This window comes from Sus scrofa, chromosome X, assembly GCF_000003025.6.
Source record: "Sus scrofa isolate TJ Tabasco breed Duroc chromosome X, Sscrofa11.1, whole genome shotgun sequence".
Taxonomy (NCBI): Eukaryota; Metazoa; Chordata; class Mammalia; order Artiodactyla; family Suidae; genus Sus; species Sus scrofa.
Window position 1 is genome coordinate 111301387 of NC_010461.5, and position 144179 is coordinate 111445565.

Consider the following 144179-nt stretch of genomic DNA (forward strand, 5'->3'; position numbering starts at 1 on the left):
CCCTTTTAAAAAGGCGTTAGTTAAGGCTATAATGGCAATTGTAACATAAAAATGTGTCAGGTCAACATGTTGCCATATATAAATTTATCAAGTCAGCCTGTTCCACAAAAACGAAACAAGACACAAATTGGAACAAAAATCACAGACAGCCGAAACACCAGAGTTGGGGGTTGCAGTGGGAGACGTAGCTTGGGAGGATAGGGATACTCATTCCACTGGACTAAATGATGGAAATACAGTACGTCACTTCTAAAACGATAGTGGCAAGGAGAGGAATGAAGAAAGTCATCATGTTGAGTCACACAGATGAAATTGAGTTGCAGAATCATACACACTAATGGTACCAGTAGACTGTACCTCAAACATAAAATTGTAAAACAAAGCCAACTGATAAGAGTGGCTGACTCAGGAGAGAGAAGGGGGTTGGGCTGAAGGCAGTGGCCAATATATTATTAAATATTTGTCTGTGATATTTAATTATCTTATTTCCCAAAAGATAGACTTAAAGTAAATATAAAGTGTTAACAGCTGTTAATTCTGAGGGGTGGGTACATGAGGGCTGTTATATTAGTCTTTGTACTTTTTTTCTTTCTTTTTAGGGCCATACCTATGGCATATGGACATTCCCAGGCTAGGGGTTGAATCAGAGCTGCAGCTGCCGGCCGACACCACAGCCACAGCAACGCCAGATCCTTAACCCACTGAGTGAGGCTGGGGATTGAACCCGCATCCTCATGGATACTAGTCGGGTTCATTACCTCTGAGCCACAAGGGAACTCCCTTTGTACTTTTCTTATTTAAAATGTCTGAAAAAATTATTTTAAATACACAGGGAAATGTCCTGAATTAGATGTTCATCCTATTTTTATTGCTTTCGTGTGTCATCTTGAGCAAGTCACATAGCATTTTTCTAACATGATTTTTAGACTGTTAAAAGTATCAGTCATACTTGGGTAAAAACGGGCATGTCAAGTGGAAAAGTGGGGGAAGAATCTAATATTTGCTGAATACCAACTCTGACGCCAGGCTCTGCTTTACAGGTGCTATATAGCTGAATTCCATCCTCTTATTAATCCTGTGACTTAGATACTACCAGTCCCAAATGGCAGATGTAGAAACAGGTAAGGAAATTAAGTCAAACTAGATTATGAATATCGTTGGCCATACATGAAGAATTGCCCTTCTGTCATTTCACAAAAGAAAAACGAATCTGCTTCCCCCACACCGCCCCCTCGCCCTCCTCTGTGGTCGCTAATCTGACTTCGTTAGGGTCTCGGGGACCAGGCAAAGGATGTCGCTGTGGAAAATGAATGACCCTAATGGCTGCTTAACGACACTTTTGCAACACAGGTGGTTTCTTTTTTTTTTTTTTTTTGTCTTTTTTTAGCTATTTCTTGGGCCGCTCCCACGGCATATGGAGGTTCCCAGGCTAGGGGTCGAATCAGAGTTGTAGCCACTGGCCTACGCCAGAGCCACAGCAACGCGGGATCCAAGCTGCGTCTGCAACCCACACCCCAGCTCACGGCAACGCCGGATCGTTAACCCACTGAGCAAGGCCAGGGACCGAACCCGCAACCTCATGGTTCCTAGTCGGATTCGTTAACCACTGCGCCACGACGGGAACTCCAACACAGGTGGTTTCTAATTCATTGCTTTCAGGAAAATCGCTGAAGGTGCTAATGGAGTTGTCAGTTAATAAAGCATTAAATTAATTTTTAAAAATGCTTTTGTTTGTTTTGTTTTGGGCTGCGCCTGGAGCATGTGGAAGTTCCTGGGCCACAGCAGCCACCAGAGCCACTGCAGTAACAATGTGGGATCCTTAACCTGCTGAGCCACACGGGAACTCCTAAAATTCATTTTTAATGATAGATCGTGATGAGATTTGGGGTACACAGCTCAGAAGAAATACAAAGAATTGTACGACAATGCTGTGAGAAAAATTTTCATTTCCCTACAACGATTTGTGAGCACAGCTTCTTGGTGTTCACACTTTTCAAAACTAAAAAAAATCAAAATCAATTTGAACCATATTTCATTCTAGCAATAAGTAATAGTTATCTACCAATGCATGAACTAACTGAGATACACCTCATCTGCCTCTAAGATACATTTCCAAAACATTTCTATGTTGTATATTTAAATTATTTTTAAAATTTTATTACATAAGTCAGACATAGAAAGACAGATACCATATGATCTCTCTTATGCATGGAATCAAAGAAAAAACACAAAAAGCAAGCCCATAGATAGAGAGAACTGATTGGTGGTTCAGAGGCAGGAGAATCAAAAGATAAAAATTGAAAACTTAATTTTAATTTCTGTTTATATTTTTGCTGCAGAGAATTATATAGAGAGAGTGATCAAACTGACATAAAATACGTTACACGAGGACAAAATTCTGTGGGAGAAGTGGAATGAAGAGTTTAAGGAGAAAAAAAGGAATGATGTAAAATTTCCAACTGTCGGAGTTCCCATCGTGGCGCAGTGGAAACGAATTCGACTAGGAACCATGAGGTTGCAGGTTCGATTCCTGGCCTCGCTCGGTGGGTTAAGTAATCCCACTGTGGCGTAGACCGGCAGCTGTAGCTCCAATTAGACCCCTAGCCTGGGAACCTCCATATACCGCGGGTGTAGCCCTAAAAAGACAAAAAAAAATGTTTTTCCAACTGTTACAGATATTAATCATGTATTTTTTTTTTTTTTTTTAAGCACACACCCGAGGCATCTGGAGGTTCCCAGGCTAGGGGTCCAATCGGAGCTGTAGCCACTGGCCTATATCACAGCCACAGCCATGCCATATACGAGCTGTGTCTGCAACCTATACCCCAGCTCACGGCAACACCAGATCCTTAACCACTGAGTAAGGCCAGGGATAGAACCCGCATCCTCATGGATCCTAGTCAGGTTCGTTAACCGCTGAGCCACAACAGGAACTCCATTAAGCATGTATTTTTAAAATAGCTGATGGTGGGTATGAAATGGCAATTATATTCGGATTATTCAGTGGAACAGACTCAAAAAGTAATGTAAGCATTTTATTTTAGAATGTCAATATTTACTATATACCCCAAATAACTTCCTTTGAAACTATTTAAACATGGGATGAAAAATGTTTAGATATCAACTTACCATATGTGAGAGGGTAAGCAGGTTTTCAAAATTATTTTAGGGAGCACGTGAGCAAAAATGTTTTGCTTTAAAATGTTTTCCTTTGTTTTTAATTTTTTTTCCCTTTTTACTATAGTTACCAGAAAACAAATGGAAGACACCTGAGTTTATAACATGCCCTGGGCCATACAAGAAACAGGTGGTGAAGCTCACGAGCTACACAGGAGTGATAAAGGCACTTACTTCAAGGAGCAGGAAATTTTATAGGGAAGATAAGCTTGACAAAATCTCTAATACATTAAATGCAATAAGAGCAAGAGACATTTATGAAAAATGCTTTGAGAAAAAGGAGAGGTTTTTTTTAGCTGGGGTATCAGCCTGAACAGCTTCTGGCATCAGATAGATGGGTCTTCGTTAAATGGGTACAATTTGAACCAGGGGAGACATGGGCGAGAGAAGATACGAAGGATTAATTCATCCATCCATTCATGCAAGGGCCATTAAGTAGAAACAGTCCAACCAAATATAACAAATGAGCCCTGAAAATATCCTGACTGGCATAAACAAACTGTAGAAAACATTTGGGAAACATCTGGGGAATTCTGAATCTTGACTGGGTATTTGTTGATATTAAGGGATTTTAATTAATTGCTTTGAGGTGTGACAATGATATTGCACTTAAAAAAAGAAAGGAAAAAAAGAAGGAGGAGTTCCGTCATGGCTCAGTGGTTAACAAACCCAACCAGCATCCATGACGACTCGGGTTCCATCCCTGGCCTCGCTCAGTGAGTTAAGGATCCGGCGTTGCCGTGATCTGGTGCTGCTGTGGCTGTGGTGTAGGCCGGCAGCTGTAGCTCCTATTAGACCTCTAGCCTGGGAACCTCCATATGCCACGGGTGAGGCCCTCAAAAGCAAAAAAAGAGAAGAAAGTCTTTATCTTTTAGCGTATATGCTAAAGTATTTCTGGATGAAATGATACGTGTTGCATTTGCTTTAAAATAGTCCAGTGTGTGTGCGTTGGAGGATATGGATGGGGAAATGCAAATGAAAGAAAATTGGTATTGATAACTGTTGAGTTTGGGTGTTGGGTACATGTAAATTCATTACACTATTTTCTCTATTTTATATATGTTTATACTTTATAATGAAATATTTTTGAATATTAATGCCTCCTATGTTCCAGCTAACTACAGGTATAAACAGGAAAGACACATTGCCTACCCTCAAGAACCCTACGGGAATTCCGTTGTGGCTCAACGGGTTAAGAACCCAGCTAGTATCTATGAAGATGAGGGTTCGATCCCTGGTCTCGCTCAGTGGGTTAGGGATCTAGCATTGCTGCAAGCTGTGGTGTAGGTTGCAGACACAGCTCTGATCTGGCATAACTGTGGCTGTGGCGTAGGCCGGCAGGTGCAGCTCCAATTCGATCCCCTAACCTGGGAACCTCCATATGCCATGGGCGTGGCCCTAAAAAGACAGAAGAAGGGGAGAGGGGAGGAAGAGGAAGAGGAAGGAGAAGCCTATGATCTGGTGGGGGAAACAGGTCCCTGAAATTAACAGACTCAGAAACAGAGGCTGCTGTACCCACAGTACAAGCCAACTGTCATGGGAGCAACTAATTCTGATCGACTCGGGAGAGGAGCTAAGGTTTGACTGTTTCACAAGTAGAATTTACAGGACTTGGTGACCTGTTATAGGCGGCAGAAGGAGTCAAAGGAAATGGAAGTTTACCTTGGGCATCTGGGTGGGTGGCACGTCATAACAAAGACAGGGAATACAGGAAGAGAACTAGGTCAGGGTGGGGACAGGCATCAGGGGATACCTATGAAAGGGCCAGGAATTTGTGACTTAGAATCATTGGTCATAAAGCACTTTTTGAAGAGAGGGCAAAACACTTGATTATTTCATATGCCAATCAATGCTTCCAATTTCCTTCCAAGGGTGCTTTGAATTCTGTTGAAATCGAAGACCCTTCGCACGCCTATCTCATTACTCAAACAGAAAAGTAAAAGATCAGATCTGAGATCATACCATTGGCTTTTGGTCCGTTCAATTTATTTTTGCTTCTGGATGCTGGGAACATCATTACCAGAATGCACCACACCAGTTCACAACTGGGGCAGCCTCTTTTTATCCGTTTTGCTTATTCTGCAACACAGTCCCCCATATATTTTATGTGGAACAATGTGGTGCCAGGACCCACAAAGGTTGAGTTCAAATCCAAGGAGATGAAGTGTTAAGAGGCAGGCAGGGCCGGCCTCGGGTGCAGACCAAGTGTGGGCAATGTGGGCCATCCGTGCCTTGTACCTAGTGGGAGCTGGGCATAGATACCTGAGGAAGGGAGGAGGGGAGGGAAGAAAAGGGGGGCAGAAAGGAGGAGGAAGGATGGGGGAGGAAGAAAAGGAGCTTGGGGGAGGTGAACCACGGCCAACACTGATGAACGCCAAAGGATGGCCAGAGGGTTGCCCTGGAGAGGGCCCTTGGTTCAGAGCCCTCCATCTTGGAGGCCTCTTGGTTGTTTGGAGGCTGGGTGCTGGGCTGGTACTCTAACCCTGGGGTTGCCTGGAAGGAGCTAATTGTTCAGAACCTCCTTGGGATGTGGGTGAGTCAGATCAACTTCTTTCGCTGGCAGGTATGAAGCCAGAGTTTCCCTTGCCATCTCGAAAGCCCAAACTTCAGGGCTTCTGGGGGCTCAGAACGGGAAAGGGGAAGGGCCACACCCCAGGTGTCAGGGGGAGAGACAGCAATCTTGAAAGGGCCTGTGCTCTCTCCTAAGGGAGGCCGGTGCCCAGTTTGTGCACCATGGGGGGCGGGTGGGAGTAGGAGTCCTCAGACTGGATTCGCCTGATCTATTCAGATGGCTGCCCTCCCCATCCCATCCCCTGATCAGCATACAGCTTCCCGGTCTTTACAGAGGAGAAGTCCTTTCAGCAGGTGGAGGGCCCATCCTCCTGCCGGAACCCAGCTCCCATTTCCTCCGGGCTGGGCGGGTATTGGCTCCCTGGTAAGCCTGCTCTCTCATCAGCAATCCCTCCCTACTGATTACTCCTAAACACACTCTCATCTCTAAATTAAAAAGAGAGAAAGGAATCTTCTCTTGTCCCTACTTGTCCCTCCCGTTCCAGTCCTCTTCTGTTCCCCTTTACAGTGAAACGTCTCCAAATGATTGTCTCCACTCTGCTGTCTCCCCTTCAACGTCCTCTGCAAACCTGTCCCATCAAATCCTTCCACGCCCCTCTTCAGGCAGCACCCGAATCGAAACCACCTTCCGCTTTGATAGGAACTGTTGGGAAAGCATCCTAACTAGGTTTCCTCTTTTGATCCTCAGTCTCCTCTGAAACTTTCTTCGCATGGTTGTCAAGGTGATCTCTTCCAAATACAAACCAGGGAGTTCCCATCAGGGCGCAGTGGAAACGAATCAGACTAGGAACCATGAGGTTGTGGGTTCGATCCCTGGCCTCGCTCAGTGGGTTGCGGATCCGGCGTGGCCATGAGCTGTGGTGTAGGCGGCCGATGCGGCTGGGATCTGGCATTTCTGTGGCTGTGGTGTAGGCCGGTAGCAACAGCTCTGATTCAACCCCTAGCCTGGGAACCTCCATATGCTTCCGGTGCGGCCCCAAAAAGCAAGCAAGCAATCAAACAAACAAACCAGACCTGGAATACTACTCAGCAATAAAAGAGAGCAAACTATGGATATACACAACTTGGATGGCTCTCAAGGGAATTAAGCTGAATGAAAAAAACCAGTCCCCAAAGGTTACAAGCTGTATGATTCATTTACATAACATTCTTGAAATGACAACATTATAGAAATGGAGAACTAATGCACGGCTGCAGTGGCAAGGGACAGAGGGACTAAGGAGGTGGCTGAGGCTATAGAAGAGCAATAGGACGGAATTATTTTGTATCTTGACTGAGATCAGCGAGCCTCTGCATGACATAATCGTGATAAGCCTGTCTAGAATTAAATACATTCACAAGTACACGTAAAACCAGGGAAATCAGAATAAGATTGGTAGATGTCATTATTCTGGTTATGATCTTGTACTATAGTTTTGCAATGGGAGAGCCTGGATAAGAGGCACTTGGGATTTCTCTGTATTATTTCTTATAAATACATGTGAATTTACAATTCTTGCCAAAGAAAAACAAATATAAAAGAAATATAAATCAGGTCACATCATGCCCCAGGAGTAAAGCCCTTCATTCGTTGGTCTTCCATTGACTTTGAAGGAAACGGTCTGCCCATTGACTAGGATGCAGCCCTCCATCTGGTCCCTGTCCAGGTTTAAGCTCCTCTCCCCAGCTCTCCTGGTGCCAAGTGCAACAACCACCACCTCTTAGTTCCAAGGCGGAGAGATTTGCCCCCTCCTGGCTTCAGTAAATTTGCTCCCTCTTTCCGCAAGGCTCTTCCTATGGTTGCTTTCTCATAACTTTCAGGGCTCAGTTTAAATGCCACCGCCTCCTTTCCTAACCTCTCAATTTGCACCCTCGCCTTTTCCTGCACAGGCCTAATCCCAAATTTTATTACTTCCTCACTTTTTTTAAACTTATTTTGTCTTTTAGGGCCTCACCTGTGGCATATGGAGGTTCCCAGGCTAGGGGTCCAGTCGGAGCTGTTGCTGCCGGCCTACGCCAGAGCCACAGAAACACCAGATCCAAGTCGCGCCTGCGACCTACACCACATGGCCACGCCAGATCTTTAACCTGCTGATCAGGGCCAGGATCGAACCCGCATCCTTATGGATGCTAGTCGGGTTCGCTAACTGCTGAGCCACGACGGGAACTCCGCTTTCTCACTTCTGGATGGTCAGTCTCCCCCACTGGATTGCAAGCTCTCAGGGCAGGGTGGATGGTGTGCTGCCTGACTGCGCTGTATCCCCAGCGCTCGGCACGGCACAGTGCTTGGCACGCGGTGAGGGCTCTGTAAACCGAATGCAGAGTGAATGAGCAGCCACGTGCCGTTGTGCCATCAGTGCTTTTCCAAGCGATGTAAACCCCTACAGATTGTGGCTTTGGGCTCATGGATGGGGTTTCTTTCCCTCCCTCCCTCTGGCTGATTACTACGGGGGAAGGGTTTCAGATGGGTCCTTCGGCACCGCTCAGAACCACGGGGTTCCTGCAGTCGGGGACCTAATCCGGGTGCGCTGAGGACCCGGGGCCGCTTTGCAGGGGGCGCGCAGGTTAGCGGGGACCCCTGGTGAGGCAACCTTCACTCGACTCTTTGTTGCTCCCACCTCTCCCGCCAGGGCTGCGGCTGCCTGCAGTGACTCGTGACTCCTCGCCGGCCTCGAAGGCTGCGGTGCGAGTGAGGTGTGGGGGTGGGCGGCCAGGCGCCCCCAACCCGCCCTCCCCTCGGCCTCCCCGGCTCGGGGAAGCGCTCGCCACCGCCCCCTCGCAGCCACCTTCCCCGCGCGCCCGCGCCTTGCAGGCAGCGGGCCGCTCCCGAAGCGGGGGCACGTGGCCGCACGGGGTGCGTGGCGCTCCCGCCCCGCCCCCGGCCGGGCCGCCTCCGGCGCGCGCAGCCCGCACCGCAGCCCCCGCGGGCCGAGCCCCGGCTGGCGCGCGCCCCGCCCCGCCCCGGGCCAGCCGCGCCCGCCCCCGCCCCGCGCGCGCGCGCCCTCCCTCCCCGCCTCCCCCGCGCGCGCCCCTCCCCTCGCGCCCCTCCCTCGCCCTACATCCACCGCCCGGCCGAGGGGGCTCAGTCCGCAGCCGCCGCCGCCGCCGCCGCCGCCGCGCCTCGGCCTCTGTGCAGGCAGCGGCCGCCGCCGAGACAGCCGCGCGGGCGAGCATCCCCAGGCAGTAAGCCCGCTTTCTCTCCGCGTGTGCGTGCGTGTGTGCCTCCCGCCCGCCGGGCCCGCGTCTCGGGGGAGCGGCTGCCCTCCTGCCCCGCCGCCGCCGCCGCCGCCCGGGGCGGGTACCTGCGGCCTCGAGCCTCGGCCGCCGGGCCGGGGGTGGGGGCTGCGGGCCGACCGACCGCGGGGTCTCCTCCCCTGCCCGCCCTCCGGTGCGTGCCTCAGCCTCCCCCGGGCCCTCGCCGCTGGGGGGGCGGGAGGAGAGGGCGCTCCCTGTTCTCCTCTGCGGGGTGGTGGGCAGTGGGGAGCGCGGGCAGGGGGCCCTGGCTTTTCTCGCCGAGGATGGCGCGCAGCGGGGGGTGGGGCGAGGTGGGGGCACCTCGCGGTTTTCTCCACGACGAGCGCCGGCCGGGGCCGCCGGGAGCGGGTGAAGATGGAGTGGGGGGCTCCCCTCGGTTCTCTCCTCGAGGACGGCGGGGATGCGGAGGGAGCGAGGGGCCGCTTGCCTTGGCTCGCACAACGGGGCCGGTGGAGGTGAGGGGCTCGCCGTGGTTTTCTCGACGGGGACGCTGGGGGTGGTAGAGGAGTGGGGGTGGGGTGCGCAGGGAAGGGGGAGGAGGGGCCGGAGGACCCGCCGCGGCTCTGCGCTTAGGGGATGGCGGGGGGTTGGCGAAGGGGGGGTGGGGAGGGGGGGATTTCAGCTCCAGCGCGAAACCTAGGGAAGCAGGAGGAAGGTTCTGTCACGTGGGTCGAGCCTTAGAAGGTGGATTTTCAAAACTGCAGGGTGTGACCTTTCCGTTTCCCAAAGCGTGAAATCCCTACGAGGTGCCGTCTGTTCTGGGCTTGGAGAGCGAGGTTTGTGCTTTCGAAGTTTCTCTTTTTCTTCCATTCCTCGCGGCCTCATCTCAGGCGTCCCGGACAAGGTAGAGGTTTGGGAAGCAGCAAGGGAAGCGTGTGTGTGGTTCCTGTTCAGCTATATTATTTTCTGCGCTTGAGACTGTGTGTGAGTTTCTCAGGTTTTTGATTGCCTTTTACAATGAAAACCCTGTACCAGAGAGACCCCCTTGGGAACAGCGGAGCACAAGGTTTATTAAGGGGACTCCAGGTTTGGTTTTTGAATTTCCTGAAGTGCAAGAGATATGTCGTTGTAGCATTTTGCTTGGCTTTCAGGAGAGGTGGAGATAGAATAAATGTATGTCTTTGCTGGAAGTCTCCTATATTCATTTAAATGATTCCATTGGGATCATCTGAGGCCCCCCCCCCTTTGATTTGAATTTGGAATAGATCCAGTTTTTCCTAATTAGAGCCGTCATTTGGTAATTGCCTGTAATTCTTCCCTGGGTTGTCAAATCTGTGGCAAGTTTCTAGAGCAGCAGGAATCTTTTTCTTTTTTTGTTATCTTGATTAAGACAGTTTTAATGTAAATTTTATGTTGTTCCTTGGAAATGTGAACATTTGCAGAATGGCCTAAGTTTAAATTACCAGCCCCTTGGAATTTTACAAAGCCTTTCCCCTCCAGCTCCTCTCCAGGAACAGAACCTTCCTCCCCATTCCTTGCACTGAAGAAGCAAGGGCTTCTGGGATGGTAGCTTCGCCTTTGGAAACTCGTGCTCATATTTGCTTAAGAAGAATACATATTGAAAAGGCTTAGGCCTTTAATGTGGTGAGGCTATACTTGCTTTTCCCATTTTGGTTTCATAAGGTTCCAATCTAAGGACCAATCTTTACCTTTGGTCCTTAAAAAATGCTTCTTTAACATTTTTTAAGAGCAAATATAATTTTTATGCAACAGGAAATTGGTCAGATAAGCCATGATTTGTGGAAACCACATACCAATAAGTATGTAGTCTAAGACTACCATATAGATTCTGTAACCGTACATGGTTTTTGAAATTCTGAGCTACCATTCCCATATTGAATTTGGGAGAAAGAAAACCATTTTTTTCAACCAAGTCTAGGTTTTTGAGTGAAACTTCTAAAAAATGGTGTGAGATTTAATTTGGTAAAATTCCTCTTGTATGATACCAGTAAATTGCAGCTAATTTAATATGTATCAAGCTAATGGACCACTTAAAAATAATTTGTTTACTGGAAACGATAAACTGGAAATGTTTTAAGTGGAAATAGAGATTCTGGTCTCAAAGATGGATGAGAATGTATTTCAATAAACACTACTGTTTGCACCCTTTCTAATGTTAATGTGATACCCATTCTGTGCTTGAGCAATGATCTCAAACTAGTACATTAAAAATACAATGTAAGTCTTTTTTTCTCATTGGCATAGAATGCTGGGAGTGGTGAAATCTTTTACAGGGAGCAGCATGTGATGGTGGTGGGCCTTAAGTTTCTCTAGACAAAAGGAGTAAATGGACTTTTACCCAACTTTTTGAGAACCTGTTGTTTACCTTGTGGGACTGGAGGGGGGGGGAATGAAGAAATTTCAAAAATTAGTACAAATATGATCAGATAATCTTCCCAAATATTCTTAAAAGATTTTGCTCCCATCCATTTGAAAAGTTATATATACATCAAGCCTTCGTGTAAGAAATTAACCCTCGCCGCTAAAGTTTTGACATTAAAAAAGAAGTCTCTGTTGGCTGAAGGATGGAGCTGATGTCCCGAGGCTGCTCCATCCCTGTTTTCCTGCTTCCCACCTCTGGGTTCCCTTCTCCCCCTCTGGTGCCAGCAACTTGGGCTTTAATGACCTTGTGGGAGTGGAATGTTCGTGCAGATGTTTGTGATTGCTTGAACTTTAGGCCTTATCTATTTGGCTGCTTTCCCCAACTTTTTCCTACGAAATTATTTTGGTTAATTGAACTTTCCAGTTGTTTGGATTTGGAATAAAAGGGAACAGACTGTAATTATTTTCTCTTAAAAGATCTTTCCTTTCAGCTCCTGTTGGATGAGAGCAAAGAAGGTTCTTTTTTTGGTCAGCAGAGTACTTAATTAAGCAGAATATATGACCATTTATTTACTCACCCAGCATTTGCTGAGTTACCGCCTCTGTTGGAGGCTCTGTGCTAGGTGCCAGGATACACGGTGCATGAGAAATGGCTCCTGCTTTCTGGTGCAGTTATTAAAATGAAAAATTGACAGTGAATTTGTTGCGAATAATCAAGAGTTGTCCAGAGCCTTTTGGACTTCAGCATAGCCCTTTATGTACAGTAAACATGCTTCACCGGTGCAAACAGGGGAGTGTTTCTTTCCAGGGTATTAGCATAAATTCCGTCTCACCTTCCCAACGAAGACATACTTTGTCATTTGGGGTAATAACATGGTTTATAAGTCGTCCTAAGCTCAACGGCCTTTTAAGTTTTTATGTAAATAGGACAGAGCAGAGTTCTTGATATTAAAGTTCAGCATCTTGCATGACTGTGTAGAGTAGTGAAAAGACAGCCAGACCAGCATTCCTTCCTGTGACTTAAAGCAACTTCTGACAGCTATTTAATAGGCCGGAAAAATTGTTTTCTGTGGTCAGCTTTGAGTTTCGGATACTAATGAGAGATGGAGCCCAGAGGGGTGGGTGAGACTAAATGGTGGGGTGAGTAAGCCTTCGTCCTCAGCATCGGGGATATTTGAGAATTCCCACCTGCGGATATCGCTAGACCAGTTGTTTTTAACTGGGGCAGTTTTGCCCCCTAGGGGATGTTGAACAATGTCTGGAGACATATTTGGTGATCACAGCTTGAGATGTGGCACGCCCCTGGTGTCTAGTGGGTAGAGGTCAGGCACTGGGCTTAAAGGTTCACCAGGCACCGGGCAGCCCCTGACAGCAGAGACAGATCTGACCCGAATTGTCCGTAGTGCTGAGGTTGGTGTAATTTCCTCTACAAAACGCAGTAGAAGGTAGTTTCAGGAGCGAAGAGAAAAGTATCTTGATGTGACTGAGCAGTTGGCTGAGCTCACTTTCCTAGTTACTCCTAACTTAAAAGTGACTCTTTCCTGAACATTGACCCAAATAACTAAAAGACTGGTAAAGGACCATTTACAGGACTTACTTTGTGCCAGGCACGTGTATATGGTGTGTGGTCTTTTCATTTTGTAAATGAGGAATGAGGCCTCACAGCTGGTCCCGCTTGGAAGGAGACATCAAAATTAAGGTGGTCCCGCTCCTCAGAAGTTTACGGTTTTGAGTACAACGTCAGGCTCCATCCAGAATTGACTTAAAGTTACTGCATGTCCTATGTACTGTTGAGCTTGCTGGAGGGTAATTAAAACCACGAACGTTCAGTTCGGTCATACTTGGATGCAGTGGCCGGGAGTAGGGGGAGAAAGGAAACTGACATCACCTCAAGGCCCACTGGAGTTCAAGAAAGGACCAAATTTCCCCGTTGTGTAATTCGATCTGATCCTCGCTGCAGCTCTGCGAAGTGGTTATGAGGCACGTTTCACAGAGGAGGTTCTATCTAAGACTGTACAACTGATAAGTGGCATAGTTGGGATTTGAACTTAAGTCCCATGACTAAGCCACTGTCCCTTGCTACTTGCTCTAAAGCTCGAGGTTGCTGAAGGGGGGTGAGTTGAGGAGCCTGCTGCCGAGAGAGGAGTTACTGGTCCTGGATAAAAAGGCATTTCAGGAGTTCCCGTCGTGGCTCAGCGGTTAACAAATCTGACTAGCATCCACGAGGAATTAGGACGCAGGTTTGATCCGCGGCCTCGCTCAGTGGGTTAAGGATCCGGCGTTGCTGTGAGCTGTGGTGTAGGTCACAGATGCTGCTCATATCCCCACGTTGCTCTGGCTGTGGTGTAGGCCGGCAGCTGTAGCTCCAACTAGACTCCTAGCCTGGGAACCTCCATATGCTGCAGGTGTAGCCCTAAAAAAAAAAAAAAAAGACTAAAAAATAAAAAAATAAAAATAAAAAGGCATTTCACAGGTAACATCTTGTAGACGTGGATTATATTTGGGTAGAGAATGGAGCAGTGAACAACTCTGCCTTTCTCAGCTGATGAGAATCCACCTCATCACGGAGTTTGTTCTAGAGATCCACCCACACTGAATCTGCAGTTGTCATTTTGGAGAACTTGATTGTCTGTCCTTTTTGAAATTTTCAAACACTGTTGAAATGACGTAGCTGGAAGTTACCTAATTGTGTTTATGTCCTTTCTGCAGCTTACCTTCCATCTTTTTTGGACTGTCGTAGAGAACTTAGCATTTCTAAGTTCTATGACAGCATTTAGTTCTGTAGTCTTTTTACACAATTTAAACATTTGTTTTTGCTTTGGAAGTTGTTTTTACAATAAACGTCATCAAATTCATACTTGTGTTTTCCATATGGAGGGTGTGTTTGTTTTGACAGCTAAATATTTATTTTAACTTTTGATGTGTTGTGTTTTAGAGCATAAAAAGAGGAAAAATAAAAACCAGCCCAATAGCAACCATATTTTGTCTGGCAAGCATTTTTGTGTGTGTGTGTGTGTAGAAGAAGTACCTCATGTTTCATTTCATTTACTTTAAATTGCACAGGAATTTTAACCATGATCCTCAAGGGCCAGGAAGCTGAAAAAAAAAAAAAAAAAGAAATGTTATTTAGATAAAATGTATGTTTTGATTTCCACATAGGACTGTGAGCCATAGCTTCTGATTTTAATAATAATGTCCTGATTCTGACGGCGGCAATCGGCCGCTCCGTGTAGACATGCATTGTGATACTGCCTGATTTCGTACCCTCCTCCCCTTACGGTGATTTTAGAGTAGACGTGAGAAAGCTGATAAAATTTGCAAGAATGCACTAATCCTTTTGAAAATTTATTTTTTTACTCATAAGAGTGGTACTTTTTAATTGTAGGGAATGTTCTGAAAATAGAGACAAGCCTAAAAAAAATCAGTTATAATCCACCACCCAGAAGTTAGTGACAGTGTTTTGTGTTTCTTTTTTAAATGCGGTGATTTTGTTAATGGTGGACGCAAGTCCATTGTAAAATCTTTAACTTATAAGTGTAGTCTAAGGTTTTTTTTTTTAAATTTGCCAGGAATTCCCTTGTGGCACAATGGGTTAAGTATCTGGTGTTGGCACTGCAGCAGCCTGGGTTCAAACCCTGGCTGGTAATTTCCACATGCTGCTGGCATGGGCAAAACCAAACAAAACACCGAAAGATCTTCAGAATTACTGTTGCATCTCTAGGTAGAGGTCATGGCCATAAGGTGTGAAATGGGAGGGCCACCCAAGAGTTAGAGAAAGATCCTGTGGCCTCCTCGTGTAAGCTCCTTAATAGTAGAATTTCAGTGCAGAAGCGGATGTCAGGACCTACCCCACTTTGTTTTACGGATGAGGAAACTGAGGCTCAAAGAGGCTGTGCACCTGATCCAAGGTCATATGTATGTGTTAATATCAGAGTTCTAGTTTGAGGTGTTAGGTCCTTCATACATAGGTTAGTTTTTATTTCCTAGTTAAAAACGCTCTCCTGACAATAACTTTTTGTGGGTCTTTCTCTCAAAAGAATAAGTTAATTATGGTGAAAGTATATTAACTATGTAAAGGATACCAGAAAGGCCAGGTTTTTCCTAATTTCAGAAAATGATCAAAATTGTTGTGTACAGGAATCTGTTATGTTATCTGCCTTGTTGAGATTGAACATTAGTGGTATGGAACCTTTTGTGAGCATCTAGTCTTCAGCATTATATTTTCTTTTTTTTTAATTTTTTTTGTCTTTTTTTTTTTTTTTTTTGTCTTTGTTGTTGTTGTTGTTGCTATTTCTTGGGCCGCTCCAGCGGCATATGGAGGTTCCCAGGCTAGGGGTTGAATCGGAGCTGTAGCCACCGGCCTATGCCAGAGCCACAGCAACGCGGGATCCGAGCCTCGTCTGCAACCTACACCACAGCTCACGGCAACGCCGGATCCTTAACCCACTGAGCAAGGGCAGGGACCGAACCCGCAACCTCATGGTTCCTAGTCGGATTCGTTAACCACTGCGCCACGACGGGAACTCCTTTTCATTTATTTTTAATTTTTGTGTGTGCGTGTGTTTTTAGGGCCACACCCGAGGCATATGGAAGGAACTTCCCAGGCTAGGGGTCGAATTGGAGCTGCAGCTGCCAGCCACAGCCACAGCAATGCCAGATCAGCTGCATCTGTGACCTACACTGCAGCTCATGCAGCGCTGGCTCCTTAACCCACTGAGCAAGGCCAGGGATCGAACCCGCATCCTCATGGATACTAGTTGGATTCGATACCGCTGAGCCATGACGAGGACTCTGTCTAGTCTTTAATTTCCTCTGGCCTGTGGGGCAAGTACAGGTGCCAAGGCCTATATCAAAGATGCCTAGTCACAGAAATGCAAAACAACTTTTTAAGTCTTTATACACACCAGCTTGGAAGACTCCGATTGGAGCTACTGCTGCATGAAAGTACTTTTTTTTCTTTTGTTTTTCCTTGCTTTTTAGGGCTACAGCTGTGGCATATGGAAGTTCCCAGGCTAGGGGTCGAATTGGCCTTACAGCTGCTGGCCTACACCGCAGCCACATGAAAACCAGATAAAAGCTGAGTCTGTGACCTACACCACAACTCACGGCAATGCCAGATCCTTAACCCTCATGGATTCCAGTCGGGTTTGTCACCTGCTGAGCAACAACAGGATCTCCCATTTTTCCTTTATAAAAGCTGATGTCTGTCAAGGTTGTGGGAAAGGCATTTTAAAGATTGCATTTACTTCCCAACATAAGTAGGCAGTTCCGTTGTAGCAAATGCTGCCCCTGCACGTGCCCGCATAACAGTTGTTTTTAATCTGGCACTATTAACAACTAAGTTCTTCAGCTTTCCTTTCTTTCTTGGCCCTCTGGGTTCTTTTCTTTCCTTTTTTTTTTTTTTTTTTTTTTTGGTCTTTTTGTCTTTTTGCTATTTCTTTAGGCCGCTCCCGAGGCACATGGAGGTTCCCAGGCTAGGGGTCTAATTGGAGCTGTAGCCACCGGCCTACGCCAGAGCCACAGCAACGTGGAATCCGAGCCGCGCCTGCAACCTACACCACAGCTCACGGCAACGCTGGATCCTGAACCCACTGAGCAAGGGCAGGGACCGAACCTGCAACCTCGTGGTTCCTAGTCGGATTCATTAACCACTGCGCCACAACGGGAGCTCCCCCTCTGGGTTCTTTCTGTAGCTGTGCGTGTCACTCTCTCTTCGTCTCTCCTTTGCCTGGGTGTCTGTTTCACTTTCCCGGTGACTTTTTTTCTATCCAGTGGACTCTGCCCACTTTTCCTTTTTCTGGCCTCAAAGTCATCGTCGGTCCTAGTGTCATCATCCTGGTCATCTGCCCTGCGTTCCCCCCCCCGCCGCCGCCCGGCACCCTTTTGGCCACTGCCAGTTACCCCAGCCTAGGCCAGATCTCATTTTTCAGCCTGGAATGGGCAGGAAAACTGCTCTCCAGAGGAAGTGTGAGGTGAGATCTGGTGTCACTTGATACAGAAATGTCACCGTTAGAATAAAATTAAACAAAATACGTCCAGAGACTACATAGTTGCATAGACAGGTAAACCTGTGAACGCAAAATCATTTCTTCTCTGTGGCCAGGGCCCCAGCCAGTGCTAAAGCTACGTGAAATAATGAAAATGGATACTCACTGCCAAGGGCTTACTAGCTGAACAAATGAGAAAATTGTACCCTTGCCTAGGGGTGTGTTCTTAAGTAGCTTTTGCTCCTGTTCCTCGTTATTGCCTGCTAATGAATGTGCGCATTGCCAGTGAGCCACCAGCTCTTCCCAGCTTCCTGTAGTACTCTGTATTTCTCTTCTGAAACTGGCTTTTCCTTTGTATTTAAACCAATGATATTTGCTTGCTCTTTGTTTCGGAACTACTATAGGTGTAAAATGTACAGAAAAAAGAAGATACATATGTACTGTTTTTTTTAATGTTTTAATTTTTTGTCTTTTTAGGGCCGCACCCGCAGCCTGTGGAGGTTCCCAGGCTAGGGGGCTGAATCAGAGCTGTAGCCGCTGGCCTGTGCCAGAGCCACAGCAGTGCCAGATGCGAGCCATAACTGTGACCTATACCACAGCTCACGGCAACGCCACATCCTTAACCCACTGAGCGAGGCCAGGGATCGATCCTGCATCCTCATGGTTGCCAATCAGATTCGTTTCCCCTCAGCCACAGTGGAAACTCCTGTGCTGGTTTTTTTTTGGTTTGTTTGTTTTGTTTTTAATGCAGTGAAACCTAGAAAAAAAGAAAAGCAGTGAAAATAAGTCTTGGTTGCCGGCACTCTACTTTGTGTAAGATTTCTATTTTATTTACTCACCTGAAAACTCTGGATCTTACATATGTTCAAGATGTAAAATGTTCCATAGACGTTCTAATCACAAGAAATTGCAATATCCACAAAGTTTCAGATGTACTTTTCAATACTAAGGACCTGTTAGCTGGGAATGTAGAGCTTTTATCATCAGGGTGGTTTTGACAAGGATGATACAAATGTAAGTTTCTATACTTGATTAACAAGTTTTGTTATTCACTTTCAGCTTTAGAGTGTGGATGAGGCTGCTTGGCTCCTGTCAGATTGAAAATGTGTGATTTAGTAGGAAGACATTAAGGATTGGTTTTTCATTGAATCTCTGCCAGGTTTAGTATTAGACTTTATTTTTGTTTGGGAAGCTGATTGCCAGCATCTGCCCGTAGACGAAATCAGTCATCTTCGGAGTTCCCGTCGTGGCGCAGTGGAAAACAAACCCGACTAGGAACCATGAGGTTGTGGATTCCATCCCTGGCCTCACTCAGTGGGTTGAGGATCCAGCGTTGCCGTGAGCTGTGGTGTAGGTCGCAGATGCAGCTCGGATCTGGTGTTGCTGTGGCTGTGGTGTAGACCTGCAGCTGCATCTCCGATTCGACCCCTAGCCTGGGAACCCCCATATGCCATGGGTGCGGCCCTAAAAAGCAAAAAAAAAAAGAGAATCATTTGCACTTTCGTGTGACCAGGTGAACTGAAGTAACGGGTGACGCCCAGGTTTCTGAGACTAAAGAGGTCACACAGACCCACTCATATGAGTCATAAATTCCAAACATTTTTATATCATGAGCCATAGTAGCAGATTTAGACATCTGAGTTAACAACATTTTGTTAAGAAATACCCTGTAAGTAATGGTGATTTCAAATACTGAAAATGATTTAAGAAATTCCTCAGCGCTATGGCTTTTAGAAACTAAGGAGATACTTAGTTCCTTGTCAAAGATTCTACATCTCAAAATGCAGGAACAATTCAGATTTTCACATCCCAGGCTCTTCTCGTCTCAGCCACAGGATGCAGAATTTCCAGTGGAGTAGGCACACTAAGGAAAGAAACCAAGCAGCCAAGCTAATAGGAGGTGAAAGTTTTTATTTGCATCTACGGATAAAGCAGTCAGCCTTTGTTAGAGCCACTTTTTAAATATTGACTTTTCCCCTCAATTCATTAAGGAATAAGTAAGAGAACTGTGTGTATTTAAATGTACAACATAGTACAATACATACATCTATTGTAAATCAGGAGATTGCGATTAACATGGACTAGATACAAAATAGATAACACTTAGCACAGGGAACTAGAATATGTTGTAATAACATAGAGTGGGAAAGAATCTGAAAAATAACTTTATATATATAGATATATATACACACACACACGGATGTATAACTGAATCACTTTGTTGTACACTAGAAACTAACACAACCTTGTGAATTAGCTTTAATTAAAAATGGTTTTAAAATACCAAAAAAGAAAAGGTATGCAGCGTGGTGATTTGCTATACTTTCACCCCGTGGAAAGATTATCAAGATAATTTAATATCCGCTTTATTGCGTGTTATTTATGTACAGCGAACTCATCCTGCAGTGTGGCGGGTTGTGCAGAGGCCTGTGCCCGGGAAGCCCCTGCCCCGTCACTCCCCCGCCAGTTCCCCGCGCCCTTGGCAGCACATTCCTCCCCGCCAAGGGCCCGGCAACCACTGATGTGCTTTTGTGTGAGAGCTGAAGGGTTGTGGATCTTTCTCTATCCAAAGACCAGAGAGAAATCCCACACGTTATTTTCCTCTCTGTATTTAAGATAAAAGAATATTCCAGGTTTGACTTCCTGGAACCTATTTCTCATTGTCTGAAGGTGAGTAGTTAAGAATTTTGCCTGCAAGTAAACTACAGCCTCCTTCTTTTTATTTATTTATTTGTCTCTCTGCTATTTCTTTGGGCCGCTCCCTCGGCATATGGAGGTTCCCAGGCTAGGGGTTGAATCGGAACTGTAGCCACCGGCCTACGCCAGAGCCACAGCAACGCGGGATCCGAGCCGCGTCCGCAACCCACACCACAGCTCACGGCAACGCCGGGTCGTTAACCCACTGAGCAAGGGCAGGGACCGAACCCGCAACCTCATGGTTCCTAGTTGGATTCGTTAACCACTGCGCCACGACGGGAACTCCTTTTTTTTTAAATTTATTTTTTATTTTATTTATTTTTTTGTCTTTGTGCTCTTTCTTTGAGCCTCCTTCTTAAATGGGCTCATTACATACTTGGATTGAAGGGAAATTGCAGCCAAGAGAAACAATTCTGATAAAACGGAAAAGCGGTAAATGTTCATCTGAGGTGGATCCAGTGAGATGTCACATCCCCCAAGAACAGAACAAGTAAAGGAATTTGAATTTGGCTTTGCACTTATTCATAAATTAAAAACGAAAGAATGAGAAGACATGTTCTACACCTGTAGGTCTCTCCCGACAGCTAGTGTGTGTGTGTCATCATCTTTCAGGAACAGCCTGTCCCGTGAGCCTTCCCGAAGAGTCGAAGCGGGTCTCAGGGAATCTCCAGCGGATGGACGGTCCGTCTTTACGCACCGTGGTGCAGAGCCAGCTGGAATTAGTACATGTTCCCTCCCCGCTGATATATCCAGGCCAACAGATAGCTAGGCAATTTAAGGGCCACCGTATTGAGATGCAGTTTGTCCCTTCCTCACTCACGCCCTCAGAGCAAGTCCTGTCACGGCGCCTTTGGGACTGGCGGGCTCTCCTTTCCATTGCGGTCCCTCTGTCCTGCCGCAGAGTCTCCATCTGCTGCTCCGATCGCTGCTGTTTCCGCCCTCCCCTGGTTTCCTTTCCCCGTTTTCTTTCTTCTCATCTTTTCTGTCTCCTGATGCTCCTTCTCTCACACTGCTCTGCTTTCTCATGGCAAAGCTGTTTTTGTAAACATCCCCAGAGCGAGTCATCAGTAGACTAATTCCAGCATGTCAGATGTCATCTTGGAGACTGTTTTTCTTGGTATTGTGATCCAATCATTACTTGAGACTCCTTTTAAGTTTGGGCCCATGCCGGAGGTTTGGGAGCTGTGGGCAGTTGGTTTTCAGATAATCAGAGTTGAATGTGTTTGCAGAACTGTGTTATAGACAGTCTTTGGAACCATGAATCATTACAGTGGAATGAATGATGTATGTTCCAGTGTGCCCATGAAACTGCCTTTTACAAACCTAAAGCAATTAAAATGGTCTTGAGATTTATTATTCCTCATAACGTACTGTAAAGTGTTGGTTGTTTTAGCAAAAACCTTGAACACGTGTCAAAATATATAGAATGCACAACCCAGAGAGTGACCCCTAATGTAACATGTGGACCTTAGTTAATAATAATGGCTCATCAACTGTAAAAAACAAAATAGAGTAATGCAGGATATTCATAATAGAAGAAACTGGGAGGGGTGATGTGGAGGGATGCGGAAATTACTTTCTGATCCATTGTCCTGTAAATCTTAAACTGCTTTAAAAAAATCTATTAATTAAAAAAAACCCTTCATACATTTGGGATTCAGAAATACAACGAATACATCAGGCCCTTTTTATTATTAAACTGTAGATAAAAGCTCAGTGTTTAAGTACTAGTTAAGTACTAGTTCAGTAAGGGAGGTGCTTCTCGGTGAGTGACATAGCTTATACCACTGGGCTCCCTGAATAGTGCAAGTGTGCACTCCCGGGAGAGCCGCCCAGAGCTGCTCGCCGCAATCTGGTTGCACAGGACTTACTGGGGCAGGTCAGTGTGAGCGCTGGCTTGCGACTTTCTTCGTCGGCCACCTTTGGGCATCGTGTCATCTTTATGGTGCAGCAGAACCCCAGACTTGACAAATTACCTGCCCTACAACCTAATGAGCCCTTTTTTGACCCTTGCATCTATGGTATTGCTAGCAACAGTGACGGTTGGTGAGCTCCTGCCAACTCTTGGAGCCAATATCCAGGTCAGAGTTTGATTGCTTTGGGCCACAGGCTGTGGCGTGGCTTGTAGTAGCATAGACCTAAGGCCAGGACCTCCGGGTAATTGCCCGGTGTGGCCAGTGCTGCAGTGCCCCCATGTGAAAAGGTGAGTTCTTTGAAGGTCTTCCTGTAAATGGTTTCTGTATCCTGGGATTGGGGGATTATTACGAGCAACGGCGGGCCCGCGTTGCTTTCTTGAGTTGGCTCCGTGGACAGTCGTGAGAGGGGGCGGGGTGGGGAACTGGCCTGAGAGCGACATTGAAGCTGAGGGGAGCAAGGGAACGTTGGGATGATATTGAAGTCACTGGAAGAGACAAAATGGACAAAGTCTTGAGAATCAGCACATAAATGAGCGTGATCACTCAAGGGATGATGCCGTGGGGAGGTGGTAGTTCATGGAGTGTGTCTGTCAGGTCTGGGATGAGACCCAGGGTCAGGAAGTCTGTACAGTTAGCTGCAGAAATACTAATGAAGGGGGCACTTGTATTTCACTTACTAAATTGCGTAGTGGGAAAATTTTTTCTGTACGTGAATCTGTTTATATGCTCATAGTTATTCCTGTTATTAGACGAGCTTTCCCATGTTTTTGAAGGCATATTCTTTTTTTTTTTTGGCCACATCTGCAGTGTGTGGAAGTTCCCAGGCCAGGGATCGAACCTGTGCTACAGCAGTGACAATGACAGATCCTTAACAAGGGAACTCAACTCCTAAAAGCATTTTCTTGACTTCCCAGCCTGACTAGTTGGCTGTACACGTGGTCGTCCCTCTGCTGGAGGCAGCAGGTTCACTTAGCGGGCGGAGGGGAAGGAGGGGCATTGATCACCGCCCCCCTCCCGGAGTCACGGTCCGAGACGGGGGTTGGGGGTTCCTCTGGGCCGCTGGTGACCCCAGTGGTGGCACACGGCCACATTCTTTTTGGTCACCTTCACCATTGACACCAAGTTCTGTGAGCTGGCTTGATTGTAAAGCAATTCCTGTCCATTGTAGACACAGCAGAAGTCACGGTCACCAAATCATCGTGCATTTACCCCACAGGTAGACAGGCTGGGTCAGCTGGCAGGGCTGGCATGGTGTTGCTCCTGCCAGCTGGGCTGCTGGAGGTGTGACAAGGTCTCCTTGCTGCTCACCCGGCTGCTGCTCACAGCCCTTGGGCTCCTCTCTGCCTCCCTTCCCCTTTCGCTCTCTTTACCCTTCATTCAGTAACTTGAGAATTTTCTGTTAAGGAACAAAAAAGGGGGACCTGGGCTCAAAAAATGGGGGGCCGCTTGGCCTAAGTAATCACGGCCCAGAGCAGCGGGCCTCAGACCGGCCGCACTGCGGGCACGAGCGCGGGCTGCGCGGGCTCGTTCGGTGGAAGGCGGGACTCCGGGTGCTTGTGACAGGTTCTGACCCACGACTTGGCAGTTGATTCGGGTCCCCTTCCGCTTTTAAAACCCCCATGCTTTTCCTTTACGGGGTGTCCTCCTGCCTGTGGCGGACCCTGGCTGCGCGCAGGCCGCTGGGCGGCGTTTCCCGCGTGGCCGATGGATCGGAGCGGGGCTGCCCGGTCGCCGGCGCAAGGAAGGAGTTCGCAGAGGGCCCAGCCCGGCCTGGGCGGGCTGAATCCCCAGATTCAGCAGGTGAGGTCGGCAGGTGTTTATCGAGGGCTTACTCTGCGCAGGGCACTTTGCTGGGCGCTGCGGGGCATGTTAACAGCCAAAGTGGTCTCTTCAACCAAGGGCCGTCCGTTCTGGTGGAGGAGCCCTTAGAGGCGCATCGAGGATGTGGGGGACGGAGTCCTGAACCGAGGGCGGAGAGGAGAGTCCAGAGCACTGAATCCTCGCCCGGGGGCTACCCAGAACTAGCTGATCCCTCGGGCAAATCAGTTCCCCTCTCAGGGCCTCAGTTTACAAAAGCGGAATGGGACTGGGGAATCTCTGAGACAGTCTGTAGACTGGCTCACAAACAGAGGCCGCAACAAGTTAAACGGCGGTACAAGGCAGTAATAGGACTTCGCGAATGAAGTATAAATAGAACACTGAATATTCTATGTATATGGCACGTACATTTATACTGTGTAATTATACTAATTATGACTATAACCTAATACTTCTCACAGTGGGGTCCTTGGACCAGCAGCATCAGCATTACAGGGGAGCTTGTCAGAAATGCAGATTCAAACAGATACTGACTCACAGACTTTGAAAAACGTATGTTTTCCAAAGGAGACGGGGTGGGGGGTGGGGGTTGGGATGGAAATGTTGTAAAATTGGGTTGTGATGATCATTGTACAACTATCAACGTCATAAAATCCATCAATTTATTAAAAAAAACCCTAAAAACAGAAAGAAATGCAGATACTTGGGCCCCCCCCAGACCTACTGAAAGAGAAGCACAGGGGATGGGTCCCAACACTTCGTGTTGTAATAATCCACTCCCAGGAGATTGTGCTGCCCGCTAAACTTTGCCTACAGGCGCTAGGATTTGGGGATGGTGGTTCTCAAACTTGGCTGCACATTAGATTCATCTGGGGGGCCACCCAGATGTCACTGGTTGCTCTGGCTCCCCAGGGGCAGCCAGTTGGAGAATCACTGGTTTAAGGGAAGGTGGTGTGCAGCACAGGCCCTGTTACTCTTCAGGGGCGACAAACCTCGAAGGCAGGGAGGCAGCCAGAGCCAGAGTTCACTGGGGGCGGGGAGGTTTAAGTATGACTGGAAGGCCTTCAATTTCATGCTAGAAATTTGGCCTTTAGATCACAAGGGAGGAAAGTTTGGGGGGCGAGGGAGTGATCTGTTGAAGGTGGTACGTTGGAAAGATGATTCTGGCAGCCCTGTGAAAACAGCAGTGTATCCAGAGTCAAGTGCGGTGAAGGAGTCTGGATGTGAAGTAATCATGGGCCAGATTAGGACTGTAGAAATGTGGTCATGAGGAGGAAGAGGGATGGAAGCTCTTTTGTGGGACACTTGGCCAGGATTGGGTGGGGGCTGTGAGGGCGAAGGCAGGGTTAGAATGTCTTTGGCCCGGTTTTCTTCTGGGACCAGTGCTCTCCAGGTGCAGCTCTCAGAGTTGTCGCGTTTTATGGATCTCTACTCGCTCATTGTTCCTCATTGCTTCAATTTAGGGGTTCTGATGGGGGGGGCGGGGGTATAGTCCCCAGTGGGTTACAGAAGAGCACAAATTACAGTCACCCAGAGAGCTACCCATGGTGGGAGGCGGGGGAATCTCTTCACAAAAAAAAATGCTTGGACTTGTGGGAACGTTGTAAACTTGGCAATGACTAATTCAAGCCTATCAGTCACTTAAGTGAATTTTTATCGTTTGTTTTATTTGGGAGCTGTTGTAATGGTCATTGAAAGAACATCAGTCTCCATATTTTTAAAAACAAAACAAAAATAGCCATTGAACATTAGGGCAAAGGACAAGAATTTCAAGGATTTACCTTTTGACTTTAGCAAATATTTGCTGCTTTATTTTTCTTGCGGGATTTTGCCACTTGATTTGGTTGATTTGTTTTTGTGTTGTTTCTATTCATTCCTCATGCTTGATCGTTTTAGTTTCCTTTAGTCTTGTTATTGATGACTTTTTTATTCCTAAGTACTTTCAACATTTTATTATTTTTGTTTTTCTCTTTTTCTTTAGTCTTATAGAAGTCATTACCAGCAGTTCTTTAAAGACATACACAGAGAATGCCACTAGTTTGTTTTTTTAATCTTCACCTATTTCTCCTACCCCCACCCTGCCTCTGGCAACCACCAGTCTGTTCTCTGTATCTATAAGCTTGTGTGTTTTTTTAAAACTTAGGTTCAGTTTATGAGAGGTCCGTATAGTATTTGTCTTTCTCTGTCTGACTAATTTCACTTAACATGAGAATTTAGAGGAGGGAGTTCCCGTCATGGCTCACTGGTTAATGAATCCGACTAGGAACCATGAGGTTGTGGGTTCGATCCCTGGCCTTGCTCAGTGGGTTAAGGATCCGGCGTTGCCGTGAGCTGTGGTGTAGGTCGCAGACGCGGCTTGGATCCCCTGTGGCTGTGGCTCTGGTGTAGGCCGGTGGCTGCAGCTCTGATTCGACCCCTAGCCTGGGAATCTCCATAGGCTGCGGGAGCAGCCCTAGAAAAGGCAAAAAGACAAAGTAAAAAAAAAATAAAAAATAAAAAAATAAAAGAATTTAGAGGAGATCGTGATTCTGTGGGGCTCGTTCGTTTTGATTGATTCAACTGGTCTTTAGGTTCGTGTAAATAGTTGCTGTCTCTGGGTTTCGTTTTTCCACGTAATTCATTCAATTGATTGGTGATTTGGGGATCATTTAAGCTTGGCTGTCAGTAGTGATAGGGTCACCAGTATCTGTGACCAAAATACCATTGTTAAACCCGAAGAGGAATGAGTGTGTATGTTGAATGTCATTAGAACATAGCTCCTGGCTTCTGGAATAATAGAAATGGTTTGTCTAATTTGACTTATTAATTCTGTCAGGGTGGGATAAGATTAACATGATTTATTTTAAAGCATGACCAACCCTAAAGTGTTTGGGTTTTCTTTTGGATTACTTTGCTGTCATCACATTTTACCCAGTGTATTTGGCTGCTGTTCTGTTTTTTTTTTTTTTTTCCTTCGACTTGCACAATATTGTCAACACAATTGGTGTTATGTCTGGTCCGAGCCACAGTTACACATCGCAGATTGAAAAGTGTACACAATTCCACCTGCCACGAATTCCTTTATCCTCCCAACCCCAACTGAATGCTAAGTGGGACACGCTAGGACAGACGACAAAGTGAAACAGATACAAATGCTGTTAAAATCTTGCTGTATATTTCTGTCTTTCTTTGTGGGCTAGTTCTTGGTGGTGAAACATGAACTCTGGAACCGAAGACTCCTCTGGCAGGGGCCCAAGTTGGACCCCAGCGCACAAGCTCTGTCTGCTCAGCCAGCGGGTCTTTCTCTCCTGCCCTCTGGAGGCTGTCGGGGAACATGACACCCTCGGACTTGGGAAAGGCAGAGCCAGCCTCTTGGTGCGGTTGCTAGGAGACGGGTTCTCTGGCCCCCTCTGGTCCTGCCAGGCTCCTCAAAGGAGGAGGTAGGGAGCAGATAGAGACCGGGCAGGGAAGGGGGGAGGTACTGGTAGGGTTGGAGTCTTAGGGAGAAAGCTATTCTGGTTCTTTAGAGAACGGGATTCCTTCAAATAAAGCCCAGTGTTTACTGAATCCATCTCCAGGAAAAAGTGGTTCTGGAAGAGCAAATAAAATGAACCAGGATAATAAGACTAGAATGTGATGGATTCAAGTTTGACGTTTAAGTTGGGTTCAAGCTAAGGAGGGGAGTATTGGGAGCCAGGTGTCTGTGGCAGCATGTGAACTTATTATCCAAGTTTGGTAACATTTTTACCCTGGGGGACCTGCTGTCGAAATAGTGATAATTTGTATGTCTGATACTCAGTGAGTACCTCGTATGTGTGAGGCACTGTTAGGGGTTTTCCGTGCACTGCCCTCTTGCCACCTCACAGCCTTTGTGAGGTCAGTTACCCCGATGAGGCACAGAGGTTGTGCAGCTAATAAGAGGTGGGGCCAGTATGTGAACTCAGGCAGTCTGACTCCGGCCCCCTGCTATGAACAGCTGTGCCATGCTGCATTCCTGTTGCAGCTGCAAGAAAGGGTGTGGCACCTTCTAGAAACAGTGAGTTCCATATGAGTGGGGTATAAGTGGTGGGAGATGAGACTGAGCAAAGTCTTTTGTATGTACATAGCATATACTAAGTCCTGGGGATAGAAAAGAAATAACGGGGTTTCTGTCCCTGCCACCAAGAAACTTAAAGTCCTGTAAGACAATCAAGGTATAACATGAAACCAGTGATACACCGAATAAGAAAATATGCCCTGTACTTAAGGGTCAGAGGGAAGAGGACTAGAAGATGTTTCTTGGGGTATTCTTTTAAAAGTTAGCTCTTCGCTGCTAGCGCAGATTCGCCTTCTCTTGGGTTCCCAGCAGATGGGAAGCCTGGCCTTATAGTCAGCGGACTTGTCCATTCTGAGTTTGGAAGAGCTGTCTTCACCTATGATAGTTATCATTAAGGTCTCTAAACAGGTGAGTCCATTAGCCTATTGAACTAACTGGACCAGCTGCTTATTTTCCCATTAACATTAAAAGAAAAAAAAAGTTTCTAGATGTTCCTGCTATGGCTCGGTGGGTTAAGAATCAGACTGCAGCAGCTCGGGTTGCTGCGGAGGTGTGGATTCGATCCCCAGCCTAGCACAGTGTCTTGAAAGGATTCAGTCCCTGGCCTGGGAACCTCCATATGCCGTAGATGTGGCCATTAAAAAAAATAAATATGCCTCTAACCTTATTTGATGATCAGCTTGGAACCGGTTGGCTGGGGCAGGGGCAGTTAAGAGCCTGGTTATAATCCTTGGTGTGTGTGTGCCCACAGTCGTTTGATGGATACTTCCTGAGCACCTCCTGTGTGCCAGCCACTGTTCTGGCCATGGGAGTAGAGTGGTGAACAGGACAGAAGGGCAAGGAGGCTCCCCTCTCAGGGAACTGTCTTTGCCTGTGATTTTATCTGCTCATGTGCACTTCACAGTCGATAGGAAAGTGCCTTTGGTGTGAGTTTCAGGGTTTCACACTTGGGGGATGATGTGGTCATCAGCCCTCCTTTCTCTTTAGCCCCAGCCAGTCCTGTCTGAATAATGGGGGGCGGGTGAGGCGGTGATGTCAGCGTGCCTGTGGGGAGGCCTCCTGGGTGCGGAGAGGGCAGCGGGTGCGGCGCGCTCTCTAGTGTGGGCGATGGGGGCAGCGCGGGGCACACCTGTTTCCTAGTCACGCAGAACCATCCGCCGGGAGGAGCTCGCCCACCAGTCTGCATCCTAATCCTGTTGTTGATTGGAGAGAACCTCAGCGGTCACAAGGCACCTCATCTCCATGGCAACACCTCTAAATATTCCTCTGGTGACTTGTGCTCTACATTCTGTCTGGATCTGAGCCCTCCTGTGGCAGAATAGTCTAAAGATGTTAAAAGAAGGGGGGAAAGAGGCTCAACTAATAAATCTATTCTAAACGATGGAGTCGGTTGTTTGGATGCCCCGGGCGATTGCCAAACGTTCCTTTAAACCTGAAATGGGCCGCGGTGCGAGCTCCCGCCGCTGCTCACAGTGCTGCGCGTTTGAGCTGATGCAGCTTGATAATGATGGGCCGGGTCCGGTGCCAGTGTGACACGATCAACAGACATTTGGGGAAATGTGCAGAGTCTCCTGGCAGTTTTCCTTTAACTTTGAGGGTTGTAAAAACAGACTAGAATGTGTTACCATGAGCCGTTGCAGAGGAAGTTGACTTTGCGGTTTCGGGGGGGTGGGGGTTTGTTCTAGGAGCGTCTCGCCTTCCTCGGGAAGAGGTGACGTTACCTCTTGGTTCTCGCTTTTCCCCCTTAGGCTCGGCCGGAGCGTCGTCCGCCCGCTGTGCGCCGCCCTCACCGAACCGCCCTCTCCACACGCGAGCGAGCGAGCGAGCGAGCGAGGCCCACGAGCGACAGGTAAGGGTCCCTTCTGGTGGCGGTTGCTGGGGTCACGTGGCAGGAAGGCTTCCGTGTGCACAGAAGCTTCCAAACGGCTTTGCTTTCGCTGACCCGGCCAGCGCCCCCTGCCCCTGAGCGTCCGCCGTCTGGGCCGTGCCTTCTCGAGGGGCCCGTCTCCTTTGCGTGTCACTTGGGGGCCCGAGAAGCGCACTGCCGAGCACGGCAGGGCTCGCCGCGTGGCCCGGAGGGAGCAGGCCGGCCCGAGGGAGGCGAGGCGGCAGCTGCCGGGCGCCCGGGCCGCGCGAGCCCAGGCGGGATTTGATTGTCAGGCCGTTTTCCGACGAGGAGCCGGGCTGTGAGCGCAGCTGCGGGGCGGGGGCCGCGGCCCGGCCAGGCCTGCCCTCCGCATCCCCGACGGGCTTCCTCTGCCCGCTTGCTTTGGCCTCGGCGGCTGCTGGACGCTCTGCTGGTTCGGGTTGCTCGCTTCTCTCTCTTCAGAGATGGGGGACACTCAGCTTTGAAAGTAGCAGGAGAGACGCCCCAAGCCTGCTCCTCCAGGGCCGTGAGGGGCCACAGGCTCTCTGCCTTCTGGGCCCGAGTCTCCACGTGTTTGGGAGAGGTTGTGGCATTTGCCAGCCGCGGACCCCTCAGGATGTCCAGTCTCAGCCAGCAAAAGGTCGCCGTGTTCTTGCCTTCCCCTCGCCCTGCCCACTCCGTGCTCAGCGCCACATTGGGTTGATGTCCACTGGGTGGGCGAGTTGCCTTTGTTACATCTACTTGATGCAGGATTCCCCGGAGTTTAAAAAATATGTATAATCAAATATGTTAAACCCTAATTATAAATATGTTAACTATTAAAACCCTGAAGAGTGAAAGAGTAGGGACAGCTTTTTAGAAATGTGTAATCTGAATTTGATCAGTTTCATCAATTATGGCAGCAGTTGGCGTTCCTTCCCGGGGCCTGGGGCTTTAAACTGGCCCTGTGACAAAGGCCTCAGCAGTTTCTCACAGCTGCCAGCCTCTGTCATCTCTTCTACCTTCAGGGCTCAGCCCTGGCATTGCTGTCATCCACAGCCTTTAAAACTAAAAGGGGGAGTTCCCGTCGTGGCTCAGTGGTTGACAGATCCGACTAGGAACCATGAGGTTGCGGGTTCGATCCCTGGCCTTGCTCATCGGGTTGAGGACCCGGTGTTGCTGTGAGCTGTGGTGTAGGTCACAGACGCGGCTTGGATCTGGTGTTGCTGTGGCTGTGGTGTAGGCCGGTGGCTGCAGCTCTGATTAGACCCCTAGCCTGGGAACCTCCATGTGCTGCAGGTGCGACCCTAGGAAAGACCAAAAAAAAAAAACCTAAAAGGATTGTTTTCAAACTTTTTTTTTTTAATGATAAAAGGCCTATCTTTGAGTAGAACCTCAGGTCCAAGCCCAGCAGAGAACACAGCCCGGGACTGCGGTGGCTCAGGGGAGAAGCGGTGGCTGTCCTCCTCAGAGAGGCCCAGGCAGTTGGAAAGCAATGCTCTGTCTAAAGAGCAGAGGCTTTTGCTCCGAGCCCCTTCACAGCCTTTATTTTTACTTTTTCACAGAAGCACCGACTGGCTAGTTTAAGGATGTGTGCAGAGGGGTAAACACCACCTTCCCATCACCCGCGTTGGAAATTCTGCCGTGGAAACTTGGCCATCTCATGCATTGTTTGACCTTAGTAATTCCATAGCGGTCTGCAGCCCCGACGAACTCAGTGAGGAAACTTTGAGAGAAACACTGTGTATAACACTATTCTTCAAAGGGAACGTTTTCATTGAAGTCTTGTGAACACACCTTTGAAGTGGTTTTGTGGTATTGAGAAGACCCCACTGGCAGCTTTCATTTGACCAAAAAGTAACATCTTTGGGTTTTCTTGTAGGGCAGTGGGTTTCTCAGGTGCGGTAATGATAAAGCTCTGTTTCACTGGGACCGAAATCTCTAGGACTGAGGTCAAGCAGTTCCGCAGTCTCAGTGAAGTCGTGTCTTGTGGTCTTTCTTCCTTCCTTGTATTCGTTCATTCTTTCAGCCCTTCTGTGGACCAGGCCAGGAATGTAGGAGAGAGAAGCACAAAAAGAATGCTCTGTTTTGGTCTGATACTCTTCAGATGCCGGCCATCCCTGTGTTAGTTTCCTTTGTGCAGATGAGGAAATTGAAAGTTGCTTTTCCTTTTTTAATTAAATTGCTCGGTGCTGAGTAGACCAGTATGGGCTCATGGGTGCAAAGCAGAGTCTCTGTTTCCGGTCTGGTCCTTGAGCCGGTGAGCAGTGCCGCCTCCATATGTGCAGGTAAGAGAGGGTGCCGCAATTCCTGGGGGTGCTCCCAGCGTGGACACAGTGTATATTTCACACTCGAGTCTTTCAAAGGTTATCTGGAAAAATTGGACTCTTGAGGAAAAGGGGCTTTGCAGTTTCCACGTGAGGATATTTGGGGTTTTTAAAAATGATCATGTGTCTCGTTTTATGTTTACTGCAACATTTATCACAAGTCAGTTTTATAATTGAAGAACTTGAGATTGTTCCATTTGGGTATGAAAATTATTTGGAACTAAAGCTTGAACACAGCGTAATTCCTAATGCATACTTGAGCTGGGTTCTCTGTGTATTTGTTTCTGTAGTAGAGACAACATTGGTAATTAACGAAACATTGATTTCACATCTAGGAAGCATTTGTATCATTGACATATGGTCACTTTCATTATTGATTTGGCAGTTTTTAATATTCACAAAACAAAATGTTTAAAGGCAGTAGTCATAGTGATTGGATCTGTACCATTTGTATTGATGTGACCTCTTCTCGGTGCACCAGCAGTGGGCATGGAAGTCAGTGCAGATGGCTCACGCAGGCTGACAGAATTGGGAAATCGTCGGTCTAGAGCCAAGGTCTCAAGCTGGTTGGCCGGATCTGGCACACAGGGGTGTTCTTTTAAAATTTTAAGTCATTTTCCAGCATTTAAAAATTGAGAGATTTCACATTAAAAAAAAAATCCAGATTTTCAGCTTCTCTTGAAATATCAGAAGATCTGGCAGCATTGAGCCAGCATTCCTGTTGGGCAACGCTAGGCTGGAGCCAAATAGCTGCTGTATCTTTAGATAGAACATGAACTCCGAAACTTGCAAAGTGTCCACCACTCTGTTATCTCCTTGACACGAAGGACAAGGGTCAGGTGCCCTTATCTAAATGTCTTCCTCATCAGCTCTTGCTCACATCGAGTTTTCAACCCCAAGTCTAGGTGAAATTGCGACTGCAAAGTTAGACCCATCCTTCCCCCTCAAAATAGCAGCGTGTGCATTTTCAGGTGCACAGTGCTGGGTGGTGTTCATTTGAAGGGGGTGCCTTCCAAGCCTGGAGGATAAACATCCGAGGGGTGGGATGTTTCTGCTGGCGGCCTATTCAGAGCAGGAGCATCAGCAGAGTTGGGCGGGGTCCTGTGGTCTCCACAGTGCTTCTCAGCCTTAGACGTGCAGATTCTGATGCAGCGGGTCCAGGGGCAGGCCTGAGAGTCTGCAGTTCCAGCAAGCCCCCATGTATGCTGCTGCTCCCTTGCAGACCCTCCTCGGAGGGGGCTCGACCCTAAAGCCACCCTAAGAGAAAGCAGTTGTACCATGGTGGATCTAACTGTGTCTTCCTTTGGCCTGAGAAAGAGAAGGCGATCCTAACCAGGCTCCTTGGGGTTGAATCTTCATTAATAGACCTGGCTTCACTTCTCGTTGCAGCAGGGTCAATTTTTAAAAACCAATTCTTTTTAACAGCATAGCCTGTGTAAGAGACACATCCAACTTTTATTTTGAATCTTGTTTTAAGTGCTTCTAATAAAAAACAGTCTAGATATGTTAAAGGTCAAGAATCACAAAGTAGGATCAGAACTTTAAATTTTATAGGAAGATATGACTCTTAGAAACTTACAAAACCACAGAAAATAGGATAAAATTACCAAATCTCTGGAAATAGGATAACCTTGGAAACGAACATGATAAAAGAAGTCAGAAAGGAAGAGATCAACAGATTCAAACATATAAAAATTTGCTAAGTGAGTAGCTCCTAAGTATTCTCAACACACACACACACACACACACACACACACACACACACACACACAATGGAAACTGTGAGGGAGGTGATGGGTGTATTAACTTGATTGTGGTCATCATTTCACAGTGTGTACCTATGCCAAGCCGGCACTTTGTATACCTTAAATACATACAGTTTTGGTAATTATACTTCAGTAGTGCTGGGGGAAAAACAAAACAAAACAAAACACTGCAAAGGGAGACGCACCAGGAGCAGTTTGTGGTGAATGTGACAAGATAATTAGTCTCCATCATAGGCACAGCACTCGTATGCTGGCAAGACCCAGCACAGGTCTGGCATGTGGGAGGTGCCCCATAACCGTTGCTGAATGAATCCTCCAGCAGGTAGACAGGGAAGAGTCGCTCACGTTCTCTCACGGCGGGAACGAATGCCTGGGAAGGCGGTCGGCCCCACTGGGATGCAAAGATGACCATATTCAAACAGCAACAGGTTACTTTTTTCATCTCTTAAATCAACAAAAACAGAAAGGAAACCCAGTGCTAATACGGTAACCTTGGAACCAGTAAACACTTACTCATTGCTGGTAACATTGCAAATCGGTAAAAAGCCTTTTGGAATGTTATTTGGCAATATATGGCAGAAGCCACAGAGATGGGTACCCTTTGATCCAGTAATCCTATTTGGGGAAATGTGTTCTAAGAAAAGACAAAAAGCTCTGTGTTACGGGGATTCATCACAGCGTTATTTGTAAGGGCAAAAAAATTCGAATTTAAACATTCAGCATTAGAGAAATGGTTCACTTCCTCAGCAGTTTGGGTCAAGTAAGTTTGGTGCCTCTATGTCGTGGAATTCCCTGAGTCTGCTCACAATCACAGTGTTGAGGCTTGCAGAGCCGTGTGAAAGCATGTACGTAACACAGCCTCACCGAAACATGCAGGATGCAAAACTGTGTATGTGCTGTGATGCTGGCCCGGTCAAGTGGTTCGTACATACGGACCAGAACTGCCAAGCACCCGGGCAAATATCAATACCACTTTGAGGTTTTGTTATGTTGTCGTCCTACTGTGTGTGCCGTTCAGAGCTGGAGAGTCTGCAGCTTTTACCCTCTTAAATCACCTCTGCATCACAAGCAGCGGTGTTCCCGTGGACCACACAGCAGGTGCGTGGTGTGTCACGAGGAAGCATGGCGAGGCTCCCGCCCAGGGCCTGGATGTGGAGTCCACCGTCCCCCAGCCCCCCATTGTCTTTCTGTCCCACGTGACACAGTACGGGTGTCTCGCTGGCAGGTCTCAGGGCAGGCCATGGACCTCCCGGGTCGGGTCCGGGCCCGGCGAAGGCTGCGGCAGAGCCTGGCTGCGGTTCAGGACAGCTTCTGCTCTCCTTCACGTGAGCCCGCCTGTGTCCCCGTCTCCCCGCTCCCCACACACCCTGCTCCTTTAATTAGGTCAGTTACTTCACTTCTGTTTTTCTTTTTGACATGGTTTCCTCTGGCGGCAGCACCGCATATTTTCCCCATATGTCACCGCCTCTGCAGCTTCGTGTTGCAATCGCTTTTCAAGGGGAACAGAGAGCACGTTACTCGGGGTAGCTCTTGACTCTTGGCCTGCCCTTTGCCTGCATGAGCGTTCCTGTTTCCTTTGGGCCCAGTTCTGTTGGGTTTCATAGGCTTCATCGTCAGTTATATTTGGACTGAAAGATGCTTAAGCAAAAGTGACGGGCCGTCAGAGATCTGCCTGGCAAAGGTGCAGCACATTTGTTATGGTGGCTGCTGTGTTTATCTCCCCTGTCTCCATGGTGACTAAATCTGGGGCTGGGATTTAATGGACTTAATTTTGACCTCTTGTACGTCTCCTAACTTTCCCAGCCTCTGATAGAGAAGGAATTCATTTTCACTGTAGGAGAGAAACTGCCTCGCTCAGACAAAGGGTCCTAATTGGACTCTTGAAAAGTGGTATCTCTAGAGTCTTCTGTTCCCTCCTGGCTTCCATCAGTTCACGTGGCACTTGTACAGAAAGCTGAGGCGTCCTCAAGATAAACATGCGCTCGAGCACGTACAGACACGTGCCACGTTACCAGTGGCCTCAGGAAATAGTTTTCAGTGAAAACGTATCATTTTTTTTTTCTTTTTAAAAAATTTTTTTTTTGTAGTTGATTTACTGTGTTCTGTCAATTTCTGCTATACGATAAAGTGACCCAGTCATACATATATACATTCTTGTTCTCACATTATCCTCCATCATGCTCCATCACAAGTGACTAGATGTAGTTCCCTGTGCTCTACAGCAGGACCACATTGCCTATCGCAAGGGTCATTTGTTAATGACAATGAATTGTCTGTGAGAACTTTTCATAAGAGAATCCTTTCTAAGACTATTAAATCAGTGGGAACATTGATTGGGTATTATAACTTTTAATTTATTTATTTATTTGCTTTTAGGGCCACACCTGTGGCATATAGAAGTTCCTAGGCTGGGAGTTGCATCGGAGCTATAGCTGCTGGCCTATACCACAGCAACACAGGATCCAGACCTACACTACAGCTGGATCCTTAACCCACTGATCGAGGCCAGGGATTGAACCTGCGTCCTCATGGATATTAGTCGGGTGTGTTACTGCTGAGCCACAACAGGAAACTCCATAATTTTTTATTTTTAAAAGGTATCTCCTGTATTTTTTTTTTTTTTGGTCTTTTTGCCATTTCTTGGGCCACTCCTGCAGCATATGGAGGTTCCCAGGCTAGGGGTCTGATCGGAGCTGTAGCCTCCAGCCTACGCCAGAGCCATAGCAACGCGGGATCCGACGGCGTCTGTAACCTACACCCCAGCTCACGGCAACGCCGGATCTTCAACCCACTGAGCAAGGAAGGCCAGGGATCGAACCCGCACCCTCATGGTTCCTAGTCGGATTCGTTAACCACTGTGCCGTGACGGGAACTCTGATATCTCCTGTATCTATTACAGGATTCTAAGTTTTGCACGCATAGAAATGTTTACCCTGCATTTCAGAGTTCAAGTGTCTTATTAAACTGTGCTGTAGGAGTCCACGGTCAAGGTTAGGTTTGATTAGGATTACCAGGGAGGATGTCAGATTTGGACATTGAAATTCAAATCTGGTGTTCTGTCCATGCCCACTTGATGTGAAATGAAGCCATGGATATCTAACCTCTATGGTAGCTAGAGTCAAATCATCTTGAACTTCAGCTGGTTCAAATAATCCTTTGAAACTTTTTTGGGGGGAGGGGCTGTACCTGCGGCATATGGAGGTTCCCAGGCTAGGGGTCGAATCAGAGCTGCAGCTGCCGGCCTACGCCACAGCCATAGCCCTGCCAGATCCATGTTGCATCTGCAGCCTATGCCACAGCTCATGGCGATGCCAGATCCTTAATCCACTGAGTGGGCCAAGGATTGAACCCGCATCCTCATGGATACTAGTCAGGTTCTTAGCCCACTGAGCCTCAGCAGGAACTTAACAAGATTCTCCAGTTTCAGGAAATGTAATAATATATCCAAAATCAAGTCAGAGAGCTTTACCTTATTTAAGACTAGTATATTCTCTGTCCAATTATTCATGGATAATTTATCTATTTGCAAGTTCTTTCGTCTTCTCTAGGAACAAACTCACATATGTGAATTTTCTTTAAAACCCAAACAGAGGAGGTAGTAAATGATTAATGAGGATTGTACAGAGATTGACACAAGAGCAGAAACTTACATACCCTTATATCCTTATTCCTCAATAAAATATTAGAGTTTAGATCTTTTATCAAGTTCAAGTCCAATAGGAACTTGTGACTACTTAATGTTTTTATTCAGAGTTTTTAGCATTGCAAAACTCAGTGGATATGGAAGTTGTTTTAAGATCTTCTCCATCAACTCTTCTATTAATAGTACAAAGACTTGAGAAGCCAACAGCAGATGCTCACTTGTGAAAGAGATCTATACTCACAAGACGCGGGTCGGATACGCATTAAGTTCCAGGGTTGAAACCTTGCTCATGTGTCTTTTTAACTGTGAACTTAGGAAATTTATGAGATTAAGGGCCTAGGTAAATCATACGGATTTTAGTGTGGTCAGTGCAGTGAACATAGCTGATGTCAGAGCTTTTACAGGAATCAAAACGCTAAGGCCCGAAGCTCTGCATGCTTGAGAAAGAGCAGCACACGCTTTTATCCTCAGCGTAGCCATTGTCATCGTATCAGTCTTGGATGTGGAGAGCCCAGTGTGGAGAACTGTGCTCACAGGAGTTACAATTTATTTGCTCATGTCTTTCATGTTAACGTTTCAGGTTCGTTTAAGTTGCTCTAGGGAGCAAATCCATTTGAATTAAAAAAGGATGAAGTGCATACAAATGTATTGAGAATGGGAGCCTTGTTTCTCCCATCCTCTCGGCCAGGTAAGCGCCACCCTGTGTGTGTAGCATCTCTCCCTGGAGGCCGGTCAGGTGTTGGAGGAGCAGCTCTGATAATTTACCTCAGATATTCCAGGTGTTTCTTTCCCAGAACCAGTGGAGTTTTGAGGGGTGTGTGTGTGTGGATTCTAGCGAGGGGTTTGTATACATAGTTGCCAGTGCACCTGGTGAGGGGGTTCATGATCCTTAGTGTCTTTTGGGCACTGCCGTGGTTCAGATGCTCACTGATTGGAGAGTGCGTTCTGCCCTTGGCATCGGGCACGCGGGACGGGTTTGAACCGGAAGCAGTGCCGTGTGTTGCATTATTTTTACAGCTCTGTCCTTTATCTTCCCAGCTCTGTCCTCTGCACTGTCAGTCCTCCTGCGTTTTACACAGGGGCTCTGACCTCTTTATCACGAGGACAGTCTGAGGCACAAACTGAGTCAAGGATTTGACTGGGGTCTCTGTCCTCAGTTGAACTTGGCTCCCCCAGGAAGCTCCTTGGGAGCAAGAATTACCAATGTTTCCCCTGGTGTCCTCCATGTCATTGATTATTTATGCCAGAGGCTTAGCAGGCATTTACTAGAGATACAGTGAATTGAATGAAAGGCATTTGATAAATGACAAACCATAGCATGACTGTGGTGTGACATAGGATAATATGAGGATCGTGGACTCCCTGGTCCTCTAACATCAGTGTTGGTGACATCACTGCAGCATGTTCTCAAATAGAACAGTCCCTCCGACCTGAGCCCTTCGAGCATGGCGTGATAGCTTTCCAGCATTTTACTGTGAAGTTTTTCAGACAGACAGAAAAGTTGAAGTTATAACAGGGAACCCTCACTGCCCACCGCCCAGATTCTGAAATGAAGCATCTCGTTCAGTTTGCTTCGTCGCCTGGCCCTCTGTCCCTGAGCCCCTCTTCATTTCTTGGCTGCATTTCAGAGTAACCTGCAGCCGTCCATACACTTCCCCCCGAAACACTTCAGCATACGTATCATTATGCGACTTCGAACTTGACATTCATCGGCCTGCTGTCTGATTTGCTAAGATTCTGACATCCTATTTGGTGGTAGCTAAGAAAAGATGGCAAAGTGAATTCGAAGTAAGCTCTGTGTTTGGATTCGGGGGAGTTTTCATTCGTTTCTAACCACCAGCAAGTGTGCAAACACTTTGTATCAGTGCCCTTTTCTCCCAGGCTGCAGGGTCGCTTTATTTGTGGTACTGAAACTCGGAAGGCCGGCCTGGGCAATAGAGGGGAGGGTCTCGATTATGTGAGGAACACTGGAGAATTGGGGCTGAGGCTAGTGGGGCAGAAGGTTCGAGTTAGATGCTATAAAAGACGGGGAAAGCGATTCAGACTAGGAAGTTAGCAGCTCCGTACCACTTACTTCTGCAGAGTCTAGAGAGGGTTTAAAGGCTGTGTACATGGCCCTTCTATTATAAGGGCCATAGATTTAATAAACACTCGCAGTACAAATAGAGGGTCCGTCTCACCTTTTTTGGTTTTCACATTGTATTCCATGGAGCCGTAGAACTTAGAGAAATTTTCAGAGATTTTTCACCAAGATCTGAATTAGGTTTTTTAAAAGTGCATTGAACCATTTTTAAAACAGTGATAAAAAAAAAAAAAACACCAGGCATGCTCAGCTGTGTCTTACAGTGAATGTTAACGTACCGGAGGACGCTTGCTGAATGACATTAAAATAGGCAAAGGTTATTAATGTCAACTTAAAATAAAATTTTGAATAACACTTAGCTGTCATCCATCAAAGCCAGGATAATATTTCTGTTGTGGGAATCAAGACAAAAGGTCTTCAGTGAGACCATTACACTAAAGCCATGGGGTTAAGGCTTTGGCCTGTGAAAGCTGAAGTTACGTTTGGGTTTCCAGTTACCATGAGCGCTTATCCATCTGTTATATTTAGATTTTTTTTTCCAGTACCTTTAGGAATCTCAAACAGATGAGTATATGCTTTCAACTTGAAACAACCATAAAAGGGGAAAGGAAGTTGAGAGGTCGGAGGCTGGCTCCAGTGACATCCCTCAGAGGGGGCTGTGTGCACGGATTAGCGAACCTTTCGAAAGGTCCTTCTCTTGGCTCATAGCTCAGACTGCTCAACACACGTCTGAAAATGCATGGGTGCAGCAGTGCAGTTCGTACTGCGATTTTCAAGGCTTCTTCAATTATGCCTAAAACGACCTGCAGGGGCTCTGGCAGATTTTGTTTCTCTGGAAGGCCATGGTTCTCACTTTGGTCCTGGGTTGCACTACCTTCTGTGCCTGCAGTCTAAGCCAGTACCTGCTCGTTTATAGCTGCAGCTGGTTTTATACAGTGTTGGCTTATCTGTATTTTATTTTCTCCTAACATTTTCTACTGAAGATTTTCAAAGTTGGAGTGATTTTGCGGGGAACACCTGTATGCCCGGGAGTCTGCCAGTGACATTTTACGCCATGTGCTTCATCACACATCTAGCCGTCCCTCCATCGATCCATCAATCCAGATGATCTGGGGGTGCATTTCAAAGTGAATGTGGTAGATTGTACCAGTTAAATTCAGATATTTAACTGATTTCATGTGTTTTACACACTTCATGTCTGGCTTTTTGAACATTACACAAATGTGCTTAAATGGGCGTAGAGTCCTGGGAAAGAAGATGTAAAATAAATGCCCCCATTTTACTGGGAAAACAAAATTAGGAGCCTTATTTTGAAAGGAACAGATTTGCTGGAATTCTGGCTTGGAGTTGGAAAAGAATACTGGCTTATTTTTAAATCCAAACTTTTTTTGTGACTCAGATGTTGCTGACTCTTGATAGAGAAGGAGGAGCTACTTGTAAATTTTGTTTTCATCTTTGAGACAGGAGCCAGATAACTCCCATTCTGATAGAGAGGCAGGGTCGTCTTTAGAAGTGTTACAAAATGTGTCAGGAGTTGGCCACTCCGTCCAACTATTCCATCTGGAAAACAGAGGGGCAGTTCACTGAGGACCAAATTGGTCTGTGCTGGATCTGGTCCCAAACCCTGGTGTCAAGGTGTTAGGTGCAAATTATTAAAAAGACTTGTTGCAGTTGCAGCAGTGAGGCCCGTGGACATGGAAGATTGGAGCGTGGGGCTTTTGCCCCTGCTAATGGGGAAAGCGCTCCCTCCGTCCTCACAAAACTGCATCTTTGTTCCCTTTCTTCTCAATCCCCCGATTCTCAATCTCGTCCAAACACTCTCCCTTGACCCAGGGGGTTGGCTGGGTGTAGTTCGTTCTGGAAGTCTTCACTCGCACTCTTGAGTTAGCCGGCGGGGGCTCCTTTAAAAGCATTTCCAAGCCGTTTCCCCACTCCCTATAGGGCCAATCCTGTCGTTGCCCCTGCAGTTCCAGCTGCTGATGCTTGGGCAGAAGTGGATACCGCTGTGCCGCCAGGCTCGGCACCTTCCAGGAAAACTTCATGTTTAAGAACAGAGTTAGGCTAGAAAATCTTCGGGGCAGGGATTAGGTGGAGATGGAGCTGGGCCGTTGGATACATTTTAAATGTGTCAGTAGAACATGAATTGTAAAAGCTATATATAGGGGGTTGTAAAAATTGAAGCAATGCCCTCAGACGGACACGCTGCTCTGTAAAACCCATAAAAAGTCCCTGGCACTGTCGGAGGGTAACGGCCCCGGGTCTTGGTGGAGACTCTTAGGTGGCAGAGGTTTTGATTCCTCTGCTACTGACCTGCTCTTTGATCTCCGAATGTGTCTGGCTTGTTCTGTGATGGTCTCAGAAGTACTGACGGTAAAGCCGACTCCTATATATAGTAGAAGAGGGAAGTTTAAAACCGTTTCTGGTTTCTGTGCTAGCTCAGGTTTTCGAATTAGTCACATTTATTTAGTTAGTTAGTTATTTTGTCTTTTGCCTTTTCTAGGGCTGCTCCGGCGACATATGGAGGTTCCCAGGCTAGGGGTCCAATCGGAGCCGAAGCCACCGGCCTACACCAGAGCCACAGCAACGCGGGATCCGAGCTGCGTCTGCGACCTACACCACAGCTCACGGCAATGCCGGATCCTTAACCCACGGAGCAAGGGCAGGGATCGAACCCGCAACCTTATGGTTCCTAGTCGGTTTCGTTAACCACTGAGCCACGACGGGAACTCTGGAATTAGTCACATTTAGATAGTAACATTAATCTCACTTGATTTTATTTGAAAACAGTTGTTCCGTATATGAATACTTGATGTTCTGTGGTTCCTATGTACAGTACCACCCTTAAGTAAATGCTCTTTCACCACATCAATTTAGAAGGTTCATCTTCTGACTACAAAGCAGATGTTTAAAACACAGAGATATTGATTAGACTGTGTACCTATTGCAAGCAGGAAGGTGGAAACTTTTCTAGATTTATGATGAGGACAGGTGACAGTATGAGCTTCTATTCTTAGTTTGACCTTGCCCCCCTCTCTTAAGGCGCAAGACACTTAATCTCTCTAACATCTCTGTTTATCCATCTATGCCACCTGTAGTCTTCTTTCATGAAAACAGTACCTGATTCATATTTGATAGCATTTGAGGACTTAACATAGAAGTTGGCATCGAGGTTCAAATTACTATGTAGAAATTATTTGTATGTTAAATGATAATCTTGACAAATTACTAATTACTACATTTAGAAAGTTACAACTCTGGAGGGAATTGCTATTTGATATTGTTGTCCTCTGTGTTCTGAGTTACCATCATAACAGTAGGAAAATAAACCCTGTCTTGGCTGTGTTACAAAGGGATTAACTCACTTCTTCAAGTTGTTACTAAATCTCCAGGCCTTTAGACAACAAATAAAATTTTATTTAATTTTTCTGGGGGAAAAAAAAGGTTTCTAAGCTTCACTTAATTTTTTCTGTTGTTGAGAGCTTTCCAAGTTAATTCTCTTGGTAAAGAATGGACGATAAACCATGTCAGGTACTCAAAGCAACTAAAATTACCCTCTACGAATAGGCAGAGGAGTATGCTTTTGATTTTTAGATCAAAGCAAAGAGTCCAGATTGTGTGGAGCTTGCTTAGTATACATTTGTTCCCAGCTCCTTGTGCCTTTGCAAAGAAATCAGATGTTAACTAAATATCAAGAGGATTACACAGCTAGACCTTAAGTAAAAGTAAAATACCCAGATGACTAGTCTCTAAATTCTGTATCCTTGGCAGTTTGCGCTGACATGAAAGAGAATCCCTGTCATCTAGGCTGCCACTCTTTTCACAGTGACCTGCTCCTGGGTTTTATGGTGAATGGTATATAATTGTTTTGTAAGTCATGTGAAAAATGAAATCTACTTGAAAAACTAGAAGGCACTACTTACGTACAAAGCCTGATTTATAAATTTTTTTCTTTTACAGATATTTTATTTTGACATTACTTTTCAGTTCATCTAGTGCTGGGATGCACATGATTTAATTTGGCTTCAAAAACAAGTCTATAGGGAAAGCTGGACAGGTACTCATGTCCCCATTTTATGGGTGAGGAAGGACAATTAACTTGGCTCATGAGCAGGTCGACAGAGTCAGGAGTCCCTCTGGGAGCTTTGATTCTTTGCCGGTTGCTCATTCCTTAAGTTACAAAACAGTGAAGCCAAGCGAATGTTAACTGCTCTTTTCATTAAATGCAGGGTTAAAATGAATTTAACTTTCGTACTGTCGTCTCCATTTATTTTAACAAAGTGAACTTGTGATTGGTTTTACACTTTGAGCATCAAATGTCCTGTTTCATAGCCCCCGAATCCATCTCGTCTCTGTACACTTCCTTGTCTGATGTGGTCATTTGTGTAGCGTTTATTTAGGACATTAAATGAGTTGATGATTTGAAGCGAGGTAAAATGAATTCGTTTTGGTGATTGCTTATACCTGTGGCCCTCCACACTGAGTTGCCACAATAGCCTGACTGGGGATCCCGGTTTTACCGTCTAACAGAGATGGCTGGCAGATCGACTTTTTAATGATTTGCATCTATTATGCTGATTTATAAACATTAACCCCTTTTCCTGAAACCCAAAGCGTTAACTTTTTAAATGTTCACTTTGAGATTGGAGAAGGGGCCGAATGAAATTTCTTCTTGTTTGTCCAGAGAAACAGGGAGGTACAATCTAAGTTGGTAAGTCAGTGACAAGTAGAGCACGAGTCACCTGGCCTCAGTTAGTTATGCGACCTTTAAAAATCAAGTGCCTGTCTCAGAAGATTGACTTTTGAGACTACAGACATGAAGTTCCCCTTGTGCTTTAGAGAAGGAACACTTGCCGGCTTCATTTAAAGCCCTGATACAGACAGGTTTCTGTCTGTTGTGCGCGGGGTGGCACTTGCCCAGCACACAGTCTTAAGGTCAGTTGTGTGACTCAGAGCCACGCGCTTGGCGGTGCCGTGTGTCTGCGCATGTGCCCATCTGTGTGCCCAGGAGGCCTGGGGCGCAGCCCAGGTGTCCCCCTCATAACCCCCAGCTGAGAAGCCCTCTTTGATTGTTTTCAAGAAATAAAGAAGAGAATGCGAACCTTTGAGAGTCAAATTCCGCATTACTTTATAGCTTTTCAGCCTGAAGACTTGACGCGCACTCAGCGCCTCCTGAATTTTGAGAGGCACCTTGTCTGTTGCCACCAGTGCCTCACCGTGCGGCACTGAGCGACCATGCGTGCGTGTTGTCAGGATAAGCGTTTTACTCAGTTTATCCTTTTGCAGTTTGTGGGCCAGGCCTTGTGGTTTGCTGTGAAGAGCACTGGACTTGGAAGCAAAAGCCACTTCCTGTCTGAGTAGCTTATTAGCTGAGGGTAACCTTAGCGTCGTTGGCATGGGATTTCCAGATGGCACCTTCTCTGCAGGAACAAAAATAATCTGCCATTTCAGTACGCCTGGTGGGTACTGCCTGATCCACGTGAGATCCCTGCATCCTTTTCCTGGCCGTGTCTTCCTTTCCCTGTGAGTGACAGCCCCGGTTCTTTGGTGCAGCTGACCCTTGTTGGGTGTCAGAGGAAGGCAGTCTGACTAAACTCACTCATGACTTTTCTAGTTAGTTCATTCCGTCATTTAAACTTAGATAAGTTTAAATGCGTATGTCTTAGAGCATCGTTTGTATGAACAGGCTGGAAACAGCCTAAATGTCTGTCAGTAAGGGACTAGAAATCATGGTACAGCCGTTGAACACTGTATACAGGCCACTCAGTCGAATCCTATATACATGTCACAGAAGTAGAGGCTCTTGCTGTACTGACGTGGAAGTTTCTCTAAAATACAGTAAATAGAAAAGGGCAAGATAGAGAAGAGTAGGTATAGTATATCACTGTTCTGTTTTTAAAAAAGGAAAAAGAAAAAAGTGTCCATAGCTCCCTATTTTTCACTTGCCCAGCATCTCTGGAAACCGAAGACCCCAGTATCGGGGGTTAGTGGGGGGGGGGAGGCGTGTGGGGCGGGCAGGGGCGGAAGGCTTTTCACCATGTGCTCCTTACACCTTTTCTTCAGGGGGTGTTTGGAAGACACATCCCCCTGCAAAAAACGAATGTTCCCAGCAGCAGTGTTCACAGGGGCTAAAAAGTAGGAACAGTTGATGCGCATCAACTGATGTTGCCTGAACGAGCACAAGGCGGCATCCGCTTCCCCTCCGAAGCCGAACGAAGGACCTGCATAGCCTTGGCCTGCGGGAACCTTGAAACAGGCCGCGTGAAAGAAAGTCGCCACAAAAGGTCCCACATTATATGATGCCATCTGGATGAAAATGTCCGGAAGAGGCACATCCTCAGAGCCAGAAAGTCGATTAGTGGTTGCCGGGGTTCTGGGAGCGGACAGGGAGCAACGGCTGATGGCTCTCGGGTTTCTTTTTGGCTAATATACGTGGCCTGGAATTAGATAAGGGTGATGGTTACACAACTTTATGAATAAAAACCACTGAAGTAGGCACTTTAAAAGGGTAAATTTTGGAGTTTCCCTGGCGGCTCAGTGGTAACGAACCCAACTAGGATCCCTGAGGATGCAGGTTCGATCCCTGGCCTCACTCAGTGGGTTAAGGATCTGGCGTTGCCGTGAGCTGTGGGGTAGGTTGCAGATGTGGCTTGGATCTGGTGTGGCTGTGGCTGTGGTGTAGGCCGGCGGCTGCAGCTCCGATGAGACCCCTAGCCTGCAAACCTCCATATGCTGCGAGTGTGGCCCTAAAGAGCATAAATAAATAAATAAATAAAGGGGTAAATTTTACGTTGTGTACATTGTCTCTCAGTAAATAAAATAAAAACCGGTATGGTGATGTCATAAACGTGGGCACTTTAAGAATCATTGTGAAGGTATGAAACCAGGAACCCCTCCCCGAAGGTTCCATCAGAGAAACACGTCCACTGTGAGCTATGGTACTCGCACTGCTGCTGACGCCAGAGGGCTTGGTAACCTTTGCTTTCACTGCCACCCACCGCTCATGTTTTCATTTTATGGGAGAACATTGTTGTTAACGCAGATGCAGCCCTGACGGATGGAATTTTAAGCAGAATAACTCCAGGAAGGATGTTCGTTCATAGAGGTTGAGAGTTGGGCTGCAGGCCTCCCCCAGTCCCTGCCGCTAGCAGAGAAGGTCACGGGGGTTTTCAAAGGGGCCTCAGAATCTTCTGGAGCAGGCTGCCTGCCCTTTATCTTCTCACAGCTGGTCTCAAAGCAACCCCTGCACCTTCCCACTGCCCCAGTGAACCAGTGAGCTGCCCTGTCCCCTGCCTCAGGTTCTCCTGGGTCAAGTGGCATCTCCGGGTTGGGGGAGCCCTTTTTCACAGGAGGCGGTTGGTGCTGGGCTGAGATCACGGGGCCTGACAGCACAGCCTCTGTTCCCAGGCCTCTGGCCTGTCCTGGCTTGGGCGGGTCGCCGTCGCCGTCGGCCTTCCCAGCCCCGCCCGTCGAGCCTGCGCTCATCGCCGCCCAGGGTTCTGGCTTCTCCGAGACCCCAGGCGTCCCTGTGCTCACTCAAGCCAGGTCTCCCCATGAGCAGTCTCGCGTCCCCCGAGCTGCTGAGGCCTTCCTGTAAGTGGCCTAATGACATAGGCTCTTTAGATCCGTATCCTTGGCATCCGTTCAGCGTGAACTCACAGGGCAGAAGATGAACCTGTGTCCTGGCCGGAGCTGCGGTGCCTGGCGGTCTCGGCAGCCTCTCCTCCCCGTTGATCTTCATAGGCCAACAGAAGATCAGAGATGTGAGCCACGGAGCGGGGAGGGCGCCTCAGCAATTCGTCTCATCCAGGTGAACCCTTATTCATCGTGTCAGAAGATCTAGCCGTCACCGGGCTTGCCGGCTCCTTGGTAGGAGGGCCCTAAGGAAGACCCTTCCCCATCCCAGGATTGAGCAGGTGACCTCGTCCCAGTGGGTCTTTTATTTTCACTCGAGGGTCCTAAGAGCAGAGTTTGGTTCTCCCCCCAGGTCTCCATCGTCTGCTGGTAAGCCCTGGTTCATAGGGGCCATGCAGCTCTTCCCTCTGGGCTGGCCTGCTGCTAGAGCTCGGGTCCTCTGAGCTGCTGGCACTTTCAGAGGTGTTGTCCGGTGCCCCAACCGTTCTCAGGTCCAGGATCCTTGCAGCTGGGCTCTTGGCCAAGATCCTGAGCTCTTATCTTTCCCACATATCCCCTGTGAATTGCTAGGCTTTGAAGATAAAGTCCTCTTTTGCAGGCATCTGCTTCTTGCGACGTCCACATTTTTAGAGTGTGATTGAATAATAATACATTGTGCTTACTGTGTGCCAGCCACTGTTCTCAGGGCTGCCAGTATTTACTACGTCATGTCTCATGACAGCCTCGTCAGGGTGGGTACTCTTGTTATCCCAATTTTACAGATGAGCGAATTGAGTCACAGAGTAATACTTAGCTGCGCACCACCCGTAAGTGATGAAGGCAGGATTCGATCCTGGACGTTCTGGCTCCAGAGTCCATGCCCTCGGCCACTGTGCTGTAGTCCCTTGAAACTTTCTAAAACAGATGGCCCCATATTCCCCTCAGGGCAAATGCTATACTATCGGTCTTAGAACAGTGTTCGTGGTTCTGACGGTCTCATGTGAAATGAAGGCTTGAATTTCTCTCATGGAAGCCCGTCCAAAGCACGTCATCTCACTTGCCCTGAGCGCAGCCATCACCAGCGCTGTCTGCCCCCCGCACGTTAGGCTGTCTGACCTCGTTCCCCTTCGCTCCGTGTTCACGTGCTGCCGCTCCGGGACTGGCGCTGCTGGGAAACGCACGAGAAGGTTGCTTGGGGTTTGAGGTAAATGTGATGTCATCTTTCCGAGTGCGGGACCTTTGGTGGCTTCTGCCACTCCAGCCTCAGACCCCTTCTTGGGTTGGGTTTGCTGGACCTCGTGTTCCTGTCCTTCTGGTGGTGCGCTCAATGCCTGGCACCGTGAACATGCTGCTTGCCTTCCAGAGCTTCGAAACCACTCACCCGTGCTTCTCGGGTGTCAGCTGGTTGAGGGCGACTCTCTGCCCCTCCATCACCCGCTTCCCCGTTAGCTGAGCTGGAGTTGCTGGGCGCTTTGACTAGACTTGCTGGGGCATGAGGGCACCTCTGGGGTGTTTGGTCTGCAGATCGCACCGCCGCCCCTTAGCCTTGGTGTCATGATCTGGGCATCAGAGGTCAAGGTTTAGCCTAAACTGCCTTCACAAGTTTTTCAGCGCAATGAGCACAGAGCCCTTCCTGGGAGCCGTGGATGCGGATATATCCAGATCCGTCCAGACCCGGAGCTGCTGCTAACGCAGTAAAGAAGCCAGACCCTGTCTGCCCCTCTGTAAGAAGAGATGGGTGGGCTTGATGGTCTCGAAGGTCACCTCCAACGCTGTCATTGTGCAGCCTTTTTTTTTTCTTTTTTTCTTTTTAGGGCCACACCCATGGCATATGGAGGTTCCCAGGTTAGGGATCCAAATGGAGCTGCAGCTGCTGGTCTATACCACAGCCACAGCAACGCGGGACCTGAGCCGCGTCTGCGACCTGCACTACAGCTCATGGCAACACCAGATCCTTAACCCACTGCTCTTGGCCAGGGATTGAACCCGCAACCTCATGGTTCCTAGTCGGGTTCGTTTCCACTGTGCCACGACGGGAACTTGTCATTGTGCAGCCTTTATGCAGGTGGAGATCCACAGGGAGAACCAGCCTCCCCTTCGGAGTGGTGACCTCATGGTAGGCTGCACGCCGCGCGGGCGCGCGGGCCTTAACGGTGGACCTGCCACGGAGTTTTCCCATGGTAGCGCCTGTCCTTGCAAACAGAAGAGCTCTTTTCACCGAAAGGCGTGAGTCACCATGCTTCACATTAGACTGAGATACTGCTCAGGCAGACACGTGGCCCTCGGGGAAACTGGACAGATGGGGACCAAGCGGGGCTCTCAGCCCTCCGGAAATCTCATTGCCCCGCTGCCAGCAGTCCATCCTGTTGCCTGACCAAACCGAGGCTTCCTGAGTGCTGAGATGCCCAGGTCACGGCCGGACCGCATTCCTCCCCTGGGGCTCCCACTCCCGCCTCTCTGCACCAGGACCAGCCTCACAGAACCACCCTCTACCCTGAATTTGGGCCGTTCCCCCATTTGGCAGTTGCAAACACCAAGGCTGAAGGAGGGAATGTAGGCTTTGCGGTCCTCGGCCCATGGAGCCGGGCCGTGTGTTACTGGTAAGCTGAGGTGTCAGGTCCTCCCCTGGGTCAGGTAGCGGCGTCGAGAGTAAGGAGGTGGGAGCTGGTTGCATTTGCTGCTCTTTCCTGTCCCGGATGTTAATCAGCTGGCTAAATTATAGGCTAAGGTCGTGGAATGTTTAGCCCTCAAGCATCTATCAGTCTTGAAATGTCCATAACAGGTGGGCTTGGTGAAGGCCAGGACTTAGCCTGATTGAAAGGGCGTTTTGAGTCATGGCACATGGCAACATGGAAATAAAACAGATATATCACAAGTGGGTGGTAGAAATAGACTGGAAGAGAATTTTAACACCTAAAATATGACACAGTTTTCTCCCTACGAGCTTCTCGGTTTCACAAAATACTCGTTTTCCTTGGATCCGAGATTCCATATCTGTTTTCTATATTTCTTTGTAAAACACTTTCTGCTTCTGTTTCTTTTATCACTTTATTTTCCTTTTTTTAAGTGCCACTTCAAATATATGTATTTTTAACATCCGCGATCATCATTTGAAAGTCCTTTGTTCAGTGTTGTCCTGGTGGTGATTTCTGATTAGAAGCCCACAAAAACATCTCCGGGGTGTGGTTGGGGTCATTCCTCCATCTTCGCGAGAGTCTCGGGGCACTGGCAGACTCGGGGAGACCTTTAAAACTATTGCTAGTTACGGAGTGACATGTTCAGAAATCAAATGGCAGAAGCCATGGTACGTGTTTAAATGCTTAACCTCTGAGTCTTTCAAGGAAATTTTTTTTTTTTTTTTTTGTCTTTTTACCATTTCTTGGGCCGCTCCTGCGGCATATGGAGGTTCCCAGGCTAGGGGGCGAATCAGAGCTGTAGCCACCAGCCTACGCCAGAGCCACAGCAACATGGGATCCGAGCTGCATCTGCAACCTACATCACAGCTCACGCTAATGCCGGATCCTTAACCCACTGAGCAAGGCCAGGGATCGAACCCGCAACCTTATGGTTCCTAGTCAGATTCGTTAACCACTGAGCTACGACAAGAACTCCCTCAAGGAAACTTTTTAAGTCCTGGTAGATTGTGAAATGAACAGGACTTCACTGGGGTGAATTAGCATTTTCAGGGTGTTGAGGTATTTGATCTCATCTGTATCAGGTCTTCCCTTTCATAGCCAATCTTTCCTTCACTCTGAAGTCAGAGACCCTTTGGGGAGGAAGGAGAATTCTAGGTTTGCTCTGATTTGGCTCTCACCTGATAAAATCACCTCTCACATGCTTCTGGGGCTGTCCTCTTGGTTTGTTTGGTTGGGTTTTTTTTTTCTCTGACTGGCATGCCCCGAGTTGAGACACTTATGCAGTGACTTTGCAGAATATGACTTGTCAGTAAGAAAAGTACTCTTCCCACCCTAAAGATTGACAGGAACATGAGATGGCTGAAGTTGTACCGGCTTTTTCTGGCAAGAGCACGTAGGACAAGAACCACATCGTATCATGGTGCATGACTAGGTGCCTTAATCTTGCGGTTGGAGTCACTGGGTAAAATTGTTGGCGGAGGGACTGGTAAGCCTGACAAAGTTATATGGAGAGAAAACTTAGAGCATATTATTATTATTTTTTTTTCTCTTTTTAGGGCCGCACCCGCGTGGCATGTGGAGGTTCCCAGGCTAGGCGTCCAGTTGGAGCCGCAGCCGCCGACCTACACCACAGCCACAGCCACTTGGGATCTGAGCTGCGTCTGCGACGTACACCACAGCTCACGGCCACGCCGGATCCGTAACCCACTGAGCAAGGCCAGGGGTCGAACCTGTGTCCTCATGGTTTCTCGTCGGATTCGTTTCCGCTGCGCCACAACGGGAACTCGTAGAGCGTATTGACTTCCTAGTGGTTGGCACAGGGAGAAGAGGAGGAATGTGAAAGAAAAGTGAAGACGAAGCCACTGGTGAAGCCACGAAGACTCCCTTCCAGGTTGCTGTCAGCCTCTCGCCTCTGGTCCTGCCCCGGGCACGTAATCTGAGGGCGTGTTGCCACTTCTTCCGTGAGCCCGTGTGGAGGCCGCCCTGCCGTCTGGATCGCTGTTCGTCTTCGCCTCCTGGGCTGCGCCCCCCTGCCCCCGGCAGTGGTGGGGGTCAGGAGGTGGAGATTCTGGGGTTCGAGGGCCGCACCAGAGTCCCCGTGGGTGCGAGCAGGGTTCCACCCGAGCCGCACTGTCAGCACCATTGCTCTCGGCCTGACGGCTCTCATCCCATTCAAGGCACTTGGCTGTTGACATCTCAGATGCGAACCCCGTGGCACAGCGCCCCCTAACGCGCCAGGCCTCCCCACCCAGCTCTGGCCCCGCGGCCCCCCCGTCGCTTCCCCGATCACCCAGAATCCCGGCCTCTCCCGCTCCGGTGCACTGAGCCAGACCTCAGCCGCCCTCTCGGTCTGCCCCGCCGTGTCCCTTCTGGCTCCCCTGTCCTCTCCTTGCCCCCGCCTGCTTGTGCTCGTTCAGCCCGTGGCCCCTGACGTCGCAGTGGGACAGTCGCGGCTCCCTTCCAGGCTCCGTCCTGGCCCCCGGACTCCGTTCTCCCGAGAGCTGCCGGCCGTCTTCTTCACGGCTTGCCTTACTCGGGTCTTGCTCCCCTTGCCCAGCTGCAGAGAGGTCCCCTCCTGTGTGTGTGTCCCTTCTACGTGGCTTTACCTGCCCCTGCTGCCTTGTCCTATGCCCCCCACCCCGGGTGTGGGCTGCATCCGGCCTCTGGCCTGGGCCCTGCTTTTCTCATCCCCTTGTTCACACACACCCCTGCTTTTCTTGGTGTGCTGTAGACCCCACATCCTTCAGGGACCAGGGCACAGTCATCACAGCCATCAAGTCCTGTCTGATCCCCCAAAGCTGATATGACATCTGCTTTACATCTGTCTTGCTGCGCTCGCGGCGGCTCCTCGCGTGGCAGAGTCACCTGCATGTTGATCTCAGCCTCCTGTGAAGCAGGGACGCTCCTCTTCCTTGGGACCAGCAAAAGCCCTGGCACCACCCCGCGGACATCTGCTCCAGGAGTGTTCTTCTAAAATGAGCGACTACATAGGGGGTACGGTCTGCAGGTGGAGCCACGGGGAGGTTACGCGGAAGTGCAGGGTGGCTGGAGACAGGATGCCTGGCTGCCCTCGGAGGTCAGTGGGCCTCGGAGGTCTTGTGCGCGAGGGGGCTTGGGAGTTGTGACGCCCAGCACTCACGGAAGGACCATCCTGCTGTTCGCTGGGCCACGAAAGGCTGGAAGGCCTGAAACGTGGCCTTCAGGCACCAAAGAGATTTGTTCCTCAAACCTCGGCCGGTGCCACCCAGAGTATATGAGGAGCTTTGTAAACAGTGCAGTGATTACTAAGGATGTCATCACACATCATCCTTTGTTAATGTGTAACGAAGGTGGCTCAGCTGCTGATGAAACCGGTGACTGGGCGTCTGCTGAGGAACTGTCAGGGTTACCGAATCGCTGGTCTAAGACAGGGCAAAGCTGCCAGCTTTCCTTACTGAAGAACTGATTTTCACCTGGCAGAGGACCTGTCTTCCCTGTTTCGCTTTTGTGTAGTTGTGTGACGAGGGGACATGGGCAGTGGGGACAGGTGTCAGAGCAGGCGTGGCCACACCTCATACAGTTTTGCGAAGGCACGGTTGGCCTGGTTGGTGAAAGTCACCGACCGAATAAATGCCGAGGCCCAGCTCACACTGGCCTGTCAGAGGTGACTGATGAATTGATGGGCAGGAAGCAGGTCTGTTGTGTTTTCTCTTGGGTTTTAGGCAAAATCGACTTAGGCTTTTTGCTAAAACATTTCCTGGGCCAGGGATTGAACCGGTGTCACAACAGGGACCCGAACCGCTGCAGCGACAATGCCGGATCCTTAACCCATTGAGCCACCTGGGAACTCCAGCCCGTTGCTATTCCGTTGTCACCTTTCGCAGTGCTCAGCTGGCTAAAGGGACGCGTCTGCTTGCTGGGAGTAGACCTCCCGAGGCCACGCGCTCTGCTTGTTGTTTGCAGCCCTGCGAGGGGGGCCATTAAAAGCGCCTTGGCCCTAACCCAGCGTTTACCTCACTAAATGGAAAATTTAGTGTTTATCAGGGTTAAGCATCTAATAAAATAGGAGCCTTTCCTCTGGGTGCAAAGTCTCATTTGTTTTAGGAGCAAGGCCTTGTTCATACTGGCCAGTCTCCTGCTCTCGCGCAGTCAGCCCAGCTGGGAAAGAGGCCTTTCTCTCTCCGGGCTTTTTGGGGGCACTACTGTGTGATAAATCTGCCTGTAGCATCCTGGCTTTGAGGGTGCTGTTACCTTCTGCTAACTGGGAGCTCCTGGCAGTCCGGGCTGTCTTTAGAATAACTTCCCGTGAGACAGTGGAAGGGCACAGGCGTCCTCAGAGTCTGGCATCCGTTGCTGAAGCGGGTATGGCTCACCGGCCAGGCCTGGGGACAGAAGACGAGGAAAGCATGGCCCTGGCCCCCGAGTCAGGGTTGTCTACACTCCTTGATGTTCAGTGGCGGAAGCCACTTGTAGGGTTCTGGGTGGGACTGTGTTTCACTTTTATGTGAGGCTTGGCAAACCCTTTTCAAGTTGTGGAATTTGGTTTTTCCACACGGAGTCACTGAGGAAGCTGGGGGCAGTGGGGGCAGCGTTCGGCGGGGTGGCTGGGGAAGATGGCCCGAGAAAGTGACCTGAAGCCAAGCCTGGAGGAAGCAGAGGAGCCAGCGCGAGGCCCGGGGCGGAGGGCCCGGCTGCCGGGGGCGGGTACCCTGGGGTGGGGCGGGTGAGGAGGGCGCAGGGCACGGCCCGGGCGGGGGCGCCCACGGCTCCTCCTGGGGCCCCGTCTCCAGCCATCGCATGGCCCGTTGGGGTCACGGTGTTTCCGTCCCCGTTTCTGCTTTCATCGTCCCTGACAGTGGAAAGCAAGGGGCTGCGTTTGTGGGACACGGTCTCTTCCTCGTGTACTAGCAGGTGCGTGCGTGTGTCTGCCCCTCCGGGCCCGCCCTGTCTGGCACTCAGGAGGGGTGCTCTTTTCAGGATCCTGCCAACCTCCGGGACAGACCCAGGAGGACACGGGCCGTGCCCTCGACCTGTGTGGCCCTCGGGTCCAGTGCGTCTTTCCCCCGCTGCCGCCGGCGGTCTGTCTCGTACAGTTACTTTGACCAGTAGCAGCACAAACTCGCGTCCTTCCGGGGCCCGCGGGCGAGCTCATCGGGCGTATAAAGTAGATTAATGGGGTGGCTCAGCGTTGAGGTATGCCACGGCCGCGTCCAAATTTTATTCCGGTACAGGGATCACTTTCTCTGCGGCCTCTCTGGCTCTGGAGCTAATTTGGATGCTGAGTAGCCCCACAGGTATTTATATGTAGTGTTTGGTATTTTTACTGGGTCCTATTCTTCTCCCTTGGATCACCTAAAATGGTTAAGAATTTTCGAGTGGGATTAAGGTTGCGATCTCTGGGGAGGGTGGGCCATCTGCTCTCGGTTATTTTCGTGTTCACCGCTTCCCCTTAAATGTATGTTCACAACGGAGCCGCAGCCTTATCAGCCGGGCCCAGGGGACAGTGGCTCCAGGTGCGGCTTGGGACTCGCTGGCGGAGCCATGGCCTCCCACAGACATGCAGGTAAACGCGGCGGCGGCGGCGGCCCCGGGCGGCCCCGGCTTCTCGGAGCACAGGGTGCCGAGGGCCCCGCGTCCGACCTTTGTTTAAGAGATATTTTTGGGTGACGTGATTTCAGTCCTGTCTAAATAGTAACAGAGCCGTAGCTCCTCTCTGCTCAGGCCTTGCCTCCCTCTAATGCTGTTTCCGGGACAAAAGAGATCTTGTTCAGGTAAAGTCAACAGCTCGAGTAGCTTATTTCTTGAAAACATGTAAACACGTTGCTCCAGAGCCCTTTGGCAGGACGTCTGGGAGGCTGGAAGCGATTGGGTGAGGAAAGAGGTTTTCGTCGTGACTGTTCGCAGTTTGGGGGTTATTTGTAAGATACAGATCTTCATCTTGACAGTGCTTTAAACCGAATTTCAATGTTTAGAAAAGGTCAGCCGTGGAACATGGAGCTGCAAGAAGGAAGACTGATAACGCAAAGTCCGTGCTGCCCTAAGGCCCTCTTCTCCTCGGAAGGGCCCTGTGTCTGGTCCTCCCGGACACACAGCCGGGAGCCTTCGGCTGTGACACGTAGCCCCCCAAGTCTTCTGATCAGAAAACAGGGCAAAGCTGCGGACCCTCTAGACTGTCGGTGCCCCAAGAGTCTCCCTCTCGTTTGATGCCCTGACGTGGAGGAAGCCTCTGGCGTGGACCAGACCCCCGGGGGACGGGGCCCGAGGGCTGCAGGGCGGGCAGGTCTCTGGGCTCAGCCTGCTGCCTCGCTCCTCCCAAGCCAGGACTGTCGCTGTGGCTCTGTGGCCCTCTTGCTAAGGAACGGTCCCCTTTCTTAGCAGCCAGGCACTTCGGCCCATCTCTCAGCTTTCAGATGAAGGGTCGATGTCATTCTCAGTGGCAGTCTTTTGGAAACAACAGTTTTGAGAACTGAGTGTTGCCTGTGGCTGTTTAGATAAAGGCAGTACTGGGCTGTTTAGATAAAGGCAGTACTGGGTCAGATTTCTCTGTCGGGGTTTGAACCAAGCGTGCTGCCGTGGGATGCGCTGCTTTGGTCCGCCTGTCCGCTTGTCCTCCTTGTTCCCAAGGCTCTCGAGCTGCCTGCTGTCTCTTCCTCCACCCGGGAGCCATTGTACCAGCTCGGCACCACAGGCCCGAGACTGTGCTAATCTAATCGGCCAACGTCCGCAAGCTCTGGGTGTAGACAAACTAGCCGGCTGTACCAGTTGTTCCAGTGGACCTTGGACGCAGGTTAACTGGTAGAGGAACTGCCCGTTTTATTTACTAATTAAATGACAGGATAAGGAAATCTGTTTCAAAGGTGACATGTTTATAACACGCCCAACCTTGGATTTTGAAACTATACCACATCCTGACGTTATTCTTCTATAAATCTGGAGGCTGTAACTGTAACGAAATTAGACAAATTGCTGACACCTTCTAGGTGATTTTTAAAATCAGGAGCTAGCATCTTGTGTCGCGTTAGGTTCAATAGGTCCGTGAGAGCAGATGAGAGAGAAGTGCCCTGAAGTGGACTTTGTGTGGACAGGGTAGAGGCTTGCAGAATCGGATAGGTCAGAATCCATTTTTAGGGGCCGTCCGCATCCAGAGAGGATGTTTCAAGGGCGAGCCTTGATCCTTACTGTCTACAGAGGGCCTTCCTTTACCCTTTGGCCCTTCACGTCGAGGCCGGCCTGGCGGGGGCCAGCGTGGGGGGGTGTGCTGGGCTGGGGGCGCGATCCCGGGGGACCGCGTCCTAAAATAACGGAAGACTTGGGCGAGGGTGACACTGAAGGCTTTGTACTTGCCGTGACCACTAGCGGACGGCCTGCCGCTTCGCCCGAGAAACCGAAAACACATGTTGCTGCCAGTGTGTGCCCTGCTCGGCCCGCCCCGTGTCAGCACCGAGCGGCCCTGGACGGGGCGGGGCGGGGGCGGGGCTTGGACCCCGGAGGCCAGTGTCACCTGCCACCAGCCGCCCGCAGGAGACTTGCGGTGTTTTCCTAACACAGCGTAGGAGGCAAGTTGTTAACAACGGTCTGTTTGTAAGGGAAAAACACTTGGCGGTGTTCGGCGAAATTCTCTGACCGGCCCCTTTTCGCGGGTCTCCTGAGCCCGCCCCGTGGCAGCCGCTTAGGTGTTCAATCCCCAGCCCGTCGGGCGCCTCCCCTTCCCCCGCTGAGGCTTCCCCCGCCAAGGCTTGGTTCTCTGTCTGCTGAGTGTGCTCGGGAAAGCAGTGTACCCTTTCCTTGGGAGCCAGTACCTATACGCAGAGTGACTAATGTACTGCTGGGTTGGACTGAGCAATTAACAGACCAGACGTAACGGGCATTTTTTCCCGATTTGAGCGACTGCTCATTGTTTACACTGTACATCACACCCCTCAGGGAAAATGCAGTTAGAAAAACGCTACCTGGTCGTAATAATTCACTTTTTCCTTAAATCGTCTTTATTTTGAGCCATCTGGGCAGGCGGGGAGAAATGAAGATTAGCAGGAAAACATGAGCGAATATATACAAAACCAGAAACAAGATGATTAAATGCAAATTGGATCTTCTCTAATGAGGTTTATAGTTTAAAAAAAAAAGTTGTAACATTGTATTTCCTGTATGTGTACATGATTAAATCGAAAGCCAAAACGATTTTGGAGATAACTGAGGTCTGCATAGGCCCCTCTCAGCGTGCTGGCTATAGTTCAGGAATTTTCTCAAAGAGGAAGCTTGTTTATTAGGTGAAGAATGATGTGTCTTTTGAAGCAGACATGGCAAGAAGGTCCAGCTATCCTCTTGGAATAAATACCGAATAGTTGATCACGCAGTCGCATTTCCAGCTGCATTCTAAGTATAGGAAGGACCGTTAGTTCCCCATCAGCACCTCGGGGTCGCAGGAGCTGCCTCTGGATTTTCTACAACAGACGTCTTTGTTATAAAATGCTCTTAAGAAAAGAGGTTTTGGAATCCCCTGGTGGCCTGGCGGTTAAAGGATCTGGCATTGTCACTGCCGTGGCCTGGGTTCCATCGCTGGTTCTTCATTGTATGCTGTGGGTGCAACCAAAAAAACTGTTTGTAAGAAAAAAGAAAAGAGGTTTTAGAAGGTTAATCATGGTGGTGACATCTGCAGGTGTCAGTCGGCAGGTATGGACTGTGGGAGCCACGCGGGCAAGGCCCGGGGTGGGCGGGTGGCGCCCGGTGTCCTTGCAGAGCTGGCAGCGGCGGGGTCAGGCGCACCCTGGCATGGGCTCGGCCAGGAGGGGAAGTGGCGGCCTGCAGCCGTGTGTCTGATGGCTCCGCTCGCAGTCCAGGCTGTGCCCTCTCCCAGGCAGCAGCAGCAGGTCGAGGCGGACAGACAGGGATGTTCGGGGAAGGTTAAAAGGTTCTACGCATCATGTGCCCCGAAATTGCCACGGGGGTAAGAAAAGGACTCCCCGAGAGAGAAACATCCAGTGCATGTAATTCACGAAGATGAAAGCGAGCACCAAAGAGGACGTAAAAACACCCTTTTCATTTTTTTCTCTATCCTCTTCTTTCTAACGAAGGGAAAGGGAGGCGTAGAGCTTTTCTTTCCATGGGAAATCGAAGCTTGACTCTGCCTTATTTTGGTGGATCCCACGAATCAGGGATTTTGCGGTCTCTTAGGAACCTCTGGGTCTCAGTGTTGTCTGTCACCTAGCAGCTGTTGTCTTAGGGTGGTTCATCTCTTTGGAGATAAGTAGTAACAAAATATGTTGCTCATATGCAGACTGTGTGACTTGGATGCAGAGTTCTGATGCAGTAACTGTCTCTCATCAGCAGGAATGCATTGCTCCAGCTTCCTCCCAAGTACACCGCGTGAAGGCTTGAAATAGTTTTGGATCAAATAATCCTAAGGTTAGAAAAACACGAGGTAAGCGCATTCAGGTTGCCCAGAGTTCCACTCAGTTGGATTTATTGCAAAAAAATACTAAAGTTCATGAATTTGACATCGACATTATAAACGTGCCTTCAGTATTTCCAGCCTATTTACTTATTAGGCAATAAAGTCTGCAATCCTCGAAGTGCCTATTTTATCTTGACAGATCAGTGTTTCCACACACATGAAAAAGGCTTGAGTCAGCTGTGGAAATCTGTTTTAAAAGGATATGCCCTTTGAAATCTGTCTCTCCATCTGGACACAGACTCTTTGGGTTAGAGTATACAGTGGTGGGGAATGGGAGCCGACCCGGAGCTTTTCATTCTACTGAAAGACAAAGTAATAACGCCTAAATCTCGGAGTGAAAACCACTAAAAGCAGTGGAATAACATTGCCTGGGGGGGCTGATTGACTTAATTTTCCTTCTGCTTGGTTTACGACCCTGGACCGTAGGCACGATACAGGGGTGAACAGCCTCACTGACTGACTCCATGTTCATGGATGAGCCATGGATTATTCCGTCATCCGGATACCTAGAAACTCTGAGCAAGTCGTGATCTAGAACTATGAAAGTAACCAGTGAAGAACTTGGTGTTGGTAAAATGATGGTTTGAAAAGTGTGTGGTTTTAAGGTGGGAAAGGCTTGGCAGGTAAGATCTCTCTGGTACTGTGAAGCACAGTGGGTTTCCTTATCTCTGAGACCTCTGAAAACCTAAGTGGGATTCATTGTGTTTTCTGGTGCTTTGCTTCCTTGGGTGACACGAATACCTGCATTTCTCCTGTAAAGTTAGGACTCAGGAATACCCAGTGATAGGACTCCCCTTAGGTGGGTCTCTGTATGGTACTTTAATATAGAAATATCTAGAATCCATTTTTTTCTTTGAACAACATCAAAAGAGAGGGACGTTACAGTGAGGAGGGTTTAGACTCTAAGTAGAGACTTTGGTGAGGAAGGAGGTTGGGTTTTCAGACGTGGTCCAAGCAGGTAGTCCTTGCTAGAACCAGCCATGGTTACTGGCCGTGCAGGAAGCCCGTCCTGTCTAATCTCACAAGTTCTGATTTCCTGCCAAATGGCATTTGGGAGCCACTGATAATTTAATTTCCTGGCACTTACTGTTGCTGGGGATTTATTTGGTTTCTCTCCGCAGCTCTTAACAAGAAAGTAAATCTCAACAGAGCGCACAGTTTCAGTGTGGAAACACTAATAAGACAAGGATTTTATGTGACATGTGCAAGACCAGCAAGAACGAATTAATAAGGAGAGTGATTTTCAACCTTCTGTCCCTGTGATAGACGCTCTTTCCTGTAGACGCGGGGGCTGAAGACAGTTTTAAAGCTGCCTCCCTAAACAGTGCGTCGTCGTTCAAGGAGACGGACCCCAGGGTCCGGGCGGCTCTCCTTTTCTAAGCTGGCTGTGTAAGGGAACACCTCGGATTTCTTTTGGGGGAAAGAGGGCCAGTAAGAGCCGTTCTCTAGTCTCAGAAAATCTCTGAACCGTGACCCAAGTGTCCCAGGCCCCTTTCTTGGCACAGGACTGTCACTCCTTGCCTCGGTCGGGTCGTCGGGTGTCTGGAGAGGAGGGTCTGTGTGAGCAGATGGGCCGGGGCGGGCTGCTGGCCGCCCTTGGCTGGAGGCGGGTTCTGAGTGAGAGTTCACAGCTTCCTGGCGGTGCTCAGACGCAGGGTGTGGTTTCCTTAGCTCACTCTGCTATTTGGTTGCCTACAGCAACAAGATCCAAACAAGTTGGACATGTGTTTGTATAAAAAAACTGGGAATGGGACCCAAAGTGGGTGTCCGGGGCCGTTCAGTTAGTGGAGGAGCCGAGGTGAGTACGGGCAGCTGCTCCTTTCTCTTCCCTCCTTCTTTCTCTTTAAATCAGTTCCCGGATGTTTGCGCGCACGACCACCGTGTTCGTGGGTAGCGGGAGAAAGTGCTCTCTCTTCTCGTGTTGTCTGGGCGCGTTAAATAATTGCTGTCTCTTTACCCGTGGAAGTTTCTTTTTCAGGGAGAGAAGAAGAAATAAGCATGTGTTTATGGAAACTGAGAGCTCATAGAAACATTTGGTACCTTTTTGGTGGCGCGATGAACAGACTGCTTTTGAGCGCTGGTGACCGCAGGCCCTCGGGTTGGGGCCGGGGGGAGTTGTTCAGCTGCAGGCAGTGCGGGAGGGGTTCTTGACAAAATCCGCCTGACACTTTTTACAAAGTCATCCCCGCCCCCACCTAGATGCTGCTTGAAGATGGCAGTTTTGCAAACTGCAGGGTCCTGAATCCTGACACTTCATGGACTCTATTGATCCTCACTTGCTTGGATGAAGGGGGATTTGATTTTTGGCGCGTCACGAAGCCAAACGCCACTGTGACAGATAGCTCACGGGTGCAGAACTGATTGCTCAGGCCTCCAGAGTCAGTAAACTGTCTTGGAAGTCATTCTGTAGGATCATTTCAGGGATTACAAAGTGCTCTGCCAGATTTGAAATAAATGCTTACGCACTGCTCATGTCCCTAGCATGGTCTGGTGTTGGCAGAAAGTTTGGGTTCAGATGCGCTGAATTCCGTGGCTGGGAGCGTGGGGGCCTTCTCCCTCCCCCGCCAGCCTCTCCTCCTAGGAGCTGCAGACGCTGCCCCAGCGGCCGCCCGCCCAGCTCGGCTCAGAGCCGCCTGGCCCCCTCAGTGTCCTCTCAGAGGCAGTGCAGGGGGATGGCCCAGTGGGACCCTCTCCCGGGAGCCCAGGGACTGTCTGTTTCATCGCCGGAGTCACCAGTGAACTGCCTCTGGCCTCAGCGCCCTGGCCGCAGTCCCCGAACCCCTTGGCCTTCGCGTCTCATTTGTTCTGCCTCCTTGCCCCCCGCAGGCCCCTCCAGCTACAAGGTAGGCACCATGGCCGAGAAGTTTGACTGCCACTACTGCAGGGACCCGCTGCAGGGAAAGAAGTACGTGCAGAAGGACGGCCACCACTGCTGCCTGAAGTGCTTCGACAAGTTCTGCGCCAACACCTGCGTGGAGTGCCGCAAACCCATCGGCGCTGACTCCAAGGTAGCGCCCGTGGGGCCAGGGTTGGGGGGGGGCAGGGCAGGGCCGGCGCGCGGAGGAGCAGCCACACTTCCATCCCTGGCTGGCTGATGGGGAACACGGCCAGACGCCAGCCCTTGCGATTGTCTCAGGAGTGGAGTCTTCCAGCCTCCCCCGCATCCAGGGTGTCAGGGACTGTGTCATCCTGACGGCCACCCCCTGTGCTCGGTTCCCAGGAGGTGCACTACAAGAACCGCTACTGGCACGACACCTGCTTCCGCTGCTCCAAGTGCCTTCACCCCTTGGCCAATGAGACCTTTATGGCCAAGGACAACAAGATCCTGTGCAACAAGTGCACCACTCGCGAGGATTCCCCCAAGTGCAAGGGGTGCTTCAAGCCCATCGTGGCAGGTACCGGCCACACTCAGCCCCGGGGCAGCCAGGGAGGAGGCCCTGAGGGCAGCGTGGCGCAGGGGTGCTTGTGATGGGGATGACGCTGGCGGGAGCCGCTGCCGGAGGTTAGCATATATATGCATGCATATATACACCCGTATATATGTGTACACATATATGCTCGCACACACGCACACACTCGGCAAGTAAAGAACCCTGGAGAGAACGGGCTGTGGCAAGAGAAGGAAGCGACAAGTATGTAGCGCTTTCTCATTTGGGTTTAGTAAGTGATCGAAGCATGCTTCTTCCTGGGGTGCTGTTCCTGGTCAAGGAGCCCCTTCCCACTGGAATCTCTTGAGTCCATGCAGGGGGTGGGGGCGCGCGGCGCGGGGATTCAGGCGTCTGAGCCCCACAAGGTACAGCCAGGTCCCCCCCCCCCCCCCACGGACAGCGTCTGGGTCGGCATGACCGCACGGGGGGCGCGGTAGGGGAGCCCACGGGCAGGGTCAGGGGAAGTGTGAGGCCAACAACTGCAGGGCCTGCGTTCCCTCCCCTCTGGAGGGCCCAGGGAGGCTGAGCGGATGCAGCCCCCTGCAGGGCACTGTCAGTGGGGCTACCCCCTCGCTTCCCCCCGCAGGCGATCAGAACGTGGAGTACAAGGGCACCGTCTGGCACAAAGACTGCTTCACCTGCAGCAACTGCAAGCAAGTCATTGGGACAGGAAGCTTCTTCCCCAAAGGGGAGGACTTCTACTGCGTGACTTGCCATGAGACCAAGTTTGCCAAGCACTGCGTGAAGTGCAACAAGGTACGTTGTCAAGGGCGTTCTGCGCTGGCCATTGTTTCTAGAAGCATTTGACAGTTTGCAGAGCACTTGCACACACACTATCCCATTCCATCCTCACGACAGCCCTGCGACGTAGGAATTATTATTCTCGTGTCACAGAGGAGGAGACCGGGGCGGTCGAAAGCAGCGCCCAGGCCGAGGCAGGCACCCTGACTGGCTCTGGAGGCCGGCCTCCGCCACCCGGTTGCCGCGTTAACCTTGCACACGGGCTCGCCTTCCCCGAGCCCCGGTGTCCTCGTCTGGAACCTGGGGATAATAATGGCACCTGCCTCCCATGGCCGTTGTGGCGATTCAATGAGATACTGTAGACCCGAGCGCCCAGCACAGTGCCTGGCACGTAGTAGGCATTCAACAAAATGGTTGTTGAATCTGAATCCGGTGCTACACTCCCTGGTCTAGGCCATCACATCTGGAGGAATCACTTACCAGGATCAGCCCTGGCATGCCGAGTGCTTTGTGTGTGTTACCTGCTCTAAGAAGCTGGCTGGGCAGCGTTTCACCGCTGTGGAGGACCAGTATTACTGCGTGGATTGCTACAAGAACTTTGTGGCCAAGAAGTGTGCTGGATGCAAGAACCCCATCACTGGTAGGCTAAAGAGTCCTTGCTAAGTCTGCCAGGCTAGGTCTTGCGCATGGTAACCATCTCTCATTTTCCTACGTCGTCGGTTTCATCCACAAAGGCCCCAGAGAGTGCCCCCTCCCCCTGCCACTGTGGTCCCAAAGGCCCCCAAATAGTGCGGATTCTCCCCCAGGCCAGGTTAGCCTTTGCAACACAGAACACTTCTGACTACTGCCGACTAACTTACGATGCTGCCGGAGATCACGAGCCTGAGACCCACGGCCACGGGCAGGCACTGCGCGGGGATGCTGGGGGCGGGGGAGGGGCGGGGGGGGGCCAGGCGCGGGCTGGGCTGGGGTGCGGGAGGGGAGCGGGGGAGGGGGGGCGGCGAGCCAGAAGCTGGGATGCAAACACCCCGTAGGGGAAGGTAGCTCAGAGGTGCCAGTGGGCAGGTCTTTTGCGATCAGGAGCCAAGCGAATCACTTCATTCCTCATCTCGCGGCCGCGGTCCACGTGCCCTGGGCCCTCTCCCCCGTCTCCAATTTTCCCATCTCCCGGGGAGCCTTGAAATGTACATTTGAGAAGACTTTTGCCATCCTCAGGGAAAAGGACTGTGTCAAGAGTGAGCCACCCAGTCTCTAAAGCTAGGAAGGCCCCAGTGTGCCACGGGAAACGCTTGCCTCTCACCCTGTTTCCCAGCGCCAACCTCCGGGGCAGGCATCCGGGTGGAGAGAGGACTTGTCCCTCGTGGGTGGTGGTTCTTTATAGAAAAAATCGAAGCTTAGCAGCTCCTCGAGGCCCGGTAAGTGCACACCCCACAAACGGCCCAAGTTTGCCTCCTGGTGGCCACTTTGATGCCATGGCCCTGACCTAAATCAAAGAAACTGGTTGTGCTGGGAGGTCGGTGCGCGTCAGTCACAGGGCGATGGCGGTGGCAGGGGATGTGGGTTCTGGAAAGCACGGGAGCCCTCGGCGGAGCTTTGGCATCTTCTCAGGTCCCGGCGGCGCGGGGGACGGCGGCGCGCGCGCGCGGTGGAGCGGGGGGCCGGGCGCCGGGCGGCCGCTGCCCGCGCGCTGGTGGGCCCCGTGGACGGCCTGGCTCCCACCTGTGTGCACTCAGCTGTCGCTCTTGTTTGCTTTTGTTTCCTCCGCAGGGTTTGGTAAAGGCTCCAGTGTGGTGGCCTATGAAGGACAATCCTGGCACGACTACTGCTTCCACTGCAAAAAATGCTCCGTGAATCTGGCCAACAAGCGCTTTGTTTTCCATCAGGAGCAAGTGTATTGCCCCGACTGTGCCAAAAAGCTGTAAAGTGACAGGGGCTCCTGTCCTGTAAAATGGAATTTGAGTCTTGTTCCTTGTGTCCTCGCCCTCTGCCCCGTACCACCCCTGGGGCCAGAGAGGCCTTTTCACCTCTCCGAGTTGCTCCTCCTGTCCTTCTTCCCATTTTACAGTTACGCCTCAAGTACGGGCACGCAGTGATCATGTTAGGATTTAGCGAAAAGCAACCCTGCAGCAACGTTACTGTCCTGATAGCTGCAGTTAGCAAACGAACACGTAGCTAGATTGACTCTTCTGCATGTTTATCCTAGAGCAGAAAAGCGCCGACCATTTAGCTGCTTAGTGATGTAAGCAAGAAGCCTAAGAGATAAAGCCCCCACTGAGATGCCTCTCGTGGCTCAGCTGGGACCCACCGTGTCCGTCACACGACACACGCGAGAGTTGCAGCGGCTGCTCCAACTCGGCTGCTCACCCTGTCCTGTGAGCAGCAGGAACTTACCGAGATGCATGGTTTAACTTCCCCATCAACACCTTCCCTCTGTTCTTTTGTGCTTTCACACCACTAATACGGATTTCCAGAAAACTAACATTTGAATTTAGCTGTAATTCTAACCGACCTTTCCCCTGTACTAACGTTGGATTTGGATTTGTGGCGTGCTTTCGGAGCGTTCCTCCTGCCAAGCATGGAACACGCAAGGCGATTGGGAGAGTGTAGGCAGGTCTGAGAAAACGAGCCTGTGTCACCAGAATGTCGTCACAGCGAATACTTCTGGAAGCTTAACAAAACTAACCCAGCTGTCCTTTATCTTTTTTTAATGAATAATGTTTTGTTTTAATGAATAGCAGCATAGTTTATGGGTTTGGAGACTTGCATGAGAATGTTTTCGCCCCCTCAGACGTTCCTGCGGTTTTGCAATTTACCCTCCAGAAGTAACCATAAAACCTGAGAGGGGCAGGTGAGCAGGTGCCAGGACTGTCACTGACATGGACATGCCGTTTCCAGACATGGCAGAGTGGGCTTCCCCCTAACCGTCGGCGGCGGCTGCTCTTGTGAGTCTTAGGACCGTTCCTCAAGAGCTTACAGCTGGATCGCTGGGGGAGCGGGGAGGCCACGGTCCCGGCAGGCAGAACCGGATGTCCACGTAGCGCTTACCTGAGACGCAGGAGCACCTCCTTACTGTATTCTAGCTACACTGTTATATTACATAGCATATCCCGAGACGACTTCAAGAGTACACACGTAATGACAGCGCGTATTAACATTCTCGTAGGAGTGGTTAGAGAAGCCGAAGCCTCATTGCTACATTTTGTCATTAGCTTTGATCATCTAACGTTTCAGTGTATCCTTACGGAAATAAAGCAGCATATAAAGAACCTGCCTCATGACTCCTGATTCTGCCGGGTGGCCCTGTTCTCAGGTGATACCGCTGGTCCAGAGGCCGGAATGAGCTTTCTCCTTCCCTCCGTGCCATTACATGGAACCTAGGGATTATGAACAAGATCAGCCTTGGCTCCTGTGAGGAACAGTACCAACCAAAAACCCCACTCCGACCTCACATGACTTTTCCCAGATGTGCGTAGCCCTTTAAAAGGGCAAACCGACTTTCTTTGGCTAGGGGGCTGGGGGAGGGAATCGCAGCTGAAGGGTGGCCTCGGGAAGTCCTCACGTCCCTCTTTTGTCGGCTGCCCTCTCCCTGTGCCCTCCAGAGCCCCAAGCTCTGGCTGCTGCTCGCTCCTGCCACTGTCAGGCCTCCAGAAGGCCGATCGCCTCCTGGATGGCGCTCGTTTGGGCTGGTGTCCCTCTGGGGTGGCAGGCACAGGGACAGTGTGGGCGGAGGTGGAGGAAGCTTCTAGATGGTGGCCACGTGTCTGAGGTGCAGGTCGCGGAGGAGCACGTGGTCATTTTAGAATGGCGCCCGAGGCCCAGGAACACAGACGTCGGCCACCTGCTCATCAGAGGGGCGGGTCCCCAGGCCAAAGGGGCACCTTCAAGCAAAGGTGGAGTCGGGAGGAGGGGGTCTCAGCTTCGAGGAGCCTCGTGCCCAGGGATATCAAAGGACAGAACCCCTTTGGTGTCTGTAGAAACCATGAGCATTTCTATGAGCGGGAAGCAGCCCCTTGCGTGTCTCCATAGAGAAATCAGTCATAGCCCTCAAAACAACGAAGAGCCTGTCCGGTCTGCTCACCTCCCGGGGTCCCGAGGAAGCGGGGTGGGGAGTTGAGACGGCGCCCCTCTGCTTCCCGAGGGGTGGAGCTCAGGGGAACCTGCCTGGGAAGCGGGGGGAGGGGGCAGGGAGAGACCCTGACACACTGGCCGTGCCCCCGCCTCTGCCGGCTCTGTGCTGGCCAAGCCTGCCTCTCCTCGGACCCGCTCCCTCCCTTCCTGGTCCTCACCCTCCAGCCTGCCAGTGACAACGATGACGACGATGCTCCAGCTGCCTCTCGCAGCCCCTTCTCCCTCTTCAGCTGCCTGGGCTTCTCCGCTTTATCCCTTTCACATTCTTGCCCCCCTCAAGCCTGTCGCCCTTTGTTTCTCATACCACTTGGCCCACGCCTGGGCCAAAGAGCTCTGCTGAGAAGTAGATGTCTGTGGAGCCAGACTGCAGGCCCTTGGCCGGCCCGAGAGCCCCTAAGATGCTATTGCTCAAGTCCCTCAGTGCTGCAGTGAGGCCTTAGACACACGATAGCCAGCCCTCACGGCCGGCACCGGCACCGCTGCCTCATTCCCCAAATGACAAAGCTGGAGGTCACACAGCAAGGGACAAAACACCACCCAGGGCACACCTCTAGCCCAAGGCACTGCCCTAGGGCAGGGCCAATGCCTGTTCTGGCATCATGAGGACACCGCCATCATACACAGCGTTCGATACTTAATTTCGAGAGTGACAGACAACCTGAGACTTGGAAGGAAGGAGGGGCCGTTTCAAGGCAAGCGCATTTGCAGGCGAGAACCCTCTTCTCCCACATCATGAAGGCGGTCAGAATATCGGTGCATCTGCTTCCAGGTAACAGGGTGGGTTCTGGAGCTATACTGCCTGGCTTCAAATCCTGGCCGCGCTGCTGCTTTGCATTATGACACCTTGGGCAGGTTACCTAACCTCTGAGCTGCTTTCCTCGCCTGTAAAGTGAAACCGAATTCCTTCCTTGCACAGTCACTGCGGATAACCTGACCGCAGAAATGCTTATTAAGCAAGGGCGACTGACCAACACCCAAGAAGTGTCCAGTGTTAGCCATTATTTTCATCAAACACAGTACGTTACCATCCACCACGCGAGCCACAGACGCTGTTCCCTCCCCAAAGCCGTATGAGGTGTGACTTCAGAATCACACCTGAACATCTGATCTGCCTCTTTCTAGTTGTAGAGCCTTGAACAAATGCCAATCGCCGTGAATCTGTGTCCTCCTGGTAAAAACGAGAACCCACATGTCACTGGGTGGTTGTGAGGCCTTAAGACGAGGCCTGTAAAGTAGCAGGCCCGTGGAAGGTGCAGACGGCCCTCTGGTTATGACCACATAGCCGGGGAAGTTACTGGGCCAGCCCGTCTGGAAGCTGGAACCGGACTGGCGGGGAGACCGAGGGCAACGCAGCCTCTCGGGAAGCTGCTTCAACCCCCCAGGCCTGCGGGGCGCTGGCCCCTGATAACACGTGCAGACGGTCCGCCCTGGCTGCGGGGCTCGACGCCCTGCCTCCCGCCCCTCCGGCTCTTGCCGCAGTGAGTGAGGGACCCTCAGAACCGAGACCCCCCCACTTGCCAGAGGCGAGGTCTCTCGGCCAGGGCGGGGGGCTTCGGCGCTGGCGAGCATCCTTCCCAGGGTTCCGCACCGCGCCGCGCCGCGGGGTCGTCGGGGGTCGGAGCTGCTGAAAGGCTTCGCTGCACGCGGGGCGGGGGGTGGGGGGGGCACGACGACTTGGGCGAGGGCCACGTGCTGACCTGCGGACGCCCCCGGGAGAGGCCGGGGACCTGTTCTTCAGGGGAGCGGGAACCAAGAGGCTCTCCGGGGAGGAAGGGAAACCTCAGGCGACCCATAGGTCCTCACAGGGCGAAGGACATCAGCCGACGGCCAGAGGGGCAAGGCTGGCTCGGCGTCCATCGCCTCAGCGCGTCCACACGGTGCCGTGACTGCGCTTCAGGCTGCGTGGGCACCAGGGCGCGTCCTGGTTCAACGGCCGCCACTGTCCTCAAAGCACCAGGTGCCGAAGGGCAGGATAAACGAGGGCCTCACCTTCTCCAGCGCAACTCGGCGGGGCGGGACGCGTTTCCAGACTAGAAACGAAACACCGGTTTGGCCACGCGCAATGATGTCGGGAAGAGATGCGTGTGTAACAGCACAATCACGGCCGAGGGCACACTCAGACTTTCAAAAGCACACGTGTTTTCCTCGGGCATGGCCAGCACTTGAGACGAGGTCTAAAAGGGCTGGGGGAGGAGTTCCCATCGTGGCTCAGCGGTTAACGAATCCAACTAGGAACCATGAGGTTGCGGGTTCCATCCCTGGCCTCGCTCCGTGGGCTGAGGATCCGGCGTTGCTGTCGCTGTGGTGGAGGCCGGTGGCTACAGCTCCGATACAACGCTTGGTCTGGGAACCTCCACATGCTGTGGGAGCAGCCCTAGAAAAGGCAAAAAGACAAAAATAAATCAATGAAAGGGGGAGGGGGGTGGGGACTGACCGCCTAAGGGCACAGGGACTCGTTGCAGGGCGATGAAAACCTTCCGGAGCCAGAGAGCGGTGCTGGCTGCTCACGGTAAGTGCACTAAATGCCACTGAACAGTGACCTATGTGACTCTTACCACAGAACAAAGAAAAACACCGTCATCGCTGGCCGGCCTCGAGTGTCCGTCAGAGCCATGGCTGGACGAGTGACAGGCCTTGAGGGAGGCCCAGCGTCTGCAGGCTGACGACCATTTATCACACACACCGCTGCCTGTGTTCGCAGCTTGCTAACTACTGCTGTCCCCGTTAACCCACCACCAGAACGTTTGCTGTTCTTGAAGTAAGAAGAAGCCTTGCTTTATCTGCAAAGTTTATTGCATGCTGCACAGGAACAGTGTAACCGAGTTTCAACACGTGAAATTTGTACAGAAAAAGGAACTCCTTTGTTAGCATGATGATCTCTGTCCTTTAAAGAAGAGAGCTGGTGTATAAAGATAGTTTATACACTAAGTCCCAAGGCCCCGAGCTCTAATCTATAACAAAGGAAGTGTAACTCTGCATAGCAAAGAACAGGGGACTCAGAAGAATGGTTCCTTCCTTTTACTAGTCCAAGACTAGTGGCTAGAAAGGCACAGGGGCCTGCTTCAAACTATTTGTGATTCACCAGAAATCTCATTAGCATTGGGACAACTAACCTGCATTCAAGTTTTAGGTTATGGTTCGAGCAGGCTTCAGTGCATCTCAGGCGACATTAATCCTGCGTGTGCGCACACGTGTGTGCATGTACACCGGGCAGGGCTGTGTGCCTGGCTATCCCGGGGACCGGAGAATAACTCTGCTTCTGACTCACTTGCAGCCAGCGGCTAGAGAAAGGCAAGCAAATTTTGGTTCCACATCTCAAGCCCGAGTTATACTGAAGGGCAGGCCTGGAGAGCACAAGCAGAGAAAGATGATACACAGTAAACATTTAGGCTCATTAAACAGAGTGCGCCGGACAAGTGCCAGACACTGCCTCGTGTACTTAACAAAACAACATGTCCTGATGGATAAGCCTCAATACGTACTTCAAAAGGCAGCACTGACAGAGCCGGGACGATGCTGAAGATCACAGCTTCTCGGACTCCCGGCGCTTCCGGGTGCAGGGGCCTGCGTGCTGGGCTGCCAGACCACGGCAGCGTAAAAAGAGACGTCCCTGATGGGAAAATGTGATGGGCGGTATTTTGCAACCTGTATTTGTCTATTAAAACAATTTGACAAAGCTCTCGTGAGCAGTCTCGAGGCCCTCTCAAAACCCATTATGTTCCCTATAAGATCAACTGTGAGTTTTTATTGCTACGTTAATGTAACCGTTAAAGGGAGTAAACATGATTTTGAGATTTCAAGTATGTACTGAGAAAAACGATTTCTTTGGTAAAGATTCTTTTAGAAACTCATTAGCATTTTATAAAGACACCCTTGATACACACTCAAACATGTGTTGGCAGGAAAACAGAAGAATGAATGACCATGGAGATTTTTACAGGAAAGCAAAACAACTCTTTACTCAGAACCCTGTGGGCAAGAGCAGAGATGACAGGAGCATCTGCTGAGATACGTTAAGATGATGTTTTGATCTTCTTCTTTTTTTAATAGTCATTTTCTTTGCCAGGTTCAAGTAGCAGGTGGAGAAATTTTGAGATGGGCCTGGAAGTCAAAAGCCATAGTGGAGGATGGATTCTCTTCCAGGATGGACGAGGTTTACCTAGCTGACCAGAGGGAAAAAGAAAAAAAAGAATATTAGTGGAGAAGATGCTGGATCCACAGCAAGTGGGCCCTGGCCTTGCTCTAAGGCGGGCCTGGGACCCTCAGTAGTGCACCTCGAGTTGCTGACACACTGCTGCTCTTATAAATGTTCCCCAGCCCCCAAATGTGCCAAGCTGCCTCTCAATTTCAAAGAGAGCTTCTCGAGGAAAAAAAACAAAACAAAACAAAACAAAAAAAGGCCTTTTGGTTTTGGAAACACGAGTTGAGAGAATAATTCCCAAAAACTCACTAACCCTCTGCCCTAAATGATTATCTGTGTGCTGTAGAGCAACCAGTGGATCGGGAATGAAGAGGAATCTGAGGGATCTGGGGCTAGAAATTTTTTTTTTTTTTGTCTTTTCTAGGGCTGCACCCACAGCATATGGAGGTTCCCAGGCCAAGGGTCCAATCAGAGTTACAGCTGCCAGCCACAGCCACAGCAATACGGGATCCAAGCCGTGTGTGCGACCTATACCACAGCTCATGGCAATGCCATATCCTTAACCCACTGAGCGAGGCCAGGGATCAAACCCATAACCTCATGGCTCCTAGTCAGATTCGTTAACCACTGAGCCACAACGGGAACTCCAGGGGCTAGAAATGAACCTTGTTTGTATATCTGGAAGGAAATGCAGGACCTAAAAATTAGAATCAAGTCATTTAGAAACAGATTCACAGAGAACAGACCTGTGGCGGCTGAGGGGGTGGGAGTGGGATGGATGGGGAGTTTGGGGTTGGTAGGTGCCAACTATTCCACTTAGAATGGATAAACAATGAGGGATAAGCACAGGGGACTAGATCTAAATCTCCTGGCATAGACCATGACGGAAGAGAATATGAGAAACAGAAGGTATGTATTATGTATGAGGGTCACGATGCTGCAGACCAGAAACTGACACACCATTGGAAATCAACTATACTTCAATTTTTAAAAATCCAAAAAAAAAAGTCATTTATCTTCTCAAAACTAACTTACTGGAAGATGCTTTGCTATCAACCTAGCTTTTAGACCCACTACTGTCTCCTCCCTTGACTCCAAAGTTACATGGTGCTAAGACAGTCCTGGAATAGCTGGACACAGGAGGGTCCCAGGTCAACTACCTTTCAGACAAAGGGAAGATGGGATAAAGCCTTACCTGATGGGGCAGGAACAGATGTGCTGCTCTCCGTGTTGTCTATAGGTGGCTGGTGACTCAGGCAGGATGTCGTGGAACCTTTTAGATGGTGTTTTTGGCTCTTAGGAAGGCTACGGGACCTAGGTGGTTCTGTCCTGCTTGTAATGTCAATGATCTTGTCACAGATCCACTCCTGTGCCTCTGAATGTAAACTCTTGGCAGGTCCCACGGTGTTGCTGATGACTGCCTCTCCGGTTTTTGCTGCTCGGCTGGTTGTTCCTTTGGTGGAGGATCTGGAAAGATATTTTGCTTAGAGTCCTGATTATCCACAAACCAAGGCTTCGTCTTGAAAGAATTATTTTAGATTTTCTTTAATTCTAAGACATGCCTTGGATGTAAACCAACTTTCGGAAGCACAGCATGGGAGGGCTGGAAGGGACACTGGAGATCACAGAACACACTAGTTCCCAAATGGTGTCCTACCAGGTTCCATGGGACTGTGGAGCGGGGGCTAGGAGTAGCTAAGCACGCAGTGTTCCGGGAACCCTGTCCCTACTTCGAGTAGCTGCAGGCCTCGGCCAGTGAGGCAGGATGAGGACTCACATGGGTTTACTAGCTCCAGTGTTCTTCCCACGCCATCACGGCGCCTCTTAGCAGGTTCTTATTTCCATGGGCCTTGTAGGTTAATGTCTTTTCATGCAATCACCTATTTCAAGAATCCATTCCTGTTCTTCCAACCTAACCTCTGACCCTAGGTTTCCCATATGTACAATGAGGGCTTTGATATCAAACTCAGAGTTGCAAAGAGAATTTAAATAGGTTTTTACGCCTGACACTCAGTCAATGACACTGCCCCTGACTTTCTCTGACACAATACTTAACCAGTCTAAATAAAAGCACAGTTTGGAGTCTAGTGTATCTGGGTCTGAAATTTGGGCTCTGCCCTTGAACAGTGGGATACTGGGCAAATAAGGCCTCAGTCTCCTCATCTGTAAAATGGGGATGCTTATCCTTACTAAGCAAGATGCTGTGGGGATCACTTTGTTTCTAAAAGTCAAGTGCCTGAAATAGTGTTCGGCAGAAACTGAGGATTCTGTCACTAATGTCTTGCGTCCTTCTAAAAAGGCCGATCATCACCCCCAAGTGTGCTCTGATGACCTCCCCGAGTGACTCACCTGCTACTCTTTGTCCGATTCAAAGGGTCTTTCACCTGTTTTTGTCTAAAGGTTTTCGTGTCACAATTAAAAAATGTTGTTGCATCTTTGTAGCTGTGGCTAGAAGTGGCATCTAAAAACACCAGCTTGTGAGCGTTCTTCACATTTTTAAAATGTGTTTTCAGTTTTGTGGATGAATCTATGCCATTTATAAAAGCTGGAGGAAAAATAAAGAGCAACAAGATTAAAACTGGTGTTTCAATGCCAAAGACAAGCAAAAGGAAGGCTGTGGCCCAGCTGGGCTTGGGGGAGGGACGCCTGCCTGAAGGCAGGAGCTGTCATGCAGCAGGACCCAGCACGTGTACCCACCCTGCCCTCAAAGCACCGGGGCTGGGGCTCACCTTTACGGCCCCTGCCCTCTCTCCTCTGCCAGGCAAGAAGGACAGCCCTCGGGCAGGGCGGCACCACGCTTCTTGCCCTCCTCCGGATGACCATCTCATTTCAGTCTCGCCTCCAACCTTGACCTTTCCCAATGCCCTAAGGCAGAGCCTACACCGCCCCTGCTCCTACTGCTCCTACTGCTCCGCTCTCATTGCATTTTGACCAAACTTCTTATAGTGCCACCAGCTGGTGGCAGCAGCACAGTCTGCTCATGCCTGGCTTGCCACCGGCTGTGCTTCCAAGGCTGAGGGCCATGCCTCTCCAGGAGCCAGCTCAGCGCCGGATGTGTGTGTTGACAGCCACTGTGGCATAAATGGTGGGCGAGCTGTGTCTTCTCAAATGCTGTTACTGTGGCCATAAAGTGGTTCCCACTCACTAGGGAATGAACCACACTCAACAATACACCTTAAGGGGCACTCCTATCATGACATGATTTTCATTTTCTCTCTCTGAGGGAGAGTGGCATTCTACCTCTAGCTGTGGTCAGTTATGAATGGCGCACCAGGTCCTCAACTACAAGATGCTAGTAAGCTTCACGTTGAGTTGAGAAAGACCTGCCTGATCTACACTCTCTCAGCACAACCTGAAAAAAATAGCAGCTGTAGCAGCAGCTAGTGTTTATTGAGAGTGTACCATGTGTCAGGCACTCTTGTCAGCATTACACGGATGACCTCACTGCAACCTCAGACCCACCCTAGGAGGAGAACAGCATTAGCTTCCCCTTTTCCAGTCAGGAAAACTGAACATAGAGAGGTTAACCGACTTGCTCAAAGCCACACAGCTCAGAAGTGGAGGAGCCCCTGGATGAGCCTAGACAAGTCTAGCTCCTAAACAGTGACAACAGAGCTCAAAAGGCAAGCAAACCTGATGGATACAGGTCATCGAAGGAATCGATGTCACTTTCTGGCTCGTCCTCATCGTCTGCCTCGTCGTCCTCATGTGCATCATTGCTGGATGCTTCTGCAGCCTACAAAGAAAAAAGAAAGTCATGATTACATCTAATACTCAATCATCCTGACTTAGTTATTTCAAAGAACACAGATTTCATGCCTGGACTGATGGCTAAGTTTTGTCATTTCAATTAAAAAGTAAAAAAAAAATCTCTAACCTCTGTGGTCCCAGGAATCTCCAGAGGACAGGCCAGGCGGCCCAAGTTGTGTCTTTCAGCTAGGGACAGGACTGAAAGATCTCCCTGAATGGGAGCCAAGGGACAACAGCTTGGGGCTGGCATCTAGGCTCTGCCCACTTGGAATCCTAACCAAGCCAAGGCTGGGCCAGTTTGCAAACTGCTTAAAAAGTTCTTGACTGCTGCTGGAGGCAAGACTTCTCAGGACAATCTCTGAGATGGTGACTCCCAGCACTTTCCAGAAGTGACATTTGTAGTCTAAATTTTCATAATGATGTGAATGACCCTATCTGGGCAAATGTAAGTAGGCAAAATATCAGTTTTGTAGCTCACAGGGTAAAGAACACGGCATATGGGGTGGCAGAGGAAGACTCAGACACATGCAAACCATCAAAAGACAGACGATTAAGGGAGAAACAAATACTTATGAAACAGACCCTAAAAGCACTAACTGTAAAGGAAAAATACCTGCTACATTTGAGTTCATCAGCTTCTGTTCATCAAAAGACAGTGAGAGTGTGAGGCAAATTACAGCATGGGGCTCGGTACCTCCAATAAACATGTCCAAAGGGCTCAGAACCAGGGCAGATAAAATCTCCTACAGATGGACAGGAAAAAGGTAGGTGGCCCAACAGAAACAGGGGCAAAGGACTTGAAAAGGCACTTCACCGAAGTGGATCTCCACAGTAAGGCACCTGACTCCATTAAGCATCAAAAAATACAGATAAATTCAGCGACGTGAAATTCAAGAACTTCTATGCGGCAGCAGACAGTAATCGGAAAAGACAAGCCACAAACTGGAAGAAGATACCTGCAACACACACAAGCAAGAAAGGAGAAGTATCTAAAACATTTAAAGAAATGTCTAAGTAAGAAAAAAACAAGTCAGCCAGAAAGTTTTGGGCAAAAGACCTAAACAAGTGTTTCACACAAGAAAAAAACATGAAAGCTAACTAAAGATATGAAAACATGCTGAACCTTTTTAATAATCAGGGAAATGCCAATGTGATACATTATTTCATTACCACTAGATAGACAAAAATTAAAAAGTTTGGAATAAGAGTTCTTTTGTGGAGCAGTGGGTTAAGGACCGGTGGTGTTGCTGCTGTAGCACAGGTTTGATCATGGGTCCAGGAAGGTCTATGTGCCACCGTTGTGGACAAAAAAAAAAAAGTCAGCAAGAATGTGCGGCAACCCGAAGTGTTATACACTGCTGGTAGGAGCATGCAGACTACCTGTATGGCATTCGAATCTGGCTTTCTTGTCCGCTTCATGGTTTCCTCAATTCTCTATTTAAAGGAAAATAAAAATTCAAATGTGAAAACAGTAGTCCTGAAGAAGTTGATCATTTCCATCTTCCAGAAGTGGCCATTATCCACGACCGTTCCAAAGCCACAGATCCAACCAGTGCAAGATGCTGGGCCAGCCCCTGGGCCCATTCCTCCAAGGCCAGTGTCACAGTCATCTAGGAAATGCCCTGAGTGGTGACAGATGTACCTGTTACCCTAACAACAGAAATCCAAATGACTTCTCACACCTGATTTTGCAGACTTGGAAATTAATTACTTAGATTTAAGCACATATTATTACAAACCAGTTAGAACTTGGGAACATGATTTTAGTGTAAACAGACTCTGACTGAAGCAGACGTTAATGACAAAAATGCACCCCAACGATGCGACCCTGTCAGAGGTTTTGTCACTAGGAGCGCACACAGGAGGGTAAGAGTCCTGCCCGCCTGTCCCCCTGCAGCGCACACTTCTCCCCCTGAGGTGAGGAGAGCTGCAGCACTCTGGCCTCCTCAGGGTGACTGATCTGCTGACGAAGAGGCCATGCAGCACCTCGGCCCGGGGCCTAACTTGCTCCCAGATGAGCCACCTGAGTCGCAGAGTGAGGTCCTACCTTACGAGCAGCCTGTGCCTTGGCCTCCCACAGAGGCCTGCACCTTCTGCTGCTTTCCACTCGGTTGCTGCGATTTCTAGCCCAGTTTAGAAAAAACTCTAACTTCCACCAACCCCTACCATGACTTGAGTGATTCTGTTCAAGAAACTTTATTCCCAGAGGTTTGCTGTACTGAAACATCCCTGTAATGGTCACCAGAGGTCCAAGAGGAAGAGGTATAAGGGGTAGGAGACCATTCCAGGGAGAAGAGGTCAGATTCTTGGATAAGAGAGTATGGAAGGAAGACAACCAAGGCTAGCATATCACTTGTCATTTTCAAAACCATGTCTGATATCATGTGTCCAACATTGTTTTAAACAAAGAACTAAACTGCCCAAAACAGAAAGAGTACCTTTTTTCTTTCTTTCTTTTTTTTTTTTTTTTTTTTTTGTCTTTTTGTTTTTGTTGTTGTTGCTATTTCTTGGGCCGCTCCGAGGCATATGGAGGTTCCCAGGCTAGGGGTCTTATCGGAGCTGTAGCCCCCGGCCTACGCCAGAGCCACAGCAACGCGGGATCCGAGCCGCGTCTGCAACCTACACCACAGCTCACGGCAACGCCAGATCGTTAACCCACTGAGCAAGGCCAGGGACCGAACCCGCAACCTCATGGTTCCTAGTCGGATTCGTTAGCCACTGCGCCACGACGGGAACTCCCCTTTTTTCTTTCTAATCTCTCCTGTAAATTCTGTAACATAATTTTCTCCTGCTCCTTCTTGCGTCTGTCTGATTCCTCCTGAGCCTTTATTTTGGCATCAGCTTTCTAGGAAATTTGTATAAAAATATCATTTAATCTCAATACATCTGAGTGACATCTGTGAAACAGTAAGATGTTATCCAGAATAAAAGAATGATGTAACTTTTTTTTTTTTCATTTTTAAGGCCACGCCTGCGGCATATGGAGGTTCCCAGGCTAGGGGTTGAATCGGATCTGCCAGCCTACACCACGGCCATGGCAATGCCCACTGAGCGAAGCCAGGGATAGAACCAGCGTTCTCATGGACACTAGTTGGATTCATTTCCACCGTGCCACAACGGGAACCCCAGAATGTAACCTTTTGATTGAGACTACCCACATTGATAACATCCACGGGCCATCGGTTTTTCAAAAGCATTAGGAACAATGTACAGAACTATGACTTTGAGGGTTTAGAGAGCATGCAACTCCCCTCAAGGACCTCAGGATTATCAGAGCGCTCTAGCTTCCAAGTATGTGACTGTGTAGTCTTCCACTGACACAGGCAGCAGGAGCCAAGTCTCATGCTTCTCAAAAACACCAAGAAGATTCTTAATGGTACTTTCTCAAGGGATGCAAATGCATACGGTCCTTTCTGAAACACATAACTGATTTTGATAAATGATACACTAGAACTAGAATATAAAGTAGGCTATAATAATAATTTAAACTGAGTATATAGTCTGAGCTCAGTTTGGGGATTTACTTACCTGGGCATTTAAATTTATATGGGTGAGACATTCTTATTGGTGAATTGGATGATGCTAAACGTTTAGAGGTATTCATTCATCATTTTTATCTGTTGGGGGTATGAGTAGAGGGGTGCAAACGTAAGTGCCACCAAAGTATGCAGGACTGGGAAAACTCACATGGGACATTTAACCTCTGCGAGGAATTTGGATGTCCTGAAACCAAGCTGTAATACTATTTATGTAGAAAAACAAAAGAACTACTAATCTGTAATTTGTTGCTTTCTACTTTTTTTCCCCACTCGGAAAGCATTCTAGGATTCTGCCAAGGGGGGTTAAGAACGACTCACAGCGATATTGGGTAACAGCTAGATTGTCATGTGAAAATGCAAGCAGGGCATGCCACATCTGCTCATTTTCTTTCTTGGAGATACAGACTTTTGCTCTGGGCTTCAACTGAATTTTAGAATTTGGTTCTCATCCTTTGATCAAGCTTAGAGCCAGCAAACCTGGAGCTGTACATTCTGGTCTTGATTCTGACTTCCTTTCTTCTTTTCGAACTCCTTTGGTTGTTGCCCATCTTCAAATTTTGAGAACGCTTCTTCTTGGCCTTCATCCACTTTCTTTGTCATGTCTTTTATTTTTCTGATGACACAGAATATGTAAATAACTCTTAGTGTGTACATTTTTATAGGCAAAGTGCTTGTGTATAGTAATTCAATTTATATCAGACTCACCACATTTTCTGTGCTGTTACACGATTTGCATAATTTCACTTTTTTAAATGGGGAAACTAGCCCTTGGGAGTAGAAAAAGATTTCTATCAAGTAGTAGGCTATTTTGTGGCATCTTAAAACACAATTGCATGCACACGTACACATGTGTAATCACTCCCCAACTGTCATAGACATATTCTCACACCTATCTCACAGGAGGGTAGGAGAGGGAATTTAGAGGAGGGTCTGGTTGTGCTGTCTACAATGACCAGTATTCAGGGCCTTTAAAATGTTAAGTCAAGTCAGCTCTGTTTACATGAAGCAATGAATAATATTCTTCAAGTTACAGGGTTTTTTGTTATTCGCAATGTCTCCTCCCCTCTCCTAAACCCATACAAGGTACTTGGAAAACATGTGATTGTGATTGAATACAGGGGTTCCCACTGTGGCACAGTGGGTTAAGGATCCAGCATTGTCTCTGTGGGCCATGCAGGTTTGATCCAGTGGGTTAAAGGTCCAGCATTGCTATCACTGTGGTGTAGGTCACAGGTGTGGCGCAGCAGATTCGATCCCTGGCCTGTGAACTTCCATGTGCTGCAGGTATGCCTGCCCCCGCCCCGCCCGAAAAACAACCAAAAAGCCCACTTAATACTTAAATACAAAATCAGGACTATGCTTATTCATTGCAGGCAGTGGACAGAAGTTTATATTACACGGGCCACAAATCAAATGGGCCTTAAAATCAAGGATTAAGAAACCTTTAGATTGAGATGGAGTGCACCCAACTACCCAACTGTACAGGGTATTTGTGGCCATTGGAAACCTAGTAAAACACAAAAAAGTATCATTTCAAGTTCACAAATTGTTTTTTGGGGGTAACTTTTAAAAGAATTATTTTATTTTTTTTGGCCATTCCTGCAGCATGCAAAAGTTCCTGGGCCAGGGATTGAACCCACACCACAGCTATAATCACAGCAGTGACAGTGCTGGATTCTTTACCTGCTGAGCATGAGGGAACTCTGTTTTTGGGTAACTTTTTCTTCACACTTACCAAAAAAAAGTTTCAAGCAAAGCTGCTTTATTAGTTACTAACTCTGTGTGTGTGTGTGTGTGTGTGTGTGTGTGTATTATTTTTTATGAACTGTTCAAGGAGTGAATTCTGGACTTAAAAAATGTATAAAGAATGTCACTGGGGCAAATGGCAAAACTGGATTAGGAAATGATACATTTCCTGATTTTTGTTATCATACTGTGGTTATGTCAGAGAAAGCTTTTATTCCTAGGAAGCATACACGGAAGTATTTAGGAGGAAGGGTCATGATGTGTGCCACTTATTCTTGAACAGGTTTACACCTTCTAAGGTTACAAGAGACATTTGAAATGAAAGAAAAGGGGCGCCAGTGGAATGCCAACACAAACAGTCTTGTGTGATCACTCATGTGCTACTGCTGAGATCCAGGCCCCAGACATGTGCTCGGGTCTCTATGCATTTTCACAGCGCACCTTAACAGCCCATGACCCACAGGGACTAAAGAGGACCATACGCTCATGTACATGCCAGCCTGACGTCTGCTGGAAATGCTCCCCACGCTTATTTAGAAGGCAACGAGTCATTTCTGATTCATACTGAAGAAAAAGTCAGTTACCCTTTGAGAATTTATAATATACACATCTAACTTGAGGGTAAGTTTTGACTTTCAGAATTTGGGCCCCAGCCAACATTTATAGTATAGAAAGGATGATTTGGTGCCAACCTTTGTTCCATCTCTTTTTGTGGTCTTTCTTCCTCTTTTTCTTTTTGTTCACGAGCAACACGTCGTTTTTCTGCCAAAATTTTTGTTCCCTCCTTGGCATTCATAGGTCCTGGTGTGCTTTTATTACCAGACTCTAGTTTAAATTAACATATAAAACACTTAAGTTTAGGGAACTTACTGCCTCTAAGTCCAACAAAGAGGTGCAAGACAACCTACAATGTTAAAAAAAAAAAGCCAAACAGTACATCCATGATCTAAAATATATAAACTACAAGCGATTTATCAAAGAGATTTTAAAACTCCAACTCCCACCCCCCAACCCCACCCTGAGTAGTAGCATTTTGTTTCTTTTTAAAAGACTACAGGACTACTTGTTCCCAAATGAAATAATGTACTCCCACTATGGTATAACTGTTTTAAGATATCAGACTAAACTGCCCCTATGGAAAAAAAAAATATAAGATTAGGACATACTGAATACAGAGGAAGAAACAGCTGTGCATGGTCCAAATGAAGTGAATAAATCTTAAATACATGATTAAACAAAAATATATCCAGCATACATTTTGAAAATTGTGCATATCTACTAAATAATTAATAGTATGTTACTGTATTTGGTTGATAATAAATTGGCTAACTGTAGATAACCAAAGAAATCAAGACTATCAGTAAAACACAGTGACCACATGGAGGCATAATATTTAGTCCATGTGACTAATTACTTTAAATATACTACATACAAAAGTGAGACTTTTTAAGACATTAGGATTAATAATTTGTAATAAAAAGACTGTTTCTGTTACCAAAAAAAAAGTCACTGTGGAATTGCTTCAAAAAGTGAAATTCTGGAGTTCCTGTTGTGGCTTAGTGGGTTAAGAACCTGACATAGTGTCTGTGAGGACACAGGTTCACTCCCTGGCCTTGCTCAGTGGGTTAAGGATGTGGCATTGCCATGAGCTATGGTGTAGGTAGCAGATGAGACTTGGATCCAGTGTTGCTTGTGGCTGTGGGGTGGGCCAGAAGCTGCAGCTCTGATTTGACCCCTAGCCCAGGAACTTTCATATGCTGCAGGGGCAGCCCTAAAAAAGAAAAAAAAAAAGCAAAATTCCCTAGTATATTTAAAATTAAGTAATATACATGGATATTAAAAATGCATGTGATACAAAAAAATTAAACAGCAACATCTTTCATAAATAGATGCAAAAATTCTCAATGAAATATTAGCAAACCAAATCCAACAACACATAAAAAATAGCATACACTATAGTCAAGTTGGACTCATCCCAGGGTCACCCAAGGATGGTTCAACATATGCAAATAAATCTATGTGATACATCACAACAAAAGACAAAAACTACACAATCATCTCAACAGGTGCAAAAAAAAAGCATATGATAAAAAATTCAACATTCATTCATGATAAAAAACCCTGACTAAAGTGGATATAGAGGGAACATATCTCAACATAATAAAAGCTATTTATGATAACACCCACAGCCAACATAATACTCAACACTGAAAAGTTGAAAGCCTCCCTGCTAAAATATGGAACAAGACAAGGATGCTCACTCTCACCACTTTTATTAAACATAGTATTGGAAGTCCTAGTCACAGCAATCAGACAAACAAAAGAAATAAAAATCCAAATTGGGAGAGAAGAGGTAAAACTGTCACTATATACAGATGACATGATTCTATGCACAGAAAACCCACACAAGAATCCACACAAAAGCTACTGGAACTGATCAACAAATTCAGCAAAGTAGCAGGATATAAGATTAACATTAAGAAATTTGTTGCATTTCTTTCACTAACAATGAAATACCAGAAAGGGGAAGCAAAAAAAAACCCTTTTAAAAGCACATCAAAAAGAATAAAATACTTAGGAATAAACCTGACCAAGGAGATAAAAGACTCATATGCTGAGAACTGTAAAACACTGATAAAGGAAACTGAAGATGATTTAAAGAAATATAAAGCTATCCCATGCTCTTGGATTGGAAGAATTACTACTGTTCAGATGGCCATACTACCCAAGCAATCTACAGATTTAATGTGATCCCTATCAAATTACCCGTGATATATTTCACGGAACCAGAACAAATAATGCTAAAATCCACATAACCTAAAATCCATATATAACCGTAAAAGACCCAGAATTGCCAAAGCAATGCTGAGGAAAAAGATCAAAGCTGGAGACCTAACCCTCCCAGACTTCAGACAATACTACAAAACTATGTAATCAAAGGAGGATGGGGAGTTCCCGATGTGGCGCAGTGGTTAACGAATCCGACTAGGAACCATGAGGTTGCGGGTTCGGTCCCTGCCCTTGCTCAGTGGGTTAAAGATCTGGCGTTGCCGTGAGCTGTGGTGTAGGTTGCAGACGCGGCTCGGATCCCGCGTTGCTGTGGCTCTGGTGTAGGCCAGTGGCTACAGCTCCAATTGGACCCCTAGCCTGGGAATCTCCATATGCCGCGGGAGTGGGCCAAGAAATAGCAAAAAAAAAAAAAAAAAAAAAAGAGGATGGTATTGGCACATGCAGACATACAGATCACTGGAACATAAGCAAGAGCCCAGAAATAAATCCATACACCTATGGTCAATCAATCTTCAACAAAGGAGGGAAGAAATTACGGTGGAGAAAAGACAGTCTCTTTGGCAAGTAGTACTGGGAAAACTGGACAGCTACATGTAAAAGAATGAAATTAAAACATTCTCTGTATGTGTAACTGGGTCACCATGCTGTACAGTAGAAAACTGACAGAACACTGTAAACCAGCTAAAATGGAAAAAAATAAAAATTATAAAAATAACAACAAACATTCCCTAATACCATACACAAAAATAAACTCAAAATGCATTAAAGACTTAAATATAAGACATGACACCATAAAACTCCTTAGAAGTGAACACAGGCAAAATATTCTGACATAAATTGTACCAATGTTTTATTAGATCAGTCTCCCAAGGTAATAGAAATAAAAACAAAAATAAACAAATGGGACCTACTCAAATTTCTAGCAAAGGAAACCATAAAAAAAAAGAAAAGACAACCTATGGAATGGGAGAAAATAGCTGCAATTGATGCACACAACGAGGGCTTAATTTCCAAAATATATAAAAAGGAAGAGAAGAGCTACTCCACAGAGAAAGGAGCACTTGAGAAAACATAGCAGAGGAGACAGGATATTAAGATGGCAGAGCAGAAGGACTGGGGCTCACCTTCTCTCATGAAGACAACAAAACTACAGCCAATTGCTGAACAACCATCAACACAACAGACTGGAAACTACCAAAGAAGTTATTCTACACCAAAAGACAAAGAAGAAGCCACATCGAGATGGCAGGAGGGGCACCTATGTGATATAAGCAATCCCATACCTGCCAGGTGGGCAACCCACAGACTGGAAAGGTTCATGCACAGGAGTGAGAGTTCCAACCTCAGGTCAGGTTCCCACGTGTGGGGGTCTGGCATTGGGAGGAGAAGCCCCCGGAGCATTTGGCATTGAAGGCCAGCAGGGCTTGTACACAGAAGCTCCACAGGACTGGGGGAAACAAAGAATGCACTCTTGAAGGGCACACATGAGTTTTCATGTGCCCTGGGTCCCAGGGCAAAGCAGACACTCCATAAGAACCGGGTCAGACCAACCTGCAGATCTCAGAGGATCTCCTGGGAAAACAGGAGGCAACTGTGGTTCATTGTGGGGGAAGGGCATTGGAGGCAAAGGTCTCGGGAATAATCATCAGCATGAACTCCCCTGGAGGTGGCCATTTTGGAAAAATCTGGTCCCACCCATCAGGGCTGAGAAGCCCTAAGCCAAACAACAAACCATGTGGGAACACAGCCCCACCCATCAGCAAACGGGCTGTCTAAAGACCTCCTAGGCACATATTTGCCTCTAACCACACCTAGAGACAAAGCCACACCCACCAGAGGGATAAGAATCCCCCCCCACGCGCCCCCACAGTTGGGCAGGCACCGGTCCCTCTTATCAGGAAGCCTGCAGCAAGCTCCCATACTAATTTCAGCTATAAGCAGGCAGACGTCAGAAGCAAGAAAGGCTACAACCCTATTGCCTGCAATAAGGAGATGACAAACAAAAGCTATACAAAATGAAAAGGCAGAGAATTATGAAGCAGATAAAGGAACAAGAAAAAAATCCCAGAAAAGCAGCTAAGTAATCTGGACATTAGCAACCTCCATGAAAAAGACTTTAGACTAAATTTAGTGAAGATGATTTAAAATCTTGGAAATAAATGGGAGGCAAAGACTCATAAATTATAAGAAACACTGAACAAAGAAATAAAAGATTTAAAGATTAAGCACAGAGTTCCCATTGTGGTGCAGCAGAATCAAATCCAACTAGGAACCATGAGGTCACGGGTTCGATCCCTGGCCTTGCTCAGTGGGTTAAGGATCCGGCATTGCCATGAGCTGTGGTGTAGGTCGCAGACGTGGCTCAGATCTGGTGTTGCTGTGGCTCTGGTGTAGGCCGGTGGCTACAGCTCCGATTAGACCCCTAGCCTGGGAACCTCCATATGCCGTGGGTATGGCCCTAAAAAGCAAAAAAAAAAAAAAAAAAAAAAAAGAAAGAAGAAAAGTAGTCATTATAAACCTGGGTAGATTGACTAACAGCTGAATCATTTTTAAATATGCACACAAATTCTTTAACCCTCTTCCCTTCAAAAGGTAGAGCCTCAGTGGTTAATGAATCCGACTAGGAACCATGAGGTTGCGGGTTTGATCCCTGGCCTTGCTCAGTGGGTTGAGGATCCGGCATTGCCATGAGCTGTGGTGTAGGTCGCAGACGTGGCTCAGATCTGGTGTTGCTGTGGCTCTGGTGTAGGCCGGTGGCTACAGCTCCGATTAGACCCCTAGCCTGGGAACCTCCATATGCCGTGGGTATGGCCCTAAAAAGCAAAAAAAAAAAAAAAAAAAAAAAGAAAGAAGAAAAGTAGTCATTATAAACCTGGGTAGATTGACTAACAGCTGAATCATTTTTAAATATGCACACAAATTCTTTAACCCTCTTCCCTTCAAAAGGTAGAGCCTCAGTGGTTAATGAATCCGACTAGGAACCATGAGGTTGCGGGTTTGATCCCTGGCCTTGCTCAGTGGGTTGAGGATCCGGCATTGCCATGAGCTGTGGTGTAGGTCGCAGACAGACGTGGCTGAGATCTGGCGTTGCTGTGGCTGTGGTGTAGGCCGGTGGCTACAGATCTGATTAGACCCCTACCCTGGGAACCTCTATATGCTGCGGGTGTGGCCCTAAAAAGGACAAAAGACAAAAGAAAAAGAAAAGATTAAGCAGGCAGATATGCAAAATATAATAACTGAAAAAAAATCTCTAAAAGGAACCAATGGCAGAATATAGGAGGCAGAAGAATGATTAAGCGAGGTGGAAGACAAGACTGATGGAAAGCACTGAGGCAAAAGAGAAAAAAGTCTGAAAAGAAATTAATATAGTCTCAGAGAATGCTGGGACAACTTTAAATGCACCAACATCCACATTATAGGGGAACCAGAAGGAGAAGAGAGAAAGAGCCAGAAAAAATATTTGAAGAGATAATGGCCAAAAACTTCCCTAACATGGGAAAAGAATCACTCACTCAAGTCCAGGAAGCAAAACAAGTACCATATAAAATAAACCCAAGGAGGAACACCATGAGACACATATTAATCGAACTGACCAAAAGTAAAAACAAAGAGAAAATATTGAAAGAAGCTAAAGTGGAGTTCCCCTTATGGTGCAGTGGAAAGAAATCCAACTAGTATCCTTGAGGATGTGGGTTTGATCTCTGGCCTCGCTCAGTGGGTCAGGGATCTGGCATTGCCGTGAGCTATGGTGTAGGTCACAGACACACGGCTCGGATCCTGTGTTGCTGTGGCTGTGGGGTAGGCCAGCAGCTGCAGCAGCTCTGATTCAACTCCTAGCCTGGAAACATCCATATGCTGCTGGTGTGGCCATAAAATAAAAATAGCAAGCAAGCTAGGGAAAAGGAACAAATGACATACAAAGGAATGCCAATAAGGTGATAGGCTGATTTTTGAGCAGAAACTCTACAGGCCAGAAGGGGGTGGCATGATATACTTAAAGTGATGAAAAGCAAAAAACCTCCAACCAAGAATACTCTACCCAGCAAGGCTCTCATTCACATTTGAAGCAGAAATCAAAAGTTTTACAGATAAGCAAAGGTTAAGAGAACTCAGCACCACTAGGGAAAACTGGACAGCCACATGGAAAGAATGAAATTAGAACACTCCCTAACACCATACACAAAAATAAACTCCAAATGGATTAAAGACCTAGATATAAGACCAGACACTATCAAACTCCTAGAGGAAAACATAGGCCAAACACTCTCTGACATAAACGACAGCAACATCTTCTCAGATCCACCTATCAGAGTATTGACAATAAAAAGAAAAATAAACAAATGGGACCTACTCAAACTTCAAAGTTTCTGCACAGCAAAGGAAACCCTAAACAACACAAAAAGACAACCCACAGAATGGGAGAAAATCTTTGCAAATGAATCGACAGACAAGGGATTAATCTCCAAAATTTATAAACAACTTCTGCAGCTCCATACCAAAAAAACAAACAACCCTATCAAAAAATGGGCAGAAGATCTAAACAGACAGTTCTCCAAAAAAGACATACAGATGGCCGAGAAACACATGAAAAGATGTTCAACATCACTCATTATTAGAGACATGCAAATCAAAACCACTCTGAGGTACCACCTTACACCAGCCAGAATGGCCATCATGCAAAAGTCTACAAACAATAAGTGCTGGAGAGGGTGTGGAGAAAAAGGAACCCTAGTACACTGTTGGTGGGATTGTCAATTGGTGCAACCACTGTGGAAAACAGCATGGAGATTCCTCAGAAAACTAAACATAGAACTACCATTTGATCCAGCAAGCCCACTCCTGGACATCTATCCAGAGAAAACCATGACTCGCAAAGACACATGTACTCCAATGTTCATTGCAGCACTATTTACAATAGCCAAGACATGGAAACACCCTAAATGTCCATCGACAGAGGAGTGGATCAAGAAGATGTGGTACATATACACAAGAATATTACTCAGCCATCAAAAAGAATGAAGTACCAGCATTTTTAGCAACATGGATGGACCTAGAAACTATCATGCTAAGTGAAGTCAGCCATACAATGAGACACCAACATCCAATGCTTTCACTGACATGTGGAATCTGAAAAAAGGACAGACGGAACTTCTCTGCAGAACAGATGCTGACTCACAGACATTGAAAAACTTATGGTCTCCAAAGGAGACCGTTTGGGGGGTGGGGGGATATGCTTGGGCTGTGGGATGGAAATCCTGTGAAATCAGATTGTTATGATCATTATACAACTACAGATGTGATAAATTCATTTGAGTAATAAAAAAATGAAAAAAAAATAAAAGAATTCAGCACCACTAAACCAGATTTACAACAAATACTAAAGGAACTTCTCTAGGTGGAAAATAAAACAAAAAAAATTACAAATGACAAAACTCATGGTAAATGCATACATATAGTAAAGGTAGGAAATCATCCACATACAAATATGCTACCAAACCCAGAAATCCTGAGGAGGGTATAAATGAAGGATACTGGAGATGCATTTGCAATTAAGAGACTAGCAACTTAAAACAATCGTGTGTGTGTGTGTGTGTGTGTGTGTGTGTGTGTGAGACACACACACACACTCCTATATCAAAACTTCATGCTAACTGCAAACAAAAAATCTACAAAAGGAGTTCCCATCATGGCCCAGAATAAACAAATCTGATTAGGAACCATGAAGTTGTGGTTTCGACTTCTGGCCTTGCTCAGTAGGTTAAGGATCCGATGTTGTTGTGAGCTCTTGTGTAGGTCACAGACATGGCTTGGATCCCCCATGGCAGTGTCTATGGCATAGGCCAGCAGCTGCAGCTCCGATTCAACCTCTATCCTGGGAACCTCCATGTGCCACAGGTGTGGCCCTAAAAAGCAAAAAAAAGAAAAAAAAATATACACACACACACACACACACATACATACACATATACAATAGGGACACACACAAATAGGAAAAAGAAAATCAAATACAACATAAAGATAGTCATCAAACCACAATAGAAGAGAACAAGAGAAGAAAAAAAGACCATAAAAAAAATCCAAAACAATTAACAAAATGGCAATAAGATGGAGTTCCCGTCGTGGCACAGTGGTTAACGAATCCGACTAGGAACAATGGGGTTGCAGGTTCGGTCCCTGCCCTTGCTCAGTGGGTTAGTGATCCGGCGTTGCCGTGAGCTGTGGTGTAGGTTGCAGATGCGGCTTGGATCCCGCGTTGCTGTGGCTCTGGCATAGGCCAGTGGCTACAGCTCCGATTCGACCCCTAGCCTGGGAACCTCCATATGCCGAGGGAGCGGCCCAAGAAATAGCAAAAAGACCAAAAAAAAAAAAAAAAAAAAAGGCAATAAGAGCATACATATCAATAATTACCTTACATGTAAATGGACTAAATGACCCAACCAAAAGACATAGACTAGCTGAATGCATACAAAAACAAGACCCATTTATATGCCATCTTCAAGAGAACTACTTCAGTTCTAGGGACACGTTTAAACTGAAAGTGAGAGGATGGAAGAAAATATTCCATGGAAATGAAAATCAAAAGAAAGCTGGAGTAGCAATATTCAGACAAAACAGACCTTAAAATAATGTTATAAGAGACAAAGGACATTACATAATAATCAAAGGATCAATCCAACAAGAAGACTGTAAATATATATGCACCCAACATAGGATCATCTCAATATATAAGGCATCTGCTAAGAGCCTTAAAAGGAGAAACTGACAACAACACAATAATAGTGGAGGACTTTTAACACTTCACTTACAGCAATGGACAGAGCATCCAGAAAGAAAAATCAGCAAGGAAACAGAGGCCCTAAGTGATGCATTAGACCAGATGGATTTAATGGATATTTATAGAATATTCCATCCAAAACCAGCAGAACAAAAACCACGTTCTTCTCAAGTGCACACAGAACATTCTCTAGGATAGATCATATTCTGGGCCACAAATCAAGCCTTGGTAAATTTAAGAAAATTGAAATCACATCAATTATCTTTTCCAACCACAATGCTATAAGACTAGAAATCAACAAGGAAAAAAACTGCAAAAAACACAAACACGTGGAGACTAAACAACATGCTATGAAACAACCCATGGATCACTGAAGATATCAAAGAGGAAATTAAAAAATACCTAGAAGCAAATGACAACAAAGACACAACAATCCAAAACCTATGGGACTCAGCAAAAGCAGTTCTAAGAGGGAAGTTTATAGCAATACAAGCCTACCTCTGGAAACAAGAAAAATCTCATATAAACAATCTAACTTTATGCCTAATGAGACTAAAGAAGAACAGACAAAACCCAAAGTTAGCAGAAGGAAAGAAATCATAAAGATTGGAGCAAAAATAAATGAAACAGAAAGAAAACCATAGAAAAGATCAATGAAACTAAAAGCTGGTTCTTTGAAAAGATCAACAAAATTGATAAACCCTTAGCCAGACTCATCAAGAAAAAAGAGACGACTCAAATCAATAAAATTAGAAATGAAAAAGGAGAAGTTACAATGGACATCACAGAAATACAAAGGATCGTAAGAGACTACTACAAGCAACTATATGCCAATAAAATGGGCAACCTAAAAGAAACAGACAAATTCTTAGTAAAGTACAATCTTCTAAGACTAAACCAAAAACAAATAGAAAAGATGGACTAATCACAAGTACTAAAATTGAAACTCTGATTTAAAAACTTCCAACAGGGAGTTCCCGTCGTGGCACAGTGGTTAACGAATCCGACTAGGAACCATAAGGTTGTGGGTTCAGTCCCTGCCCTTGCTCAGTGGGTTAATGATCCGGCGTTGCCGTGAGCTGTGGTGTAGGTCGCAGACGCGGCTCGGATCCCGCATTGCTGTGGCTCTGGCGTAGGCCGGTGGCTACAGTTCCGATTCGACCCCTAGCCTGGGAACCTCCATATGCCATGGGAGTGGCCCAAGAAATAGCAAAAAGACAAAATAAATAAATAAATAAATAAATAAAAACTTCCAACAAACAAAAGTCTAAGACCAGATGGGTTCACAGGTGAAGTCTATCAAAAATTTAGAGAAGCATTAACACCTATCCTCCTGAAAACTATTCCAAAACGTTGCAGAGGAAGGAAGGCTCTACTACCAAACTCATTCTATGAGGCCACCATCACCCTGATACCAAAACCAAAGATACCACAAAAAAGAAAATTACAGGCCAATATCACTGATGAACATAGATGCAAAAATCCTCAACAAAATACTAGCAAACTGAATCTGGCAATACATTACAAGGATTGCACACCATGATCAAGTGGGATTTATCCCAGGGACGCAAGGCTTCCTCTATATCCGCAAATCAATCAGTGTGATACACCACATTAACAAACTGAAGAATTAAAACCATATGATCCTCTCAACAGACACAGAAAAACCTTTTGGCAAAAACCAACACCAATTTCTGACAAAAACCCTCAAGAAAGTGGGCAAAGAGGGAACCTACCTCAACATAATAAAGGCCATATATGACAAACCCATAGCTAACTAACATCATTCTCAATGGTGAAAAGCTGAAAGAATTCCCACTAAGATCAGGAACAAGACATGGATGTCCTCTCTTGCCACCACTATTCAACATAGTTTTGGAAGTCCTAGCCATGGCAATCAGAGAACAAGAAGAAAGAAAAGGAATCCAAATTGGAAAGGAAGAAGTAAAACCATCACTGTTTGCAGATGACGTGATACTACACCTAGAAAATGCTAAAGATGCTACCAGAAAACTGTTCAGAGCTCATCAATGAATTTGGTAAAGTTGCAGGATACAAAATTAATACACAGAAATCGACTACATTTCTATATACTAACAATGAAAGATCAGAAAGAGAAATTAGGGAAACAATCCCATTTACTATCACATCAAAAACAAATAAGTAAATAAAATACCTAGGAATAAACCTACCTAAAGAGTCAAAAGACCTGTACTCTTAAAACAAAAAGACGTTGATGAAAGCAATCAAAGATGACACAAACAGATGGAAATATATACCATGGTCTTGGGTTGGAAGAATCAATATTGTCAAAATGACTATACTACTCAAGGCAATGTACAGATTCAGTGCAATTCCCTATAAAATTTCCAATGGCATTTTTCACAGAACTATAACAAAATATTTTGAAGTTTCTTTGGAAACACAAAAGACCCAGAAGAGCCAAAGCCATCCTGAGGAAGAAAAATGAGCTGGAGGAATCAGGCTCCCCGACTTCAGACTATACTACAAAGCTAGAAAACAATATGGTACTGGCACAAAAACAGAATTATAGATCAGTGGAACAGGATAGAAAGTCCAGAATTAAACCCACACACCTATGGTCAATTAATCTATGACAAAGGAGGCAAGGACATACAATCAAGTAAAAACAGTCCCTTCAATAAGTGGTGCGGGGAAAACTGGACAGCTACATGTAAAAGAATGAAATTAGAAATGCTCTCTAATACCATTCGTAAAAATAAACTCAAAATGGATTAAAGAACTAAATGTAAGACCAGATACTATAAAACTCTTAGAGGAAAACACAGGCTGAACACTCTCTGACATAAACCTCAGCAACATCTTCTCAGATCCACCTTCCAGAGTAATGACAATAAAAACAAACAATGGGACCTAATTAAACTGAAAAGTTTTTGCACGGCAAAGGAAACCCTAAACAAAATGAAAAGACCACCCACAGAATGGGAGAAAATACTTACAAATGCAAATGAAGCAACTGACAAGGGATTAATCCCCCAAATATATAAACACCTCCTGCAGCTCAATATTAAAAAAAAAAAAATCAAAAAATGTGCAGGGAGTTCCCTTCGTGGCTTGGCAATTAACAAACCCAACAAGGATCCCTGAGGATGCGGGTTTGATCCCTGGCCTCACTCACTGGGTTAAGGATCTGGCATTGCCGTGAGCTGTGATGTAGGTCGCAGAAGCAGCTCTGATCCCGCATTGCTGTGGCTGTGGCATAGGCCAGTGGCTGTAGCTCCAATTCAACCCCTAGCCTGGGAACGTCCATGTGTCACAGGTGTGGCCCTAAAAAACAAAACAAAACAAAAAAATGTGCATAAGATCTAAATAGACAATTCTCCAAAGAATACATACATGGCAAAAAAAAAAAAAAACCCACATGAAAAGATATTCAACATCACTAATTATTAGAGAAATGCAAAGCAAAACTACTATGAGGTATCACCTTATACTGGCCAGAATGGCCATCATCAAAAAGTCTACAAATAAGTGCTGGAGAGGTTGTGGAGAAAAGGGAACCCTCTTACACTACTGGTGGGAATGTAAATTGGTGCAACCACTGTGAAAACAGTATGGAGATTCCTCAAAAAACTAAAAAGAGAATTATATGATCCAGCAATCCCACTCCTGGGCATCTATCCAAAGAAAAACACGGCTAGAAAAGATACATGCACCCCAATGCTCATTGAAGCACTATATACAATAGCCAAGACCTGGATGCAACCTAAATGCCCATCAACAGAGGAGCAGATAATGAAGATGTGGTACATATATACAATGGATTATTATTCAGCCATAAAAAAGAATGAAATAATGGCATTTGCAGCAACATGGGTGGACCTAGAAATTATCATGCTTAGTCAGCGAGACACAAACATCAAATGCTATCATGTATATGTGGAATCTAAAAAAAAGGATCCAATGAACTTATTTGTAGAACAGGAACACACTCACAGATTTTGAAAAACTATGGTTACCAAAGGAGACAAGTTGGCGGAGGAGGGATGGACTGGGATTTGGGATGGAAATGTTCTAAAAATCAGGCTGTGATGACAGTACAACTATAAATGTAATAAAATTCATTGAATTAAAAAACTAAACAACTCATGCAACTCAACAACAAAAAACCAATCATCCCAGTTGAAAAATTAGGAGAAGACCTAAACAGACATTTCTCCAAAGAAGACAGATGGATGGCCAAAAAAACACATGAAAAAATGTTCAACATCACTCATTATTAGAGAAATGTAAATCAAACCACTATAAGGTACTACCTTACACCAGCCAGAATGGCCATCATGCAAAAGTCTACAAACAATAAGTGCTGGAGAGGGTGTATTACACTGTTGGTGGGATTGTACATTGGTGCAACCACTGTGGAAAACAGCATGGAGATTCCTCAGAAAACTAAACATAGAACTCCCACTTGATACGGCAATCCCACTCCTGGGCATCTATCCAGAGAAAACAAGGACTTGCAAAGACACCTGTACTCCAATGTTCATTGCAGCACTATGTGCAATAGCCAAGACATGGAAATAACCTAACCGTCCATCAAAAGAGGAGTGGATCCAGAAGATGTGGTACATATACACAATGGAATATGACTCAGCCATTAAAAGGAACGAAATACTGGCATTTTTAGCAACATGGATGGACCTAGAAATTATCATGCTAAGTTTAGGGTCTGATAGAATATTTCATGTGTATTACAGTGGTATTCATATGCTATGTCTCTAAACTTTATTTTCAAAAGCTTAAGGCCCAAATATAAACTTCTCTGGAATAATAAAAAAAAAAAAGAAATTATCATGCTAAGTGAAGTCAGCCATACAATGAGACACCAACATCCAATGCTTTCACTGACATGTGGAATCTGAAAAAAGGACAGACGGAACTTCTCTGCAGAACAGATGCTGACTCACAGACATTGAAAAACTTATGGTTTCTAAAGGAGACCGTTTGGGGGGTGGGGGGATATGCTAGGGTTGTGGGACGGAAATCCTATAAAACTGGATTGTGATGACCATCATACAACTATAAATGTAGTAAACTCATTGAGTAATAAAAAAATGCAAAAAAATAAAATAAAATAAAAAAATCCCAGGCCCTGACCAGAAGAAGGAGGCACTCTAGGAAAGAGAAACCAGAGAAGGTAAAAGACTGAAAAAGTATGTTCATGTTTATAAGAAACACTAAGATGCTGATGGGGCTCTTAACTGCGCTTACAGACTAAAAGCAGGCAATTGTGTCCAAAATCAGCTCTGTGCCAATGTCTAGGGTCCGGAGAGAATGGGTGATAGTGTTGGGGGCTGCTAGGGCCCTGGGAGAGTCTCTGAGGGTAGAATTTCTATATCAGGTGGAAGTAAGTAGCTCCTGGTGAGGACAGGGCTTGCTCTGGTGGGGTAGTAGATTCCAATCCTTAAAGCTGAATATCACCTATTTGCTTCCCCTCTTGCCTCATAGAAAAAAATAAAACAAAATTTGATTTCTTTTTTTAATCAGCTCACAAAACAGCTAAAAAAAAGTTAAACAACTCATGGAACTCAACAACAAAAGAACAATCATCCCAATTGAAAAATTGGGAGAAGAACTAAACAGACATTTCTCCAAAGACGACAGATGGATGGCCAAAAAAAAACACATGAAAAGATACTCAACAGCACTACTTATCAGAGAAACGCAAATCAAAACTACAATGAGCTACCACTTCACACCAGTCAGAATAGCCATCATCAAAAAGTCGACAAACAAGTGCCAGAAAGCGTATGGAGAAAAAGGAACCCTCGTACATTGTTGGTGGCAATATAAATTGGTACAATCACTATGGAAAGTGGTATGGAGGTTCCTCAGAAAACTGAAAATTGAATTAATATATGATCCAGCCATCCCACTCTTGGGCACATATTTGGAGAAAATTCTAATGTGAAAAGATACATGCACCCCAATGTTCACAGCAGTGCTATTTACAATAGGAAAGACATGGAAGCAACCAAATGCCCATCAACAGATAAATGGATAAAGAGGATGTGGTATATAGCTATATATATATATATATACACACACACACATACATATAATGGAATACTCATCCATAAAAAAAGAATGAAATAATGTCATTTGCAGCAAGATGGATGGATCTAGAGATTATCATACTAAGTCAAAGATAAATGTCATATGATATTTATATGTGGAATCTAAAATATGACAAAAATGAACTTATTTATAAAACAGAAACAGACTCACAAACACAGAAAACAAATTTATAGTTACCAAAGAGGAATGATGAGGGAGGCATAAATTATGAGTTTGGGGTTAGCAGATACAAAGTACTATACATAAAACAGATAAACAATAAGGTCCTACTGTACTGCACAGGGAACTATATTCGATACTTATAATAACCTATAATGGAATAGAATATGAAAAATTATATATATAAATAACTGAATTAATTTTCTGTACAGCAGAAAGTAATACAACATTGTAAATCAACTATACTTCAATTAAAAAAAAAAAAGAATGCGTGCAATAGGCAAGATACCAATATGGTACTTTCAAGAACTCACATACCGACCTGACACGTTATGGCCTATGTATGAAAGTGCCTTACGGTTTCTGATTTCTGCTTATCCACGAATGGCCAGATGTGCTCTCTCTAAGGATGGAAAATATCTTAGGGCATCTACGACCAGAGCTGGAAGGAACTTCAGGCATCACCTAGACCTCGGTATTCATCCAACCCGTACTTCTAACATCCGTTCTAAAAATGAGGGTAAGAAAGAAGTTCCAGCAAGAAAAAACAAGCAGTATGCCAATGACTGGTGAAATTCTCTTTATTTAAAAGAAAGCTTGCTTCCTAAGTTCTCTGAACTGGGAAATAAAATGAAGTTGACCATTCCCAGGCTCACTTAAAGTTTCCTGTGTTGCTGAAATGAACTTCTTAGTGAAGGAACTCACCTTCACAGATCATATCCTTTTGGCTAGCAGCCTCGGAGCTCTTACTGGTGTTAGAAATGGCTTCACTTTTCATTCCAATAGTACCTGCATTTTGTGCCAATGGGGTACGCTGGATAGGAATTACTTTATAAGAAAAAGAAAACTGGGCCGCTGGTTTTGACGTGACAGGTGAAGGTGACAGGAGGCGATTCTTTTGGATTTGCCTGCTGGGAAAAAATAATAGTTAATGGTGGAAGTTTGGTATGGTTTTGCAATAAATATGTACCGTGTCTTAGAATATAATGTCTTGATATTATGATATATAATGATATTTTATAATAGACAAAGGTAAATAGCACTTTTAAAGGTTTTCCCTTTTATATTTACGTTACCATGCATACTACATTATTTATAAAATACTGATGTGAAGTTTATTTTGCGAAAATACCTACCGGGATAGCTGTAAATAAGCCACTTACTTACCTAGCACTGACGGGAGACGGCGGACGCCACCTGCTTGTGGGAGAAGAGGACCATCTGTAACAGGGTATCTGCGACGGTGGTAGGCGCGTCTTGGGAATAGGCTTTGAGGCCTGTATATCTGTTTCTGATTTCTGAACAAATCAACACAATAAGAAGTTACTAGCACCACCTTTTGCAGCTGGCTTTTCAAGAGAAAAATATTCTGAATACAATACAATCCTAGTTCCTTCAACTCCCAACTTTCCTTTCATGCATGAGAATTAGGTACAGAGATAGGTTCTTCCAGACCAACAATTTATATTACACAATTCAAGCAGGTCATAAAAACAATTTAGTATTCTTTTACCTCAAAACCTAATTTTATTTCTAAATCCTAACTGAGGTTTGCAATAGTTCTCAAAAACATTCCTTCAGGATTCAGAAACATAGTTCATATAAACTGCTATACTTTGTCCCTATTAAAAATTAAGTAATATTCCAGCTTTGGGGGAAACTCTGGTACAATGATTATCAGATAATTTTACTTCATTAAAGTAAATTTATTTTATCAAAGAATGCTGTTAAGTAAAAAGTTGCTTATGTTGTGAAACCTGACCTGTCATAAACTACACAAGTAAATATACAGACTTTACTAGAAAATCTGTCAATGAAAGGCACTTGACGAACCTGTAGAGAGTCTTTCACTTTGGCCTTGGAAGATGTTTTCCTAGTCACCTCAAGGGAGGCCTCAGGGAGTCCCTTCACATTCGCCTCAGAGGGCACCTCCATGCTCTCCTCAGGGAGCATCTTCACACTCGCCTCGGGCAGTGCCTCGAGGCTCTCGTTCTCCTCAGAAAGTGCCTGGAGGTCCTCGAGGTCCTCGTTCTCCTCAGAAAGTGCCTCCAAGCCCTCGAGGTCCTCGTTCTCCTCAGAAAGTGCCTCCAGGCTCTCGTTCTCCTCAGGAAGTGCCTCGAGGTCCTCGAGGTCCTCGTTCTCCTCAGAAAGTGCCTCCAGGCTCTCGTTCTCCTCAGGAAGTGCCTCGAGCTCCTCGAGGCCCTCGTTCTCCTCAGGAAGTGCCTCGAGGTCCTCGTTCTCCTCAGGAAGTGCCTCGAGGTCCTCGAGGTCCTCGTTCTCCTCAGGAAGTGCCTCCAAGCTCTCGTTCTCCTCTGGGAGTGTTTCCATGCTGGCCTCAGGGGATGTTTCCACACTAGCCTCAGATGACACCTCTGCACTCACCTCAGAAGAGTCCGTGCTCACTTTGGGGGATGGGTCCACACTCACCTCCGGGGACGAATCCATGCTCACATCGGAGGAAAGATCCACATTCGCCTCAGGTGATGTTTCCACACTCTCAGGGTATGCTTCAAAGTTCATCCCAGGGAGCACCCCATAGCTCATCCCGGGAAGCACTCCGTAGCTCGTCCCGGGGAGCGCTTCGTAGCTCGTCCCGGGCAGCGCTTCGTAGCTCTCGTAGCTCGTCCCGGGCAGCGCTTCGTAGCTCTCGTAGCTCGTCCCGGGCAGCGCTTCGTAGCTCTCGTAGCTCGTCTCGGGGAGCGCTTCGTAGCTCGTCCCGGGGAGCGCTTCCAAGCTTACCTTGGGAGATACTTCAACGCTCACCTCAGGAGGCACTTCCACACTCGCCTTTGGGGGTGCTTCCACGCTTGTCTTGGAGGGTGTCTCTACTTTCTCGTGAGGAGGCATGGCCACTGTTGACTTGCAAGGCACTATGGTACTCTTCAATTCATGACTGCTGTTGCTAAGCAGGGGCATTCTTACATACTGGACTACACTGTGGATGTCTGTGGGTAAATGAAGACAGAGAGTGAACAGCTATACTGCTAGAAATCTGACAAGACAGAAGTGCACCAGGTAGCAGTATAAGAACAAAATGAGACTGCGTTCATTAGGAAATCACAGGGGTTACACACAACACAGAAATGTTTAGTGATCAGAGATAGTGGACTGAAGTGACACTTCAGAAGCACCACCACCAAGAGAGGCATTGTGGAAGCAATAGTACACTCCGGATGAAAAGAAAATGCTTTTCTAAAGCTGATGTTTACAATAAGCCATTTCTATTTTAAACACAGTAAAACTCAGAATGATTTTCATAGAAAATTATAAGAACTTCAACACTTTTTAAAAGTAACCTATAGGAGTTCCCCTTGTGGCTCAGTGGGTTAAGAATCTAACATAGTATCAATGAGGATGCAGGTTTGATCGATCCCTGGCCCTGCTCGGTGGGTTAAGGCTCCAGCATTGCTGCAAGCTGCAGCATAGGTGGAAGATGTGGCTTGCATCCAACACTGCTGTGGCTATGGTGTAGGCTGCCAGCTGCAGCTCCGATTTGAGGTCTAGCCCAGGAACTTCCATGTTCCACAGAAGTTCCATAAAAAGAAAAATAAATAAATAAATGTAATCTATAAACAACATCACCAGGGCCAGGGATCTTAGCATTACAAGTGATTGCATTAGACACACTATATATAATTGTCTTACAACAGACTGCAGGATTTCCCTTATGGCTTAGCAGGTTAAGGATCTGGCACTGTCATTGCTGTGGCTTGGGTCACAGCTTGGGTTCGATCCCTGGCCTGGAAACTTTTACATGCCATGGGTGCAGCCCTCCCCCTCCCCAAAAAAAGAAAAAAAAAAAGGGAGTTCCTGTCATGGCTCAGTGGAAACGAATCTGACTAGCATCCATGAGGACGTGGGTTCGATCCCCAGCCTTGCTCAGTGGGTTAAGGATACAGCATTGCTATAAGCTGTGGTGTAGGTCACAGACGTGGCTTGGATCTGGCATTGCTGTGGCTGTGGTGTAGGCTGATGGCTGTAGCTCCGATTTGACCCCTAGCCTGGAAACCTCCATATGCCATGGTTGTGGCCGTAAAAATAAAAAAACAAAAGTTCATTATAAAAGCAATAAATACTTAGTTTAGAAAAAAAATTAAATATAATTCCATTATGCTAATACCCACTGATAATTGAATGTTTTTCTTTGCATCATTTTTTTATAAAATGAGATCATAACTTGCTTTTGTTTAAACTCTATATATACCCTTTTCTATGTCCAAAATTGCATTTTATTACTCTTAATGACTGCCTCAGTATAGTTCAAATTTTGTGTTGAATGTTTAGATCATATTTTCAGTATCATAAACAATGCTGTAGTAAGTAACTTCATACATTTTCATTTATTCATCTGATTTGTTCTTAGGGATAGCCTAGAAGAGAAATTACTAGAACAAAGATTATATACCTTTTAGAATGGCTTTTTTTTTTTTCTGTCTTTTTAGGGCCTCACCCGCAGCATATGGAAGTTCCCAGGCTAGGGGCTGAATCGCAGCTGCAGCTGCCAGGCCTATGCCACAGCCACAGCAGCGCCATGGGTGGAATCCCAGCCGAGTCTGCAATTTACACCCCACCTCACAGCAACACCAGATCCTTAACCCAATGAGCAAGGCCAGGGATCGAACCTGCAACCTCATGGTTCCTAGTTGGATTAGTTAACCACTGAGCCACAACGGGAACTCCGTAAATATTTTTTTAAAAGATATTTGATGGCGGCTTTATTAAGACTTGACAAATATAAGACTTGGTTATTTTTAATCCCTCACTTTCGGTAGAGAAAGCATTTTACTTACTATATGTATGTGCCTGAATAATCAAGTATTAAACACTGACAGTTTGTGCTACAGAAAATATAGTATAATATCGATTCCTTCCTTTCTCACAATTATTTTGAATAAATATAAGTTGGTTCTTCAAATGTGTGATAAGGCTAGATTTCTAATAGCTATAGAAATTTAAGACAAAATAATTGAGTTTTTTGATAGGCATAATACATTAAAATGAAAGTGATTAGAGTATCTTACAATAAAGTAGGGGGAAACTGGCAGAGAATAATCTGCCATGCATTTAACTAGGCATAAACAAAATTAGGAATTTGAACCAAGAGAAATAAAGCTGCATTACCACAAAGCCCATGACAGCACTTTGATTTACTAATCTAATGGCTATTGACAGGAAAAAAAAAGAGCAAAAGGAGTGGGGATATATTCTGGAAAGGAAAAAGTGGAGGAAAAGAGAGAAAATGGATGGGCACAATGCATCAGAGCTCTCCATTACTGAGGACTTACTACGTAGAGGCATGTCTAACACGAAATGCAACGAATAAATGAGAAAATCCATATAACCCTGAAGATGTTTTATTTTACCAACTATATTTACATTCTTAATTAAAAGCTAAAGAGCCAATCAATGTTATTCTTTCACATTTCAAGAAAAAAAAAGAAGGGTGGAGTAGGAGACCTTCTCCTTTGATATTATTTGTTTTTCTGTATTTTTAAAATCCAATACTTTTCACAGTACTGTGATACATTTAAGCACAGGTCAAGAAACCCACAGTTTTAAAATTTAACAGCAACCAAACTCTCTATCTCATCCTATAAATCACCCAGATAACTGCTCTACCATGCTAGAAATCACAAAATAAATAAGCAATATAAAATGTTGGATAGAATCACTCATTTGCAAAATACTGACTCGAATTATTTTTATGCCTTACTATAAAAAAAACGATACAACCTACTTTTCAAGCACAAATACTAACACTTTCAGGCTTTCCACCCCATGCTTGTTACCTGGAGTATCACTTTCAGAAATTAAAAACAAAGTACTTTTGCTCATGGCTACTGACACGTTTGTTGAGATGAGCAGGCAACTGGTTAAATTATTCTCCCAAAGACTAGTATATAGCTGACAAACTAAATGATGAGAACAAACAAAAAAGATTCAATGTGAGGTCTCACAGAGAAATGCAAAGCAAAGAAAGAGTGAACTGCTGCAAAGGGTAACTTTCCCAGCCTAAAAGCAGAGGCGGTGAGAGCCACACATACATAATAGGCTTGAACACTGCCTCCTGATGGACAGCACTGCTGGAGAAGAGAGGACCTGAACACAGGGCAGAGGCCCCAGCACACCATGATAAACCCAAGGCAGGAAACTAGGTCATGTACCTAAGAGAACCGTACCCAATGCATGGAGTCTCTATGGAGGGATGCACATGTGGAGAAAAAATGTGTACATGACAGAGTGACATGGATACCTACAGATAGACGCCACTGACAGTCACGATGGTCAAGTCCATTGCCAAAGCTCCAAGGGATTGAGTGATTTATTTTGTTAAAAGTATATTTTGCTGTAAATAGCATGCTCCAATAAATTTTTATGTTCATAAAGATCCCTGTGACAATGACATTTTGTTACAACAGGATTTGACCTGAATCAATTAAGTGGTGAGTCTTCTATAAGTGGATGGTTCGGTATAAAACAGAAAGGAACAATCATGTCTCACAAAGAAAATTTAGCAGGGAAGGTATTAGAACCACTTTAAATAAAGAAGTATTTCAGTAATAATTATGAAGTCTTGCGTGTAGTAATCAGCAGTGAGAAAATACAGCCAAAGGCTAGATGCGGATTATGCTGTGAGCAACAGAGCAAAACTCTGAAGTTCAAACCGTGGCCGGTCACATAGAACTTCTACAAGCAAACTGATAAAGTGTTCGAAGGGAATCAAGTGCTTCAGGACAAATCTGTCTATACTGACATTCTATGGTCTAGTTCCTCAGCTTCATCACAGACGCCTTGCTCAGAGGAGGGCACAAATATTATGTTTCACTTAAAGAGACTCTTCTGGCTTCAGCCAAATAAGCATGGCGCCAAAGTACATTTTTTAGTTAAAGAAGGGATATTTTGGCTTCTAACTTTTTGGAATGACTTAAGCAGCTCAATGTTGACATAAAAACACTTTAAAACCACTGTTTAAGATCAGTACATAGAACTAACCAGTTGTTTTTTCTTCTACTTGTTCTATTTCCGTAGATGAATGCGGTTTGCTACATCTTCTATTCAAAGATGAGCTTCTCCTCTTTTTCGCTGTTTCTAGAGATCAAGGGCAAAGAAATATTATTTTTACAAGCTGTTCTAAATATATTATTTCAGTAGTGAGCCACTTATTTTTCCCAAACCTTTTTTTAATGATTTTTATTTTTTTCCATTATAGCTGTTTATACTGTTCTGTCAATTTTGTACTGTTCAGCGAGGTGACCCAGTCACAAATACACATATTCATTCCTTTTTCTCACATTACCATGCTCCATCACCAAGCCTTTTATCTTCTCTACTTTGCTTGTAAGAATTTATTTAAATTTCAAGTATTATGTAGAGATTCTACATGTCCAAACTTAAAACTACTAAGTTACCTGAAATAAATAAAATTTAGGAAACAGTAAAAATTAAGAGGGAAAACATCTAACACTAACTGATAACATCAAAGTTCCCAAATTAGAAAAACACAACATTTAATTTTGGGTACAGCCCATGACATCTAATACTAAAATAATTTAACATTTTAGGTATTAACTAGTACTTTTAAAATAATATTGCTCATTAACATTTGGTATAGATGTCACAATTTTAGCAACCCAAACCAGTCAAAAGGGAAAATAATCTCTTTTGTATAGAGGCTTCTCCATTTCACTTGAAATATTCTGGCTCAGAATGTTGTTGATGAATGTTTAAAAAAGAACTTCTCTTTTGGAGACCTATAAATTAAAGTACATATTGAATATAGCATCGTTTGAATATTCTTGAATTGAATTGTAATTATACAGCATAAACCACAGAAGTATAATCAATTCGATCATGTGGTGAAATAACCTGTTACTTATTACCACACTGCAATAAATGACAAAATAGTGTGAACAGTTATTGTGAGTCAGCAATAAGCAAAAGAAAAAGACATTGTTTTAATCAGCCAAGATTTAAAATAGAGCTATTTAGGAGTTTCCATTGTGGCTCAGTGGTTAACGAATCCAACTAGGAACCACGAGGTCTCGCTCAGCAGGTTAAAGATTTGGCGTTGCAGTGAGCTGTGGTGTAGGTCGCAGACACGGCTCAGATCTGGTGTTGCTGTGGCTGTGGTGTAGGCCGACGGCTAAAGCTCCAATTAGACCCCTAGCCTGGGAACCTCCATATGCCGCTGGTACGACCCTAGAAAAGGCAAACAAACAAACCAAAAAAACCCCACAGGGCTATTTAAAATATCACAGGTTATAATGAGGTCCTGCTGTATAGCACAGGCAACTATATCCAGTCATTTGTGATGGAAAATGATGGAGGATAAACTGAGAAAAAGAATGTGTATATATAACTGGGTCACACTGCTGTACAGCAGAAATTGACAGAACATTATAAATCAACAATAAAAAATATTTAAAAATCACATGTTACACTATGAACTTCATTTGAGTTTGAAATGTTCACCTCTCTGGATTGAACAGGTTTCCTTTCAATCTGAAGGCATTTTACAAAGGCAAGCCACTGACAATATTGATTTTATTTTCCCAGAATCATTAATTATAGCAGTCATCATTTCAGAGTGCGCAATATACTATACCTTTAAGCAAGTTATTTCATAAAGAATCTTCCACATATACCTTTCTGTATTAAAAACTAGTAAAAAAATGATGTTAAAAGTTACTTGAAGGGAGTTCCCCTCATGGCTCAGTGGTTAACAAATCCGACTAGGAACCATGAGGTGGCGGGTTTGATCCCTGGCCTCACTCAGTGGGTTGAGGATCCGGTGTTGCTGTTGCTGTGGTGTAGGCCGGCGACTGTAGCTCTGATTTGACCCCTAGCCTGGGAACCTCCATATGCCACGGGTGTGGCCCTCAAAAGACAAAAGACAAAAGACAAAAAAAAAAAGTTACTTGGAATTGCTCCTTCAGTGTAATTTAGCTAATTACCTTGAAAGTCATCTACTGTCCCTTCTTTTTCTGTCTCTCATTAATACAGCAGGTACACATATTAATGAAAGCACACTAGTGTTTGCTCATTATATTAAACATGCAATAAACCTCTGTGGAAGAAATCTCTGTGAATTTCTCCAAGCAATTAGATAGTAAAACATGGTTACTGCTTGTGAAACAATTAAGATAAATTAAATTGAGGAGTTCCTGTCGTGGCACAGTGGTTAACGAATCCAACTAGGAACCATGAGGTCGTGGGTTCGGTCCCTGCCCTTGCTCAGTGGGTTAGGGATCCGGCGTTGCCGTGAGCTGTGGTGTAGGTTGCAGACGCGGCTCGGATCCCGCGTTGCTGTGGCTCTGGCATAGGCCGGTGGCTACAGCTCCGATTCGCCCCCTAGCCTGGGAACCTCCATATGCCGCGGGAGCGGCCCAAGAAATAGCAACAACAACAACAACAACAACAACAAAAGGACAAAAGACAAAAAAAAAAAAAAAAAAGAAAAGAAAAGAAATTAAATTGAAAGTACATAAACATGACATTGCAATGAATGTTACCTAATTTTTCTAAAGGATTGAGTTGGCGAATAATGACCGGCAAGGTGCTAGAGAAAACCTTCCCACACTAATCTATGAATGAACCTGGATAAAAGTGCTCAGGGAAAGCATATTGAGAGTAAGGGTGGAAAGTGGATCAACTGACAAACAACAACCAAAAGACTTCTCAAGTTCATCATTGGAAAATTTAAGAGTTCTGAAAGTACACATAACATAATGTAAGTATGAACAAAACAAAAATCCTTTTCAACAGTTCCTGGTGGCTCAGCAGGTTAAGGATACAGCGTTTCACTGCTGTGCACGGGTTTGATCCTGCAGGCCGAGGGCATGGCCAAAAAATCCTTTTGAAAACATTAAAGCTATAATATTTAGAGTTCCCATCATGGCTCAACAGAAACAAACCTGACTGGATCCATGAGGACACAGGTTCGATCCCTGTCCTCACTCAGTGAGTTAAGGATCTGGCATTGCCTCAAGCTGTGGTGTAGGTTGAAGATGTGGCTTGGATCCCGAGTTGCCGTGGCTGTGGCGTAGGCCTAGCGGCTGCAGCTCCAATCCAACCCCTAACCTGGAAACTTCCATATGCTTGGCCCTAAAAAGACCAGGGGGAAAAAAAAAGCTGTAATTAAATTTAGACTAAAATAGAAACCTTTCCTACTAATTTAACCACTGCTACAATTAATTAATTAATTATACTTTAAATGAGATCCAGAAACGTTTCCTACACTGGAATTTTAGAGCAATCAGCATTGCTCAAAAAAACGTCAAGGCACCTAATAATATGAAAGAAACATTTTAAATTCAAACTATAATTATGCCCATATTTTTCAATTCACAGGGCACAGAAGTGGTATTTTTTTCTTTTTATGAAAGTTTGAGGGAATGATGTAGAATATGTTTGCCACATCTTTTTCCTGCCAAGATCACTTTTGTTTTTTCCTTTAGAAAGAAAAAGGGACTTTTTTTTTTTGATGAATATGGGTGACTAATCCATTATAATTATGTCCTACAAGTACTATGTCCTACAAGCCAGAAATAGCCACTGACAAACACATTCGTGTACAGTTTTTTTAAAAAACAAAGAACACTAATTTAAAGGGAAAATGCCAGGAGTAAAACATATCTGAGGTATTCATAGTAGGTAACTTTGTTTCATTTTAAAGAATACTGCATTACCTCTACAAAGAGTTATAAAGTGGAGCTTAGCAATACTTCTCTCATTAAACACTGTTGTCATTTTATTTGCTTTGGGGGAAAACATGGACTAGTTACTGGAATTTACAATTTAAATTCCATGATCTGGAGTTCCTGTTGTGGCTCAGAGGTTAACGAACCTGACTAGCATCCATGAGGACACGGGTTTGATCCCTGACCTTGCTCAATGGGTTAAGGATCCCATGTTGCCAGGAGCTGTGGTGTACGTTGTAGACGTGACTTGGATCCCGAGTTGCTGTGGCTCTGGTGTAGGCCAGTGGCTACAGCTCCAATTGGACCCCTAGCCTGGGAACCTCCATACGCTGCTGGTGCGGCCCTAAAAAGCAAAAAAAAAACAAACAAACAAACAAAAAAAAAACACCATAATCCATCCATCAAATGACCAAAACATAAACCTTAAAAAGGCAATTTTGGAGTTCCCATCGTGGCTTAGTGGTTAATGAATCCGACTAGGAACCATGAGGTTGCGGGTTCGATCCCTGGCCTTGCTCAGTGGCTTAGGGATCTGGCATTGCCGTGAGCTGTGGTGTGGGTTGCAAATGTGGCTCGGATCCCACGTTGCTGTGGCTGTGGTGTAGGCCGGTGGCTATAGCTCCAATTCGACCCCTAGCCTGGGAACCTCCATATGCCGTGGGAGTGGCCCAAGAAATGGCTAAAAGACCAAAAAGAAAAAAAAAAAAGGCAATTTCTTGGAGTCTTAATTACAAAACCAGGAAGGTAATTATGCTTGTCTGTCAACTTAGTGAAGCCTATCAATCTGTCCACTGCTATACATATGCTATTATTTTCCTTAAAAGAAGTAATATTCATGAAACCTAATGGAATGAGTTTACAGGTTAGATAGAATATGAATTAGTTTTAAAGTAATTTACTGTGCCACTTAATGGCTATGTCTTTTGGTCAAAATGTTTCATATTTTATACTGATAAAAATATAAAACAGTAATGACCATCTCTATTACAAAACAACGTGATGCTCTTTTGAAACAAATCTAAATGTTCTACAATCTAAATAGGTGGTACTGTAGAAATACATGTAAAGAATGGATTTCACTGGTTTGAAACACAGTAGGATACATGAAATAACTACTCACTCTTGGCAATAGAATTTTGAAGACCTGCAGGTGACATTTGCTTGTGTAAACCAGAAGTCCCCTCTTTAAGCTTTTCAGTTAATATATAACATGTATTGGCTGAGAAAATATATAATGTCTACTGACCTCATATTTTAAAAAGCCTTATTCGCTGAAACAAAATGAGTTCATGACATAGTTCTATGGAGCATAAACATGCATTAATTACGTATACAAAGTTCATTGTCGTCATTCCTTAAATAAAAACTATATCAATTTAACTTACATTTTATGAAATTTTGTAGAATTATGTCCATACATATTTTTTAAAATAAAAAGTTAAAAATAATTGGAATAACAAGGTCCTATTACATAGCACAGGGAACTATATTCAATGTCTTATAATAAACCAGAATGGAAAGGAATTTGAAAAAGAATATATGTACATATAACTGAATCATCAGTTATATGTACACACAGTACATCAATAGTAAACAGGACAATTTTTTTTTTAATTTGCACTGGATAAAGCTGAGAGAGCTATTAATTAATTACTAATCATTTTTATACTGATTACAAGTTTAAATGGTTAAGATTTTGGATATAGTGGATAAAATAATTATAAAATCTCACCTGTTTCTTCAGCAATTTTATGACATTTATTTTTAATTAATTAATTAATTAATTTAATTTTTGGCCACACCCTCAGTATGCGGAAGTTCCTGGGCCACGGAAAGAACCTAAGCCACAGCAGTGACAACACGGTACCCTTAACCCGCTGTGCCATGAGGGATCGCCACCTGACACCAATTTAACTGCAGCCAGAGTACATGGCAGTATTTACTAGGAATACAAAGCTCACAACCTTGTTATAAATGCAACCTTACACGAATAGCCAGTATTTACATATGAACATTACTGAACTTAAAAGTTGAACAGTTGTATTAATTACCAGTTTTATCCTCAGAATTTATTGTGGAAGAGCTGACTGCTGTCCAGCCTTCCCATGACCATCTTTTTTGAAAATCAACACGGTTGCTGCTGCGTTCCAATGTACGATAAAAGACGGCTTTGAATTTCTATTTAAAAATAAATGCCAACAAATTTTTACATATGCACTATATGGTTAGCACGATTTTGATCTGTGGGTTATAAAACACTCCCAAAACCAAATTCTTCTATCAGACATATTTTTTAAAATAAAAAGTTAAAAATAATTGGAATAACAAGGTCCTATTACATAGCACAGGGAACTATATTCAATGTCTTATAATAAACCAGAATGGAAAAGAATTTGAAAAAGAATGTATGTACATATAACTGAATCACTTTGTTGTATATCAAACACTAACACAACATTGTAAATCAACTATTCGTCAATAGAAAAAAATAACTGGATATGTCTCATCTATCAATCCATACAAGGCCTTCTCTTGAATAACTAGGTTTTAATCTTATGGACATGAATTGAGGAACTGACTGTGCTTCTCTCTTTGCTTATTATCATGAAAGTATTTAGAACCGCATGTGTGCATGTATATGACTGAGTCCCCCTGCTGTGCAACAGAAACTGGCACAACATTGTAGACCAACTATACTTTCATTAAACACTAAATGAACAGAACCAAAAGTATGTCCTATTCTAGCAACTATAAAAAGACTGAGTGGTACCCTTTGGTTGTATGTCAATCATTCCTTATGTTTTGTAATTTCCCCCTCTGTTTGATTCCCTCAACATTATTTTCTCATCTCGTTGTGCTATGTCTTTTTAAAAATACACCTTAAATTCTTTGCAGAATGAGGCAGGAAAAAAGTCAACTATCACACATGTAAGTGAAATCTATGCCAGATCATCTATTATACCCACATTTGTAACATCTTAATTTCTGGGGGTAACTAATCAACTTTTCAAAAAGAGATATGTTTGTCTTGACCTCAGCTTCAGTTTAAACTGTGCAGGATAATAGCTCTACAAATATAAATGCTACAATGTGGCACAACAAAGGCAGTGACTCATAGGAACAGAGTGCCAAAGACACCAAAACAGAGTCCAGAGAGGCAAAGAGAGCAGCAGGGCCACAAAACAACAGAGACAAACACAGGAAAGAGAGGGGAGCAAGGGAGAGAGAACGCATACAAGAGGGAGCCAGGGAAGCGTGGGAGAACACAAGGGCTCTGATTTGGCTGGAGTGCTGAGAAGCAAGCTGGTCAGGGTCAGGTGCAGGCCAGTGGGGATCAGCAAAGGCCTGCCGGCTGGCCTGGAAATACTAGGCAATGGAACAACACCCTTTGGTAGGGGAGAAAGCTGTTCAGAGCAAAACCCAGGCATCAGGCACCCTCTGGGCCTGTTCTGCAAGCGGACAGGGCTGTCCTTCTGGATGGTCAAGGCTCCTCTTTACCTTAAACTCAGGGTCTGATCAGGACTGGGCAAGAGCTGCTACCACTGAAGGTAAGAAGAAAGGAAGAGTTGGAATTGGTTCTCTTTCTACACAAGGGCCCACTATAGGCAGAGAATGGGAAACAAGTATTGCAGAGCCACACAACACAGTGTATCAACAGATTAACAGGCTGGGAAAACATTTACCCTTTCCTCCTGTAATCTGTCTTTTCTCCTTTTTTCTACAGATATTCTCCGTTGTTCATCCCTTTCTTTTTGTTCTCGCAACTTTCGTTGCTTTTCCTCCGTTTGTTTTTCATATAGGATCTTAGACTTTCTTTCTTTTTCAAGTAGTTGTGTTTCTTTATTAGCTGAAATATTCCAAATGCAAGGTAAGAGCCAAGAAAATATTTGTTTTCCACATTACAGAGAAGGAAAAGTTGATATATTTTATTTTCTTTCTTAAAAATAATATAACCCATACTAATAACTAAAGATTAATAAAGTGAACAGATATGGCAATGAAAGAATCATTTCCACTGGGTGTTCATTTAACTCCCAAGAAACGAATTGGCTTAAATGATTCTCCTCCTGTCTGAGCCAAAATCCCAAATTCAGAAGAAATATTTTCTTTTTTGTGATGTTTCTGCTGACTTGAGCTGAAGTCAAAACCCACCAGATTAACATGCTATACATTAAGAATCAAAAACAAAAAAAACAAAAAAACAGGGCCAGAATATGTTTTTTTCCCTTCTACTAGGAAACTTCTCTTCAAAGGCCACATCTAGACAGATAATAATGAGCATGTCCGTTTGACCTTCACCGGCTTAGGCACATTCCACATTATTGAACAGCAAGATGTTTTCCTACATTCAGTTTCCCTCGGTAAAGCCTGGAGAGCTTTTACGCAGTTGTAAAATACTCTTCTAAAGAGTTACAGAAGAAACAGCTCCTCAACAAAAACAAAGACAACTGCTATTCCATTTGAATGAAGTTGAGCACTAGTTTTGCAATGGATTTACAAAACCAGATGGGAAAAATACAAAGCTGAAAAAGGAGTTCCCATGGTGTAGGAAGATCATTCTTTTAGATCCTAACTGATACAAAGTTACACTTGAGAAGCATAGCAATCAATCAGTGAAAGATACCGTATCTATGTTAGCATTACTAGTAACTTCATTTTTTTTTTTTTGGTCTTTTGTCTTTTTGTTGTTGTTGTTGTTGTTGTTGCTATTTCTTGGGCCGCTCCCGCGGCATATGGAGGTTCCCAGGCTAGGGGTCTAATCGGAGCTGTAGCCACCGGCCTACGCCAGAGCCACAGCAACGCGGGATCCGAGCCGCGTCTGCAACCTACACCACAGCTCACGGCAACGCCAGATCGTTAACCCACTGAGCAAGAGCAGGGATCAAACCCGCAACCTCATGGTTCCTAGTCGGATTCGTTAACCACTGCACCACGACGGGAACTCCCCTCATTTTGGTTTTTAAGAGTCATTTTTATTAAAATCCCATTTTCAAGGAAGAAATTCTCATGGCTTAGTCTTCAGAAAATTAAAGCTAACAGAAACTATCAGTTCGAAAATAAAATAATTTGGTCAAATATTTTTTATGGACCATCTTTATCTAATTTAGTATAAGTTTTTAATCCAATATAATACATACAATAAAAAGTATAATCTATCATATAAACAGGTTAAAAAGTTAAGTAAAATCACTTCATAAAATAACCTTAATATAAAATTTATTTTAAAAATATTAAAATATTGAATATTTTTAAAAGTCTAAAATATACCATCTTGTCTTTTTTTCTCTTCTCTGCGCTCCTTCTCTAATCGTTGTTTTATATCATTTTTAAGCACAGATCCACCTAGTACTAGAAAAAAAAAGAACACAGACATAACAGACATTAATAGGATATCTAACTTTAAGAATATGACACTTGGAGTTCATGTCCCAGCAGAAACAAATCCGACTAGGAACCATGAGGTTGCGGGTTCAGTTCCTGGCCTTGCTCTGTGGGTTAAGGATCCGGTGTTGCCATGAGCTGTGGTGTAGGCCGCAGATGCAGCTCAGATCTGGTGTTGCTGAGGCTGTGGTGTAGGCTGGCGGCAACAGCTTCAATTAGACCCCTAGCCTGGGAACTTCCACATGTCGTAGGAGCGGCCCTAAAAAAGGACAAGAGACAAAAAAAAAAAAAAAAAAAAAAAAAAAAGAATATGACACTTTGACATCTATCAAGGCATCTAGAAATTATACCTGGTTTAAAGGATGACTTCATATTTGAGGATTGGGATGGGAGAGTGCTAAAGCCCCTCTGATTCCGTCTTTCTTCAGCAATGGCATTGGCAGCAGCAACTACAATACAGGGTGATAAAGGAAAGGGGTTAGATATTAAGAATACAAACAGCTAATCCTGGGGCAGCAAAGCACAGCCAATTGTATCTTGGCTAATAAAAGATAGCAAAATTATGACCAATTATGCTGGGTCAACAAAGACAAACTGAGTGAGTACCTATGAGATTCAAGAACAATTCAACAAATAATTAAAAGTGTTTCCTATGGACATGCCAGTCTGTCTGCATGCACAGAGAGTTGTTAGTGGAAGTAGCACCACAAGCTGGTGGATGAGTAGGAGCCAATGATGAACAGCTTTCAAACATGCCTCAGACAAGAACAAGTTCTAGAAAAACTGAGAGGGCAAGGATTTGGAGAAAACATTTTGCCATATAAGTAGGAGAATTTAGAAAAGATTTGCAGTGTATGGATTTGAATTTGGAAGCAAAAGTGTCAACAGTGAGAGCCTCAGAGATTGGGCCCAATATTAAGAAGTACATCTATAAATCATCTAGATCAGGGGCTTTCTACCCCGGCTGCACACCAGAGTCACCCAAACTGGTTTGGTTTTTTTTTGCTATTTCTTGGGCCGCTCCCGCAGCATATGGAGGTTCCCAGGCTAGGGGGCGAATCGGAGCTGTAGCCACCGGCCTACGCCAGAGCCACAGCAACACGGGATCCGAGCTGCGTCTGCAACCTACACCACAGCTCACGGCAACGCCGGATCGTTAACCCACTGAGCAAGGGCAGGGACCGAACCCGCAACCTCATGGTTCCTAGTCGGATTCGTTAACCACTGCGCCACGACGGGAACTCCATAAACTGGTTTTTTTTAAATGATTTTTATTTTTTTCCATTATAGCTGGTTTACAGTGTTCTGTCAATTTTCTACTGTATAGTAAGGTGACCCAGTTACACATACATGTATACATTCTTTTTTCTCACATTATCATGCTCCACCATAAGTGACCATAGTCTCTGGTGCTAACAGCAGGATCTCATTGCTAATCCATTCCAGAGGCAATAGCCTCAATCTATTAACCCCAAACCCAAACTGTTTTTAAAGAAATAAGCGGAGTTCCCGTCATGGCGCAGCAGAAACGAATCCGACTAGGAACCATGAGATTGCGGGTTTGCTCCCTGGCCTCGCTCAGTGGTTTAAGGATCTGGTGTTGCCATGAGCTGTGGTGTAGGTCACAGACGCAGCTCGGATCTGGTGTTGCTGTGGCTCTGGTGCAGGCTGGCAGCTACAGCTCAGATTCGAACCCTAACCTGGGAACCTCCATATGCTGCAGGTGCAGCCCTAAAAGGACAAAAAAAAAAAAAAGAAAAGAAAGAAATTAGCAATGTCTTCTCCCCACTTCCACTCTCTAAGAGTGGGGTACAAAAAACTCTGTTCTGATGCAAGGCAAAGGTGGAGACACACTCAATGAATTTCCAATGTCATGGTGTTATCCTAGGTAGGAAAATGTCAAGCAGATAAATTATGATACAAATTTACACACCTTGTGTAAACAGGTAGAAAATGGTAAATAAACTAAAATTCTAGGATGATACACATACAAGTTATTATTGGGGAATTCCCTGAACTTTTTCTTTCTTTTTTTTTTTTTTTTTTGGTTCCCTGACCGGGAAATGAATTCCCTGAACTTTTTAATTCCATATATGGTGGTATCTAAAATGCCCCACGATACTGGGCATCCTCAGGAAGGAGTTGGGGAATAACACTGAAAACTCTCTTCTACCCTTATATAAAAGCATATCACAAAAAATGCAACAGTTGAAGATGGGCAATTGAAATAAGGGACTAGGAAGACTACGGACTTTTGAGATTTTAGTTGCCACTGAGGAAGGATATCTGGGAGCCATTTAACAGAGTACCCTTGAAAGCAACATCACAATTGCTGCCATAGGAATTGCCTTTCAAAAGGGAAAAAGGATTTTTTTAAATCCCAGAGGCCTAACAGCTCAGATAGATAATCCATGAATCTAGATAAATCTGAAGATTAGACTCTTCTCAGCTTCCTCAAGTTATTTAACCAGCATCAGTTTTGTGGACAATTATCCTCTGAATTTGAGTACTAGTATATTAAGAAAATTCTTAAATAAAATATAGTCTATAAATTAATCAAATATCATCCGACACATCCTTCTCCCACTCACAGCATTTCTGTGTGAACACAGAGAAAACCACTGTTGTTTTCACACATTTGGTTTTCCTGATTAAAAGTCCTAAGGAAAGTCCACATTTTGGTACAAGTTAGTTGCCATAAGGACAATTTCCCTCAAAACGTACAATTGTACCAGATTAAAAGGTCTCATTAATCAGAAATAACCTTAGAAGTAGCTGTGGTGTGAATAATGAACCAAATCATATGAAGGTTATAATATCAAATCTGATTTTTTGAACTTTACATCCAAATTCCTACTGGCAAGAAATACATTCACCAAAAAGACAGGCTCTAAAAATGATTTGAAGTGCCCAGGTAACAGGGGAAAGCCTTTATGTGTGGACTTAACAGAATGAACATTTTAGCCAACTCCATTCCCAGAAGGAATTTACTTAATTTACATTATAGCAACATAAAGTGCGATAGAATATTTCTGTAGGGGTTTTTTTGTTTGTTTTTTAGGGCATATGGAGGTTCCTAGGCTAGGGGTCGAATCAGAGCTACAGCTGCCAGCCTACAACAAGCCACAGCAACACCGGATCCTTAATGAGGCCAGGTATCGAAACTGCATCCTCATGGGTGCTAGTCAGATTCATCCCCACTGAGCCGTGACGGGAACTCCTATTTCCGCAGTTTTTATACTAACTCTAAATTCCAAATTAAAAGTTATCTTTTGCCTGTAGATGAAATAAATAAAGTGGATATTATTCTTTTATTTTTTTACAGATGAGAAAACTGGAGATAAATACAACTTTCCCAGATCACACAGGTAGCAAATGGTAAAGCCAGAACTTAATTGATTAAAAAGCAACTCTAGTTTGAAATATCACATAATTATCAAGGTCCAGACTGTGCAAAACTGACGTCAACCTCTATATGACTTAGTTTAATATTCCCACCTCAGCTACTTCTAAGGTACAATAGAGCTACTTCTTTTTACAATACCATGGTGAAGGAATTAAGGTCTAAATTTATAAGACTGATTCAACAATAAGTAAATGGGTTCTGTATTTCCAAAATATACTTTTGGAAATACAGCAATGGAAATCTTTTAAAGCATTTACCATTTTTAAAAGAAAGCACTATTACGCTGTAGCTAAGAAAGGCCTAAGTTTAGAGAAAATGTGTAAAAGACATTACAAAAAGAAAACCATTCTTCCCTCATCGAAGGTGAGAATCATCCCAGCTATCTAGCCCAATAAAAGCCCCAGAATGAAATGAACCAAACACAGTTGCCACTAGGAAGCCAAAGTTAAAGAATGCTTTACACCTGATAAATTTTTAAAAGACGTCATTGAAATTTTGAGGCCGCTTCTGGACATAAAGCATTTTAGGTCATTTCCAATATAGTAGAAAATCTCTGCTTCTCTCCAGAAACCTCTCTTCCTCAAAACACACACACACACACACACACACACACACACACACACACACACGCTCAATCTATGTCACAAGAGCTCTGTTTAAGAATGGTGATAATTAAAGAATGGTAATAATCTTTTTAAAACTGCCCAAGCACAATCACCCCCAAATGCTTAATCCATGAGATGTCAATGATACTCATCCCAATACTTACCAGCAATTCTACATTGTCTGCCACAGCTGTTGCTCTTGAAATCACTCTGAATTCTGACATAAAAATCTGTAGCATCCCTGCCTCTCCATGACCTTTCTTCTATACTCATTAGAAATATTAGATCACATAAACAAATATTTTTTATTAGGTAGCAACGGACATGGATGGCAAAAAAAAAAAAAAGATTTCTTTTTTAATTATAAGAAGGGCTATGGTTATGGCAGAGAATACCATGAAACCAATCGCTACAGATTGATACAGTGCTATTCACTCTTATTTGGATACACAGAATAAAAAGAAGCAATTGCTAAAGTCTTATCAGGAGCTCTTGCTGGATATAGCTTTCAAAGTGTAGGGGGCTGGGGGTGTCTAGCAGCAGAGACTTTCTTCCAACAGCCCAGTCCCTGAGCCTTCTCACAGCTGCTGGCCCAGTCCTGAATCCGCCTTCATTCAAAGCTCAGCAGTTGGGAGCGGTGTGGTCTCTCGCAGATCCATTCCACCCGCACCCATACCGACGACCTCTGGTCCCAGCCTATGACAGTCTGCATGTCATCTGGCCAGGAAGAGGGTAAGAAAATACGAAGAAAAAAAATAGGAAACCAAAGAAATCTGCAATTGGGGAACCACAAAAATAAGTCGGACTCAGGGAGTTTTGCCTAAAACAGCCCCAAGGTCTACTATTATTTGGATAATGGAAAAGAAGCCATTGCCACACAAAGTGACAGAACATTTCATTGACTCTTTGTCCCCTTCAGGAAAATGCTGCCACCATGAGGTTAAGTTCTAGTCAAGGTGGTTCTCTGTGAAAATTTAGCATGTGATGTTTTCAATTCCTAATATGAAATGGGCAGCAAGGATGGGAACTAGGGTTCTGAGTTATGCCTTTTTTGGGCGGGGGGGGGGAAACAGCTTTAAGGTTTTGGTTTGATATACTGTCAATTCCAGCAACTGCCCCATATAAAATTTAAATACTTTTCAACATTCAATATACAAATACTTTGGGGGATTACCCAGAATGCGGGTTAGTTCAGGGAAACAAGTCAGTTATCAGGGAGACTTGGGTGGCACTAATAAAGCAATGCGAATTGCCTGCCAACTCTCCCTCTAGGTGAACCATAATAAGCTAGAGACAGAAGAGGCTCTCTCCCTACGGAATGATGAAAAGTCTATTTGCGTCTGACATATTCTCTGGGGAGTTAATTCAAAGCGTTCTGAAGTAACAAAGCCTCTCAGGCTAAATTATTTTTTCAAATGCAAATCCAAAATCAATACGGTTGTTTCATTCAAGCTCAGAGAGGAGGAAGCTAACCTGAGAACTAAAAGCAACCTCTCACAAGCAAGAAATACTATCTCGCTCAAGCAGGGGAGCAGTCCCCTGGGCAATGCGCTGCCAACGTTTCTAAAATTAACGATTTTTAAATCGTTATCAAGGAGGGAAAAACTTTTTGGCGATGGGGCCCGTTGAGGAGAACCCTCTGAAGTGCTGACTCCCGTTCGGTTCAGCCTAAGGTCTGCGACAGGTCCCACGGAAGGTGACACCGTGGCCAAGTCGTGTGCTACAGGAGGCAACCCAAAGCAAGACCACCCCCCCAGGCCCCCTCCTCACCCGACCTTGACCAGGAGGATGCGGGAGACGCAGCCTTGGGCCAGACATGGGTTGCGACCCTGAGAGAGGATGAAAGCTCGAGCGCCCGGGGCAGAGGGCAAACTCCAGGGCTGCCCGGGGCCGCGAGGGCGTCCGCCGCCCCCCGAGGGCAGGCGGGGCTCGGGACCGTCCGGGGGGCCCCGGGTCCCCGCCCTCCCGCCCCAGCAGCGCCGTTAGTTCTCTCGCGCGCCGCCCGCCAGGGTGCGGCTAGGGCCCGCGGTCTCCTCTCCGGTCCCATCACGGCGCCGCATCCCGTGTCCGGGCGCTCTGGCACAGGTGAGGGGAGGACCGGACGGGGCGCGAGGTGTCCGGAGTCAAGTTGTCCGGCGCGGGTCGCGCCGCTCCGACGGTCCCTGGGGCCGCGAGAACCCTGCTTCCCGCGCAGCCCCGAGCTCCCCTCACCCCCCCGGGAGCCGCCGGCCGGCTCACCCATCCGTTCCCGCAGCCCCTTCAGGGACGTGCGGGTGCGCTCCGCCATCTTCCGAGGGGCTGAGTCCCGAGCCGCAGCGGGCGCTGGGGCCCCAGTGCGCAGGCTCTGGCGCGGCTGCCGCGGGGGCCGGGGCCGTGGCGCCGGGGGGCGGGGCGGGGCGGGGCGGGGCCCAAAGGCAGCCGCGCCCACCCCGGACCCGCAATCGCCGCAGGGCTGCCTCCTGTGCACCAGGTTGGGAACCAGGTTGGGCGACCCCCTGTGTAAAGAAACCCTCTCCTACGTCCGGTGCTCTCCCCGCACCCTCATTCTGGAGGCCGGCCAATCATCAGCCGGCTTGGCCCTCCAGCATTCCTTTTTTCTTTCCATCACTTCTACCTACCTTTCTTCATCCATTCATTCACTTTCTAAGTGACTCCTGGGTGCGCTTGCATCATGAGTTAGTCTTTGAAACACTACAGAAAGGCCCAAATTGGGGGGAGAGGCCCAGGGAGAGGTTGGGAGAGAGAGAGGTTCTTGTGGAGTGTTAAGGGCTGAGTAAAGACTTTCTTAAATAGTCTTGACACTATTAAGACACTTTAGGTTGTCTAAAGTTGTGTGAATTATCTTTAGGCTGTTTGTGGGTCATTAAAGTGAAGGAGAGGACATTGCTGTTAATCTCTCCGGATATAGATAGATATTCCTAAATTCTTAGTATCCAGAATGCATAAAGATCGTTAAAAAAATACTTATAACCGCGCAAAAGTGAGCAAAAGGTATAAACAAGCCTTTCATCGGAGAGGAAACACAATAAGCATAAAATGCTCACACTCTTAAGCACTCAACAGAATACCAGTGAAAACCACAGGATAACATGTTACACCTACAGATTTGGCAAAAATTAAAGAGTGGACACTAAGTGCTCCTGAGGATGTAGTTTAATATTACTGGGGCAAAATAGCACTGTAAATCAATTATACTTCGGTTTTAAAAAATCCTAGTGGGGAAAAAAGTTTGGCATTATAGCATCTGAAGCCCTGCTCCTGCCTATATACAGACACCAGCACTTTTAGCAGGACATACATGATTAGGGCACCAGCAAGCACATATACATACACACTAATTCAGTTTTGATGGATTTACCTGGCACTTCACAAAGAGAAAATCTAGAAAAATGAAACCTCACTTCTGCAGTTTCTTGCAAAAATGTTGAACCCACTGTTAGATGGTGAACCCATGTAATAGTGAGGAAACATTCAGACAAATCCAAACTATGGCATATTCTGCAAAACAACTGACCTGGAATCTTCAAAATGAAAGATTAAAAGCAAATTTCAGGAGGAATTCCTGCCATGTCACAGAGAGTTAAGAACCTGACTGCAGCGGCTTGGGTCGCTGAAGTTGTGGTTCTATCCCTGGCCTGGTGCAGTGAGTTAAAGGATCCTTCATTGCCACAGCTGCAGCTCCAGTCGGAGCTGTGGCTAAATTCAATCCCTGGCCCAGGAACTTCCATGTGCCCTGGATCAGTGGACTGTTTCAGATCAGAGGAAGCTAATGAAACCAAGTGTAATAATGTATGATCTTTGATTAGAACCTAGATTAAAAAAAAAAAACAACTTGGAGTTCTCATTGAGGTGCAGCAGAAACGAATCTGACTAGCATCCGTGAAGCTGGCCTCACTCAGTGGGTCCAGGATCCGGTGTTGCCCTGAGCTGCAGTGTAGGTTGCAGATGCGGCTCTGATTCCTCGCAGCTGTAGCTCTGACTCGACCCCTAGCCTGGGAACTTCCATATGTTGTGGGTTTGGCCCTAAAAAGCCATAAAAACAAAACGAAGAAACCAAAAAAAAAAAAAAAAAAAACTCTAAAGGGCATTCATTACTGGGACAATTAAGAACGTTTGAATATGAACTGTACAATAGATATTATTATATCAAAGTCAAATTTCTTGGGTTTGAGAATGAGAATGATATTGTGGTCTTGTAGTGTCCTTTTTCTTAAGAAGTAAATGCTGAAGAATTTAGCATCATAATGTCTGAAACTTACTGTCAAGTAGTTTGGGGAGAAAACAGAGCAAATATTACAAAATGCTAAAAACTGGTAAATCTAGATAGTTTCACAGATGCTTATTTTACTTTTTCAACTCTTCTGTGGGTTTGAAATTTTTCAAAATAAATTGGAGAATTTTTTTTTTGAAATCTAGAAAGATTGTCTTCAGCTTACTTCTAGGCATCACCATTTTGGAAAAAAAACGTTTTGGAACTACGAATATGGGGAGGCACTCTCTGAAATCTTTTCAGATTTAGAACCTATAAAGGCCTATAAAGGGACAATAAACAGATCTACAAAACACCAAATACATGCAGCATGTGCCTGCAGCTGGGTGAGTAAAGTGGCTCCCTGGAGCTCAGAGGGATGAGAATTCATTCACGATTAGGGTAATCAGAGAAGACGTTGTGAAAAAACTGGCACTTATTTTGGACCTGAGGGCCAATTAAACAATCACTCCTTAATTCCAATCCCCCACCGGTAGCTGAGTGAGGCAATGGGCCCATCTGCGGCCAGATTGCCCCATTTTTCAAAATAAGCTGGAAATCTGGATTTTAATCTAAAGTCTCTTTTTAAAGGAATGATGATGGGAGTGCCTGTTGTGGCTCAGCGGTAACAAACTCTGCTAGCGTCCATGAGGATGCAGGTTTGATCCCTGGCCTCGCTCAGTGGGTTAAGGATCTGGTGTTGCCATGAGCTGTGGTGTGTGTATGTAGGTCGCAGACTTGGCTCAGATCCTGTGTTGCTATGGTTGTGGTGTAGGCCGGCAGCTGTAGCTCCGATTCGAACCCTAGCCTGGGAACGTCCATATGCCACACCTGTGGCCTTAAACAAAAAAAATAATGACAACACGAAAAGTTTTGAAAAAAAATGGTGCAGGTCAAATGAAATGATCAAATAGCTAATGGATGTTCAAGTTTCCCAATTATCTCATTTTTTATGTTTGACTAAAAATCCAAACAAGGGGAGTTCCCATATGGCTCAGCTAGTTAAGGACCTGACATAGTCTCTGTGAGGATACTGCTGAGGATACAGGTTTGATCCCAGCCTTGCTCAGTGGGTTAAGGATCCCGAGTTTCTGCAAGCTGCATAGGTTACAGATGCGGCTCGGATCTGCTGTGGTGTAGGCCTGCTGCTATAGCTCGGATTTGACCCAGGGAACATACATATGCCACAGGTGCAGCCGTTAAAAAAAAATCCAAATAAGGTCCACACATGGCATTGATTGATGTGCCTATTGGGTCTCTATTTTATTTTATTTTATTTATTTATTTTGTATTTTTGCCTTTTCTTGAGCCGTTCCCACGGCATATGGAGATTCCCAGGCTAGGGGTCGAATCTGAGCTGTAACTGCCGGCCTACACCAGAGCCACAGCAACGCGGGATCCGAGCCGCGTCTGCGACCTACACCACAGCTCACGGCAACGCTGGATCTTTAACCCACTGAGCAAGGCCAGGGATCAAACCCGCAACCTCATGGTTCCTAGTCGGATTCGTTAACCACTGCGCCACGACGGGAACTCCTGGGTCTCTATTTTAATCTATAGATAAACCCTTCTCTCTAACATCTTTAAGAGATCATTGTGAAATTTACAGTCATTCATTCTGTAGAGAGGTCACTCAACAAAACTTTTGACCACCCACTCCATGCCTGGCAGGCTGGGGAGAAGGAGATAGACAAGATTCCCCTTCAGTGTTGCCTTGGGCCCAGAGCAGATCGCTAAGGAGCCTCTACAGGACTGTCCGTACATTTCTCAAAACAACGCTGCAACTGGAGGCTGCCAGTTGGGGAGAGAGTCTCTTCTGGAACCAACCCAGACTCAGAGCTGGGAGACAACCCAGGCGACTCGACTCCTCTCCTCCTGTGTTTGGAAAGCCTGTGTTCCCCAGGGAGAAAAAAAGAACTGGATCCTGTTCTTTTTTTTCCTGCTTGGCTATTTGTTCCCATAAGCCTGACACCAGCAGGAAAAACATTCAGAAACCACAGTCATAATAGGTCTAGGAATTGTCACATTTTTCTTCTATTAAAACATTGAATTCACGTGTAGTAAACACTTGGTGGATTTAGCGAATCTAACAAATCTGCCTTTAAACTGCCACTGCCATTGCCCTGTCCTGAGAGTTTTAAGCTCCACAGCCATAAGCTGGCTGTTTCTCTTCATCCTGAACTACCTGTCAGATTCATCCATCCTCCACACAGCGGAGTCAGGGCTGTGCTTTTTCGCTCTTTTGTTCTCCTCTCATTTCTGACTCCTGCCTCGCATCTGCTGTGGCTTGGCTGCGATGCAGGGGGAAGAGTGATGTTTCATTCTCAGCTTATCTCTTGCCAAATCAACTCACGTTTTCCTTTCTTTTCCCAAATCTGCATTTTTCTTCTCTCCTAAGCTCTGGTCGTTTCCCGTTTGGTTGATGGCAGGTTCCAGAATTCCCACTGCAGCCCCTCGCCCCCACCCCCTACGATGACCCTTCAGCACCCCTCCCCCAGCCCCCTTCCCTTTGCTCTGAGGACCAGGGTGACTTTGCTGTCTTTCCGGGAGTGGGGTGGGGGTGCTGATTCTCATGGCCTGAGCTCACCAGGGCTGGAGCCCAGGAGCTTCTGGGGAGGGGAAGAGGAGGCCACTGCTGTCAGTGGGATCAGACAAACCTCAGAGGGGAGGAGACTGGTGGCAGCAGTGGCCACGTGCTTGGAGCAGTAGGTGCGTCTTGGACACTTACGGGTGGATAGTAAGAGCCGTCATTTGTCCAGGGCCTCCCCACTGGCAGGCACAATGCTTAAGGTTTCGTGTGGATTATTTCACATAATCCTTCATGAGATAGCTTCTGCTACTCTCCTCGTTTTTCAGGTAAGGAAACAGCACAGCTAGGAAGTGGCAAAGGCAGGATTCAAGGCCATGTGTATCTAGTACTCCTTCCACGGTGTCTCTCAATTTACCAGCTAATGCGCCTCCATCCACTCTTAATTCCTAACTTAGACCCCAGACCCCACACTCAAGCTACTCTGCTTCAGAGATGAGCTTTTTATGATGGATAAGGCCTTCGTACAGCTACATCTCTTAACCCAAGTATTAGCGTAGCAGTGTCTTAAGTCCTTAATAGGACTGGCGCTACCTATTCAATGAGAAACCTTTGAAAAATGGGTGTTTAATATATATCTGGCCGTAGGCAAAAATATTACTTTCCTTCTAGAAAGGCTCGGCAGAGTCAATGAATGTCAAGCACTCAGGACTGACTTCAAAATGCACGTGTGAAGGAACATGTGCCACATCTACTGCACTGTTTACCCTGCAATGGGTATTTGCTGAATGAACGAAGGAGTACTAAGAGCCTCCGCAGTACTCAAGGAGGAAGGAATGAAAATATTTTCGGTGGCTACCAGGGTGTTGAAAAGGTCTAGACTTCGAATTATTAAAGGGCAAGCAAATGTCCTCATTTTTTTCTCTCGACTTCAAATAAAGTAGAGCAAACGTGGGCTGTGGCTTCTCCTAAATACAGGGTGTGTAATATAAAGGAAGCTTCAGGGAATGCCCAAAAGCACAAAATATCAAGGAGTGCCCTTTAAAGACACTTTGGAATTTCTAATAGAGCTAAAAATTGGTAAAACCCAGATGGGAGAAAATGAGAAGAAAAGAGGAGTCAGGATGATTGGTTCAAACACAGATTGCTGGGCCCTGCTCCCAGAGTTTCCGACTCTGTAAGTGTTACTAGTTGTATACCATATACCTCTAAGGAAAGGAACCCACTCATGTCTAGTGTGAGGTCAAGTGCAGCAGAGAGCTTAATGTCATTACACTTGGATGCTAATACTACAGAATTCGAATCCAGATCTGGAGGTCTGGCCAAGGCCTTGCTGGGGAGCATCCTGGTGGGGGGAGGCGCATCACAGACAGGGGTGGGGGGGGGGCTGCAGGCAAGGATGCCTGAGAGCATTTGTAGCACACTTTCCAGTGACACACCACACGCCCGATTGTCCTTCTCTTCCTGACACCCCTGCCCAAAGGACAGTCACGCACACCTGCCACTACATTCTAAAAGGAACCTAAGGTGTGAACTCAGGGAAAGTGAAGACAGCCAGGTCACACCCAGGACAGGAACAGCAGAAGGAGCTCCTCTCCTCAGGACCCACGAGGGAAACGTTTGCGGGGTCAGAACGGTTCAACGATTCTGTCCTCCTTGAGAATTCCTTGGCAAAACTGGCTGATACCGTTGCAGAGTCAAAGCCCGCGGGTGTTGAAAACCTCATGGTTTTCTCACGGTCAGCTCACAGATCTATTTAGAGCAACGGGTACCCGGAGAGACCAAAGGCGAGAGCGGAGCAGCCTCCCCCCGGGCGTCTCATCTCTGCACGGGCGGTGGGCGCGAAGGACTCGGCCGCTCGCAGCCAAACCGCCAAGGGTCGGCCCGCCGGGCAGCGCCTAGAAAAGAAAACCCTCCAGAGGTTTCTGAGAGGGGGCTAATGCAGATGAGGAGGAGAAGAGGAAAAGCGTGGGTTACTCCCGAGGCCAAGGACCATTGTCCTGCGCTCCCATGAAAGACACACAGCCTGGACTTGGCTTTTTCTTTCGTTTCCAGACACCTCGGTCAAGGACGGCTCAGGGAACCGGAGCGCGAGCAGGGACGTCAAGGCCCCTCGTTTCCCCCCGAGGCTCAGAGAGGCCTCTGGACCCCAGTTCCCATCGCTGGAACCCAGGGCTCCGGACACCCTGTACCTAACGCTCTTTCCTCTACACACACGTGCAAGGCTGTCCAAAGCGTCTTGATGCAAAAAACCCGTGAGAGTTGCTGATCCCGCGCTGGAAACCATTATGTAATCCAGCTGGAACGGGACCTCGGCCCTCCGATGAAAACCTCCAATGAAAACTGAAAGGGACACGGGAGGGGAACCGATGGAGATCCCGCTGAGCTGTGAAAGGCACACTCGAGGGACGTTTTACACCCGTTATTTTTGCGAAGGAGCCAATGAGTCGGCCCCTACCTGCTGCTCCACCCACTTCTCACTGCTTCCTCCCGGGCGCCCTGTTCTGCGGCCGCAAAACCCCGACAAACACCTCAGCACCTCGCCGAGGCCTGATTCAAGAAAACCCGACTCCAGAGTTCTCGAGATTTCCAGAGGTATGTGGAACCAGAGCAAGAGAGGGCCGCTGAGAGCAATGCCTGGTGATCCATGCCTGCCCGGGCTCGAAGACTGGCAATATGGACCTGCTGTTTAATCTGGGAGTCAACGTGGAAATGCAAGAAATGGCCAAGCCCAACAGAGCCCCAGAGCTTCAGGGAAGCAACCAGACTAGCCCTTAAAACCAGACTCTATAAATGGTGCCTGTTTAATGTTGGTCAATTCTCAGAGGTGTTAGCCTCAGAACCCTGCGCAAAGCTCTCCCGGAGAGGGTTTGTGTGCAGTGTGTTTTGTTGTTGATGAGCTCAACTGAAGCACACCTGGGGGGAGCTGTTACTGTCTTCTAGAACTAACCAGCACTTTTCTCTGTGGGGGAGGAGGAGTGAGTGTGTGTGTGTGTCAAAATCTGCTTTCCTCTGGATCTGTGTACACTGAGAAACTGCCAATCGAGCTGACTTCAGGGAAAAAAAGGTGTGAGAAATAAAGCCCTGATTTCAATTTTAGTCCTGTAGAAATATTTGGGAAGCCTGCCTGGTGGTGTTTTCATGATTAAAAATGACCCCGTGTGTAAGCTTGACAGGGACATGGCCCACAGCTGGCCTGACATATGCTTTTTCCCATCTCCATATGTTTCATTTATATCTTAATCCACAGCCTGCTGGGAAATAGCCGGGGAAGATGGCACCTGGGGGACCGCGGTCAGTGGCCCCATGCTATTTTCTTAGCCTGCGGTATTCACACGTCCTCCACTATGAGCTGGAAGCTGGCCCTGGGCCTGCGGAATTGCCACAGGGCTGACTGCAGGGGAAAGAAAAAGCGAAATGTGAAATGACTTTGTTCAAATGTTAGTCAGGGAACGTGTGCGCTCTCTTTATACGAGGGGGAAATGACATTTGAAGCAAAGTGTTTCCAGGAGAAATGCTGTCATTATATAAGCCTTCAAAATCTAGTGACTGACTTTGACCTTGTGACATCCGCATGCTGGCTGCCTGTTGCCTGCTGCCCTGCGATGAAAAGAGCACGCGTTTGGAAGCGCAATACCTCTGGGCACGTGTCCCAGTCCTGCCATTTAAAGATTCTTCGACCCTGAGCCTCAGTTCCCTCGTCTGTAAAATGAGGATAATAACAGTTGCTTAAAACTGTTTTATTGATCCTCAAATCAGTCGATATAAAGGATCAGGTAGGTGCAGTGCTCAATACACGCTATGAGCTCAACATAAAATCGTAGTAATAACAATAGCTAATGTATCAGAGGTGCGGATTCTGTGCCAGGCATTCAGGTGTGCTCTTTGTTTCCACATTGTCTCACTTATTTTTGACAATAATGCTCTGAGGTCAGCTGAATTATCCCTAACATGCCTAATGCTATTAATAATGGTCATATACCACACAGCACAGATTGGGATAATCCCAAAATTTCTAATCCTGCCTTTTCTCCCTCATCTGCCCTCACGCTTCCCCCGCCCTCCACTGAGTTTTGCAGCCACGGGGCTGGAGATGATCCGCCAGGTGACAGGAGGATGAAGGCAGCAGGCCAAGGGAACAAGCCTTCTGCCACCCAAATGCTGGAAGAGGGGTCTGCAGTCAGAGACCAGAGATCACATTTCCATGCAAAGAGTGCTGATGGTGTGTAACTACCTGACAAAGAGGCTTGGGTGGGTGGGGGGGACATGAGAGATGGTCATTCACATCCTTGACATCTTTTTGAAGCCGAATACCGGAGCTTCACAGAGTGCCCGGACCTCTAGGTTTTCCTGCTCCCCCACCCCACCCCTCCCTCTGCTTCCCTCAGCTGTTGGGGAGGAGAAGACCACGTCCTCCCGTGGGGGAGGCACAGGGCGGGAGCAGACACCGTCCAGAGAGATCACAGCCACTAGGATGCTTGGGCTCCCCTCACGTCTGCCATAAGAAAAATGGCCTTATTGGAAGTTAGCTTTTGCAAGAAGGGGGCATCTCTTGAGAGTAAAGCACAAGCTGAAGCAGCATCAAAGGACAATCAGAGGGTCCCAGTCAGCCCCGGAGGACTTACGGCCAAGAGGGAAGAACCTGGGGTTAACCCAGGTCACATGGCAAAACACATGGCTCCGCCCACCTCCAAAGGACAGCTCCAAGGACAAGTCCCTGAGAAGCTTATTTAAATACTAACTGAAAACAAAGCAGCTCCTACTTTCCCTTTGGCCTGCTGGAAGCCCCAAAACAGGATTTCAACATTTTTCCCCTCACACTATCTGTGCATGGTCCCAAATTCATTCCGAGAACTTGGAAAATCTTCCAGATTCCCCACCTCCCTGCCATCTCTACGAATTCTCTGGGTGTGGTGGAAAGGAAGTACTTTCAGTCTGGTCCCCAGAATTCACGCAAATATGAAAGACAGTAATATAACGTTTTGTTTTGTGTCTTATTCAAAAATAGAAAAGTTGTATTTTTCTCCAGTGGCATTTCATATCACTCTTCAAAACAAATCTGTGGTTAAGGGACACACTGGGGTAAGGCCAGAGACAGACAAACTCCAGTTAGGACTTTTCTGATAGCTCAAAGACATTCAATTTTGAAAGTTTAGCGATTTAAGATCTAGCCAGCTTCCCTCCTCATTTTACCATGGAAGCAACCTACGCGGAGTGACTTGTCCAAGGTCATGTGGCTAGTCAGTGGCAGACCCCTGTGTTTTAAAGTCCCATTTTTCAAAATGCTGTTATACACAGTCACTATAATCCTAGAAGGGGGCCGTTTTGTGTGTCGAAATGGATAAGATGATTAGCTGTCGTGAGGATTCAATAACGTCTGCAAAGTGGCATGCTGGACGCTAAGCCAAACGACATGAAAAGGTTCTATCCATTACGCATTTTCTTTCCTGGATAGTCAGGGCCACATCTATTTTGAGTTTACATAGTTGTAATGTGTGTGTCTATATCACTTCTTGATCTCTCCTTTTCGCTTCATACAGACCACATACTTACCGTTTTAATGCCTCAAGAACATTCCATCTGGTCGGTAGCCTCTACTTTTTTTATACACTCTACCATTACCGAACCCCTGGGTGGTTGCCAGTGTCTCACCGTTATATATAGCAGGGCTCGGAACAGCCTTTCATAGCTTGCCACTCTCCCACCCTCTATGCTCCTTTTCAGCTGGTTTCTTTGGAATATGTTCTCAAAATTGGAATGAGGCGTTCCTGCTGTGGCTCAGCGGAAATGAATCTGACTAGCATCTGTGAGGATGAGGGTTTGATCCCTGATCTCACATCCCGCGTTGCTGTGGCTGCGGCGTAGGCCAGGGCTACAGCTCTGATTAGACCCCTAGCCTGGGAACCTCCCTATGCTGCGGGTGCAGCCCTAAAAAGAAATAAAAATTAAAAAAAAAAAAAAGGAATGAGACGTATAAAGAGCTTTCAAAGCAGATCGCTCTCCAGAGAAATACCACCAGTTTACTGTGTCTGTGTGTCACCAGTGACGGGAGACTTTATCATTGGTGGAGGGGGAAGAAAAGGTGGTTTAACTCTTCTGTCTGGACATTGAAAAGGAACTTGGGGATTCTTGGCTACAGCTTCCCAGGCCGCCCCTGCTCACCCCACCCTCATCCCTAGGCAGTGCTCATGCTTTCCTGGCCTTTCTCTCACTTCCTCCTGCTGCATAGACTCTTAGAGGCGAAGTGACAAGTGACCATGCTGACACAGGGGAGAATGACATTTCCTTATCAATAGGAGGCAAAATCGAACAAAAGCAACACACGCAAGTGTGACGTGACCATTCCAAGTGCTTCACCAAATAAAAGGTTGGGGATTCACTTGTAAATTTCCATCATGGACCAAAAGGTGATTTGGGGTTCAAAGATCAGTTGATAAGAAAAGCCTGCCATTCCAGAAAGAAGATCTAACTGCGGATCTATGTATCCATGTGCTTGAGTTTGAATATTTGGCCCACTGGGCTCAGGGTGTCCGTCCTGACTTCTACCACCTACCCATCGTCGATGATTTAATAACAACGAGTTACATTTTTGAGGGTTAAAGCCACATGTCATCTCATTTAATCCTCTCAACCGCCTCTGGAGTGGACACTGTTATCATTCCCATTTTACAGATGAGGAAACTGAGGTTTAGAAAAATGATTTAACTTGCCCAGAGTCATATACCTAGGAAGTGCCAGAGCTGTGATATGAACACAGGTCTGACTCTAAGGCTTTGGTACTTGATCTTGTCCTTCCTCTCATATTTTCCTCAGTTATGAGATGGTGACTTACCTGCCATACTGACACCAGTGTTGTTTCTAGAAGCCACGGAAAGAAAAACCCCAAAGTGTTTTGTAAAGAGTAAACAAAACGCTGCATTAATGTACAGGCATTTTATCAATGCGACGCAAATCTTTTGGATTTGATTTAGCTACAGTGATCCTACAGGTGGTCTACCTGACCACGTTACCTATGATTATTATTTTATTATCTCACAATTATCTATTTTAAGACAATCTATGTGTGAAGAGAATCTGAGAGAGAAGGGATATGTGTATAGGGATGACTGGGCCACTTCGTTGTACAGCAGATTATTACAACCTTGTAAACCAGCCATACTTCAATAAAATTTAAAGAGAAAAGAAAGACCGTTCCTGGAGTTCCCGTCGTGGTGCAGTGGAATCCGACTAGGAACCATGAGGTTTCGGGTTCGATTCCTGGCCTCTCTCAGTGGGTTAAGGATCTGGCGTGGCCGTGAGCTGTGGTGTAGGTCGCAGAGGCGGCTTGGATCTGGCATTGCTGTGGCTGTGGTGTAGACTGACAGCTGTAGCTCCTATTAGACCCCTAGCCTGGGAACCTCCATATGCGGTGAGTGCGGCCCTAAAAAAAAAAAAAAGAAAGCAAAAGAAAAAGAAAGAACAGTTCCTGAGACGTGCGTCCCCCTCACAGAGGAGTTTTGCAACTGCAGCGCCGGCTTGCAAGCGGGCTGGCGGGAGGAAGGCGGCACTCACCCGTGTTGATGTCGTCGATGTTCCTGATGGTCTTATCCATGTTCCCAAAAGTGTCAGATGGCCCAGGGGAAGGCTGGGAGCGTAGCAGTCATCTACCCCAGGTCTTGCTGTAGTGGCGAGTCATGAAGCTGACGAGCACACGGAGGGGGGCCCACTTCCACTCCTAAGGGAGAGAGCCCGGGTGAGGCGGAGGGCCCCTCGCTGTCTGAACTGGAGCCCACTGGGAGGCTGCGGGCGCTGGACGAGGCCTCAGGCATCTTCTCACCGGACTCCGACCCCTCCCGTGTCTCATTTCCTGAGCAAAGCTTTACTGTTTTGGTGACACATGTGTGGACTCTCCCTCTGGGGACAAGGGGAGGAAAAGCATGGGCGTGGGATGTCGTATCAGACGCTGTCCTGGGAAACTAGGGAACGGCATGCCTCGGGGCGAACCTGTAACACGCCTGCCTGTCTGCGAGGTGCCTCCCTGAGTGCGACTCGCCTCCCTATCCTTTACCTGCAGGGTCTCTAATTCTAGCAAAATCCCATTAGCATGCACCTGTTGCAGATGAGGAACTCAGGGCCCCAGGATAAACTACAGGCCTATTCTGTGCCCAAAAGAAGGAAAGGGGAAGACGTGGGGGTTGTGACTTCAGAGGCTGAGTTCTAGTCCCCACTGTGCCGCTACGTACCTGGGCGAACTTGGCCGCATCATTCCAATTCTGCTCCATCTTCTATAAATTAAAGGATCCTACTCACTTATTTCTCTGTTTCTTTCCAGGCTTTACATGCTATGCCTTTTTTGATATCTGTGCCATAATTTGTGATTACTTTTCATTGGAATGAGGCCTGTTTAGTTACTCAGGAAAATAGAAATACTCAGTATCAAGGGCAGGAATCAAAGGTATAGACCAGAGAGATGCGCACAGAAATGATAATAGAAGAACGCTGTTTCTATTTGGCAAAGCTGAGTGTTGCTGCCACCTAGTGACGGAAAGGAGTGTTGCTCCCAGGCAAGGCCCTCTCCTGAGCGGGCCTCGGAAACAGCTGGCAGAAATCATCCAGTTGACTAGTCGTACAAGACTTCACCGCTATGTTAAATCTTACAAGGTTTCTACACTATCTACTCCCTTTGACTAAAACGATGTTGAGAGATTGCGTCTCTGTGCATTATTATTATTATTATTATTATTATTGCTATTATTATTTTGTCTCTTCTAGGGGCACACCTGTGGCATCCGGAGGTTCCCAGGCTAGGGGTCGAATCGAAGCTACAGCTGCCGGCCTACACCACAACCACAGCAATACGGGATCCGAGCCGTGTCTGTGACCTACACCACAGCTCACAGCAACACTGGATCCTTAACCCACAGAGCAAGGCCAGGGATCGAACCCGCAACCTCATGGTTCCTAGTCGGATTGTTTCTGCTGAGCTACCACAGGAACTCCCTGGGCATTATTATTAATAGATGTGAGATTGTGCATATACTGGGTCCTTTCCCCAGTGGTCTTCTCCTTCCCTCAGCTGGAATCCCAGAACTGTAGACGGTTTGACAGGAAGGAAGTATCCCCAGAGAATTTCTAGGGCACCCCATTTCATAGTACAGGGGAGAAATGTTTTGGCCAGGGTCATGCAAGTAGTTAACACAGGCAGGAGTGACAGGAGACTGGGCCCAGAACTCTGGAAAATGATCTGATAAAATCCACCCCAGGAGTTCCTGTTATGGCTCAGTGGGTTAGGAACCTGACATAGTCTCTGTGAGGATGCCAGTTCGATCCCTGGCCTCACTCAGTGGGTTAAGGATCCGGCCTTACTGTGGCTGTGGTGTAGGCTGGCAACTGCAGCTCTGATCTGACCCCTAGCCTGGGAACTTCCATAGGCTGTGGGTGCGGCCCTAAAAAAAAAAAATCCACCCCAAATGGACAAGATTAGATATTGGAGGAAGATTAGGAGACACCATGAATGTATTTGCATATTTAAAGAAAACCTGAGGGTCCTGGTGGAAAGGAATGGGTGGTCGGGCAGGAAAGCAAGAGGTGCTGATGCTGAGGAGAGCTTTAGGCACTAGGAGGCGCTCTCTGTGCTGGGATGAAGGAAGGGCTCACTCCCTGAGACTCCCAAAGGCCACCAGCCTGCGACTCAGTCTTCCGGAGAGGCAGTCCCACTGAGTGACCAGGGCTGGGGTTCCTTTGCATCTGGCATAATCTTACCTTTTCCTCTGCTGACAGGAAAAAATATCAGGTGAGAGTGAAAGCAAAGGTTATTGCTGGATACCTTGCATTTGCTAGAATGCATTATTATTTTTACTATTATTTTGGCCTTGCCCAGGGCATGTGGAAGTTCCCAGGCTAGGGATCGAACCTACGCCACAGCAGAGAATTCCCTCCTAGAATGTATTTTTTAAAAATCAAAAGCTTTTGTTATAAGAAATCACTTGCAACTAACTCATAGCCTCTAGATGCAGTGGTTCACATACTCTTGTCATGATTCTTTGCACAGCCAACGACCTTTAAGGATGGTGATGACGGCGATGGCTGACATCGCCAAGGATGTCCACTGAGTCAGGGCCTTTGTCTTTATTATCTCATTGCCATCTGACCAAAGCCCAATGAGATCCTCATTTTAGAGCAGAGTAAGCTGAGGCTCAGAGAGTACTTAGCCCCTGACTAGCTCATCCCCCTCCCTTTTTGTTGTCTTTTTAGGGCTGCACTCACGGCATATGGACGTTCCCAGGCTAGGGATCGAATCAGAGCTAGAGCTGTCAGCCTACACCACAGTTACAGCAACTCGGGATCAGAGCAGCATCTGCGACCTATACCACAGCTTCCGGCAACGCTGGATCCTTAACCCACTGAGTGAGGCCAGGGATCAAACCCTCATCCTTATGGATCCTAGTCAGGTTCATTAACCACTGAGCCACAAAGGGAACTCCCTAGCTCAGCCCTTAATCACCCCCCGATACCACCTCCTCCGGGACAGCTCCGCCTCGCAGGTGGGCTAAGCCAGGGAAGCAGGAGGTGCACACTCTGGCCAGGAGCCCTGTACCTTTCCATTCCGAGGGGCAAATTCCCTTCTGGCTAGGCACAGACTCCTACTGTATTTTTCACTTTTCTGATTTATTTTTTATTAAAACATTTAAAAAATTATACTTGATTTACAATGGTCTGTCATTTTAGGGCGTCCCCGTTGTGGCTCAGTGGGTTAAGAATCTGACTAGTATCCATCAGCATGCAGGTTCGATTCCTGGCCTCGCTCAGTGAACCTGTTAAGGATCTGCCGTTGCCTTGAGCTGTGGTGTCGGTCACGATGCTGCTCGAATCCTGTGTTGCTGTGGCTGTGGCGTAGGCCGGTGGCTGCAGCTCCGATTCAACTCCTAGCCTGGGAACTTCCTAAAAAGCAAGTACACAAACAAACAAACAAACAACAACAAACCCACCACTGGCAAAACAAAATACAACGTTCTGTCCTTTTAGACCCCATTGTAAATTGGTGCAGAGGTGTTCTAGAAACACAGTCTCTCCTCGTGGAACTGATCCAGCAGCTTGGTAGGCTAGTTGCCTGTAGGGGGAGAGATTACCTCAGGAAAATATTTCCCCTAATTTCCAGCAAATTGTTTGCTGGGCGGGGATGGAGGGGGAGATACACCGTAGGAGGACAGGTGACTAGGGGAAGAATGGTGGATTATCTGTTGTTCCGGCTTATCAGAACAATTGCTTCTCTCTAGGAACATGGATTGTTAAGAACTGACTGTGCAGTTAAGTGATTCAAACCTTCCTTCCTCTCTCCCACCAAATCCCCTTCAGTAATAAGCAAGCACGCGAGGAATGAATCACGAAAACGCAGGGACTGCCTTCCAGTGTTGGTCACATCTGAGTCTGTCTTCTCATTAGATATCAAATTATCAATTAGGTGAAGAGTTTCTCTAAACTGGACTCTCCCATTGATCCCACGTTAAGTCCAAGTAATATGAACAAAGTGTGCACTGTGGTAATTTCACTCTGGCCACACCCCTCCCCACGTCATGTTTTTTTTGGTTCCTTAGATTAAAAATACATGCAAAAGTTTATATAACATTTTATGCTGTCTCTCTACAGTTTTTTTGTTTGTTTGTTTGTTTTTAAGGCAGAGGACAATTAGAAAATCTCAACAGGAAATAGTTGAACACAAGCTGAGAATGCTGTTTAAAAAAGAGGAAGTGACGGAGTTCCCGTCGTGGCTCAGTAATTAACAAACCCATCAAGGAACCATGAGGTTGCGGGTTCGATCCCTGGCCTCGCTCAGGATCCTGCATTGCCGTGAGCTGTGGTGTAGGTTGCAGATGTGGCTCGGATCCAGCGTTGCTGTGACTGTGCCATAGGCTGCAGCTGTGGCTCCCCTTGGACTCCTAGCCTGGGAACTTCCATGTGCCAAGGGTACAGCCCTAAAGAAGAAGAAGAAAAAAAAAACAACAGAAGAAAACCACGAGTTCCTGTTGTGGTGCAGTGGGTTCAGAACCCAACATAGTCTCCATGAAGATGCGGGTTCAATCCCTGGCCTCGTTCAGTGGGTTAAGTATCTGCTGTAGCTGCTAGCTGCAGCAAAGGTTACAGATGCGGCTCAGATGTAGTGTGGCTCTGGTGTAGGCCTCAGCTGCAGCTCTGATTCGACTCCTAGACCAGTAACTTCCATGTGGTTAAAGTAGACAAATAAATAGGCCCTTTGCCTTTTACCTCTAGAAGGAAATTGTCTGGAGTTAATTGAAGTCTGAAGCATCAAATAATTGGGATACATACACACTGGGTTATACAGAGCAATTAAATCCAGTTGAAGAGTAATCTAGATTTATTTTTTGCTTTTTTTTAGGGCGGCACCTAAAAAAACCTTCCATAGGTCACACTGCGGCCTATGGAGGGTCCCAGGCTAGGGGTCAATCCAGCAATGCAGGATTCAAGCCACATCTTCGACCTACACCACAGCTCATGGCAAAGCCGAATCCTTAACCCAAAGAGAGGGGCCAGGGATCAAACCTGCATCCTCAAGGATACTAGTTGGGCTCCCTCCCTCCTGAAAAATAATCAAAAGTGGTGACTACTATATATAAGCCAGAGTCTGTGTTGTTATTACGTGCCCGAATTGCTCATGTGGAGGTCATTTTTTTTTTTTTACTAGAAAATGGCCAATGATTGTACAATCAATGGGGTTGCCATCTGCTTGATTTTATTCCAGTTAGTTTGGCTAAATACCATCGACCAGAAAACAATTCATCTATGTTCATTTCTAATTGTTCTGACAGAATTGAGGACTTTTTCGCCCAAGGAAACAGACTTAGTTACATATGGTTTTGATATTTAGGAATTTGGAGCCCCTTTCCTCTAAAATGATTCATAAGTTCCATTCTTTTTCTTTCCTTCTTTCTCTTTTTTTTTTTTTTCAGGGCTGCACTCGCAGCCTATGGAGGTTCCCAGGCTAGGGGTCAAATCGAAGCTGTAACCGCCTACACCACAGCCACAGCAATGCCACATCCAAGCCGAGTCTATGACCTAGGCCACAGCTCACGGCAACGTCGGATCCTTTAACCCACTTGAGTGAGGCCAGGGTTCGAACCCACGGCAACGTCGGATCCTTTAACCCACTTGAGTGAGGCCAGGGTTCGAACCCGCATCTCCATGGATACTAGTAGGATTCATTTCCTCCGAGCCATGACGGGAACTCCCTCCATTCTTTTTCTTAAATAAAACACCCTTCAAATGTGTGTAATATGTTACATATTATTTGTATGATTAAATCTCCGAAAATGATCTTCCGCTTCACCTCAAGTCCTGCATCATATTGAGGGTGACTTTAATATCTGTATCTCTCTCCTTCTAGAACATTTTATGACTCCCAGCATCTCCCAGCATTTATAGGGTCCTGTTCAAATAAGGGGGCCTTAAGTTTACCTGAAGCATCATTAGCTTTTTTTTTTTTTTTTTTTAGCTCGATGATAAACCTCTTTCTACAGAGCACCTACCTTAGCTTCAGGTTATTAAATCCTTAATGTGTCTCTTAACATCTTCATCCCCTAGTAGACCAAGTTCTGTGAGAACAGGGATCATGTCTAATATTGTTGATCATTCGATCCTTAGTATTTAGTGGGGTGTCTGGAATAGAACAGGTGTGCTCACTAAATGTTTCTTTGCCCAGCACAATGTCTGATGGGACCCAGGGCTCAGCGGAGTGAGACAGAGAGAAGCCCTACTGTTCCCAAAGGTTCTGTAGGCAGAAAGCCAAGCTCCAAATAGCCGATGTACCCAAAGGGATCCGGGCAGATTTATGAGTGGGGGGGATGAGGAAGGAAGTGAGCTGTATGCTTAGGCCCCCCTAGACTGGCCTAGACTGGGCAGTGGGGTACCCGTGAGCGTGGGGCTGCTCAGGCCGACCACGATCCCTCTAACCTCATCGGGGATGAGGCGGAGGCTGTGCCCTGCAGCAAGTAGGAGGGGAAGGCCCTTCGGATCAGAAGGCAGTCAGTGAACATCAGCAGCATGGCCCAGGAATCAGCATGACAACCGCCCTTCGCCAAGTGTCAGGCCCCGTGCTCAGTATTTTCACAAATACCATCTCTTGTCTTCCTCACGATCAGTCTCTCAGAGAGATTATCTGCATTTTGTGTTGTGGAAACTAGGCCTCTAGCTGGGCCAGAACTTGGCAACATTCCCACAGAAGTCCAAGGCTGTGTAGCCCTGGTCTTGCTGAGTTCAGAGCCAGAACTCCCTTTTTAACCACTATTAGCTGGATGAAGAGTCTAGAAATGTGCAGAGCCTCCTGTGAGTGGGGATCAAGTAGCTGCTAGGGTGCACTTGGCTGAGTTGCTAGAGAACCAGACAGAGGGGTTCCTTGCCCACTGGGACCTGCAGGAGCAGGATATGGTTTGAGCCCTGACTACGGCTGGAAGCAGGGTGGGACCAGAGAAAGCCAAGGCCAGTACAATGAAAGGAAACTATCCAGCACCTGGGAGAGCTCCGAGTTTGCTGCTTAGTGGGGCAAAGCTGGACCTGGCCATGCTATGGGCCCTCTCATTTGCTCAAAGTGCTTCCCCAGGTCAAGCCATCCATTCAGTGCTGTGACTGAGTGGCACGGGCTGCCACTGAGGGCTGCTCACACATGGGAGCTGTGTTAAAGAGCTGAGACGTGCGCCAGTCTCCTAAGTTGCAGCCCAACTCAGTGCCTGAACCCAGCCCCTGACCTGAATTCTTGAGCAATGGAAACAGCAGTGACAGCTGTGAAAACAAGCAGCCTTGCTCCTCTTGGCACCGAGCGATCGAACACATCATCATTTAGAGGGAATCAGTAACATCTGTCTTTCCTGGCCCTTATTTAACTTATTCTGGTTATGAAACCTCTCCATGTTCCCACCCTGTAACTACTGTAAATGATGCAAAAGAGGAGCGAGAGACTGACACAGAAAGAGCGAAGGAGAATTCATTTACCACCGGGTGAAAGGAAAATGTACTGAAGTGTAATGGAATTTCATTAACTTCGGAAACGATGATGAATGCTGTCCAAATAATTCTTACTAATGCATAATTCACAGCTGAAAATAGAGCCAAACTCTCCTAAAAAGCACATCCATTTATGCCCCCAAATTAATTTGGTGTGTTATTCAGGATGGCTGACAGGATAAAAGATCTACTATGAAATGTAATCATCTATGAAGATTGGGAATCTATGAGTCTTTCTAGTTTAGTAGATGATGGTAGCTGATAACAAGTGGCATCTTGAGAGGCAGACACCCACAGTTCTCATTCTCATAATTTCAATCTCCCCAAAGACATCATTTGAGACATAACCACAGAGAAGATAGGATGAGCTTTGAGATCTCCATAGCAACCATAGCCCAATTCATATATATCCCCAAAGCAAATTAAAATCAGTTTCAAGATTCAAATGGGGGTCAAGAAAAGGCCTATACCTTTCCTTGCGGGAAAAATTTGTTACATTATATGTTTATACAGTGTAGAAATGCTATAGACTATATATTATTTACACTCATATATCATTACATAGATTTAAAAATTCCTTTCCCTTTTGTGTAATACTGTCTATCCTATTCCACAAACTCTCAACGACATTTATCTCTTAATGTATCAAGATATAATAATCCCTTCATTAAAATTCGCTTAAGCTTTTTGTATACTCAAGAGAGTGGTAATGGGGGAGAGACCTTTTCACCTTTGACCTCACTCAAACCCCCCACGTGGTTGGCAGAGAGAAGCTATTATTTAGTAGGAGGGTAGCTATTGGTCAGGCTCCCACCAATAGGAATATGTAGCTTCAGAGGCCAGTCACACCTCACAAGGGAGACATCATGGCTTCCCCTCCCCCCATGGGTCCCTTCAGCCAATTAGAGAGAACCTTGGTCCGACATGTGAATACTAACGTCAGGGACTTCTGGAAGCCTCTCAACTCCTTTCCCAAGGTGGAGGTGTCATGGGGGAGCACTAACTTCCAAGACCACTCTTATTTGTCTTAACGGCCAGACCTTATCATTTGGGGTCCTGCGGTGGTAAACAAGCCCATTTGCTGCTGATACAGGGCATGTGACTAAGTAGGAGGCAGTCATTGGGCCAGCGGCAGCCAATGAGAAATCTTAGCTTGAGAGGCTATCAACGCCTCACCGTAGAGGCTACATGGCTCCTCCCTCCCATAGCTCTGACCACTCAGAGAGCACCTTATGCTTGGCATGTGAATAGTGATGTTCGGTCCCTTAGCCAATCAGAGAGCACCTTGTACTCCCCCCATCCCCACCCTGCTGTGGGTCCCTCAGTCACTCAGAACAGCTGTGTCACAACAGGGATGACCTGTGCTACTCTCTGGTCTGTCTCCTAGAGCAGGGTGCAGAATGTGAGGTGGAAATGTTATGGGGGGGGGGAGCCCGGTTTTCTAGGGCCATCACTGTTCCTCTTAACAGCCCTGTCCTGACATCTGGGTGCTGAGGTGGGAACCAAGCACCTTGCCTGTGGATACAGAAAAGGTGATTAAGTAGGAGGCAGCCACTGAGCAGCTTGCACCAGTGGGAGACTTTAGCTTGAGCGTCCACCAGCGCCTCGCAATGGAAGCCTCATGCCCTTCCCCTCCCCCACGCCCGGTCTGTGGGTCCCTCAGCCCCTCAGAGCACTTTGTGTTCACACATGGATAGCGACATCAGGGAATGCCTCTCTCCCTCTGGGCAGCTTCCCTTGGGGCAGAAGTGCACATATAGAAGGCGGTTCTCTCTCTCCAACCCCCTCGAGGCCCTCACATCCCCACCCAGGCTCCCTGCTGCTCTTCTGTGACGTCATCGTCTCTTTGCATCACAGTAACTAGGTAACGGTGGTCCCTGCCGGGTCCCTCACCCCAGTGCGCTCCCATGGAGATACATCGTTTACCTTACCCAACATACTTTCTAAGGCATATCTCTAAGTTTCCCACACTTTGGAACCTTTGAAAACTGTTGAGTGACTGCAGAGGAGCCCAGCCCCGCTCCTCGGCAGGCATTCGGGACCCTGCATGACTGGGCTCCTGTCTCTGCCTCCAGCCCCATCCATCTCGCAAGGCTCCGCCCCACTACCGCCCCTCTAGGTACCTTACCCACCCCTCGCGTGGCGATGAGAGCTCCCCCGGGGCCTGAAATGCTTGTTACTTCATTTCCACCCATGCGAAGGCCATTCATCTTTCAAAGTCCAGGTCTGTGATCTCCTTTAGAGCCTTCCACCTTTTAGTTTAAATGCTCCCTTTGCTGCTAACTTGAACTGAGACCCTCGTGTTGAAGCTGCATCATTTCCTTGCTCCTGGACTAGAGAACCTGCTCAGTACCTTTAGCCCTTTGCCCTTGATTTTACTTTATTTAAAATTTGTCTAGATTACTGTATTGAATGAATCCCTGTGAGCTGTCTCCAAATCTTTTTGTAGCAAAATTGAATCAATTAAGAGTAAATAGCCTCAGAGAGTTTCACCTCTAAACCCAAACTGGATGATCACCCTGCTACTTGTTCTATCCTCCCCGCCCACCCCCGCCCCTCCCACTACCTTGTTCTTTTTCTCTTTTCCGGCCAGCCTGTTGCTTCTGATGGGATTTGATGGTGTCAAGGGCAACTGTTGTTTTGGTAGGTGGATGGATGTTGGTAATTCTCTGGAAGTGAGCCTTGCCACAGACGGTGGCCTCTTGATGTCTATCTAGGCTCTTCACCAGCATCTGAGCTGTCTCAGGCAGTGAGTCTGTATTTATACCCTGGCCCCACCCAGAAGGCACTGTTGTGTGCCCATCAACCCATTATGAGCTGGCCTGAACTGTGACACAAGTGGACCAGGACTAGATTATATATGAATATATTTCAATGACTGAATACTTTTCAAGGTAGAAGAAACCTATTTATATAGAAGCACGAAGACTGATACAGGAAGCGTTAATCACAAAATCTGTCCAGAATTCTAGATTCACAAACCCACTTCCCCTCTGGTTCATAGAGTGTGGGAACAGGCACTAGTTAGCGCCATGATACTCAGCAAAGGTCTATGGCTTATTTGAGCCTTTAATTAGACCTGGTGGCAAAGCCACAGCCCGCTTCCTTAAGAGCTATAACAGCAGTAGCAAAGCATGGGAAAATGACAGTTAGTTTAGTTCTAATGAAACATAATGCATAAGCAGCTTTTGGCAGGAAAAAGCTCTCGCAGGAGGCCCCCTTTTGTCTTGTCACTACCCTTCAACCTGGCAGCCCTGAGCTCTACTTGTCTCCAGCCCTGGCACACCGTTCAGATCTTTTGATCACGCAATACCTGGCCTAAGCTGATGGTTCTTTCCATGGATCAAAGAGTAGAAAGAAAGGAAAAGTCCTTACAGATGACCAGCTCTCTTTCCCAGCATCCCCTGCAGTTATCTCGCGAACAAACTGTGAGGAAAGAGCACAAGGAATCAACAAGCCTGCACGCAGTGGGGAGGGCGGCCGCTCTGACCCCCATCTCAATGAGTAACTGAGATCCCTTCCCTCTTTCTCTTTAAAAACCTTCTTGACCGAGCAGAATCTTTGCAGATAGTTTTATTTGGGGGGGAGGGGGGCAACTGAGTCCACCATCTCCCCAGGTTGCCAGCATTCTGATTAAAAGCAACTTTCCCTTCTACCAACTTTTGCAGGTATTGAGCTCTTAAGCGATGAGCAGCCGGGCCTGATTCAATGACCAATGGTTCTCCATGCTGTGAGACCTCTTGTATTAAAAAAAAAAGCTCACCAATTTTTTTCTTTCACATTTTAGGGCCGAACCCATGGCATGTGGCAGTTCCCAGGCTAGGGGTAGGAGCTGCCAGCCTACACCACAGCCACAGCAACGCCAGATCCAAGCTGCATCTGCCACCTACACCACAGCCCACGGCAACACCGGATCCTTAACCCGATGAGTGAGGCCAGGGATCAAACTCACATCCTCATGGTTTCTGGTCGTGTTTGTTAACCACTGAGCCACAAAGCGCACCACTTTTTAGCTTGATATCTACTTCCTATAAAGTATTGTTGCTTTCTCCTTCAAACCTCACTGTCTATTGCTGCAACACTGTAAAACCCAGCCTCTTTCCTTGACTTAAAAAAGGAAACTCCATAACCTCTGTTAAGAAAAACTATCCATTGTTGGGGCCTAGGGCAGGCCACCCCCAAATATGTCCTGATGACACATTGATCATTTTGAATTAAAGTTATTTAAGAAATGGTCAGTGTGGGGCTCTCTGCCCTCCTCTCTGTCTCCCAGGAAACAGGAAATAAAGGCCATGTGAAAGGCGCGCTCCCTGCATCTGGAGAGAGGACTCATCACCAGAGATGGGAGATTCGGGCGAGAAACCTCTGTACACAAACCTTGTCACTTCTTTTTTTTTTTTTTTTTTTTTTGCCTTTTGGTCTTTTTAGGGCTGCACCCTCGGCATATGGAAGTTCCCAGGCTAGGCGTTGAATCGGAGCTGTAGCCGACAGCCTACACCACAGCCACATCAGCACCAGGTCTCAGCTGCATTTCGACCTACACCACAGCTCGCGGCAACTCCAGATCCTTAACCCACTGAGCGAGGCCAGGGATCAAATCCACAACCTCATGGTTCTGAGTTGGATTCGTTTCCGCTGTGCCACGACGGGAACTCACTCCCCTTGTCACTTCTTTCATGGGCTCCCTCAAGCTCAAATTTTGTTTAGGTTCTTCTCTAATCAAGCACCCAAAATCTGCATTTCTTTGTCCTGTCAATTCCATTTATTGTTCCTTTGTTTAAAAAGTATAAAAGCTGACTGCTTTGGGAGTTCCCATCATGGCTCCAGGAGGTTGCAGGTTCAATCCCTGGCTTCACTCAGTGGGTTAAGGATCTGGTGTTGCCATGAGCTGTGGTGTAGATCACAGACTTGGCTTGGAGATCCTGTGCTGCTGTGGCTGTGGTGTAGGCTGGCAGCTGTAGCTCCGATTTGACCCCTAGCCTGGGAACCTCCATATGCCGCAGGTGCGGCCCTAAAAAGCAATCTCTCTCTCTCTCTCTCTCTCTCTCTATATATATATATATATATATATACATATATATATATATATATACACACATACATATATATATATATATATATATATATATGGTTTTAAGTATATGGTTGTAAGTATATGACTTTAGGTTAATCTGACTTCAAGTTGCTTTGAAACGAAGAGGTTTTCTGACCTCAACCAAAACTCTTTTAAAAATGGGCAAATTAAAGAATTTTTCAATGTTTAAGGAAATCACTCTAAAAAGGTGGCATGGCCTTCAAAGCATAAGGACCTAGATTCTCACAATTAAAACCTTAGCTGACCACTATGCTAATTCGGCAGCTGTCACCAAGATAATTGCTCCTGTAATCACTCAGAAAGGAGAGACTTTAAAGGAATTAATAGATTCCTCTAAGATTGTTGTTCACTGGCAGAGAGGAGCTTCTAATTTGGAAAAAAAAAAAGATATTTGAAGGCTCACTGCATAGCGATACTATTTGGCACTCTCAGTATGGCTAACTGGTAGCACCAAATCCTTTAAAATGGATTTTAGCAAGAATTCTTCATGGTAGTAAGGGCAACAGCAGAGAGAAATTGGCCATGATGTTACACTTAAGGTTGGAGTGTGTGGGGGGTGGTTTTGGAGGTCTTGTCCACGATGTTTCCCAGATATGCCCTGCCTGCTACCAACACAGATTTCACAGAAATGGCAGGTCACCGGTAAACAGAACGTTTAAATGGTTAAAGAGAAAATGGTGGGTCACAGACAGGAACGAAGCTTGGAGCGCCCTTGGAATACCTCCCAATGACCTTATGCAGATGTCCCCTCAATATGCTATAAAAAGGTCTGCTTATTGTTTATTTTAAGTGGTTAAAACTTCTTATAGAGGGCTGCAGCCGTCTATA

General features: G+C 46.4%; 2 protein-coding genes across 28 annotated transcripts; one reads left to right on the forward strand and one right to left on the reverse strand.

Moving 5' to 3' along the window:
• On the forward strand, positions 8603-66514 carry FHL1 (four and a half LIM domains 1). 17 transcript variants are annotated; one of them, XM_005657915.2, is made up of 8 exons: positions 8603-8910; positions 29486-29586; positions 61906-62087; positions 62300-62474; positions 63094-63263; positions 63702-63888; positions 64464-64663; positions 65016-66514. In XM_005657915.2, the coding sequence occupies exons 3-8, from the start codon at positions 61932-61934 to the stop codon at positions 65097-65099; spliced, it is 972 nt and encodes a 323-aa protein (XP_005657972.1). In that variant the 5' UTR covers positions 8603-8910; positions 29486-29586; positions 61906-61931; the 3' UTR covers positions 65100-66514.
• On the reverse strand, positions 70152-118844 carry MAP7D3 (MAP7 domain containing 3). 11 transcript variants are annotated; one of them, XM_005657925.3, is made up of 16 exons: positions 118728-118844; positions 112829-112927; positions 112365-112445; positions 110780-110943; positions 109148-109274; positions 103390-103485; positions 98230-99341; positions 97564-97694; positions 97102-97307; positions 81245-81377; positions 79284-79419; positions 76648-76701; positions 75151-75253; positions 73867-74062; positions 72713-72984; positions 70152-71539 (listed from the first exon to the last, which is right to left on the reverse strand). In XM_005657925.3, the coding sequence occupies exons 1-16, from the start codon at positions 118774-118776 to the stop codon at positions 71532-71534; spliced, it is 2967 nt and encodes a 988-aa protein (XP_005657982.1). In that variant the 5' UTR covers positions 118777-118844; the 3' UTR covers positions 70152-71531. The 11 variants fall into 11 exon arrangements, 9 of the variants coding, with proteins under 9 accessions (XP_005657982.1, XP_020935712.1, XP_020935711.1 ...); XM_021080053.1 differs by lacking the exon at positions 118728-118844 and adding an exon at positions 118265-118721; XM_021080052.1 differs by lacking the exon at positions 118728-118844 and adding an exon at positions 116654-118258 and having other exon boundaries at positions 97102-97304.

What these genes read in the sequence shown, in the direction of transcription:
- FHL1 (XM_013991001.2), top strand. Translation starts at nt 55,086, where the DNA reads ATGTTCACAACGGAGCCGCAGCCTTATCAGCCGGGCCCAGGGGACAGT. An exon ending in GGCCTCCCACAGACATGCAG is followed by an intron (nt 55,192 to 61,905) that starts GTAAACGCGGCG and finishes TGCCCCCCGCAG; the next exon opens with GCCCCTCCAGCTACAAGGTA. An exon ending in CTTCAAGCCCATCGTGGCAG is followed by an intron (nt 62,475 to 63,093) that starts GTACCGGCCACA and finishes TTCCCCCCGCAG; the next exon opens with GCGATCAGAACGTGGAGTAC.
- MAP7D3 (XM_021080051.1), bottom strand. Translation starts at nt 116,762, where the DNA reads ATGAGTATAGAAGAAAGGTCATGGAGAGGCAGGGATGCTACAGATTTT. An exon ending in CAAAAAGAGATGGAACAAAG is followed by an intron (nt 79,420 to 81,244) that starts GTTGGCACCAAA and finishes CTGTGTCATCAG; the next exon opens with AAAAATAAAAGACATGACAA. An exon ending in AATCGGACAAAGAGTAGCAG is followed by an intron (nt 72,985 to 73,866) that starts GTGAGTCACTCG and finishes ATATCTTTCCAG; the next exon opens with ATCCTCCACCAAAGGAACAA.